Raw genomic sequence first — 133,255 nt, forward strand, 5'->3', positions numbered from 1 at the left:
AATACACAGTACTGATGTATCTGGAGCTTTATTCTACCCCAAGGTGCTCCAGATCTTCCTTACTGGGATGGAATCCAGCATCTCCTTGCTTAAGTCCACAGTTAATTTGTGTTGTGCATATTTGTGCATATGGATCTCTGTGAATACATGCAGGTGCACAACATCGTACATGTGTCCATGCAGATTTTCATGATCATGTGTATTTGTGTGTCCTTGTCTGTCATGAGGGAGTGTGTTATTCATGGCAGGGGCACTCTCCACTACTCTGTCCATGCGCATCACAAAGCAGCAAGTGCTCCAGATCAGGAGGACACTGAGTGCAGCTGAACAGTGATGACACTGACCTGGCGAAGAGCTGCCAAGTGCACAGACACTGAGTCCTAAGCTCTCCAGGTTGTCTGTTATATTATTCTCTGCTGAAGGAGCTATTTCAGTCTTTCCCCACATTTTGCTCTTCTGCTCCTGTCTCCTGGGCTGGGCTGAAGGAAGGAGAGAGTCCAGTTCCCAAGTGTCAGCACTCCTGCATCTTAGTAAATGAGACTGTAAGCACAGGAGCTGTTTTCCAGATAACATCCACCAGGGATGATGAAACAGTCGTGGGCAAACCTGGACAGTCACAGCATCTTGCCCCTGTGAGATGTCTGAGTTAGACCAGTTTCACTGAAGGTTTCACTTGGATGTCTTGTTTTTATCCTGATCTCACCTGTTGACATCACAAGCAAATGAAAGGAATTTCACAACCGAGAGACACAGAGATGCATGTAAAACATGCTCATGTGCATGTGCAAAGAGTTCACATATATACATGGTTATTTGGACACACCTTTATGTATCATCACAAGCACACATACACAGGTGTGTGTGCATATCTCGCACATATATAGATGAAAACACACACAATGTGCCTCCACAAGCAGGAATATGTACTCACAAGTGAGCATGTAGGCACTGAGTCTGGTTGGGGTGGAATTAATTTCCCCTATAGCAGCCCTCATAGTGGTAAACTATATTTGTAGCTGGAGTGATGTTGACAAAATGTCAATGTTTTGGTTACTGGTGAGCAGTGCTTGCACAGCAGTAAAATTGTCTCTCCAACCCACCTTCCAAAAGACCAGTAGTCTTGGGGTGGGGTAGAGGTTGGGAGGGGAGATAACCAGGACAGCAGAACTGGACTGACCAAGGAGATATTCGATACCAGATGACATCATGCTCAGCAACAAAATGCAAGATAAAGGGGTGGGGGGTGCATTTATTGTTAAGGTGTTTGTCTTCCAAAGGAACCACCACACGTACTCTGGCCCTGCTTTACAGGAAGGGGCTGAAAATCCCCTGCTGATGGCAAGTAGTGAATAAATACTTTTGCTTTGTTTTGCTTCCACGTCTTACTTTGCTTTTCTTCATTAAAATGTCTTTATCTCAATCCATCAATTTTTCAACTTATTTTCTCCCTCTGCCACTGAGGAGGGGGAGTGATAGAACATCCTGGTGGACACCTGGCAACCAGACAAGGCTGACTCGCCCCAGTCTTTTTGGTGCTTAATGTGAGGCTCAAGACAAAAACAACTTTGAACTGAACAGGCGATAGCTGTAGCAGTTACTGATTTACAGGCCTTTGTATAGCACAGACAGTTTGCTTGCTGCACTGCTTATCCCTTTATTTTGCTAAGGTTGGGAACATGTTAATAGAACCAAATGCTCTGTGCTTGGTCCTGGCATTGGAGCCCTTGCAGTGTTGGGAGAGCTGTCTAGTGGGGAGGATGAGGGAATTCACATCCTTCTTCCCGTCTGAATTGTTTTGTTGTGCGGGCTGCAAGGACCTCATTTACCCTTGAGCTATTTAATTAACAGCTGTACTCATTAACACTGTTGACTTAATTTGGGGTTTGTGGGATATGGTGTCATGCTGGCATAAGTGGAGACAACTTTTGGGTAATGTAATAGTGAAACATGCCCTGAGGTGGCTGGTTCCTGGGTGGCAGGGTGTATGGAAGAATTTAGTCAAGTTCCAAGGGCATTTATCACCTCTCATAGCCTAGAATTTTACACTTGAACAGGGTAGTAAATTGTAAATTTACTTATAAAATCCCTTGTATATTGACATGCCACTTGATAGAAGGGTGCCCTGCCTACCCCAGTGAAAACTAGCAGCTTTTAACGATATATTGAGGCTTGGCCTGTGTCTATCAAACAATGATTCAGTTCTGTCAGGGGCCAAAACACCCCTCAGAATGTCATGTTTGATTCATACATGTCATGTTTGATTGCTACATCTAAGAACACGATGGCTGAGACAGAGACCCAAACTTCATCTGAGGACACAATGATTGAGGAAAGGTCCCAAACACTAACTACGGTAATCATCCCTTTCAACCCAATGAATAATGATCTATGATTCTATCATTCTGTGATTTAAGATTTGAGTTGTGTTCTGTGGAAACATGTCCATTTGCATTCTTGACAGCATTTGGAGTAGACTCAAGGAACAGAATAGGCATTCTCTGACTGTGGAAGATTTGCCTGTCTATGTCAGGCACTGCAGGGGGACTATGGCTCGGCAGCCCTGTGCTCCCTGTCCTGTCCCACTTTTGTCCCACCCACCCCAACCCTTCAGCCTCCATGGACCACAGCCCCACCAAGCACCCCACTCCCACACTCTTGTTTCCTTGTTGCACCCTAACAGGGCCCATGAGGTGTCTAAAAGACATGTAGATGTGGCACTTAGGAACATGGTTTAGTGGTGGCATTGGAAGTGCTAGGTTGACGGCTGGACTTGATGATCTTAAAGGTCTTTTCCAATCAAAGTGATTCTAAGATTCTATGATTCTATAACTAACAGACAATTCGGGTATTTGAACCAAGCAATTAAGATAGAGCCAATTAATAAACCAATGTATCCAGGAATTGCCACATATCCAATTAGGTGCAACAGGAGTCAACCTTTTCATGGTAATGGTGGGTTCCAGCAGAGCAGAAATGTTAGTCAGAACTCTTCCAGGTCCTTTCTGCTCTGGTCTACAATCCACACCTCAGCTCAGGCATGATCAGACCTTTATCTGGGGTGCTGGGTTCTATCAATCAGAAACAGGGGCTGATTTGTTCCTCTGAGAGCAACAGAAATAATAGATTTAACCCACCACATCTTTGTTCCTTCGTTCTTGTCTGGACAGCTGATTCCTTCTCGTCATGTACTGGGTCATGGAAAAGGAGAAACAAGACATCTGTAACTGATCTCATTCCCCTGGGCTTCCCATTCCTCCCAAGGTGGACACATGGCCTCATGTGCCGTTATCTTCTCCATGTATCTTCTGAACCTGGTGGAGAATGACCTCCTCATTGTCACTGAGTGGAGCAATCAGCACCTGCAGATCTTGCTTCTTTTCTTCATCCTCATCAGTTTTCCTTTGTGGAGAGCAGGTACACCACCAATATTGTGCCAAAAATGATGAAGACTTTCTTTGTTCTGAGGAAAATATTTTGTGTTGTCTGCTGGCTGATACAATCAGTTTCATTTTTCCCATCTTCACGGCTATCACTGAGTTCATGATGCTCTCAGTGATGCCTTTTAATTGTGATGTCACCATATGCAAACTTCTCCATTCCAGCACTCCCATGAGAGAGAAAATCTGCTTCCTGAAAGCCTTAGTAGCGTGGGCATTGGGACTGTAATCATCTTCACACAGGTGGCTCTTTGCTGACTGGTGATTCTGAATCAAGAAAACCACTGTCAGGATCCAAATCCCCTGGCTTGGCCTTTGCTGATCCTGATACAACAGCCACCAACATTCTTGTGCATGTGCCTAATTAGACCAAAGGGCTGGAGAACCTGTCCTCTGAGGGAAGACTGAAGTTGTTTGGTCTTTTTCTCCCCGGAAAAGAGAAGGCTCAAGGGCATGTCGTAACAGTTTTTTAGTACTTAAAGGGTATCTAGAAAGAGGACAGAGGCTCTCTCATCACAAGGAGCCAGATAGAGAGGACAAGGGCCAGTGACTACAGGTGTTACTGGGAGAGATTGTGTCTTCACATAAGAAATACATTTTTTACATTAAGAACAATCCTTCGCAGGAATGACCTCCCAGGTATGTGGTAGAGTCCCTGTCACTGGAAGTTACCAATATGTGATTGGACAGGGTGGTAGATAATCTCATCTCGTCTCTCTTTCCCATGAAAGATTGGATCAGATGAACTTTTCAAGTTGTGTGAGTTGAATTTGGCTGATCACCAGGTACCCTCCAAGCCATTATATTAGTCCTTCTCCTCAACTGGACAAGGGGAAAAATACAATGAAAGGCTCATGGATTGAGGTAAAGGACAGGGAGAACACTCAGAAATTACTGTCATGGGCAAAAGAGACTCGACTTGGGGATATTAATTTATTGCAAATTAATCACAGAGCAGGATAATGAGAAATAAGAACAAATCTAAAACCACCTTCCCTTCAGCTTTCCCGTCTTCCTGGGCTTGACTTCACTGCCAATTTCTCTACCTTCTGCCCCCTGAGTGGCACAGGAGGATGGAGAATGGGGGCTGCAGTCAGTTTTTCACATGTAGTCTCCACCACTCCTTTCTCCTCATTCTTCTCCCCTGCTCCACTGTGGGGTCCCACCCATGGGAGGCAGTCCTTCACAAAATTCCCCAAAATGGGTCCTTTCCATGGCCTTCATTTCTTTGTGAAGTGCTCCAGTGTATGTCATTTCCAAAGGGTGCAGTTGTTCAGGAACAGACTGCTCTATCGTGCATCCTCCAAGGGGCCACAGGTCCTGCCAGAAGACCAGCTTTTCTCAACAATACTGCAGTTCCTGACAGGAAACTGTTCCAGTGCAGGCTCTTCACAGGGCCACAGCTTCCTTCATGGTACATCTACCTGATATGGGCTGAGGTCCTCTGCAGACTGCAGAGTGGATATCTGCTCCACCATGGTCCTCCGTGGGCTACAGTGGCACTACATGCACCACCACAGGCTGCAGGGGATTCTCTGTTCTGGCATCTGAAGCACCTCATCCCCCTTCTTCTTCGCTCTCCTTGGTGTCTGCACAGTTGTTTCTCTCACATATTCCCACTCCTCTCTCCCAGCTGCTCCTGAACAACAGTTTTTATACCTCCTTAAATATGTTATCACAGAGGCACAAGCAACGTTGCTGATTGACTCAGCTTTGGCCAGCAGTAGGTCTATCTTAGAGCCAACAGGAACTGGCTTCATCTGACATGAGAACAGATTCTGGTGTATGCTCACAGAAATCACCTCTGAAGACTCCTCTGCTAATAAAACCTTGCCATGTAAATGGAACACAATCTTCCAACCAGGACTTTTCAATATTCTGTGATGTTCTCGGTGATGTCTTTCAATGGCAGTGCTGCCGTATGCAAAGAGCTCCAATGCACCACTGTCATGACAAAGAAAATCTGCATTCTAAAAAAGTATATTACGATGAAGACTGCAGTTTATTACAGAGAAAATAGGATTCTGCATTGCTAATACCTTCTAAATTACTTTGTCACCTAGAGAGAACTATTCTGTAGACAGAATTAGCCAAGACTACAGATCTGGGAAGGCCCTGGATTGCATTTGGGGAGCAGTGGTGGTGTGAGCAGAGCTCAGGCTGGCCCTGCCTCAGAACGATTGGGAAACCAGGGAAGCTGAGTACCAATAGGGTCATCACAAGTGTTTGTATTCTGTTTGGATAGGTGCCTGTCCTGTACTGTGGAAGGTGACCAGTGCCCAGTGAGATGGACAAAGATGGTGTTTCTGCTCTGAAGAAGGGAAGAGCATAAGAGGAACTTAACATGGTCCATGGGTTGCTGTGTGCCTGAGCTGTCATTTTGAGGCTAGCAGAGCATTCAGGATTTCCTTTTCTGCACTCAGAAGACCAGGGATACATAAGAGATGAAACAATTCAAAGTATTACCCAGGGCTGGAGGCCAAGGTCTATAAAGGTATTTTCAAGTATCATTGAAAAACACACCTAAATGTTGTCATGAACAGTGAAGCCAAACACTGTTTGCACAAAATCAGGAAAGATGAACACCTGAAACAAACCATGAGAAGGCAGGTGGGTCACTGGACTCCAGAGAACCGAAGCTGCTGTAGGGATGCTCTGTACAATGCTGCTATCTGCCCAGTCACCCTCCACCTATAAATAGTGAGATGGTAGCTAGAAAATGCATCCTTGGACACTGGGCACTGTTGTAGAGCTGTAGTGGCGCAAAAGGATGTTTGGTTCACATTGTGTAGCTTCAATGTGGCTGATACCAGTGCTAACTTGTGATTTACATCAATCCTTCCCATCTGCAGAGAAGCTGAACCCTGCCAGGGGTTAAAGAACTGTATGAGGAACCTATCTCATCTACATATGCCCATATGTTGCTGGCCATGAACACTAGACCAGGTGACAGAGGGAAAGGATTGAGAGATATGAAGCTGTGGGCTCTAAACAAGAATTGCTATTTCCCCGCCCCACTCCTGCCACCCTGTGAAGCCATTTCCTCAATTCTGGCCAATGGCTGTGGAGCAGCCGTCAATGTCTTCCGCAGCTTCAAGGGAAAAGGCAAAAAACAAAATCCACCACAGAGAGTCCAGCCCTCCCCTTCCCCCACCTTTTTCCCTGAGCAGACTAGAACAGTTGCCTCAGAACAAAGGACGAAAAGGCCCAGGCTTTTTTGCAGCACAACTTTAATGAGACTCAAGAAGAATAGGAAGTGGCTCACAAGGAACACCATAGGCAGCCACGAGGATGTAGTGAAACTCCTGCAGGGTATAAGTCTGCCTGCCTTGAACACGGAGGGGTGCTACTGGTCTCAACTAGGCTGGGCTTGGAAAACAGAAAGAGTAGGGAAAACAGAGAGATGGGAGAGGAAAAAGGAAACAATGGTTCAAAGCTCTGAATGCAATGCCATGAAGCTCTATCTCATTTCAAGGACCATGTTACAAGGTCTTGGGAGTTTCTTGCCCAAGGATGTTGCCAGCATCTTTAGCAGGGGCGACATCTGTTGCCACAGTAGCGGCTGGTAATGCAGGAGAGGTCAAAGCCCCCAGAGTTGATGGGCACTCCCTCACAGCTGAGGATGCTGCCAACAGCAGCGGAGGTGGAGGAGCCCACAACGGTGTTCTGTGGGAAGGAGCTGAGGATGGGGCCAGGCAGGGTCACCACCACAGGGGACGGCTGGATGACGACGTTGGAGCTCTGGCACTGCCTGACACAGGGCTCATTGCAGCTGTTGGCCAGTGGGGTTGGGCCACAGGGCTGGCAGGGCAGACACGGGTTGCAGCAGGACATGTCTCTGGGACTGAGGTTCACCTGGGAGACAGCACAGGAGAAGGAAGCAGAACATGAGGGCTTGAGCATGAGAAGCAGCACTGCATCTAACCACAATGGAGCCAAGGTACATCCCGGGACAGCATACCCTGCCCAGCTCAAATGCCGGGAGTCACCTCCACTAAGTCCCAGCTCCCAACCCATGGCCAAGACAGACCCTATGAGCAGAGACACACATTGAGGAAAGACACCTGATCCTGAAGAGGAGGAGAAGAGGCTTCGCACTCACCTGATTCCCAAGGAGAAGGAGGCGAGAGAAGTCAGTGAGAAAGCAGAGAGTTGGGCTGCCTTTTATAGGAGTCCTGCACTGCCTCAGGCCCAGGTACTCTTTGTGGAAGTAATAATTTTCTGACAAGCTCATGTTGAATGTAAAACACATCAGCTAATGGTATGGGTTGTGTCGTGGTTTCCTGGACTGCCGCCTTTTCATTTCCTGGCGTCTGCTAAGTGCTTTCCCATATGAAGGCTTCTATAAGTTGAGCAATGAAAGCACCAAGGATTTCCAGGGGCACACATGTCAGCACAGGCAGAAGCGTCAGATTAAGGCACCCTGTGTAGGTAGGTGATGTGCACCTGGGTCAATTCTGTGGGCTTCTTTGTGGCAAAGTTGTGAGGATATGAGCAACACTGTCATGTTCATGTCCAGATCCCCAAGGATCACATTTGAGAGGTTATTTCATATGTGGTCCCTGGAATCTCCACAGCAGAGGCACCAGGTGCTGACAATTTCCTGTCTTTCTGTGAGCATAAAGATTTTTGCATGGTTTCCTGCAGGCCTGCATGAGCACACCTGTGTCAGTCTGTACCCGTGTGACCCTCATCATGAGGACATGTGCAGGGCACAGCTGGGGACTCTCTCCTGGTGTATCCATGAGCACTGGGTGGAGATAAAATATTCCAGGGAAAAACTGGGGACATGCTCCTGATGTTTCCTGAGGACCTGTGGCAAGTGCACAGAGGGGATGAGGCTAAGGAACCCACCAAAAATTTCCTGAGAGCACTGTTGTTATATTGTAAATCACTCCCAGCAGCGACCCACCCACCTGTGTGAAACAATGAGCAACCCTCACCGAGAGCTGGCAGTCCTTCGGAAATGGATGTGAAACATAAAAGTGTTCCCCATTTCCAGACAACTTTGCCACAAAGAAGCCCACAAGAATGACCCAGGTGCACATCACCTGTCTACACGGGATGTCAGCAGCACTTGGGCTGACTCCTATGCCTGTGCTGACATGTGTTCGCTCTGGAAATCCTTGAGCCTTTCATCCCAGCGCTTAAAGAAACCTTCATATGGAAAAGCATGTGTCAGAATCCAGGAAATGAAAGGCTGGCAGTGCAGGAAACCAGGACACAGCCCATACCACTAGCTGATGTGTTTTACATTCATCATGAGCTTGTCAGAAAATTATTAGTTCCACAAAGGGTGCCTGAGCCTGAGGCAGTGCAGGACTCCTATAAAAGGCAGCCCAATGCTCTGCTCTCTCATCCACTTCTCTCACCTCCTTCTCCTTGGGCATCAGGTGAGTGTGAAGCTTCTTCTCCTCCTCCTTCAGAATCAGGTGTCTTTCTTCAATGTGTGTCTCAGCTGACGGGGTCTGTCCTGGCTCTGGGTTGGGAGCTGCTTTTCATGGGTGAGGGAAGGGTAGAGAAGTTCTTCTGCAGAGAGATGCTGGGACTTAGTGGAGGTGGCTCCTGGGATCTGAGATGGGCATAGTATGCTGGTACAGGATGTGCCTTGGCTCCATTGTGGTTGGGTGCAGTGCTGCTTCTCATGATCAGCCCAAAATGCTCTGCTTCCTTCTCCTGTGCTGTCTCCCAGGTGAACATCAGTCCCAGAGACATGTCCTGCTGCAACCCGTGTCTGCCCTGCCAGCCCTGTGGCCCAACCCCACTGGCCAACAGCTGCAATGAGCCCTGTGTCAGGCAGTGCCAGAACTCCACTGTTGTCATTGAGCCCTCCCCAGTGGTGGTGACCCTGCCTGGCCCCATCCTCAGCTCCTTCCCACAGAACACCGTTGTGGGCTCCTCCACCTCCGCTGCTGTTGGCAGCATCCTCAGCTGTGAGGGAGTTCCCATCAACTCTGGGGGCTTTGACCTCTCCTGCATTACCAGCCGCTACTGTGGCAACAGATGCCGACCCTGCTAAAGCTGACGGTGATATCATCGGGCAAGAACCTTGCAAGACTTTGGAACGTGGTCCTTGAAATGAGATAGAGCTTCATGGCATTGCATTCAGAGCTTTGAATCAGTTTCCTTCTTCCACTCTTCTCTTTCTCTCTCTCACTTTCCTCTGCTCTTCCTGTCTCCCAAAACCAGCCTAGTGGGACCCTCCTTCTACAGGGCAGGCAGACTGTCTCTATGCTGGAGCTTAACGACATCCTTGTGGCTGCCTATGGTTCTCCACGTAAGCCACCTCCTTTTCTTCTTAAGACTCATTAAAGTTATGCTGAATTCAATCCTGGGCCCTCCTCTCCTTGTTCATTCTTGGGTACCTCTGCCAGTCCCATTGGGCAAAAATTTGGAAGAAGAGGATGGTGGGACTCCCTGCCTTGCATTTTCTTTTGTTTGCTTTCCCTTGGAACTGCAGAAGACATTCATGGCCAATCCACAGCCAATAGCCAGAAGTGAAGAAATGGTTCCAAATGGTGGTAGGAGTTTGGCTGGGAAACAACAGTTCCTGAGGACAATCCATACTCTCATCTCTCTCATTCTTTTCCCTCCTTTACCTGATTTACTGTGCATGCCCAACACATAAGGCCAGAGGAGATAGAGGAACCTCATACGGTCCTTCAGCATTCGCTGAGCCCAGCTGCTCTCTAGACATGCATCTGCATAATCATCATTGAACACCAGGGTGGAAGGGAGTACAAGGATCACCTCCACTAATGTTTCTTGGCAAAAACACAGGCTAGCCACGATGGCATAGCACCCTGTCCAGCTGAATCTTAAATGTGCCCAATGTTTCAGAATCCACCACTTCCCTGGGAAGATGTCTCCAATGTCTCCCTTTTCTCACCATGGAAAATTTCCATCTTCTGTCCAATCAGAATGTTACCAGTTCATTGTAGCCTTTGCCCCTTGTCTTTTCCATGTGACTGCTTGTAAGAAGGGAGTCTCCATCTTCTTTCTGGGCACTCTTAATATATCGGAGCATGGTGCTGAGGTCTCCTCTAAGCTTCTCAAAACTGAACAAACCCAGTTCTCTTAGGCTTTCATGATATTTCATTTTCTTTTGTTCACTTTCCCTTGGAGCTCCAGAAGACATTCATGGCCAATCCTCCAACCTGTCCAGGTCATCCTGCAGGTTGACCTGCTTTTCAAGGCTAAGATAATTCACAAGTTAGGATTGGTATCAACCACACTCAGGCTACATAATGGAGTCACCACTTCCTGTGAACTCAATGACCTTATCACAGAATCACAGAATCAGAGAATCACTGAATTGACGGGGTTGGAAAAGACCTCAGAGATCATCGAGTCCAACCCTTGGCTCAACTCTAGTCCATTTACTAGATCATGGCACTAAGTGCCATGTCCAATCTCAGTTTAAAAACCTCCAGGGACGGCGAGTCCACTACCTCCCTGGGCAGGTCATTCCAATGCCTGACCACTCTCTCTGTAAAGAATTTCCTTCTAATATCCAACCTAAATTTCCCCTGGTAGAGTTTAAGCCCATGCCCCCTTGTCCTGCTGCTAACTGCCTGGGAGAAGAGACCAATCCCCACCTGGCTATAACTTCCCTTCAGGTAGTTATAGAGGGTGATGAGGTCACCTCTAAGCCTCCTCTTCTCTAGACTAAACAACCCCAGCTCCCTCAGCCTCTCCTCATAGGTCTTATGTTCAAGTCCCTTCACCAGTCGTGTTGCTCTTCTCTGGACCCGCTCCAGCACTTCAATGTCTTTCCTGAGCTGAGGGGCCCAGAACTGAACACAATACTCCAGGTGTGGCCTCCCCAATGCAGAGTACAGGCGAAGGATCACTTCCCTTGTCCTGCTGACCACGCTATTTTTGATACAGGACAGGATACCGTTGGCCTTCTTGGCCACCTGGACACACTGTTGGCTCATGTTGAGCTTCCTGTCAATTAGTACCCCCAGGTCCCTTTCTGTCAGACTGCTCTCCAGCCACTCTGCGCCCAGCCTGTAGCGCTGCAGGGGGTTGTTGTGACCAAAGTGCAGCACCCGGCATTTGGCCTTATTGAACTTCATCCCATTGGAATCAGCCCATTTTTCCACTCTATCCAGATCCCTCTGCAGAGCCCTCCTGCCTTCCAGCAGGTCGACACTCCCTCCCAACTTGGTGTCATCAGCAAATTTGCTGATGATGGTCTCAATCCCCTCATCTAAATCATCAATAAAGATGTTAAACAGGACTGGACCGAACACTGACCCCTGGGGAACACCACTAGTGACTGGCCGCCAGCTGGATGCAGCCCCATTCACCAGCACTCTCTGGGCCCAGCCCTCCAGCCAGTTCTTAACCCAGCGTAGAGTACACTTGTCCAAGCCATGGGCTACCAGCTTTTGCAAGAGTATATTATGGGAGACAGTGTCAAAGGCCTTGCTGAAGTCCAGATAGACCACATCCACGGCTTTCCCCTCATCCACCAGCTGGGTCACCTGATCATAAAAGGAGATCAGGTTGGTCAGACAGGACCTGCCCCTCCTAAACCCATGCTGGCTGGGTCTGATCCCTTGTCCATCCTGAAGGTGCTGTGTGATTCCATTCAGGATGATCTGCTCCATAACCCTGCCAGGCACCGAGGTCAGGCTGACAGGCCTGTAGTTGCCGGGGTCAGCTCTGCAGCCCTTTTTGTGGACTGGGATAACATCGGCCAATTTCCAATCATATGGGACCTCCCCAGTGAGCCAGGACTGTTGGAAGATGATGGAGAGTGGCTTGGCAAGTTCTTCTGCAAGCTCCCTCATCACCCTAGGATGGATCTCATCTGGTCCCATAGACTTGTGAGGATCCAGATGGCTCAGTAAATCACCAACTATTTCCTCCTGGAATACAAGGGGCCTATCTGGCTTTCTATCTCTGTCAACCACCTCCAGAGATGAGTTGTCCTGAGGGCCACCTGTCTTACTGGTAAAAACTGAGGCAAAGTAGGTATTAAGTACCTCAGCTTTCTCCTCATCTTTGTTAACTATATTTCCCTCAGAGTCCAACAGAGAATGGAGGTTTTCCTTGCCCCTCCTTTTGTTATTAACATATTTGAAGAAGGACTTTTTATTATCCCTGACAGAATTGGCCAAATTAACTTCAAATTGCACTTTTGTTTCCCTGATCTTTTTTCTGCATGATCTAGCTATTTCCCTAAATTCTTCATAAGTAGCCAGCCCTTTTTTCCACAGTCGGTAAAGTCTCTTTTTATTTCTGATTTCATTCAGAATCTCCCTGTTTAGCCAAGCAGGTTGTCTTCCCCGCCGGCTAGCCTTTCGGCACAGTGGTATAGCCTGTTCCTGTGCACTCAAAACCACCTGCTTGAAGCATGTCCAACCCTCCTGGGCCCCCTTGTTTTTAAGCATTGTTCCCCAGGGTATGCTCTGAACTAGACTTCTGAATAGGCAAAAATCTGCCCTCCGGAAGTCCAGCGTAGAGGTTTTGTTAATGGTTCTCCCTGCATCTCTGAGTATTGAAAATTCTATTATTTCATGGTCGCTATGCCCCAGGCGGCCTCCAACCACTACATCTCCCACCAGCCCTTCTCTGTTTGTAAACAGTAGGTCTAGCGGGGTCTTGCCCCTGGTGGGCTCATTTACCAGCTGATGAAGGAAATTGTCCTCTATACACTCTAGGAACTTCCTAGACTGCCTCTTCTGTGCAGTATTGAGCTCCCAGCAGATATCCGGCAGGTTAAAGTCACCCACAAGAACAAGGGCCGTTGATTTTGAGACATCTGCCAGCTGCTTGTAGAATAATTCATCTCCTTCATTGTCCTGGTTGGGCGATCTATAACAGACACCCACGAGGATGTCAGCCTTGTTGGACTTCCCCCTGATTCTGGTCCACAGGCACTCAACCTTGTCACTGCTGACCTCAAGTTTAACAGAGTCGAGTGACTCTCTAACATATAAAGCCACCCCTCCATCTCTCCTACCCTGCCTATCTTTTCTGAAGAGCTTGTAGCCACACATAGCAGCACTCCAGCCATATGAGTCATCCCACCATGTTTCTGTGATGGCAACTATGTCATAGCTTTCCTGCTGCACGATGGCTTCCAGCTCCTCTTGTTTGTTGCCCATACTGCGTGCATTCGTGTACATGCACTTCAAGTGGGCTGCTGATTTCCCTCTTAATTCGGGCTTTCCATCCTTAGGCTGATCTTTGGAGAGCCCAGTTTCAATCCCTTCCCCCTTCAAACCTAGTTTAAAGCCCTCCTGATCAGCCCTGCCAACTTATGGGCTGTAGTCCTCTTGCTCTCCGTAGAAGGATGAAGCCCATCTGACTTGAGGAGACTGGGTACCACGGAGCTTGCCCCATGGTCAAAAACCCCAAAATTTTGATGGTGACACCAATCCTTAAGCCACCTGTTGATGAGATGGGCTTTTCTGCTCCTCTCTTTATTTAGTTCCTCATCCATCCCAGCTAGCACAGGAACTGAAACAAATATCACTTGTGCTCCCATCCCATGAACTGACTGACCCAGTGCTTTAAAGTCCTTTTTAATTATCTTGATACTTCTTCTGTTGATGTCCTCGCTGCCAGCTTGGACTATTAACAGGGGATAGTAGTCTGAGGGCTGAATCAGCTCCGGAAGTCTTCTATTAATGTCCCTCACCCTGGCCCCAGGAAGGCAACAGACCTCCCTGTGGGATGGGTCTGGGCGACATATAGGGCCCTCTGTTCCCCTCAGAAGGGAGTCGCCAACTACTACCACTCTTCTTTTTTTTTTTCCTCTTACAGCTGCAGTTGTGATTCTTTTTGTTGATGAGGTCCATCCAGAGGGCTCTCCAGGTGGATCTTCTTGGCTGTCCTCTGCCTGATTTTCAGGGTCCAGGGCCTCATATCTATTTGTTAGGGGTACCAAGTGTGGTGATGGGGTTTGAGAGAGGGTTCTTTTACCTCTCTGATCAGGGACCTGTTTACATTCCCCCCATCAATTAGATCTGCTGTATCCGCCTTATGGCAGGAGGGACAAGGCTTTGCCATCTCCTGTTGCACACCCTTAGGAGTCAAAAGAGCCTGACCCCACCAGTCTATTTCTTCTTCACTCTCCCTAATGCTCCTTAGTCTCTCCACCTCTTCCTTAAGCTCCGGGTTACTGAAGCTCCAGGACAGGCACCACTTGCAGTGGACAGGACAGGCACCAACCCAAGTGCAGCTGAAGCACAAGTGCTGACCCTGCCAGTACTCAGCTTTCTGGTCTCCCTCAAGTGCTCTGAGGCAGGGCCAACCTGAGTGCTCATGTCACCACTGCTCCTTACTTCGAGAGCTGTCCTGCAAGAGACCCTGCACACTCCTGGGAACCACATGGGCACAGCAAAGTACAGGGCTGTGCCCTCATGGTAGGACATCTCTCCCCACACAGGGATCTGCAGGGAAAAGCACCAGTCTGGGCATGTACAGTGGAAGAATGAGTACTGGTCCTAAGCCCAGGAAGGCAAGCCCCCAGCATGGTGCCATGGTCCTGCTCTGCCTTGGGCCCAAGCAATGGACCCCAGCATGGAGCCTGTGCACACACAAGAGAGCTGTCATCTAAAAGACCTAGACAATCAAGACACGCCTTTGGGTACATGTAGCTGACACTCTAGATGGAAGTCTCATATGGACCTGCTGACTGCACTTTGGGCATTCTCATTTCTCTTGATCTTCCAGAGAAGAAATTGAAAGCTTCATGTCCCTCTTTCCTATTCCCTGCCTGCAGAGTTTTCTCTTTTGGTGAACAAGACTTGGAAACGAAGAGGACATTGGCCATGCAGCATTCTATATTCTCTGCCAAAAATGTCAGCCTGAACTGATATACAGTCGTTTTGAATGAGGATTTCCTTAGTGATGACAGTGGTGCAGTGGAGTGGTTAGCATATTGTGACATCATGATTGAAGGATGTCCCTGAGAGTTCATAGAATTATAGAATATTTTGTATTGGAAGGGACTTGAAAGATCATCTGGTCCAGTCTTTCACGGGCAAGAGAGACTAGATGAGATTAGCAATCACCCTTTCCCATCTCATCTTGGAAACTTCCAGTGACAGGGTCTCCACATCCCCGGGTGGTCATTCCTGTGAAGGATTGTTCTCAACATACAAAAAAAAATTTTCTGTCATAATGAATCCTCTCCCAGTGACACATGTACTCACTGGACGTTATGTTGTCCACCTGGCTCCTTGTGATGAGAGAGCATCTTTCCTTTTTCTAGATACCCTCTAAGTATTCGAATACTGTGATGAGGTGTCCTTGAGCCTTCTGTTCTCCATGGAAAAAAAGACAAAACAAATTCAGTCTACCATCTGAGGACAGGTTCTCCAGTCCTTTGGTCTAATTAGGCACATTCACAGGAGTGCTGGTGGCTCCTGGATAAGGATCAGTGACACTGAGTCTGGGGGATTGGATCCCAGCTGTGTTTTTTTTTTTGTTGTGGAGTGGCTGGTCAGAGGAAGTGCCATGTGTGTGACGATGACCAGCATACAAATGCCCGTGTTACCAGCGTTAGCAAGAAGTATATTTTTTTCTCTCATGGGAGCGTTGGAATGAAGAAGTTTGCATACGGTGACATTGCAATTAAAGGACATCACTGAGGGGATCATGAACTCAGTGATAAACAGGAAGGCAGTAAAAAATGAGAATGACTGCTCCAGCCAGCAAACAACACAAAAGATTTTCCTAAGGACAAGGAATGTCTCCATTATTTTTCACACAATAGTGATTGTATACTAGTTCTCCACAACTGAAACCTGAGGAGGATAAAGAACGGAAGCCATTTTCCATCAGGGTTGGAATGTACATTGAGAAGATAATGGCACATGGGGCCATGTGCCCACTTTTTGAGGGGTGGGAAACCCAGGGGAATGAGATCAAATACAGGTGTCTTGTTCTCCTTTGCCAGCCCAGGACATGACCAGAAGTAATCAGAACCCAGACAAGACTGAAAGAACAAATATGTGGTGGGTAAAATCTATTATGTTGTTTGCTGTCAAGTGTACAAATCAGCACCTGTTTTAGACTGAGAGAACCCACTTAGCCCAGAGAACGGTCTGACAATACCTAGCCTGCAGTGTGGATGTGGACCAGAGTAGAAAGGACATGGCAGAGTTGTGACCAACATTTCTGCTCTGCTGGAACTCACTATTGCCGTGGAATGGTGGACTCCCATTGCAGATAATAGAATGTGTTGTAATTCCTGGATTCATTGAACTCTTAATTGCTTCCTTTTAATTCCTTACTTCAAATCCCAAAGTATCTGTTAAGTCTAATACAGACCGTGGTTGGAGATTTCATCAAGTGTGACAGGGGAGAGAATGTCAGATAAGAAATAACAATGTCTTTGCCCAACAAGGTCAGGAAGGGTGAGACAGCTGCTGAGCTCAGCATCCCTCAGACTCAACTCCAAAAAGTTAATTAATGAAACCCTGAAAATAATTTACTGTGTGTCCAAGTGACAAAATCCACTGAGGAAAGTCCTACACTCCTCCTCTTCCATATTTTTCCCTTAGCGCATTGGAATAGTTGCCTCAGAATAAAGGAAGACTCGGAGGCTCAGGCTTGGATGCAGCACGACTTTAATTAGTCTCAAGAAAAAAAGGAGGTGGCTTGCAAGATCAGTCACAAAGATGTGGTGAAACTCTTGCAGGGAGTCAGGCTGCCTGCCCTGCAGAAGGAGGGAGGCCAAGAGGTACCCACTAGGCTGCCCTTGGAGACAGAAAGAGAAAAAGAGAGAGACATGAGTGGAAGAAGGAAACATCAGTCCAAACCTCTGAGTGCAATGCTGTAAAGCTCTATGTCATTTCAAGGACCATGTTCCAAGGTCCTGGGAGATTCCCTTCAGCTTTAGCAGGGTCGGCATCTGTTGCCACAGTAGCGGCTGGTAATGCAGGAGAGGTCAAAGCCCCCAGAGTTGATGGGCACTCCCTCACAGCTGAGGATGCTGCCAACAGCAGCGGAGGTGGAGGAGCCCACAACGGTGTTCTGTGGGAAGGAGCTGAGGATGGGGCCGGGCAGGGTCACCACCACAGGGGAGGGCTCAATGACGATGGTGGAGCTCTGGCACTGCCTGACACAGGGCTCATTGCAGCTGTTGGCCAGTGGGGTTGGGCCACAGGGCTGGCAGGGCACGCATGGGTTGCAGCAGGACATGTCTCTGGGACAGAGGGTCACCTGGAAGAGGGGAAAGGAGGAAAGAGATCATGAGGAGCTGATCATGAGAAGTAGCACTGCACCCAACCACAATGGAGCCAAGGCACATCCTGTACCAGCATACACTGCCCAACTCACATGCCAGGAGCCACCTCCACTAAGTCCTAGCGTCTCTCTGCAGAAGACATTCTCTCCCCTTCCCTTACCCATGAGAAGCAGCTCCCAACCCAAGGCCAGGACAGACCCTGTCAGCTGAGACACACATTGAGGAAAGACACCTGATCCTGAAGAGGAGGAGAAGAAGCTTCACACTCACCTGATTCCCAAGGAGAAGGAGGCAACAGAAGTGGATGAAAGAGCAGGGAGTTGGGCTGCCTTTTATAGGAGTCCTGCACTGCCTCAGGCTCCCTGAGTGGAAATAATAATTTTCTGACAAGCTCGTATTGAATGTAAACCACACCAGCTAATGATATGGGCTGTGTCCTGGTTTCCTGCACTGCCACCTTTTCATTTCCTGCCATCTGCCATGTTATTTCCCATACGATATGTTCTCTAAGTAGTGCAATGAGAGCTATGAGGATATCAAGAGGGGACATGTGACAGTACAGGCAGAAGACTCAGCTCAGATGCTGGTGCATCCTGTGCAGGCAGGTGTTATGAATGTTGGTCATTCCTGTGGGTTCCTTTGTGGCAAAGTTGTTAGAATATGAGCAGCACTGTCATGCTCAGGTCCAGATGCGCAAGGATCGCATTTGAGAGGTTATTTCATATGTGGTCCCTGGAATCTCGTCAGCAGAGTCCCCAGTTGCTGACATTTTCTGTTCTTTCTGTAAGCATAAAGATTTTTGCATGGTTTCCTGCAGGCCGCATGAGCACAACTGTGTCAGTCTGTACCCGTGTGACCCTCATCATGAGGACATGTGCAGGTCACAGCTGGGGACTCTCCCCTGGTGTATCCATGAGCACTGGGTGGAGATAAGATATTCCATAGGAAACCATGGGCCCTAGACTTGATCCTTTTGTTTCCTGACGACCTTTGGCAAGTGCACAGAGAGGAATAAGGCAGGGCCCAAAGAAATTGTACTGATAGCACTGTTGCGGTAGTGTCAAACCCTCCCACCAGCGCCCCATCCGTGTGAAACAATGAACAACCAACAGAGAGAGGTGGGCTGACAATAGGAAATCATATACTATGTAGTCCCAAATGGCAGTCCTTGGAAAATGGATGCGAAACGTGAAAGTATTGCCCATTTCCGGACAACTTTGCCACAAAGAAGGCGACAGGAATGACCCAAGTACACATTACCTGCCTACACAGGATGCCACCAGCTCTTCAGCTTCATCTTCTGCCTACTCCTTTCATACTGCAACTTACAGAAGAAACCTTCGTATGTTAAAACACAAGTCAGAAGCCTGGAAATGAGAAGGTGGCAGTGCAGGAAACCAGGACACAGCGCCTACCATTAGTGTGTGATTTACATTGATAATGAGCTTGTTAGAAAATTGTTACTTCCACTCAGGGTTCCTGGGCCTGAGGCAGTGCAGGACTCCTATAAAAGGCAGCCCAACTATCTGCTCTCTCATTCAGTTCTCTCGCCTCCTTCTCCTTGGGAATCAGGTGAGTGTGAAATCTGCTCTCCTCCCCTTCTAGATCAGGAGTCTTTCTTCAATGCGTGTCTCTGCTCATAGGGTCTGTCCCGGCCCTGGGGTGGGAGCTGCTTCTCATGGGAGAAGGGAAGGGAAGGGAAGGGAAGGGAAGGGAAGGGAAGGGAAGGGAAGGGAAGGGAAGGGAAGGGAAGGGAAGGGAAGGGAAGGGAAGGGAAGGGAAGGGAAGGGAAGGGAAGGGAAGGGAAGGGAAGGGAAGGGAAGGGAAGGGAAGGGAAGGGAAGGGAAGGGAAGGGAAGGGAAGGGAAGGGAAGGGAAGGGAAGGGAAGGGAAGGGAAGGGAAGGGAAGGGAAGGGAAGGGAAGGGAAGGGAAGGGAAGGGAAGGGAACGCCTTCTGCCATGGCAGGCTGGGACTTAGTGCAGGTGGCTCCTGCGATCTGAGATAAGCATCATATGCTGGGCAAGAAGGTGTCTTGGCTCCACTGTGGTTGGGTGCCATGCTGCTTCTCATGATCAAGTCCTCCAGCTCTATTTCTTCCTATGCTGTCTCCCAGGTGAACCTCAGTCCCAGAGACATGTCCTGTTGCAACCCGTGTCTGCCCTGCCAGCCCTGCGGCCCAACCCCACTGGCCAACAGCTGCAATGAGCCCTGTGTCAGGCAGTGCCAGAACTCCACCGTTGTCATTGAGCCCTCCCCAGTGGTGGTGACCCTGCCTGGCCCCATCCTCAGCTCCTTCCCTCAGAACACCGTTGTGGGCTCCTCCACCTCCGCTGCTGTTGGCAGCATCCTCAGCTGTGAGGGAGTGCCCATCAACTCTGGGGGCTTTGACCTCTCCTGCATTACCAACCGCTACTGTGGCAACAGATGCCGACCCTGCTAAAGCTGACGGTGATATCATCGGGCAAGAACCTTGCAAGACTTTGGAACGTGGTCCTTGAAATGAGATAGAGCTTCATGGCATTGCATTCAGAGCTTTGAATCAGTTTCCTTCTTCCACTCTTCTCTTTCTCTCTCTCACTTTCCTCTGCTCTTCCTGACTCCCAAAACCAGCCTAGTGGGACCCTCCTTCTACAGGGCAGGCAGACTGTCTCTGTGCTGGAGCTTAACGACATCCTTGTGGCTGCCTATGGTTCTCCACATAAGCCACCTCCTTTTCTTCTTAAGACTCATTAAAGTTGTGCTGAATTCAATCCTGGGCCCTCCTCTCCTTGTTCATTCTTGGGTACCTCTGCCAGTCCCATTGGGCAAAAATTTGGAAGAAGAGGATGGTGGGACTCCCTGCCTCGCATTTTCTTTTGTTTGCTTTCCCTTGGAACTGCAGAAGACATTCATGGCCAATCCACAGCCAATAGCCAGAAGTGAGGAAATGGTTCCAAATGGTGGTAGGAGTTTGGCTGGGAAACAACAGTTGCTGAGGACAATCCACACTCTCATCTCTCTCATTCTTTTCCCTCCTTTACCTGATTTACTGTGCATGCCCAACACATAAGGCCACAGGAAGATGAGATAGAGGAACCTCATACAGTCCTTCAGCATTTGCTGAGCCCAGCTACTCTCTAGACATGCATCTGCATCATCATAATTGAACACCAGGGTGGAAGGGAGTACAAGGATCACCTCCACTAATGTTTCTTGGCAAAAACACAGGCTAGCCAAGATGGCCCAGCACCCTGTCCAGCTGAATCTTAAATGTGTCCAATGTTTCAGAATCCACCACTTCCCTGGGAAGATGTCTCCAATGTCTCCCTTTTCTCACCATGGAAAATTTCCATCTTCTGTCCAATCAGAATGTTACCAGTTCATTGTAGCCTTTGCCCCTTGTCTTTTCCATGTGACTGCTTGTAAGAAGGGAGTCTCCATCTTCTTTCTGGGCACTCTTAATATATCGGAGCATGGTGCTGAGGTCTCCTCTAAGCTTCTCAAAACTGAACAAACCCAGTTCTCTTAGGCTTTCATGATATTTCATTTTCTTTTGTTCACTTTCCCTTGGAGCTCCAGAAGACATTCATGGCCAATCCTCCAACCTGTCCAGGTCATCCTGCAGGTTGACCTGCTTTTCAAGGCTAAGATAATTCACAAGTTAGGATTGGTATCAACCACACTCAGGCTACATAATGGAGTCACCACTTCCTGTGAACTCAATGACCTTATCACAGAATCACAGAATCAGAGAATCACTGAATTGACGGGGTTGGAAAAGACCTCAGAGATCATCGAGTCCAACCCTTGGCTCAACTCTAGTCCGTTTACTAGATCATGGCACTAAGTGCCATGTCCAATCTCAGTTTAAAAACCTCCAGGGACGGCGAGTCCACTGCCTCCCTGGGCAGGCCATTCCAATGCCTGACCACTCTCTCTGTAAAGAATTTCCTTCTAATATCCAACCTAAATTTCCCCTGGTAGAGTTTAAGCCCATGCCCCCTTGTCCTGCTGCTAACTGCCTGGGAGAAGAGACCAATCCCCACCTGGCTATAACTTCCCTTCAGGTAGTTATAGAGGGTGATGAGGTCACCTCTAAGCCTCCTCTTCTCTAGACTAAACAACCCCAGCTCCCTCAGCCTCTCCTCATAGGTCTTATGTTCAAGTCCCTTCACCAGTCGTGTTGCTCTTCTCTGGACCCGCTCCAGCACTTCAATGTCTTTCCTGAGCTGAGGGGCCCAGAACTGAACACAATACTCCAGGTGTGGCCTCCCCAATGCAGAGCACAGGTGAAGGATCACTTCCCTTGTCCTGCTGACCACGCTATTTTTGATACAGGACAGGACACCATTGGCCTTCTTGGCCACCTGGGCACACTGTTGGCTCATGTTGAGATTCCTGTCAATTAGTACCCCCAGGTCCCTTTCTGTCTGACTGCTCTCCAGCCACTCTGCGCCCAGCCTGTAGCGCTGCAGGGGGTTGTTGTGACCAAAGTGCAGCACCCGGCATTTGGCCTTTTTGAACTTCATCCCATTGGAATCAGCCCATATTTCCAGTCTATCCAGATCCCTCTGCAGAGCCCTCCTGCCTTTCAGCAGGTCGACACTCCCTCCCAACTTGGTGTCATCAGCAAATTTGCTGATGTTGGTCTCAATCCCCTCATCTAAATCATCAATAAAGATGTTAAACAGGACTGGACCCAACACTGACCCCTGGGGAACACCACTAGTGACTGGCCGCCAGCTGGATGCAGCCCCATTCACCAGCACTCTCTGGGCCCGGCCCTCCAGCCTGTTCTTAACCCAGCGTAGAGTACACTTGTCCAAGCCATGGGCTACCAGCTTTTGCAAGAGTATATTATGGGAGACAGTGTCAAAGGCCTTGCTGAAGTCCAGATAGACCACATCCATGGCTTTCCCCTCATCCACCAGCTGGGTCACCTGATCATAAAAGGAGATCAGGTTGGTCAGACAGGACCTGCCCCTCCTAAACCCATGCTGGCTGGGTCTGATCCCTTGTCCATCCTGAAGGTGCTGTGTGATTCCATTCAGGATGATCTGCTTCATAACCCTGCCAGGCACCAAGGTCAGGCTGCCAGGCCTGTAGTTGCCGGGGTCAGCTCTGCAGCCCTTTTTGTGGACTGGGATAACATCGGCCAATTTCCAATCATATGGGACCTCCCCAGTGAGCCAGGACTGTTGGAAGATGATGGAGAGTGGCTTGGCAAGTTCTTCTGCAAGCTCCCTCATCACCCTAGGATGGATCTCATCTGGTCCCATAGACTTGTGAGGATCCAGATGGCTCAGTAAATCACCAACTATTTCCTCCTGGAATACAAGGGGCCTATCTGGCTTCCTATCCCTGTCAACCACCTCCAGAGATGAGTTGTCCTGAGGGCCACCTGTCTTACTGGTAAAAACTGAGGCAAAGTAGGTATTAAGTACCTCAGCTTTCTCCTCATCTTTGTTAACTATATTTCCCTCAGAGTCCAACAGAGAATGGAGGTTTTCCTTGCCCCTCCTTTTGTTATTAACATATTTGAAGAAGGACTTTTTATTATCCCTGACAGAATTGGCCAAATTAACTTCAAATTGCACTTTTGTTTCCCTGATCTTTTTTCTGCATGATCTAGCTATTTCCCTAAATTCTTCATAAGTAGCCAGCCCTTTTTTCCACAGTCGGTAAAGTCTCTTTTTATTTCTGATTTCATTCAGAATCTCCCTGTTTAGCCAAGCAGGTTGTCTTCCCCGCCGGCTAGCCTTTCGGCACAGTGGTATAGCCTGTTCCTGTGCACTCAAAACCACCTGCTTGAAGCATGTCCAACCCTCCTGGGCCCCCTTGTTTTTAAGCATTGTTCCCCAGGGTATGCTCTGAACTAGACTTCTGAATAGGCAAAAATCTGCCCTCCGGAAGTCCAGCGTAGAGGTTTTGTTAATGGTTCTCCCTGCATCTCTGAGTATTGAAAATTCTATTATTTCATGGTCGCTATGCCCCAGGCGGCCTCCAACCACTACATCTCCCACCAGCCCTTCTCTGTTTGTAAACAGTAGGTCTAGCGGGGTCTTGCCCCTGGTGGGCTCATTTACCAGCTGATGAAGGAAATTGTCCTCTATACACTCTAGGAACTTCCTAGACTGCCTCTTCTGTGCAGTATTGAGCTCCCAGCAGATATCCGGCAGGTTAAAGTCACCCACAAGAACAAGGGCCGTCGATTTTGAGACATCTGCCAGCTGCTTGTAGAATAATTCATCTCCTTCATTGTCCTGGTTGGGCGATCTATAACAGACACCCACGAGGATGTCAGCCTTGTTGGACTTCCCCCTGATTCTGGTCCACAGGCACTCAACCTTGTCACTGCTGACCTCAAGTTTAACAGAGTCGAGTGACTCTCTAACATATAAAGCCACCCCTCCATCTCTCCTACCCTGCCTATCTTTTCTGAAGAGCTTGTAGCCACACATAGCAGCACTCCAGCCATATGAGTCATCCCACCATGTTTCTGTGATGGCAACTATGTCATAGCTTTCCTGCTGCACGATGGCTTCCAGCTCCTCTTGTTTGTTGCCCATACTGCGTGCATTCGTGTACATGCACTTCAAGTGGGCTGCTGATTTCCCTCTTAATTCGGGCTTTCCATCCTTCGGCTGATCTTTGGAGAGCCCAGTTTCAATCCCTTCCCCCTTCAAACCTAGTTTAAAGCCCTCCTGATCAGCCCTGCCAACTTATGGGCTGTAGTCCTCTTGCTCTCCCTAGAAGGATGAAGCCCATCTGACTTGAGGAGACTGGGTACCACGGAGCTTGCCCCATGGTCAAAAACCCCAAAATTTTGACGGTGACACCAATCCTTAAGCCACCTGTTGATGAGATGGGCTTTTCTGCTCCTCTCTTTATTTAGTTCCTCATCCATCCCAGCTAGCACAGGAACTGAAGCAAATATCACTTGTGCTCCCATCCCATGAACTGACTGACCCAGTGCTTTAAAGTCCTTTTTAATTATCTTGATACTTCTTCTGTTGATGTCCTCGCTGCCAGCTTGGACTATTAACAGGGGATAGTAGTCTGAGGGCTGAATCAGCTCCGGAAGTCTTCTATTAATGTCCCTCACCCTGGCCCCAGGAAGGCAGCAGACCTCCCTGTGGGATGGGTCTGGGCGACATATAGGGCCCTCTGTTCCCCTCAGAAGGGAGTCGCCAACTACTACCACTCTTCTTTTTTTTTTTCCTCTTACAGCTGCAGTTGTGATTCTTTTTGTTGATGAGGTCCATCCAGAGGGCTCTCCAGGTGGATCTTCTTGGCTGTCCTCTGCCTGATTTTCAGGGTCCAGGGCCTCATATCTAGTTGTTAGGGGTACCAACGGTGGTGATGGGGTTCGAGAGAGGGTTCTTTTACCTCTCCGATCAGGGACCTGTTTCCATTCCCCCCCATCAATTAGATCTGCTGTATCCGCCTTATGGCAGGAGGGAAAAGGCTTTGCCATCTCCTGTTGCACACCCTTAGGAGTGAAAAGGGCCTGACCCCACCAGTCTATTTCTTCTTCACTCTCCCTAATGCTCCTTAGTCTCTCCACCTCTTCCTTAAGCTCCGGGTTACTGAAGCTCCAGGACAGGCACCACTTGCAGCGGACAGGACAGGCACCAACCCAAGTGCAGCTGAAGCACAAGTGCTGACCCTGCCAGTACTCAGCTTTCTGGTCTCCCTCAAGAGCTCTGAGGCAGGGCCAACCTGAGTGCTCATGTCACCACTGCTCCTTACTTCGAGAGCTGTCCTGCAAGAGACCCTGCACACTCCTGGGAACCACATGGGCACAGCAAAGTACAGGGCTGTGCCCTCATGGTAGGACATCTCTCCCCACACAGGGATGTGCAGAGAAAAGCACCAGTCTGGGCATGTACAGTGGAAGAATGAGTACTGGTCCTAAGCCCAGGAAGGCAAGCCCCCAGCATGGTGCCATGGTCTTGCTCTGCCTTGGGCCCAAGCCATGGTCCCCAGCATGGAGCCTGTGCACACACAAGAGAGCTGTCATCTAAAAGACCTAGATAATCAAGACACGCCTTTGGGTACATGTAGCTGACACTCTAGATGGAAGTCTCATATGGACCTGCTGACTGCACTTTGGGCATTCTCATTTCTCTTGATCTTCCAGAGAAGAAATTGAAAGCTTCATGTCCCTCTTTCCTATTCCCTGCCTGCAGAGTTTTCTCTTTTGGTGAACAAGACTTGGAAACGAAGAGGACATTGGCCATGTAGCATCCTATATTCTCTGCGAAAAATGTCAGCCTGAACTGATATACAGTCACTTTGAATGAGGATTTCCTTAGTGATGACAGTGGTGCAGTGGAGTGGTTTGCATATTGTGACATCATGCTTGAAGGATGTCACCGAGAGGTCATAGAATTATAGAATATTTTATATTGGAAGTGACCTTGAACGGTCATCTGGTCCAGTCTTTCATGGGCAAGAGAGTCGAGATGAGATTATCAAGTGCTCTGTCCAATCATATTTTGGAATCTTCCAGTGACAGGGATTCTACCACAGACCTGAGATGTCATTCCTGGGAAGGACTGTTCTTAATGGTAAAAAAAAAAATATTTATTCTGTCAAAATGAAACCTCTACCAATGACTCATATACTCGTTGGACTTTGCCTTCTCCACCTGGCTCCCTGTGATGAGAGAGAATCTGTCCTCTTTCTAGATACCCTTTAAGTACAAGAATGTTAGGATGAGGTTCCCCCAAGCCTTCTGTTCTCCCAGGATAAAGAACCTATCTCCTTCAGTCTTCTCTCAGAGGACAGGTTCTCCAGGCCATTGGTCCAATTAGAGACATACACAAGAGAAGTGGTGGCTCCTGGAAAAGGATCAGCGAATGCTGAATCTGGGGGAATGGATCCCTGCTGCAGTTTTATTGATGTCGAATGGCCAGTCAGTGGAAGTGACACGTGCTTGAGTATGACTACAATCCCAATGACCATGCTGCCAGGGCACACAAGAAGATGATTTTCTCTCTCATGCGAGTGTTGGAAAAGAGAAGTTTGCATATGGTGACACCACAATTAAAAGACATCACTGAGAGGACCATGAACTCAGTGATAAACAGGAAGGCAGTAAAAAATGACAGTGACTGCTCCAGCCAGCAAACAACACAAAAGATTTTCCAAAGGACGAGAAGGAAAGTCTCCATTATTTTTAGACAACAGTAATGGCACGCCAGGTCTCCACAACTGAAACCTGAGGAGGATAAAGAACGGAAGCCATTCTCCATCAGGGTTGGAATGTACATGGAGAAGATAATGGCACATGGGGCCATGTGCCGACTTTTTGAGGGATGGGAAACCCAGGGGAATGAGATCAAATACAGGTGTCTTCTTCTCCTTTGCCATGACACAGTACATGACCAGAAGTAATCAGAACCTAGACAAGACTGTAGGTGCAAAACTGTGGTAGGTAAAATCTATTATTTCTATTGCTCTCAGATAGACAAGCCTGGTTTCTAATTAAGAAAATACACTTAACCTAGATAATGGTCTGTCCATAACTGGGCTGAGGTGTGGATATGAACCAGAGCAGAAAGGAACTGGTGGAGTTGTGAGCAACACTTCTGCTCTCCTAGAAATCACCATTACCATGGAATGGCAGGCATCCATGGCACATACTTAGATCTGTTGTAATTCCTGGATTCATTGAATTCTTAATTGCTTCCTTTTAATTGCTTACTTCAAATGCCCAATGTACCTGTTAAGTCTAATAAAGACCATGGTTGGAGATTTCATCAAGTGTGACATGGGAGAGAATGTCAAGTAACAAATAACAATGCCTTTGCCCAAGCAAGGTCAGGAAGGGTGAGAAAGCCAATAAGCTGAGAATCCCTCAGACTCAATGCCAAACAGTTCATTGATGAACCCATGAAATTGATTCACTGTGTTTCCAAGTGAAAAAATTCACTGCAGGGAGTCCCACCCACCCCTTCCTTCACCTTTTTCCCTGAGCAGACTGAAAGAGTTGCCTCAGAACACAGGAGTACATGAAGGCCCAGGCTTGGATGCATGACAAATTTAATGAGTCTTAAGGAGAAAAGGAGATGGCTTGCAGGGAGCACCAGGGTCAGTCACAAAGATGTGGTGAAACTCCTGTAGAGAGACAGGCTGCCTGCCCTGCAGAAGAAGGGAGGCCAAGAGGTTCCCACTAGGCTGGCCTTGGGAGACAAAAACAGCTGAGGAAAGAATGAGAGTGACATGAGGGGAAGAAGGAAACATCCATTCAAAACTCTGAATGCAATGCCATACAGATCTATCTCATTTCAAGGACCATGTTCGAAGGTCTTGGGAGGTTCTTGCCCAAGGATGTTGCCAGTAGCTTTAGCAGGGTTGACATCTGTTGCCACAGTAGCGGCTGGTAATGCAGGAGAGGTCAAAGCCCCCAGAGTTGATAGGGACTCCGTCACGGCTGAGGATGCTGCCAGCAGCAGCGGAGGTGGAGGAGCCCACAACGGTGTTCTGTGGGAAGGAGCTGAGGATGGGGCCGGGCAGGGTCACCACCACGGGAGAGGGCTGGATGACAACATTGGAGCTCTGGCACTGCCTGACACAGGGCTCATTGCAGCTGTTGGCCAGTGGGGTTGGGCCACAGGGCTGGCAGGACACGCATGGGTTGCAGCAGGACATGTCTCTGGGACTGAGGTTCACCTGGGAGACAGCATAGGACGAAATAGAGCTTGAGGGCTTGATCATGAGAAGCAGCACAGAACCCAACCACAGTGGAGACAAGGAACCTTCTTGCCCAGCATATGATGCTTATCTCAGATCGCAGAAGCCACCTCCACTAAGTCCCAGCCTGCCTCTGCAGAAGACCTTCCCTTCCCTTCCCTTCCCTTCCCTTCCCTTCCCTTCCCTTCCCTTCCCTTCCCTTCCCTTCCCTTCCCTTCCCTTCCCTTCCCTTCCCTTCCCTTCCCTTCCCTTCCCTTCCCTTCCCTTCCCTTCCCTTCCCTTCCCTTCCCTTCCCTTCCCTTCCCTTCCCTTCCCTTCCCTTCCCTTCCCTTCCCTCTCCCATGAGAAGCAGTTTCCACCACAGGGCCAGGACAGACCATTTCAGCGGAGACACACATTGAGAAAAGATGCCTGATTCTGAAGGAGAAGAAGAAGAGGCTTCACACTCACCTGATTCCCAAGGAGAAGGAGGCGAGAGAACTGAATGAGAGAGCAGATAGTTGGGCTGCCTTTTATAGGAGTCCTGCACTGCCTCAGGCCAAGGTACTCTTTATGGAAGTAATAATTTTCTGACAAGCTCATGATGAATGTAAAACACAGCACCTAATGTTAGGAGATGATTCCTGGTTTCCTGCACTGCCACCTTTTCATTTCCTGGCTTCTGCCACATGCTTTGCCATATGAAGCCTTCTGTATGTACTGAGATAAAAGGCCTGAGGTTTTCCAGAGCGGACACACATCAGAGCAGGCAGAGGCTTCAGCACAAGTGCTGGATGCATCTTGTGCAGGCAGGTAATATGAACCTTGGTCATTCCTGTGGGTTCCTTTGTGTCAAAGATGTTAGGATATGAGCAACGCTGTCATGCTCAGGTCCAGATGCCCAAGGATCACATTTGAGAGATTATTTCATATGTGGTTCCTGGGATCTCCTCAGCAGAGTCCCTAGTTGCTGATGTTGTCCTTGCTTTCTGTTAGCAAAAAGATTTTTGCATGGTTTCCTGCAGGCCTGCATGAGCACACCTGTGTCAGTTTGTACCTGTGTGACCCTCATCATGAGGACATGTGCAGGTCACAGCTGGGGACTCTTCCCTGGTGTATCCATGAGCACTGGGTGGTGAACAAATATTCCATAGAAAACCCAGATCCCAGGCATGCTCCTGATATTTCCTGAGGACCAGTGGCGAGTCCACAGAGAGAGGCTGAGGAGTCCAGCCAAATTGTCCTGAGAGTACCATTGCCGTATTTTCAATCCCTCCCAGCAGTGACCCCCCTGTGTGAAGAAACAATGAATAAGCATCAGAGAGAAGTGGTTTGACTAGAGAAAAGGCTATGTCACATTGTCCAAAATGGCAGTCCTTGGGAAATGGATATGAAACATAAAAGCATTGCCAGTTCTCAGACCACATTGCCACAAAGAAGCCAACAAAAATGACCTGGGTCCACATCACCTGCCTGCACAGGATGCCACAAGCACTTGGGCTGACACTTTTGCATGCGGCTGACACGTGTATCTGCTCTGGAAATCCTTGGGCCTTTCATCCCAACACTTAGGGAAGCCTCCATATGGGAAATCACGTGGCAAAAGCCCGAAAATGAAAAGCTGGCAATGCAGGAAAACAGGAAACATCTCCTAACATTAGCTGCTGTCTTTTACATTCATCACGAGCTTGTCAGAAAATTACTACTTCCACAAAGGGAGCCTGGACCTGAGGCAGTGCAGGACTCCTATAAAAGGCAGCCCAACTCTCTGCTCTCTCATTCAGTTCTCTCACCTCCTTCTTCTTGTAGATCAGGTGAGTGTGAAGCCTCTCATCCTCTTCCTTCAGGATCAAGTGTTTTTCCTCAATGTGTGTCTCAGCTGACAGGGTCTGTCCAGGCTCTGGGGTAGAAGCTGCTTCTAATGGGAGAGGGAAGGGGAGAGAATGAGAATGTCTTCTGCCAAGAGAGCCTGGGATGTAGTGCCAGTGGCTCCTGGGATTTGAGCTGGGCAGCGTATGCTGGGCCAAGAGGCGCCTTGGCTCCCCTATGGTTCGGTGCAGTGCTGCTTGTCATGATCAGACCTGCACATTCTTCCTCCTCCTCTCCTCTCTTTCATCTCCTCTCCTCTCCCCTCTCCCCTCTTCTCTCTTCAGGTGAACCTTGGTCCCAGAGACATGTCCTGCTGCAACCCATGCGTGCCCTGCCAGCCCTGTGGCCCGACCCCACTGGCCAACAGCTGCAATGAGCCCTGTGTCAGGCAGTGCCAGAGCTCCAATGTTGTCATCCAGCCCTCCCCTGTGGTGGTGACCCTGCCCGGCCCCATCCTCAGCTCCTTCCCACAGAACACCGTTGTGGGCTCCTCCACCTCCGCTGCTGCTGGCAGCATCCTCAGCCGTGACGGAGTCCCTATCAACTCTGGGGGCTTTGACCTCTCCTGCATTACCAGCCGCTACTGTGGCAACAGATGTCAACCCTGCTAAAGCTGCTGGGAACTTTCATGAGCAAGAGCTCCCAAGACCCAGGAACATGGTCCTTGAAATGAGATAGAGCTTCATGGCATTGCATTCAGAACTTTGAAACAATGTTTCCTTCTTCCACTTGTGTGTCTTTCTCTAGCTTTCCTGTGCTCTTTCTGTCTCCCAAAGCCACACTAGTGGGAGCAGTTGGCTTCCCTACTTTTGCAGGGCAGGTAGACTGACTCCCTGCTGGAATTTAACTACATGCTTGTGGCTGCCCATGGTGTTCCATGTGAGCCACCTCCTTTTTTTTCTTAAGACTCAATAAAGTTGTGCTGCATCTAAGCCTGGGCCCCTGAGTCCTTCTTCCGTCTGAGGTCCCTCTGCCAGACCAATTAGGAAAAAATTTGGAAGAAGAGGATGGTGGGACTCCCTGCTTTGCATTTTTCTTTTGTTCACTTTCACTTTTGTTGACTTTTGTTCACCTTGGAAGTGGGGAAGACATTCATGGCCAATCCACAGCCAATAGCCAGAGGTGAGGAAATGGCTCCAAATGGTGGTAGGAGTTTGGCTGGGAAACAACAATTCCTGAGGACAATCCACACTCTCATCTCTCTCATTCTTTTCCCTCCTTTGCCCGATTTGCTGTGCATGCCCAAAACATAAGGTCACAGGAAGATGAGATAGAGGAACATTATACAGTCCTGTGCATGCAAAGAGAGAGGTGTCAGTGAGAAGACCTGGGCAATCAAGACACTCCACTGGGCACATGCATCAGACACTCTAGATGGAAGTCTCATATGGACCTGCTGATTCACACTTTGGGGATTCTCCTTTCTCTTGATCTTCACTGTTCTTCTAGAAAAGAAGTTGAAAGGTTCATGTCCCTCTTTGCTATTCCCTGCCTGCAGAATATGTCTCTTTTGTTGAACAAGTCTTGGAAATGAAGAGGACATTGGCCATGCAGCATCCTATATTCTCTGCCAAAAATGTCAGCCTCAATTGTAGTAAACTGTTTTGGAAAGAGGATTTCTTTAGTGATGACACTGGTGCAATGGAGTGGTTTGCATATTGTGACATCATGCTTGAAGGATGTCACTGAGAGGTCATAGAATTATAGAATATTTTATATTGGAAGTGACCTTGAAAGGTCATCTGGTCCAATCTTTCATGGGCAAGAGAGACGAGATGAGATTATCAACTGCTCTGTCCAATCATATTTTGGAATCTTCCAGTGACAGGGACTCTACCACAGACCTGAGATGTCATTCCTGGGAAGGACTGTTCTTAATGGTAAAAAAAAAAATATTTCTTCTGTCAAAATGAAACCTCTACCAATGACACACATACTCATTGGACTTTGCCTTCTCCACCTGGCTTCCTGTGATGAGGGAGAATCTGTCCTCTTTCTAGATACGCTTTAAGTACAAGAATGTTAAGATGAGGTTCCCCCAAGCCTTCTGTTCTCCCAGGATAAAGAACCTATCTCCTTCAGTCTTCTCTCAGAGGACAGGTTCTCCAGGCCTTTGGTCCAATTAGAGACATTAACAAGAGAGGTGGTGGCTCCTGGAAAAGGATCAGTGAAGGCTGAATCCAGGGAAATGGATCCCTGCTGCAGTTTTCTTGATGTGGAAGTGGCACCTGCTTGGGGATGACCACAATCCCAATGACCATGCTGCCAGGGCTTACGAGAAGCTGATTTTCTCTCTCATGCGAGTGTTGGAATGAAGAAGTTTGCATATGGTGACATCACAGTTAAAAGACATCACTGAGAGCATCATGAACTCAGTGATGAACAGGAAGGCAATAAAAAATGGGAATGACTGCTCCAGCCAACAAAATTTTTCCCTCGGGACAAGGAAAGTCTCCATTATTTTTACACAACAACGACAATATACCAGGTCTCCACAACTGAAACCTGAGGAGGATAAAGAACGGAAGCCATTCTCCATCAGGGTTGGAGTGTACATGGAGAAGATAATGGCACATGGGGCCATGTGCCGACTTTTTGAGGGATGGGAAACCCAGGGGAATGAGATCAAATACAGATGTCTTCTTCTTTTTTGCCAGCTCAGTACATGACCAGAAGTAATCAGAACCTAGACAAGACTGAAGGTGCAAAGCTGTAGTGGGTAAAATATATTTTTTCTGTTGCTTTCAGATGGACAAACAAGCCCTGGTTTCCAACTGAGAGAACACACTTAACTTAGATGCAGGTCAGTCCATACCTGGGCTGAGGTGTGGATGTGGACCAGAGCAGAAAAGACCATGTAGAATTGTGATCAACATTTTTCATCTGCTAGAACTCACCATTACCATGGAATGGCGGGCACCCATTACATGTAATAGGATGTGTTGTAATGCCTGGATTCATTGAATTCTTTATTGTTTGCTTTTAATTGCTTACTTCAAATGCCTGAAGTACCTGCTAAGTCTAACACAGACCATGGTTGAAGATTTCATCAAGTGTGGCATGGGAGAGAATGTGGAGTAAGGAATAACAATGCCTTTGCCCAAGCAAGGTCAGGAATGGTGAGAAAGCCAGTAAGCTGAACATCCCTCAGAATAAACGCCACACAGTTAATTGATGAAAGCCTGAAAATATTTTACTGCGTGACCGAGTGACAAAATCCCACTGCAGGGAGTCCCACTCTCTCCTTCCTTCACCTTTTTCTCTGAGCAGACTGAAAGAGTTGCCTCAGAACAGAAGAGGACTTGAAGGCCCAAGCTTGAATGCATCATAACTTTATTGAGGTTTAAGAAGAAAAAGAGGAGGCTCACAGGGAGCACCAGTGTCAGTCACAAGGATATAGTGGAACTCCTCTAGACAGACAGGCTGCCTCCCCTGCAGAACGAGGGAGGGCAAGAGGTACACACTCGGCTGGCCTGGGAAGGCAGAAAGGGAAAAGGGAAGAGAGAGAGACACACAAGTGGAAGAAGGAAACATTCATTCAAAGCACTGATTGCAATGCCATGTAGCTCTATCTCCTTTCAAGGACCATTTCCAAGGTGTTGGGAAGTTCTTGCTCAAGAATGGCCCCAGTAGCTTTAGCAGGGTCGGCATCTGTTGCCACAGTAGCGGCTGGTAATGCAGGAGAGGTCAAAGCCCCCAGAGTTGATGGGAACTCCCTCACAGCTGAGGATGCTGCCAACAGCAGCGGAGGTGGAGGAGCCCACAACGGTGTTCTGTGGGAAGGAGCTGAGGATGGGGCCGGGCAGGGTCACAATCACTGCAGAGGGCTGGATGACGACATTGGAGCTCTGGCACTGCCTGACACAGGGCTCATTGCAACTGTTGGCCAGTGGGGTTGGGCCACAGGGCTGGCAGGGCACGCATGGGTTGCAGCAGGACATGTCTCTGGGACAGAGGTTCGCCTGAGAGACAGCATAGGAGGAAGCAGAGCATGAGGGCTTGATCATGAGAAGCAGCACTGCTCCCAACCACAGTGGAGACAGGGAACGTCCTGGCCCAGCATATGCTGCCCAGCTCAGATCCCAGGAGCCACCTCCACAACATCCCAGGCTCTCTCTGCAGAAGACCTTCTCTCCCCTTCCCTCACCCATAAGAAGCAGCTTCCACCACTGGGCCAGGAGAAACCCTGTCAGCTGAGATACACATTGAAGAAAGACACCTGATCCTGAAGGAGAAGAAGAAGAGGCTTCAAACTCACCTGTTTCACAAGAAGAAGGAGGTGTGTGAAGTGGATGAGAGAGCAGAGCGTTGGGCTGCCTTTTATAGGAGTCCTGCACTGCCTCAGGCTCAGGCACCCTTAATGGAAGTAATAATTTTCTGGCATATTCATGTTGAATGTAAAACACACCAGCTAATATTAGGACATGTTTCCTGGTTTCCTGCACTGTCACCTTTTCTTTTCCTGGCTTCTGCCACGTGATTTCCCGTATGAAGTCTTCTTACGTACTGGGATGAAAGGCCTGAGGTTTTCCAGAGCGGACACACGTCAGAGCAGGCAGAAGCTTCAGTACAAGTGCTGGATGCATCTTGTGCAGGCAGGTAATATGAACCTTGGTCATTCCTGTGGGTTCCTTTGTGTCAAAGATGTTAGGATATGAGCAACGCTGTCATGCTCAGGTCCAGATGCCCAAGGATCACATTTGAGAGATTATTTCATATGTGGTTCCTGGGATCTCCTCAGCAGAGTCCCTAGTTGCTGATGTTGTCCTTGCTTTCTGTTAGCAAAAAGATTTTTGCATGGTTTCCTGCAGGCCTGCATGAGCACACCTGTGTCAGTTTGTACCTGTGTGACCCTCATCATGAGGACATGTGCAGGTCACAGCTGGGGACTCTTCCCTGGTGTATCCATGAGCACTGGGTGGTGAACAAATATTCCATAGAAAACCCAGATCCCAGGCATGCTCCTGATGTTTCCTGAGGACGAGTGGCGAGTCCACAGAGAGGGGCTGAGGCAAAGGAGTCCAACCAAATTGTCCTGAGAGTACCGTTGCCATATTTTCAACCCCTCCCAGCAGTGACCCCCCTGTGTGAAGAAACAATGAGCAAGCATCAGAGAGAATGGGTTGGCAAGAGAAAAGGCTATGTCACATTGTCCAAAATGGCAGTCCTTGGGAAATGGATGTGAAACATAAAAGCGTTGCCAATTCTCGGACAACATTGCCACAAAGAAGCCAACAAAAATGACCTGGGTCCACATCACCTGCCTGCACAGGATGCCACAAGCACTTGGGCTGACACTTAGGCGTGCGGCTGACATGTGTATCTGCTCTGGAAATCCTTTGGCCTTTCATCCCAACACTTAGGGAAGCCTCCATATGGGAAATCACGTGGCAAAAGCCCGGAAATGAAAAGCTGGTAATGCAGGAAAACAGGAAACATCTCCTAACATTAGCTGCTGTCTTTTACATTCATCACGAGCTTGTCAGAAAATTATTACTTCCACAAAAGGAGCCTGGACCTGAGGCAGTGCAGGACTCCTATAAAAGGCAGCCCAACTCTCTGCTCTCTCATTCATTTCTCTCGCCTCCTTCTCCTTGGGAATCAGGTGAGTGTGAAGCCTCTCATCCTCCTCCTTCAGGATCAAGTGTTTTTCCTCAATGTGTGTCTCAGCTGACAGGGTCTGTCCAGGCTCTGGGGTAGAAGCTGCTTCTAATGGGAGAGGGAAGAGGGGAGAAGGTCTTCTGTCAAGAGAGCCTGGGATGTAGTGCCAGTGGCTCCTGGGATTTGAGCTGGGTAGCGTATGCTGGGCCAAGAGGTGCCTTGGCTCCTCTATGGTTCGATGCAGTGCTGCTTCTCATGATCAGACCTGCACATTCTTCTTCCTTCTCTCCTCTCCTCTCCTCTCCTCTCCTCTCCTCTCCTCTCCTCTCCTCTCCTCTCCTCTCCTCTCCTCTCCTCTCCTCTCCTCTCCTCTCTCCTCTCTCCTCTCTCCTCTCTCCTCTCTCCTCTCTCCTCTCTCCTCTCTCCTCTCTCCTCTCTCCTCTCTCCTCTCTCCTCTCTCTTCTCTCCTCTCTCCTCTCTCCTCTCTCCTCTCTCCTCTCTCCTCCCTCCTCTCTCCTATTCTCTCTTCAGGTGAACTTCTGTCCCAGAGACATGTCCTGCTGCAACCCATGCGTGCCCTGCCAGCCCTGTGGCCCAACCCCACTGGCCAACAGCTGCAATGAGCCCTGTGTCAGGCAGTGCCAGAGCTCCAATGTCGTCATCCAGCCGTCCCCCGTAGTGGTGACCCTGCCTGGCCCCATCCTCAGCTCCTTCCCACAGAACACCGTTGTGGGCTCCTCCACCTCCGCTGCTGTTGGCAGCATCCTGAGCTGTGAGGGAGTGCCCATCAACTCTGGGGGCTTTGACCTCTCCTGCATTACCAGCCGCTACTGTGGCAACAGATGCCGACCCTGCTAAAGCTGCTGGGAACTTTCATAAGCAAGAACCTATCAAGACCTTGGAACATGGTCCTTGAAAGGAGATAAAGCCTCATGGCATTGCACTCAGAGCTTTGAACCAACATTTCCTTCTTCCACTCATCTCTCTCTCTCTGTTTACTCTGGTCTTTCTCTCCTTCATGACTAGCCTAGTTGAGACCTGTTGGTCTCCTTCCCTTTTCAGGGCATTGAGACCAACACCCTGCACGACTATCACTGCATCCATGTGGCTGCCCATGGTACTCCCTGTGAGCCACCTCCTTTTCTTCTTGAGACTCAATAAAGTCGTGCTGCATCCAAGACTGGGCCTCTGAGTCCTTCTTCTTTCTCATGTAACTCTGCCAATCCAATCAGGCAAAAATTTGGAAGAAGAAGTTGGTGGGACTCCCTGCTTTTTATTTTCTTTTGTTCACTTTCCCTTGGAAGTGGGGAAGACATTCATGGCCAATACACAGACAATGGCCAGAAGTGAGGAAATGGCTCCAAATTTGGCAGGAGTTTGACTGGGAAACAGTAATTCCTGAGGACAACTATCACCCTCCTGTCTCTCATTTATTCCCCTCCATAACCTGATCTAGTGTGCATGGCCAGCACACATGGGCACAAGAAGATGAGTCAGAGGAACCTCATACAATCCTTCAGCATGTGGCAGAGCCCAGCTGCTCTCTAGACAAGAATCTGCATCATCATCATTGAACACCAGGATGGAAGGGAGCACAAGGATCACCTGCACTAATGTTTCTTGGCAAAAGCACAGGCTAGCCAAGATGGCCCAGCACCCTGTCCAGCTGAATCTTAAATGTGTCCAATGTTTCAGAATCCACCACTTCCCTGGGTTATTGCAGCTCCAGGACAGCACCCAGTGTCCAAAGACTGATGTCCTGGCCACCACACCACCTCTTATAGGCAAAGGGTGACTGGGTAGATGGCAGCAGTGCACAGAGCATCCCCACAGTAACTTGGGCTCTCCACAATCCAGTGGCCCTTTGCCTTCTCATGGCTTGTTTCCGGTACCCATCTTCCCTGAGTTTGTGCTTTCACTGTTCAGGTCAAAATTCAGGTATATTTTTCAATGATATTTGAAAATATCTTTGTAGACCTTGGCCCTCAGTCCTGGCTTTTACTCTAAATCTTGGAATCCCTCTGGTATCTGTGGTTTCTTGTATGCAGAAAAACAACTCGGAGGCACTGTTGGGCTCAAATGATGGCTCATGCTCACAGGGACCCATGGACAACATGAGGTTCCCTTCATGCTCTTCCTGTCCACACTTCAGGGCAGAAACACTATCATTATCCATCTCACTGGGTGCTGGGCACATGCAGTGGACAGGACAGGCACCAACTCAAGCACAGTTGATACACAAGTGCTGACTCTGCTAGTACTCAGCTTCCTGGGATTCCTCAAGATCTCTGAGGCAGGGACAGCCCGACCTTCTGTTCTTGTCACTACTGCTCCTCACTTGCACACCAGGGTCTTCCCAGGATTGCAGCCCCTGGCCATTGGAGAGCTGTCTTGCAAGAGACCCTGCACACCCCTGGGAACCACATGGGCACAGCAAAGTACAGGGCTGTGCCCTCATGGTAGGACATTTCTCCCCACACCAGGACCTGCAGGGAACAGCACCAGTCTGGGCATGTACACTGGAAGAATGAGTACTGGTCCAAAGCCCAGGAAGGCAAGTTCCCCGTGTGATACCTTGGACTCTCTCTGCCCTGGGCCCAGGCAATGGACCCCAGCAGGGAACACAAGAGAGCTGTCAGTGAGAAGACCTAGACTATCAAGACACGTATCCTTCACTCTAGGTGAAAGTCTCATATGGACCTGCTGATTCACACTTCGGGGATTCTCATTTCTCTTGATCTTCACTGTCTGTCTAGAGAAGAAGTTGAAATGTTCATGTCCGTCTTTGCTATTCCCTGCCTGCAGAGTATGTCTCTTTTGTTGAACAAGTCTGGGAAATGAAGAGGACATTTTCCATGCAACATTCTATTTTCTCTGCAAAATATGCCAGTATCAATGCATATAAACTCTTTTGGAATTTGGATTTTCTCTGTGATGACTGTGGTGCAGTGGAGAGGTTTGCTTATTGTGACATCATGATTGATGCACATCACTGAGAGGATCATGAACTCAGTGATAGCCAAGAAGACAGGAAAACATGAAAATGACTGTGTCAGCCACTGGGCAACACAGAGGACTTTCCTCAGGACAAGGAAATTCTCCATTATTTTTGATACCGGGTTGCAGGGCTGGCAGGGCAGGCATGGGTTGTAGCAGAACGTGTCTCTGGGACAGAGGTTCACCTGGGAGAGAGCTCAGGAGGAAATAGATCATGAGAAGCAGCACTGCACCCAACCACAGAGGACACAAGGCACCTCCTGGCCCAACATATGCTGCCCAGCTCAAATGTCAGCAGCCACTTCCACTACATCACAGGCTCTCTCTGCAGAAGACAGTCTCTCTCCTTCCTTCTCCCATGAGAAGCAGCTTTCACCGCAGGGCCAGGACAGACCCTATCAGCTGAGACACACATTGAGGAAAGACACCTGATCCAGAGGCAGGAGGAGAGGAGGTTTCACACCCACCTGATCCCCAAGGAGAAGTAGGCAAGAGAAGTAGATGAGAGAGCAGAGAGTTGGGCTGCCTATTATAGGAGTCCTGCCTGGGCCTCAGGCCCAGGCACCCTTTGTGGAAGCAATGATTTTCTGTCAAGCTCGTGTTGGACATAAACCACACACTAGCTAATGGTAGGGGCTGTGTCCTGGTTTCCTGCACTGCTGTCTTTTCATTTCTTAGCTTCTGCCATGTGCTTTCCCATATGAAGACTTCTGTAAGTGCTGGGATGAAAGGCCTCAGCACTTGCAGCCTGGACAGATGTCAGCACAGGCAGAAGTCTCAGCCCAAGTGCTTGTGGTATGTTGTGTAGACAGGTGATGTGCACCTTGGTAATTCCTGTGGGCTTCTTTGTGGCAAAGTTGTTTGGAAATGAGCACGCTGTCATTCTCATGTTGAGAATCACTAGGTCTCACATTTGTGAGATCATGTCATATGTCATCTTCAGCATCTCTTCAGCAGAATTCCCAGTTGCTGATGTTTTCCTGTCTTTCTGTGACCACACAGATTTTTGCATGGTTCTTGCAGGTCTTCATGAACACACTTGTGTCAGTCTGTACCTGTGGGACCCTCATCATGTGGACATGTGCAGGTCATAGCGGAAGATTCTCCACTGATTTGTCATAGAATCATAGAATGCTAGGGATTGGAAGGGACCTCAAAAGATCATCTAGTCCAATCCCCCTGCCGGAGCTGGAACACCAAGATGAGGCTACACAGGAACGTGTCCAGGTGGGTTTTGAATGTCTCCAGAGTAGAAGACTCCACAACCTCTCTGGGCAGCCTGTTCCAGTGCTCTGTTACTCTTACTGAGAAGAAGTTTCTTCTCAAGTTTAAGTGGAACCTCTTATGTTCCAGCTTAAACCCATTACACCTTGTCTTACCATTGCTTGTCACTGAGAAGAGCCTGGCTCCATCCTCGTGACACTCACCTTTTGTATATTTGTAAACATTAATGAGGTCACCCCCCAGTCTCCTCTTCTTCAAACAAAAGAGACCCAGCTCCCCCACTCTTTCCTCATAAGTGAGGTGCTTGACTCCCTTCATCATCTTGGTTGCCCCACGCTGGACTCTCTCCAGCAGTTCCATGTCCTTCTTGAACTAAGGAGCCCAGAACTGGACACAATATTCCAGGTGTGGTCGCACCAGGGCAGAGTAGAGGGGCAGGAGAACCTCTCTCGACCTACTAACCACCCCCTTTCTAATACATCCCAGGATGCCATTTGCCCTCTTGGCCACAAGGGCCCAGTGCTGGCTCATGGTCATCCTGCTGTCCACCAGGATCCCCAGGTCCCTCTCCCCTACACTGCTCTCTAATGGATCATTCCCCACCTTATACTGGAACCTGGGGTTTTTCCTGCCCAGATGCAATACTCTACATTTACCCTTGTTATATTTCATTAATTTTTTCCCCGCCCAGCTCTCCAGCCTGTCCAGGTCACGCTGGATGGCAGCACAGCTTCCAGTGTCAGCCACTTCTCCCAGCTTGGTGTCATCAGCAAACTTGCTGATAGTACGCTCTAGTCCCTCATCCAAGTCATTGATGAATATGTTGAACAGAACTGGTCCCAGCACCGACCCTTGAGGCACTCCACTAGATAGAGGCCTCCAACTGGACTCTGCCCCATTGACCATGATTCTCTGGCTTCTTTCCTTAAGCCAGTTTGCAGTTACCTCACTACCCGGTCATCCAGACCACACTTCCTCACTTTAGCTATGAGAATGTTGTGGAAGACTGTGTCAAATGCCTTACTGACGTCAAGGTAGACCACATCCAACACCCTGCCATCATCTATCCACCTCGTTATATCTTCATAAAAGGCTATGAGGTTGGTCAAGCACGACTTCCCCTTGGTGAAGCCATACTGACTGCCCCTAATGACCCTCTTCTCATTGATATGCCTTGAGATGGCACCAAGGATAAGGCGTTCATTACTTTCCCAGGGATGGAGGTAAGGCTGACCAGTCTATAATTACCCGGGTCCTCCTTCTTGCCCTTTTTGAAGACTGCAGTGACATTTGCTTTCCTCCAGTCCTCAGGCACCTCTCCCGTCTCCCAAGACTTGGCAAAGACAATGGAGAGTGGTCTAGCAATGATGTCAGCCAGCTCCCTCAGCACCCATGGGTGCATCCCATCTGGGCCCATGGATTTATAGATATTCAGATTGCCTAATTATTCCTTAACCCAGTCCTCATCAACCAAGGCAAATTCTTGCACCGTCCTGACTTCATCTGGGGCCTCAGGGGTACAGGGGTCCCCAGGACAGCCTCTGGCAGAATAGACAGAAACAAAGGCATTCAGTAATTCTGCCTTCTCTGTATCTTCTGTCACCAGGGCACCCAGCTCATTCATCAGTGGGCCCACATTGCCTCTGGTGTTAGTTTTGTCTGCCACATATTTGAAAAAGCTCTTTCTGTTGTCCTTGACCCCTCGTGCCAGCTTTAATTCTAATAAGGCCTTAGCTTTCCTAGTTGCCTCCCTACATCCCCTGACAACAGCCTGATATTCTTCCCAAGTGGCCAGCCCCTCCTTCCGTGATCTGTGACCTGTAAACTCTCCAAGAGTGTTTTTAAGCAGCAGGTTGCCCTTGCCAGAAGATGCCCATCTGCAGCTGAATGGTGGTGCTTCTCTTCTGACAGAGAAGTGCTCAGAGAACTGAAATGCAGTCTCTTCCTCCTGCATCCTCCCTTTCTTCCTTTACTAACAGGGAGATACGCCAAGAAACCCTGCCTGCCTGTGGAGGCCATTATCTGTGTGGTGATACCCTGCTAATGCAGTATTGCTGGTGACTGGGGTGGGACAGCCTCCTCATGTCCATGCCAATGCCAAATACATTTTGCAGCTTATCAGCCTTTTGCTCAGTGAGGCAGGGACCAACGGCTCTCACCAAATGGGTATTGGACTAAAGGGACAGGGTCCCAGGTGTTACCCTGGTTGGAGATGGAGGACAAAAACTCTGGGTGGATCATTTGGAGTCAAAGAGCTTTGAGTCAAACTCCTTTGGTTTTCAACACCAGGTCTTCCATGTGTCTCATTAAAAGCTGAGCCTGAGGGCCCAGCAGCCTTATCTGTGGCTGCAGGGACATGTGATTTAGGGGAAACCACCAGAGAATTGATGTATTTTCATGAGCATGTCAGGTGAAGTCTCTCGTTCAGGAAGAAACTGTTGTGCTCTGACCGCAGCCCCCTCCTCTTCATCCCACTCTTGTTTAAGAGTGGAACAAATAGAGAAACCTGGAATGAAGGAGGGAAATTGAGTTTGTGAAAAATTGTTTGTGAAGTGGTAAAGGTAGTTTAGTAATTTTGGTAAGTTTTGCTGTTTCTCACGATCCTGCTGTATTTTTCTTGGTAATAAGTTAAATGAATCTTCCATAAGTCATGTCTGTTTTTCCCTATCATGTTAATTGGTAAGCAATTCCCCTGCCTTTACATGGATCCATGACCATTTTTACCTTACATTCTTCTCTTGTCCTGTAGAGGAGGGAGAAAGCATACAGCTGTGTAGGTGCCTGGAAGCCACACAGTGAACCATCTTCTTGGTTTTGCAACAGTTATGTTAATTAGCCATCTTTGCCTCTATTTCTTGCCTGTCCACTCTCAATGTTGCACAGATAGGTCAGTGCACAAGATCTTGGTTGTCTTTCTAGTCCCAGATTTCCCAGGTGTAAGCATCAAAGGCTGTTCCCTGTGATCTATAGACTTCAGAAGAGAAGGCAGCTGGCAAGAGGGACACAGTACAGTTCTCTCTCGGCATCCTGCAAGGACACACTGCTGTGCAAGGCTGAGTACCGGAAAGCGTCCTAATTTCTACCCTGGCACCTCCATTTTTCCTGTGCACCCAGAGATCTGCCAATGAAAATCCTTTTCCTTTGAGGGTCTGGATTTCGTGCCTCATATATATGGAGGTGTTGAAGGAGTTTCTACAATGGAACTGTTCTTCCCTGCACCTCAGAATGGGATTGAATTTATGTATGAGCTGCAAAGACAGAGCACGGGTAATCTACTGATCTGTACTCTCTCTACAGTACCATGGAGGAACTGTCAAATTGCTCATCTGTGTCATCTTGTAGGCCCATGTGAATAACCTTTAGTCCTGGAGATAACTGTCTGAACGGAGTTGGGATGTGCCGTCTGCAAAACGCCTTGGCATTTAAACCTGTGTAATGAACTGCTGGGCCTGCACAGGGCACTGTGCGGGTGCGAGGGAAAAAGAGGGGACTTGCCCTCACGATCCTTGCCCTTGGATGTATTCCATGCCACCTCCTCAAGACTAGTAGGAAGCCGAGGAGGAGGATCTGGGCTCTAGCCAAGGTGATTTCTGCTAACATCCACTCCTTCCACCCTCGTTGCAATCTAATATCAGAGCCTTCTGCCCCAGCACAGCTCCTTCCAGAGCAACAGAGATGGCCCTGACTGTGTGTGGTGCTGCTGACCTGCCAGGGCCTCCTGCAACAATGGGATCCCCTATGATGACAGCACAAATTGGGATCAGCATCCTTAAGGCATGCTCAGAGGCCAAGGGGAATATTTCTGGACAGAGATACAGCAAGGGAAGGGCTGGTGGTCACCGGCTGTGGAGTAGCCAGAGATGTTATCCTCAGCTCCTATGGACAGGGACTGAAGGACACAGACAGCGTGTCCTGCCTCCCATTCCTCTAGGAATGAGAAAGTCCACCTGCTCACCCATTTGTTCCCTGCTGGCATATGTCCTTTCTCTCTGGACAGCTTTAGAGAGCATCCAGAGAGAAAGAACTGGAGAGACCCAGTGGCATCTGATACAGCAGAGTTTAATGAATCTAAGGAGGGAAACACGATTTTTCTGAGAGGAGGTCACAGTGAAAGGAAAAATTGCAGCCCATGCACAGGATCCACACTGGACCTGCTGTGGTTCACTGGGACTTTTAATTCAGTTTTCCACCATCACCACAGTGGGTGCTGTCTGTATTCTCCCCAGGGCCGTGTTGCAGTCCAGCAAAACAGCTATGCGCACCCTTCAGGAGGCACTCATTCAGCAGTGCCGAACATGTAAATGACACCCATGGCACTTCTAATTACCACAGTTGCTCCAAAACCAAGAAGATCTTGGACGGCTTCCAGGCAACCCCTCAGCTCTTTGCTCTCTACCTTTTTCTCCTTAACAAGACAGGAGGAGAAAGTAAGGTAAAAAGCTTGATGGTCAAGATAAGGACTGGGGAATTACTTACCAACTACTGTCACAGGCAAAACAGACTTGACTTGCGGAAGGTTCATTTAACTTATTATCTTGGAAGAGATGTCGAACTGAGCACAGAAGTCCCTGGGTAATTATAACCTCACAGTCTCTTTACCTGGGCCTCATACGATGATTCAGTCCAAGAGTAATATTTGAATCGGGGGTCTTCTTGCTTCTCATCAGATCCTTTCACTGTCTTCAGACTGACCCTTATCTTGTTTAGCTGCAGGTGGTGTTGATTGTAGCTGCTTTGTGCTGGCCTTGAGGGTGTCATTTTGCTTGAGTGGATCCTGTTTTGCTCAATAGGGTACAAAACAGGCCTTACTATACAGGTGGTGTTGATGGTCTGTAGCTGCTTTGTTTTGCTCAAGTAGCCACAAGTTTGGTAAATGTCAGCAGAACTTTACAACATGCAGTTTACAACTTCAGCAAATTTATCTACTAAGTAATGTTAAGCAGACAGGGTACTAAAAATTCTAAGGGATTCATTCTGTTTAAAATGTACTTCTTTAAGGCAAACTATTAATAAAAAACTTTAATTGGGTTCATTCAGTGATCAGTAAAAGATCATTGCCAAACAGCCACGTTTGTCTAGCAGGCAGAGTTCAAGTAGGCTCACTCAGGCTGGCACATCTATGAAATAAATTGGTTGGCTCATAGTCAAACCACACACAGTGGGAAAGGTCTGCACGAGACTTCTTGCAGCCTCAACTTCTTGGTGTTCAGTGTGTCATTCTACTTCCTTGTGGGTTTCCAGAAGGGGTTCTTGGCCCAGCTGTAGCTCAGGCCTTTCCTTCTTTTTGTTATAGTTGTAACTAAGTTTTGTAAACTATATCCAAGATTCTTACCTTATCTTGAGGCTTTGCAGGTTGTATACAAAAAGATAACTGAAAGTTAGTCCTTAGTCCTTATCTTACCTTGAAAGGATAGGATGTGCTGAGAATGCACATCTAAGAAATCCAAGAATTTTACATGATTTCACAATGAACATAGGAATAGTGCTCATGTGCGATGACAAAAGGTGAAAAGTACATGGGTGAAGAAGACTCCTTACTTCATCCTGAAGACCCCCTGAATGACCACCAGAGGACACTGCGCATGCTTAAAGTAGTTCCAAGGTGTTGCAAATGATATTGTGAAATAGTTGTGTAATCTGATGAATATGCAATACATACGTTGTAACCCTAATGAATATGTATGTAACCAAACTGTATAAATGTAGTGGAGTTTGAATCAGTGGTTGAAGACAGCTTTGGGTGCGAACCCCTGGTTTCCCAGAGCTGAAATAAAAGCACCGCATATAACTACGTCCGTGGTTATGTGTCTCGTTTGCTAGCACTCTGGAACCTGAACCCAGCTGCTGCTGGTTTGGTTGTGTGAAATGGAGAAATAAACTTAACGGCAGAGTCAATTACACTGTTAAGCAGCATTCTTTATTTTATCAGTGCTGCGGAGCTCTGGGGATTATTCTTCATAAGTTCTCCAAGGACTGGATGCTCTTGCCTTGCTTATATCCACATAATTATTACATATGCATTACAATTTTTGAAAATTTTGGCATACAATACATCTCTGCTAAGAAATAATTGATGATGTTAGTTATAATTGTTTCGTTTCTTACTTACAATACACCTATTAATTAATAGTTAAATATAAACTAAGCACTCTGCTTCTAAACAATGTATCACTTAATCTTCTGTCTCCCTCTTGTCATGCAAAAGGATTAAAACTTGATAGATATCCCCTCGTTTTGCAGGTGGTCACAAAGCATTTATCATGTCAATTAGTTAATGATTGGTACATCTTTTGTAACTTAACCACAGTATACATGAATATGGCAGCTTCTCTTCATGTGGGGAAGAACAAGTGAATCTGTCACACTCCAACCCGACCAAGTTAAAGCACTCTGACATGTTACTTATGGACTTGTTGGTGGACTCAGGGGCATCCGTCACAGCATCCCCTGGATCCTTTTCAGAGACCATCTCTGCAACCTTCCTCTCCCCACTACTGTAGTTATTACAACTTAAAAGAACGAATCCTGCCAGAAGTTGCAGGCTGCTCCTCTGAGAAAGATAAGACTGACCTGCAAAACACCTAATCAGAAACTACAGACACTACTGACCTTGAAGCTTTAGATATTTTGAAGCCTCTGCAATTTGTTTAGTCTTCTTTTAACACATATCTCAAGACTGTTGGATAAAGTGTCCTTCATCTGAATGTTGCTCATTATACACTCCAAGGTTTACATAATGCAATACGCAAATGTGTATTGTGGGTGTGAATGTAGTGATAAGGTTTTGTATAATGGCTGTTATTTTTCTTTCTGGTATACTGGCTTTATTCCAGCATTCAGGCTTGCGCAACTCTGTAAGAAACAATATCTCATCTCTCTATGCTAAATTTGGCTCATTTGCATGCACAGCGGATAAAGAACCCTGGTTTTGGGACAACACTACCAAAGCCTTGCCACGTAAGCCTGATAGAGTGGGTTCAACAGATTGTGAAGAAGAATTAGATGAATAAAAATGTAAACAGAAATTTATCAGTCCAGGCTTCATTATGGGACAGATATAGCTTTGAATATTCTTAAGAAAAATGGTATTATTACTCTCACTTAATACTTTGGAATAAATATGCCAAACTGACAGGCATCTAACGTCCTAGGTAGATCCTGCAGGAAGTGGGACAGATGGAGCTAATTCTGGTTATTCCATTAATGTTATCATCAGATCTTAACTGCTTTATTTCACATTACCCCGGCCTCTTTGACCCCCAGGGAACTTTCCCAAAGGATTCTGCTCAGCAGGTCCCTGAGGGGGTAAAACTGCTTTTATGGAGGGCAGGGTTGCAATTTTTGCCTTCTGTTTTGCACAGCCACTGCACACGCCAGACATGAGAGCTATCCCAGTTTTTCCAAAATCCCAAGAAGAACATAGATCTGTAAGTGTGCACAGAGTTTTCAGTCATCCTGCTTGTGTTCTGTCTCAGGCTCCTGCATCAGATGTGTCTGGGGTCACGCTGGAAAGGCAAGTCAGTGCATGTACTGGTTTTGTCTGGGACAGAGTTAAGATTTTATGAAGTAGCTTGTGCGAGACTGTGTTCTGGATATGTGCTGAAAATAGTGTTGATAATACAGGGATGTTTGAGCTCTTGTTGAGCAGTGCTTACACACACACAGAGAATCAAGGCATCTTCTGCTCCTTAGATAGTCTGGGTAATGAGTAGCCTAGGGATGCACAAAAAGTTGGGATGTGACACAGCTGGGACGACTGACCCCAAATGACCAAAGGGATATTCCGTACCATATAATGTCATGTTCCACAATAAAACTGTGGGCATGAAGTTAGAGGTGCTACAGTTTCTTGGAGACTGGCAGTTTGTGGTGAGTGATTATTTTCTTTTGCATCACTTGATTTTCTTAACTTTATTTTCCTTTATTTTTTTGTAATTTTTTCCTTTGTTTTCTCTTAATTCTTTTTTGACTGTCTTTATCTCCACCCATAATTTTTCTCTCTTTTAACCTTCTGATTCTCCACACCATCCAAATTGGGAGGAGTGAAGGAGGGGCTATGTTGTGCTTTGATCAAGGCTGGCTTAAACAACAAGAACAGCGCATCAGTGAGTTGAAGACTGGATGATGTCTCATGACAACAATGAGAGTTCAGCAAAGTCCAGCCATAAGCAAGTATGTCCATAAAGATGAGACAGGCCTCAGGCCTCACTGGAAAAGGTCCCCTGTAAAGGTCCAAGATGAGATCAGTGGAGTCCATTTCCAGGCACAGGCACAGAAGTGTCACCACCAGACTAGTAACTCGGGTTGGTGCTGAGAACAAGAACTAAAGCTTCAAAGCTGCACCCATGGGAAGGGGAGATGGTACTGGCTGCAGCCTCCCGACAGCACCAACTGGCAATGATCAAAGCAAATCCAACAAAGGGAAGGGAGCAGCTCTCAGCTACTCTTCCTCTAAGTTGGGCTGGTACAAATATCCTCCATCTCACAGCAGGGCAAATTCTGGTCTCCTCTCCTTTTAGTATAATACTCCTCTGGTTCGAGTTCTCAGACCCTGTCACACTCAATACCCGGCTGATGGGCTGTCAGGGAAGGCAGGCTTCTTCAGCCTTTCTCCCTATCCATAAAGAAAGAAATAGAGGGTGAAGGAGCCAGAGACTGCATTTCAGTTCTCTGAGCACCTCTCTGCCAGGACAAAGTCATCACCATTTAGTTGCAGATGGACTCCTTCTGGCAAGGGCAACCTGCTGCTCTACAGTGCCCATGGACACACAAGGGAACAGTCCCCAGCTGTGACCTGCACATACCTTCATGATGAGGGTCACACAGGTACAGAGTGACACAAGTGTGCCCATGCAGGCCTGCATGGAACCATGCAAAAATCTGTATGCTCACAGCCACAAAAACATCAGCAACTGGGGAATTCACTGAGGAGATGCTAGGGACTACAATGGCAGAAAAGGAGTCAAGTACCACAGGGACAAAACAGGCTTGGGACAATCTCCTGATGTTGCAGGGGACCTGTGGGGTCCTGAATGTGCTGTTAGTGTTGATATAGTTTCCAAACATCCCAGTAGAGGCCCACCTGTGTAAAACAACGAGCAACCATCAGAGAGAGGTGGGATAACAAGAGAAAAGGATATAACACAGAATCACAGAATCACAGAATCACAGAATCACAGAATTGACTGGGTTGGAAAAGACCTCAGAGATCATCGAGTCCAACCCTTGGCTCAACTCTAGTCCGTTTACTAGATCATGGCACTAAGTGCCATGTCCAATCTCAGTTTAAAAACCTCCAGGGATGGCAAGTCCACTACCTCCCTGGGCAGCCATTCCAATGCCTGACCACTCTCTCTGTAAAGAATTTCTTTCTAATATCCAGCCTAAATTTCCCCTGGTAGAGTTTAAGCCCATGCCCCCTTGTCCTGTTGCTAACTGCCTGGGAGAAGAGACCAATCCCCACCTGGCTATAACTTCCCTTCAGGTAGTTATAGAGAGTGATGAGGTCACCTCTAAGCCTCCTCTTCTCTAGACTAAACAACCCCAGCTCCCTCAGCCTCTCCTCATAGGTCTTATGTTCAAGTCCATTCACCAGTCGTGTTGCTCTTCTCTGGACCCGCTCCAGCACTTCAATGTCTTTCCTGAGGGGCCCAGAACTGAACACAATACTCCAGGTGTGGCCTCCCCAATGCAGAGTACAGGCGAAGGATCACTGCCCTTGTCCAGCTGACCACGCTAGTTTGATACAGGACAGGATACCGTTGGCCTTCTTGGCCACCTGGGCACACTGTTGGCTCATGTTGAGCTTCCTGTCAATTAGTACCCCCAGGTCCCTTTCTGTCTGACTGCTCTCCAGCCACTCTGCGCCCAGCCTGTAGCGCTGCAGGGGGTTGTTGTGACCAAAGTGCAGCACCCGGCATTTGGCCTTATTGAACTTCATCCCATTGGAATCAGCCCATTTTTCCAGTCTATCCAGATCCCTCTGCAGAGCCCTCCTACCTTCCAGCAGGTCGACACTCCCTCCCAACTTGGTGTCATCAGCAAATTTGCTGATGATGGTCTCAATCCCCTCATCTAAATCATCAATAAAGATGTTAAACAGGACTGGACCCAACACTGACCCCTGGGGAACACCACTAGTGACTGGCCGCCAGCTGGATGCAGCCCCATTCACCAGCACTCTCTGGGCCCGGCCCTCCAGCCAGTTCTTAACCCAGCGTAGAGTACACTTGTCCAAGCCATGGGCTACCAGCTTTTGCAAGAGTATATTATGGGAGACAGTGTCAAAGGCCTTGCTGAAGTCCAGATAGACCACATCCACGGCTTTCCCCTCATCCACCAGCTGGGTCACCTGATCATAAAAGGAGATCAGGTTGGTCAGACAGGACCTGCCCCTCCTAAACCCATGCTGGCTGGGTCTGATCCCTTGTCCATCCTGAAGGTGCTGTGTGATTCCATTCAGGATGATCTGCTCCATAACCCTGCCAGGCACCGAGGTCAGGCTGACAGGCCTGTAGCTGCCGGGGTCAGCTCTGCAGCCCTTTTTGTGGACTGGGATAACATTGGCCAATTTCCAATCTTATGGGACCTCCCCAGTGAGCCAGGACTGTTGGAAGATGATGGAGAGTGGCTTGGCAAGTTCTTCTGCTAGCTCCCTCATCACCCTAGGATGGATCTCATCTGGTCCCATAGACTTGTGAGGATCCAGATGGCTCAGTAAATCACCAACTATTTCCTCCTGGAATACAAGGGGCCTATCTGGCTTCCTATCTCTGTCAACCACCTCCAGAGATGAGTTGTCCTGAGGGCCACCTGTCTTACTGGTAAAAACTGAGGCAAAGCAGGTATTAAGTACCTCAGCTTTCTCCTCATCTTTGTTAACTATATTTCCCTCAGAGTCCAACAGAGAATGGAGGTTTTCCTTGCCCCTCCTTTTGTTATTAACATATTTGAAGAAGGACTTTTTATTATCCCTGACAGAATTGGCCAAATTAACTTCATATTGCACTTTTGTTTCCCTGATCTTTTTTCTGCATGATCTAGCTATTTCCATAAATTCTTCATAAGTAGCCAGCCTTTTATTCCACAGTCGGTAAAGTCTCTTTTTATTTCTGATTTCATTCAGAATCTCCCTGTTTAGCCAAGCCGGTTGTCTTCCCCACCAGCTAGCCTTTCGGCACAGTGGTATAGCCTGTTCCTGTGCACTCAAAACCACCTGCTTGAAGCATGTCCAACCCTCCTGGGCCCCCTTGTTTTTAAGCATTGTTCCCCAGGGTATGCTCTGAAATAGACTTCTGAATAGGCAAAAATCTGCCCTCCGGAAGTCCAGCGTAGAGGTTTTGTTAATGGTTCTCCCTGCATCTCTGAGTATTGAAAATTCTATTATTTCATAGTCGCTATGCCCCAGGCGGCCTCCAACCACTACATCTCCCACCAGCCCTTCTCTGTTTGTAAACAGTAGGTCTAGCGGGGTCTTGCCCCTGGTGGGCTCATTTACCAGCTGATGAAGGAAATTGTCCTCTATACACTCTAGGAACTTCCTAGACTGCCTCTTCTGTGCAGTATTGAGCTCCCAGCAGATATCTGGCAGGTTAAAGTCACCCGCAAGAACAAGGGCCGTCGATTTTGAGACATCTGCCAGCTGCTTGTAGAATAATTCTTCTCCTTCATTGTCCTGGTTGGGCGGCCTGTAACAGACACCCAGGAGGATGTCAGCCTTGTTGGACTTCCCCCTGATTCTGGTCCACAGGCACTCAACCTTGTCACTGCTGACCTCAAGTTTAACAGAGTCGAGTGACTCTCTAACATATAAAGCCACCCCTCCACCTCTCCTACCCTGCCTATCTTTTCTGAAGAGCTTGTAGCCACACATAGCAGCACTCCAGCCATATGAGTCATCCCACCATGTTTCTGTGATGGCAACTATGTCATAGCTTTCCTGGTGCACGATGGCTTCCAGCTCCTCTTGTTTGTTGCCCATACTGTGTGCATTAGTGTACATGCACTTCAAGTGGGCTGCTGATTTCCCTCTTAATTCGGGCTTTCCATCCTTAGGCTGAACTTTGGAGAGCCCAGTTTCAATCCCTTCCCCCTTCACACGTCCTCCCATATGGCAGCACTTGGGAAACGGTTGTGGAACATAAAAGTATTGCCCATTTCCAGACAACTTTGCCACAAAGAAGCCCACAAGAATGACCCAGGTCCACATGACCTGTCTGCACAGCATACTACTAGCACTTGGGGTGACACTTATGCCTGTGCTGACGTCTGTCTGCTCTAGAAATCCTGGGGCCTTTCATCCTTGAACTTACAGAAGAAGTCTTCATTTGGGAAAGCACGTGGCAGAAGCAAGGAAATGAAAAGGCGGCAGTGTAGGAAACCAGGGCACAGCCTATACTATTAACTGATTAGTTAGTGTGTTTTGCATTCAGCATGAGCTTGTCAGAAAATTATTACTTCCACAAAGGCAGCCTGGGCCTAAGGCAGTGCAGGACTCCTATAAAAGGCAGCCCAACTCTCTGCTCTCTCATCCACATCTCTCGCCTCCTTCTCCTCAGGAATCAGGTGAGTGTGAAGCCTCTTCTCCTCCTCCTTCACGATCGGGTGTCTTTCTTCGATGTTTGTCAAGGACTGAAAGGGTCAGTCCTTGCCCTGGGGTGGAAGCTGCTTCTCATGGGAGAGGGTAGGGGAGAGAAGGTCTTTTGCAGAGAGAGCCTGGGATGTGGTTAAGGTGGCTTCTGGAATTTGAGGTGGGCAGTGTATGGCTCTGCTGTGGTTGGGTGCAGTGCTGCTTCTCATGATCAGCCCCTCATGCTCTGCTTCCTTCTCTCCTCTGTCCCAGGTGAACCTCTGTCCCAGAGACATGTCCTGCTGCAACCCATGTGTGCCCTGCCAGCCCTGTGGCCCGACCCCGCTGGCCAACAGCTGCAATGAGCCCTGTGTCAGGCAGTGCCAGAGCTCCAATGTTGTCATCCAGCCCTCTGCAGTGATTGTGACCCTGCCTGGCCCCATCCTCAGCTCCTTCCCTCAGAACACCGTTGTGGGCTCCTCCACCTCCGCTGCTGTTGGCAGCATCCTCAGCTGTGAGGGAGTGCCCATCAACTCTGGGGGCTTTGACCTCTCCTGCATTACCAGCCGCTACTGTGGCAGCAGATGTCGCCCCTGCTAAAGCTGCTGGCAACTTCCTTGGGCAAGAACCTCGCCAGACCTTGGAACATCGTCGTTAAAAGGAGATAGAGATCCATGGTTTTGCATTCAGGGTTTTGTACCATTGCTTCCTTCTTCCACTTGTGTTTCTCACTCTTTCCTTCCCTTATTCTCTCCCCAAGGCTGGCCTAGCTTTGAAATGTTGGCATCCCTCCCTCTGCAGGACAAGCAGACTGACTCCGTTCAGGAGTTTCTCCTCATCCTTGTGTGTTTCCATGGTCTTCCCTGTGAGCCACCTTCTTTCCTTCTTGAGACTTATTAAAGTTGTGCTGCATCCAAGTCTGGGCCTCTGAGTCCTCCTTTGTTCTGGGGCAACTCTTCCAGTCTGCTGCAGGAAAAAGAAGAAGGAAGGGGAGGGTGGGACTCCCTGCAGTGCATTTTATTTTATGCCCTCTCCCTTGTAGCTGAGGAAGACATTCATGGCTACTCCACAGCCAATGGCATTAAGTGAGGAAAGGGCTCCAAAGTGTGGCAGGAGTGGGGCTGGGAAACAGGAATACCTGGGAACAATCTGCACCCTCATCTCTCTCATTTATTCCCCTCCATAACCTGATCTAGTGTGTATGGCCAACACACATGAACATAGAGAAATGAGACAGAGGAACCTCCTACAGTCCTTCAACATGTGGCAGGGCCTAGCTGCTCTCTAAACATGCATCTGCATCATCAAACACCAAGATGGAAGCGAGCATAAGGATCACCTGGATGCCCGCTTGTTTACAAAAGCACAGGCTAGTCAAGATAGCCCAGGACCCTGTCTACCTAAATCTCAAATGTGTCCGATTGATGTCCCAGGAAACTACAGACTAGCCCACCTCACCTCCATCCCTGTAAAAGTGATGAGAACAAATAATTCTAGATGTCACCTCCTGTGGCCTTCTGGGTGTAGAAAAGGAACTCCTGAAGGCACTGCTGGGCTCAGAATTATTGCTGAAGCACACAGCACCCCATGGGCCATGGGAGGTTTCCCTCATATTCATTCTGTCCACACTTCAGGGCAGAAACATCACCATTATCCATCTCACTGGGTGCTGAGCACTTGCAGTCGACAGGACAGGCACCAACCCAAGCATTGCTGAAACTCTGGCAATGACCCTGCTAGTACTCAGCTTCCCAGGCTACCCCAGAGCTCTGAGGCAGGGCCGGCCTGAACTCTGCTCATGTCACCACTACTCCTCACTGGCAGGCCAGAGTCTTCCCAGCAGTGTAGTCCCTGGCCCTTAGAGAGCTGTCCTGCAAGAGACCTTGCACACACCTGGGAACCACATGGGCACATCAACATGCAAGGCTGTGACCCCATAGTAGGGCACCTCTGCCCACACTGGGCTCTGCAGGGAACAGCACCAGTCTGGGCAGTTACAGTGGGAGAACGAGTAATGGTCCTAAGCCCAGGAAGGCAATCCCACAGCATGGTGTTGTGGTCCTGCTCTGCCCTTGTCCTGGGCAACTTATACCAGCATGGAGCTTGTCCATGCACAAGAGAGCTGTCCCTGAGAAGACCCAGGCAAGGAGGGCATTCCTCTGGGTACGTGTGTCTGCCACCCTAAATGGAATTCACATATGGACCTGCTGATTCACCCTTTGGGGGTTCTCATTTCTCTTGATTGTGACTGTCCTTCTAGTGAAGAAGTTCAAAGTTCGTGTCCATCTTTACTATTCACTGCCTCCAACGTATGTCTCTTCAGGTAGAACATTCCCCATGGGAGCCTCCACATCAATAAAAGTGATGCTTGTTTTTAAAACTTCAAATTGTTTTGGTTTTATAAGTTTCTTCAACTACCCTTTTTATGGCATCATTTGTGGCACCCCATATGGGACTCTGCTTTTATCTTCAACCGATTCCTGGGATAGAAAGATCTCCAGCGGTACTGACGGATTATCGGGGATGTCCTCAGTCCCTGGAGGCAGTGGAATTCTTGATCCAAGAATCGTTTGTAAGTAAAGCATTCCATTCTTTTTTTTTTTTTTTTTTTTTTTTTAATTCTCTGGTTTGGTTTGCCCATTCTTAAGTCAAGGCGAAAGCCTTGCAGGGGGCCTTGCCTACCCATTAGTCAAAACTGTGAAAGATTTGCATGGCTGGGCTAAAAAAAATAAGTTAAAAGGGGGCTTAGAGGTTCCTAAAAGATAAAAAATTCAGGGTTTATAGGCCCCTAAAAAAAATGCAAATGTTTTGGGGATGACGACCCCTAAAAATGAGATTTGAAAGAAGGTTGGGGAAAAAAAAAAGAGAAAAGAGACTGTTCATGTCCTTGTTTTAGTTTATGAGTGTTTATGAGTGCATGAGTATGTGGTACTTATTTGATTGGTTGTTGTTGCAATTGTTTCTTTGTGCTGTTGTTTGTGTAAGTTTGCTGTAAACATTCTCCTTCTCTGTGCTTCTGGATGGTGTATTTCCACTAGTATGGGCAGTTGAAGTCTCGGGTAAAGCCAACACTACACTGATAGAGGTAGAAGTGAAACAGAATTGAAACAGGACTTGAAGCCAGTAAGGAAAAACAATATCCAATAAACATGAAAGTGAAAATGCAGTTAGAGACTTTCATGAACATGTTTATGCACTGTGGACTTTTGCAGGAATGCCAATCAGAATACAATACACCCATTTTGTTAGTATAGAATCTACATTCTATGGAATACATGGTTGGTACAAGATTTGAGAACCATTAATCAGACTGTGATAAATGTGTACCTGGTAATGCCAAAACCCATACACTCTTCGATTAATATAGCAGGAAATAATATTTATTTGACTGTTTTAGACTTGAAAGATGTTTTTTTCTGTATACCATTGGATTCAGAGAGCCAGAAGCTTTTCACCTTTGAATGGGAAAGACCTACCACTGGAAGAAATATGTAACTTTCTGGACCATTTCCCAAAAGGACTTAAGAACAATCCTGCTCTGTCTGGTAGCGTATTGGTGGAAACACCTTAGAAGCCTGGCCGGTATCTGTGACGGCATTGTGCCTATGACTGTGTTGCTGATTCAAGAGGCAAGAAAACTACCTTTGGGACAGCAGATTGTTATATTTGTGCCCCATGCTGCAGCCTCAATGCTGGAACAACAAAGACACCATTTTCTGTCACTGAGCAGAATGGTACAGTACCAAGCAGCATTACTGGAACAGTATGTTGTGAGTTTGAAAACAACATCTTTGAATCCTGCTACTTTATTGCCTGTACCTAATGATGAAAAAACTGGAGTACTGGAATACTGTGATGAGGTCCCCCCTGAACTTTCTGTTGTCCAAGGACAAAAGACCTATCTCTTTCAGTCTTGTTCAGAGGACAGGTTCTCCAGCGCTTTGGTCCAATTACACATATATACAAGAGTGGTAGTGGCTACTGGATGAGGATCAGTGAAGGCTGAGTAAGGGGGATTGGATCCTTGCTGAGGTTTTCTTGATGTGGAACGACCAATCAACAGAAGTGGCACCTGTGTGAAGATGACGACAATCCCAAAACCCATGCTACCAGGGCTTCCAGAAGCAGATTTTCTCTCATGGGCATGTTTTAATGACGAAGTTTCAATATGGCAACATCACAATTAAAAGACATCACTGAGAGGACTCAGTGATAGCCAGGAAGACGGGAAAAAATGAAAATGATTGTGCCAGCCAGCAGGCAACATAAATTATTTTCCTCGGGACAAGGAAATTTTGGCACAAGGTTGGTGGTGTCTCCACAAGGGAAACCTGAAGACGAAGAAGAATGGAGAAAATTCTCCACCCCACGTGCCCACCTTGGGAGGAATGGAAAGCCCAGGGAAATTAGATCAATTACAATTACTTTGCCATGGCCCAGTACATGACCAGAAGGACTCAGCTACCCAGACAAGAGTGAAGGAACAAAGCTGTGGTGGGTTAAATCTATTATTTCTGTTGCTGTTAGAAAGATAGACCAACCCCCATTTCTGACTGAGACAACCAGATTACCCCATATAAAGGCCTGAACATACCTGGGCTGAGGTGTGCTTTGTAGACTAGAGCAGAAAGGACATGGCAGAGTTCTGACCAAAAATTCTGCTCTATCGGAACTCGCCATTGTCATAACAACACTGACTCAAGTTGCACATAATTGGATGTGTGAAAATTCCTGGGTACACTGGATTATTAACTGCCTCATTCTTAATTTCTTACTGCAAATGCTGAAAGTGCCTGTTAGGTCTAATACTGCTGGGTGGACATTTCATCAACTGCGACTGGGAAAAGGAGACAATGCTGGGTGAGAAGTGAGACAGCCACTAAGCTGATCATTGCTCAGAACCAAGTCCAATTAATTAATTCATGAAAACATTAAAGAAATTACACTTTGTTTTGAAGTGACAAAAACCACAGCAGGGAGTCCAACCCTCCCCTTCAACCACCTTTTTCCTGCAGCAGACTGGAACAGTTGCCTGAGAACAAAGGAGGACTCTGAGGACCAGGCTTGGATGCAACACAACTTTAATGAATCTCAAAAGGAAAAGGAGGTGGCTCACAGGGAACACCACTGGCAGCCACAAGGATTTGGTGAAACTCCTGCAGGGTGTCAGTCTGCCTGCCCTGCAGAAGGAGGGAGGCCAACAGGTAGGCTGGCCTTGGTGACAGAAAGAACCATGGAAAGACAGAGAGATATGAGTGGAAGAATGGAGCAATGGTTCAAAGCTCTGAACGCAATGCCATGGAACTCTATCACCTTTCAAGGACCATATTCCAAGGTCTTGGAAGGTTCTTGCCCAAGGACATTGCCAGCGGACTTAGCAGGGGCGGCATCTGCTGCCACAGTAGCGGCTGGTAATGCAGGAGAGGTCAAAGCCCCCAGAGTTGATGGGCACTCCCTCACAGCTGAGGATGCTGCCAACAGCAGCAGAGGTGGAGGAGCCCACAACGGTGTTCTGAGGGAAGGAGCTGAGGATGGGACCGGGCAGAGTCACAATCACTGCAGAGGGCTGGATGACAACATTGGAGCTCTGGCACTGCCTGACACAGGGCTCATTGCAGCTGTTGGCCAGCGGGGTCGGGCCACAGGGCTGGCAGGGCACACATGGGTTGCAGCAGGACATGTCTCTGGGACAGAAGGTTGCCTGGAAGAGAAGGTAGGAGGAAGTAGAGCATGTGAAGTTGATAATGAGAAGCAGCACTGCACCCAACTGCTGTGGAACCAGTGCACCTCCTGGCCCAACATACACTGCTCATGTCAAGTCCCAGAAGCCAACTCCACTAAGTCCCAGCATCCCTCAGCAGAAGACCTCTCCCCTTCCCTCTTCCATGAGAAGCAGCTTCCACCCCAGGGCCAGGACAGACCCCCTTCAGCTGAGACACACATTCAGGAAAGACACCTGATCCTGAAGGAGGACAAGAGGCTTCATACTAACCTGATGCCCAAGGATAAGGAGGCGAGAGAAGTGGATGAGAGAGCAGAGAGTTGGGCTGCCTTTTATAGGAGTCCTGCACTGCCTCAGGCCCAGGCACCCTTTGTGGAAGTAATAATTTTCTGACAAGCTCATGTTGAATGCAAATCACGTCAGCTAATCGTATGGGTTGTGTTCTGGTTTCCTGCACTGCCGCCTTTTCATTTCCTGGCACCTGCCACGTGCTTTCCCATATGAAGGCTTCTGTAAGTGCCAGGATGAAAGGCCTGTAGATTTCCCTAGCCGACACACATAAGCGCAGACAGAAGTATCAACCCAAGTGCTGGTGGCATCCTGCGCAGGCAGGTGACGTGCACCTGGGTCATTCCTGCCAGCTTCTTTGTGGCAAAGTTGTTAGGAAATGAGCAACACTGCAATTCTTGTGTCCAGATGCCCAAGGATTGTGTTTGAGAGGTTGTATCATATGTGGTCCCCAGCATCACAGCAGAGTCCCCACTTGCTGATATTTTCTGGACTTTCTGTGACTGTACATATTTTTGCACAGTTCCATGCAGGCCTGCATGAGCACACCTGTGTCACTCTGTACCTCTTTGACAGTCATCATGAAGACATGTGCAGGTCATAGTGGGGGACTCTCCACTGGTATGTCCAAGAGCACTGTAGAGCAGCAGGTTGCCCTTGCCAGAAGGAGCCCATCTGCAGCTGAATGGTGATGACTTTGTCCTGGCAGAGAGGTGCTCAGAGAACTGAAATGCAGTCTCTGTCTCCTCTCCCTATCTTTCTTGCTTTACAGACAGGGAGAAATGTCAAGCAACCCTGCCTACCTGTGCAGGCCGTTGTCCCTGCAGTGATACCCTGCTGATGCTGTGTTGCTGGTGACTGGGGTGGGAAACAGTCTCCTCATGTCCATGCCAATGCCAGATGCATTTCTGTAGCTTCTTGGTGCACAGTGAGGCAGTGGCTATCAGCTCTCACTAAACTGGTATTAGGCTAAAGAGACTGGGGTCCATATCTTGCTCTGTTTTAGATGGAGGACAGATTCTCTGGGTGGATCAGGACGAAGTGAAATGGCTTTGAGTCAATCTCCTTTCCTGTTGAAGTAACAGGACTTCTACATCCCTCATAAAAAGCTGAGTCAGAGGGCCCAGCAGCTGTGTCTGGGAATGTAGAGACATGTCGTTAGGACAAAATGCCAAAACTAATGATGATTTTTCATTTTCTTTGGGCAGTGTAGTAAATCACTAAGGCTGCACAGGGCACTCTGTGAATGTGAGGGAAAAAGAGGGGAATTGTCCTCATGATACTTGCCCTTGGATGCCTTCCATGATCCCTCCTTCCATCCTAACATCCATCTTCTTTCTAGCCTTCTTTTCCCACTACAGCTCCATCCAGAGCAACAGAAATGACCCTGAGTGTTTGTGATGCTGCTAACCTGCCAGGGCCTCCTGCAGCAATGGGGTCTTCCCATGAAAATAGCACAACTCCAGATCACCATCCTTAGGGAATGCTCAGAAGCTAAGGGGAATTTTTCTGTGCAGAGATGTGGTAAGGGAAAGGCTGATGGTCAAGGGCTGTGGAGTAGCCAGAGATGTTGTTCTCAGCTCCATGGACAGGGACTGAAGGACACCCACAGACAGTGTGTCCTGCCCTCCCATTCCTCTAGGCATGAGAAAGAGTCTACCTGCTCACCCATTTGTTCCTTGCCAGCATATCTCCTTTCTCCCCAGGCAGCTTTAGTGGGGAAAGGACCCGACAGAGCTAGAGGCTGGGATGCAGCAGAATTTAATGAGTCTAAAGAGTGAAACAAGATGTCTGTGAGAGGAGGCAAAAAGGAAAAGATCTTCATGGAGACCCAAGAGTCAATACCCCAAAGTAGGAAAGATGCAAACACAAGTCCCGAAGCTGGCTTTGGTGGGCCTCATGACCCAGGGAAGCAGAAAAGAACAGAGGAAAAGAAGAGAATGGAGAGAGTTTAAGAAGTGACTGAGAGGCTTCGATGTTTTTCAGAGACCCCAGGATGGTTCCTTCCTAAGCGTTGATACTCTTTGCAGTAGGAGCAGGGCAAGCTCTGCCCCTCTCAAAATAGCAGCCATTCTGACTGGCATCATCCTCTCAATTTCAGGGCCTCCTGGTCTGGACCATTGCCAGTGGCTTTAGCAAGGGGAACACCTTCTGCTGTCATAGTAGAGGCTGGTAATGCAGGGGAGCTTTTGACCAGTGGGGTTAAGCTGCAAGGCTGGCAGGGCAGGCACTGGTTATAACAGGATATGTCATGGGGCTGGTAGTTCACCTGGGAGAGAGAGCAGGGAGGAGGAAGAGCGCAGGAACACCTGAGGAAAAGCCTGAAACCCCACGAAAAGGAAGACAAGTCACCTGCTGGGTGGGGAGTTGGAGGTTCTGCAGGGGGAACAAGATATTCTTTGCCTGAGCCCAGCAGGGTCCCTCAGGTAGAAACCAGGCCCAGGAATCCTCCTGCATGACCTGTAGCCTCAGCCCAGCCTTAGCCTCTCTCCATGACAAACCACCTCTGCCTTCTCCCACAACCACAATCTCAGAACACTAACACAAGACCAAGGATCTGATATCAACTGATGTCCTTGCAGGCTGTATCCTTTCTTATAGGAGGAGGAGGAGGAGGAGGAGGAGAAGAGGGAGTTCCCATTCACCTTGTTTCTAAGGTGAAGGAGGTGACTTCAGAGAGCAAACAGTTGAAACGGCTTTTCTATTGTCTTCACGTGGCCTCAGTCTCAAACACAGCTGCTGCATAAGCCACAATTTTCCTGCATACGCTTAATGAATGGTAATATTGCAGGTAACGTCATGGCACGTGCTGCTGTTTCTCTTTATGCTGCCTTTGATTTCCCGCTTTATGACAAGGCCTCACAGTGCCCTGTCAAGGGTGCTTGGCTAAGAAGTGAGAGTAGCTCTGGAGAGACATTTTGGACAGGACTGCTGCAGTGTCTCCTGAAGGGGTGGACCTAAGGGTTTTGCTGGACTTCAGCATGGGCCTGGGGAGGATATGGACAGAAGAGCATTGCAGTGATGGGGGCAACTGAATTCAGAATCCCTGTGTGCTGGCCCTGAGACAAGCCTGAATTTCCTGGTGTTGCTGCTGCATCTTGAGGTCTTTCCCCACAGTTGCTTGATGGGAGCCAGGTACAGAGCAGGGCACAGTCAAGACCCCCAGCCCAGCCAGTCCAGACATGTCGTCTTATATCTGCTGCTGAGGAGGGATGGACCATTTCCCAGGTCACACTGGGAAGCCTGAGTAGGGTATTCCTGCCATTGGGTGGGGAAGAGGAAGTGCACTGTGGTGTGAACTTGTGGGGTGCATCTCAGTGCTGTCAGAGCAGGGAGGCAGCAAGGCTGAGGAAGCAAAAAGCAGTGTCACTGGTGTTTCTAAGAAACTAAACCTCCTGAGAGAAGGATACTGGGGGTAGCCTGTAAGGACTGGCAACAACCAACTGAACTTGGCAAAAGCCTCATGGTCAGGGCATGTAACTGCAACTTGTCATGATGAAAGGCTTTGTCTGGTAAGTGCCAATCCATTTTGCCAGAATACTTGCTTTTCAGGAAAGCTTTTCAGAGGAGAGCCAGTAGATGGTTTCCCCTGTGTGGTGATGCGAGCTGATGCTGGAGTTCCTCTTTCCTTCCCTATGCCTTGGTGCCCAGAAGCTACATCTCCTGCATATCAGCCATGGCCAAATGGCTGGGAACCAGTGTTTTGAGTCAGTATGTCACTAGAGTCTTGTAAAGAGACCGCATGGCACAGCAGGACTTCTCTAGTGCTGCTGGCACTGGGGATCCTCAGCTCTTTCCAGTGTCGGTGCTCTTTACTGGTGCCATTGTCTACATGCCTCACGTTCACAATCTTCCTCCTCCCAGGCTCCCAAGGGTCTCATTCCTTCTCCCATAGCTCCTGGGTCTGGACAAGGATCAGTCATGGAGCCAGGTGAATCCTGTCACCTCAAAGCTTTTACAGGAGTAAGGAGAAGCAACCCTGTGAAACAGCTCAGCCCTTCTGAGGCTACCTGGAGCCAACATGAAATAAGTTGTTCAAAATCGGGTATTCTTCTCATTGAGACCAGAATGCTGTGGCCCTGACTCTGCCCTCTTGGATAACAATGAGCTGAGACTGTGACAGAGACTGGGACTGACACAGAGGGGTGTCAATGATGGCTTTGGGATGGTCAGGCACAACTATGTACACACACACATGCACATAAGCAAACATGCTCAGGTGTGCACCAAGATACACAGAGATGCACAAAGACAAGCAAATGTGCACGAGGCCAGAGACATGCAAAGAAACACACATGTACACAGAAAAATGGTCTCACTAGAAGCAAACAGGTGTGTGCTGAGCCAGACAGACAAACACATGGATGTGCATGCTGAGAATCACACAGACTGCTACACAGTCACGTTAACAGGTACATTGTTGCAGATAAGCACATAGCAATGAATGTGACTGAGAAGCAGTTGGAGATGTCCCCTCCAGTGCAAGAGCGAGGCACTTTAAGCAGGACAGATGCACTGGCAGCATTGCTTGATTAGTCTCAGGGATCCATGGACTGCCCAGAGAGAGGAGGGTGCCAAAGAGTTTCACAATGTCCTCCTGAGGGCAGCTTAGGGTGAAAGAGAGATGAAAACATAAAGTGCAGCCCAGCTGTTTGGGAATTCAGAAAACAACTGACTGCCGAAACAAGCTGGGAGGGAATCAGAGAGGACTGTGCACACACTCACAGGAGCTCTTCAGGGATGAGCCAACGATTGCAGGGCTGGGAGCATCTGAGGCTCATCCTGTAAGTAAGATCATTAAATAAAAAAAAGCCACCAGAATTCCTGATGCTGAAATTACCTACCTCCACTGGACCCCTCTGGCACTTCCACCTACACTGACACATCCCTCACCTGGAAATCTGGGGACCTCTCATCCCAGCACTGAAAAGAAGCATGCATGAGGGAATGGGCATAAACTAACAAGAAATACATGCTGACGTGTGTCCAACCTTGAAATCCCAGAGCCTCTAATCCTGGCACTTACAGAAGCCTTCATATAGGAAACTATGTGGCAGAGGCCAGGAAATGAAAAGGCGGCAGTGCAGGAAACCAAGACAGAGCTCATACCATTTGCTGATGTGTTTTACATTCATCATGAGCTTGTCAGAAAATTATTACTTCCACAAAGGGAGTCTGGGCCTGAGGCAGTGCAGGACTCCTATAAAAGGCAGCCAAACTCTCTGCTCTCTCATTCACTTCTCTCTCCTCCTTCTCCTTGGGAATCAGGTGAGTGTGAAGCCTCTTTTCCTCCCCCTGCAAGAACAGGTGTCTTTCCTCAAAGTGTGTCTCAGCTGATAGGGTCTGTCCTTGCCCTGAGTTGGGAGCTGCTTCTCATGGGAGAGGGAAGGGGACAGAAGGTCTTCTGCAGAGAGATGCTGGGACTTAGTGGAGGTGACTCCTGTGATCTGAACTGGGCAGCATATGCTGGGCCAGGGGGTGCCTTGGCTCCACTGTGGTTGGGTGCAGTGCTGCTTCTCATGATTAACCCCTCATGCTCTGCTTCCTCCTCCCCTTTCTCCCAGGTGAACCTCTGACCCAGAGACATGTCCTGCTGCAACCCATGTGTGCCCTGCCAGCCCTGTGGCCCGACCCCACTGGCAAACAGCTGCAATGAGCCCTGTGTCAGGCAGTGCCAGAGCTCCAATGTTGTCATCCAGCCCTCTGCAGTGATTGTGACTCTGCCCGGCCCCATTCTCAGCTCCTTCCCACAGAACACCGTTGTGGGCTCCTCCACCTCTGCTGCTGTTGGCAGCATCCTCAGCTGTGAGGGAGTGCCCATCAACTCTGGGGGCTTTGACCTCTCCTGCATTACCAGCCGCTACTGTGGCAGCAGATGCCGACCCTGCTAAAGATGCTGGCAACATCCTCAGGCAGGAAACTCCGAAGAACTTGGAGGTCCTTGAAATGAGAAAGAGATTCATGGCATTGCATTCAGACCTTTGAACCAATGTTTTCTTCTTCCAGTTGTGTCTCTCTCTCTTTCCTCAATTCCTTCTGTTTCCCAAGGCCAGCCTAGTGGGCACCTGTTGGTCTCTCTCCCTCTGCAGGACAGACAGAGTGACTCCCTGCAGGAGTTTCACTGCATCCTTGTGTCTGCCCCTGGTATGCCCTGTGATCCACCTCCTTTTCTTCTTGAGACTCATTAAAGTTGTGTTGCATCCAAGCCTGGGCCTCAGAGTCCTCTTTGGTTCTGCAGTCTGCTCGGGTAAAAAGGTGGAGGAAGTGGAGGGTGGGACTCCCTGCATTGGATTTTGTCACTTGGCAGCACAGTAAATTAATTTCATGAGTTCATGAATCAAGTCATTGGAGTTGCTTATGAGGGATGCTCAGCTTAGTAGTTGTCTTACCCTATCTTAGCTCTCCTTGGCAATGATATTGGCAGCTCTCACTCCCACCCAACATTCTCTCCTTTTCCAATCACACTCAATGAAATCTCCAACCACTGTCTGCAGTAGGACTAACAGGCGCCATGAGCATCTGAAATAAACAGTATAGAATGAGGTAATTCCATAGCCAGTGCACCCAGGGATTGCCACACATGTAATGAGTTGCAATGGGATTCACACATTCCATGGCAACGGTGAGTTCTGGCAGAGCAGAAATTTTGGCCTGAACTATGCCAGGTCCATTCTACAATGCACACCTCTAGCCCAAGTATAGTCAGAACTTTATCTGGGGTAAGTTGGTTCTCTCACTCAAAAAGAAGAGCTGGTTTGTCCCTCTAATAGCAACAAAAGTAATAGATTTAACTCACCACAGCTTTGCTCCTTCTCTCTTATTTGGGCAGCTGATTCCTTGTGGTCATGTACTGGACCATAGCAAGTAAAACAAGACACCTGTAATTGATCTCATTCTCCTGGGATTCCCATCCCTCCCAAGATGGGAACATGGGGTGGAGAATGCCCTCCACTCATCTTCCTCCTCAGTTTTCCTTTGTGGATACCTGGTGCACCACCACTGTTGTGTCAAAATGATGGAGACTTTCCTTGCCATAAGGAAAATAATTGGTATTGCCTGCTGGCTTGCATAATCAATTTCATTTTTTCCTGTCTTCCTGTCTATCACTGAATTCATGATCCTCTCAGTGGTGCCCTTTAATTGTGATGTCACCATATGCAAATTTCTCTATTGCAATACTCCCATGAGAGAGAAAATCAGCTTTTTGCAAGCCCTTTGGGATGCTTATCATCTTCAAACAGATGGCATTTCTGCTGACTGGCCATTCTGTGTGAAAAAAACCACAGCTGGGATTTAAGTCTCCTGACTCAGCCTTCGATGATCTTGATCCAGCAGCTACTGCCACTCTTGTGCATGTGTCTAATCAGACCAAAGGCCTGGAGAACCTGTTCTCTGAGAGAAGACTGAAGGAGGCATGTCTTTTCTCCCTGGAGAAAAGAAGTCTTGGGGTGACCTGAACATACTTTTCTAGTACTTAAAGCATGTCTACAAATAAGCTGGAGGCTCTCTCATCACAAGGAGCCACATGGAGAAGAGAAGGACCATTGAGTCCAAGTGTCACTGGGAGAGGTTTCATATTGAAGTAGGAAATACCTTTTTACACTAAGACAATTCCTTCACAGGAATGACCTCCCAGGGATATGGTAGAGTTCCCATTACTGCATGATTCCAAGATGTGATTGGACAAGTTGATGGAAAATCTGTGATACTGTAAGCCAGAGAGTGGTAGTCAATGGTGCGGAGTCTAGTTGGAGGCCAGTATCTAGTGGAGTGCCTCAGGGGTCAGTACTGGGGCCAATATTATTCAATATATTCATTAACAATTTAAACGAGGGAATAGAGTATACTATCAGCAAGTTTGCTGATGACACTAAGCTGGGAGGTGTGGCTGACACGCCAGAAGGCTGTGCTGCCATCCAGCGGGACCTGGACAGGCTGGAGAGTTGGGCGGGGAATAACCTAATGAAATTTAACAAGGGCAAGTGTAGAGTCCTGCATCTGGGCAGGAACAACCCCAGGTTCCAGTATAGGTTGGGAAATTACATATTAGAGAGCAGTGTAGAGGAAAGGAACCTGGGGGTCCTGGTGGACAACAGGATGACCATGAGCCAGCACTGTGCCCTTGTGGCCAGGAAGGCCAATGGCATCCTGGGGTGTATTAGAAGGGGGGTGGCTAGTAGATCTAGAGAGGTCCTCCTTCCCCTCTACTCCGCCCTGGTGAGACCACATCTGGAATATTGTGTCCAGTTCTGGGCCCCTCAGTTCAAGAAGGACGGGGAATTGCTGGAGAGGGTCCAGCGTAGGGCAACAAAGATGATTAAGGGAGTGGAGCACCTCCCTTATGAAGAAAGGCTGAGGGAGCAGGGTCTCTTTAGTTTGGAGGAGACTAAGGGGGGACCTCATTAATGTTTATAAATATATAAAGGGTGAGTGTCATGAGGATGGAGCCAGGCTCTTCTCGGTGGCAAACAATGATAGGACAAGGGGTAATGGGATCAAGCTGGAACACAAGAGGTCCCACTTAAATTTGAGAAAAAACTTCTTCTCAGTGAGGGTGACAGAGCACTGGAACAGGCTGCCCAGGGAGGTTGTGGAGTCTCCTTCTCTGGAGACATTCAAAACCCACCTGGACATGTTCCTGTGCAACCTCACCTAGGCGTTCCTGCTCCAGCAGGGGGATTGGACTAGATGATCTTTTGAGGTCCCTTCCAATCCCAAACATACTGTGATACTGTGTGATACTGTGAAAATCTTATCTACTCTATCTTTCCCATGAAAGATTAGACCAGATGATCTTTCAAGGTCACTTCCAATATGGACTATTCTATGATTTCCTGTCCCTCTCAGTGATACCCTTCAATTGTGATGTCACAATATGCCATCCACTCTACTGCACCACTGTCTTCACATAGGAAATCCTCATTCCAAAAGAGACTATTGCAATTAAGGTTCACATTTTTTTTCAGAGATAATAGGATGCTGCATGGCTAATGTCCTCATTATTTCCAAGACTTGTTTACCTAAAGAGACATACTTTGTAGGCAGGGTATAGCAAAGAGGGACATGAACTTTGAACATCTTCTCTAGAAAGACAACCAAGATCAAGACAAAGCAGAACCCCCAAAGGGGGATGTAGCAGGTCTACAAGAGACTTTCGTCTAGGGTGACATATACATGTACCCAAAGGACCGTCTCGATTGTCTAGGTCTTCTCAGGGACAGCTCTTGTATGTGCACAGGCTCCATGCTGGGGTCCATTGTCTGGGACTGGGGCAGAGCGGGGCCATGGCACTATGAGGGGGGCTTGCCTTCCTAGGTTTAAGACCAGTACTTTTCCTCCCAGTGTAACTGCCAAGACTGATGCTGTTTACTGCAGAGCCCACTGTGGGGAGAGGCATCCTACCATGAGGGCACAGCCCTGTACTTTAGTGTGCCCATGTGGTTCCCAGGGGTGTGCAGGGCCTCTTGCAGGACAGCTCATCCTGTCTAGCCTGTACTTTTGACAAGAAAGGTTGGTCCAAGTGATCCTTGCGTTTCTTTCCAACATGATATTCTTTGATGATGATACAGATGTGTGCCTAGAGACCAGCTGGGCCCTGCAAGGTGTTGAAGGAATATGTGAGGTTCCTCTGTCTCATCTGCCTGTGCCCATGTGTGTTGGCCATGCACACTAGATCAGGCAATAGACCAGAAGAAAACAGAGAGATGAGGCATTGTCCTCAGGAATTGCTCTTTCCCAGCCCCACTCTAGCCACCCTTTGGAACCATTTCCTCACTTAAGGCCATTGGCTTGGAGTACCCATGATTGTCTTTCTCAGCTCCAAGGGAAAGGGCAGAAAAGAAATCCACTGCAGAGAGTCAAGAAAGGCGCTAGGGAGATACTCCCCAAAAGGTGATGGAACCCCCACTTGGTCAGGCAGAGAGGGGAGACCCGAGACAGCCCCTGCCCTGTTGCTGTTGAGTAGAGGTAGGGGAACAAAAAGACGAGGGTGATTGTAAGCAAGTCCCAGTTCAGCATTGCTGGCAACCCTCCTCCCTTCCTGTTTTGCTTCCCCAGGTGCCCCTCCATAATAGATGTGAGGCCCTGGATCTTGAAGAAGAGGTAGGAGAGGATGCAGTGCAAGGCCCACCTATGAGGTCACATAGGAAGAGGCAGTTGACTCTGCACCTCAAGACTGCCTCCGATAATAAAGAAGGAAGGGTGATAGTAGTAGGCAATTCCCTTCTTAGAGGAACAGAGGGCCCAATATGCAGAGTTGACCTCCATCATAGGGACTTGTGCAGCCTACCTAGAGCTTGGATCAGGGATATCACCAGGGCACTCCCCAGACTGGTGCACTTCACCCACTGCTGATCTTCCAGACAGGTGGGGAGGAAGCTGCATCCCGTAGTCTGAGGGGAATGAAGAAAGACTTCAAGGCCTTGGGACGGTTGGTGAAAGAGTCTGGGGTGAAAGTTATTTTTCCCTCCTTCCATTTTTGGGGGATGACATGGGACAGAATAGAAGAATCCAGAATATAAATGTTTGGTTACAAGACTGGTGCTACAGGCAGGGCTTTGGGTTCTTTTATAATGGTTTGTTTTATAAGACAGCAGTCTGGACGGCAATACATGGGAAAAGTTTATCTCACAGGGGCAAAAGGATGCTGGGACAGGAACTAGGAGGGCTCATTTGGAGAGATTTAAACTTGAAGGGGGATGGAGTTGCAGCTGGGCTTGCATCAGTGAGGCAACATTCTGGTATTGATGAAGATTGGGAGACCTCCCACCTCCCTAGGGTGAAATCGGAGTGCTCAGGTCGTTCCCTGAAATGCCTGTGCACCAATGCAGGCAGCAGGGGGAATAAACAGAAGGAGTTATAAACCTGTGTCCAGTCAGCAGATCATGATCTGGTGGAAATTACAGAGACATGGTGGGACAGCTCACCTGACTGGAATGCGGTCATGGATGGCTATGTCCTTCTCAGGAAAGACAGGCCAGCCAGGCGAGGTGGTGCAGTTGCTCTTTACATGAGAAAGCAACTACAATGTACTGAGTACTGTCCAGTGGTGGATGAGGAGTGAGTTGAGAGTCTGTGGGTGAGAATTAAGGGGCAGGCTGGCAAGGGTGATACTGTTGTGGATGTCTATTACAGGCCACCAGATCAGGATGAGGAAGTTGATGACGCCTTCTACAGGCAGCTGAGAGCAGCCTCGCAATTACAGGCCCTGGTTATCATAGCGGATTTTAACTACCTTGATGTTTGCTGGAAGGACTACTCAGGCAACCAGCCACAGTCCAGAAGGTTCCTCCAAATGGTGGATGAGTCAACTAGGAGAGGAGCACTGCTGGATCTCATTCTCACAAGGAGGTTGAAGCGGTAAAGGTTGAGGGCTGCCTTGGTTGCAGTGACCATAAGGTAGTGGAGTTCGGGATCTCACGGGGCGGGAGCAGAATACCAAGCAGAATTGCAACCCTGGACTTCAGTAGGGCAAACTTTGGCCTTTTCAAACAACTGCTAGGGGAAATCCCACGGGAAACGTTACTTGAAGGTGAAGGGGCCCAAGATAGGTGGTTAGCGTTCAGGGACTGCTTCTACCAAGCTCAAGATCAGAGCATCCCAACAAGCAGGAAGTCAAGGAAGGGAGCCAGGAGACCTGCTTGGTTAAACAGGGAACTGCTGGGCAAACTCAAGTGGAAGAGGAGAGTCTACAGATCATGGAAGGAAGGGCTGGCTGCTTGGGAAGAATATAAGGCTGTTGTCAGAGGATGTAGGGTGGCAACTAGGAAAGTTAAGGCCTTCTTAGAACTAAACCTTGTGAGAGGGGTCAAGGACAACAGAAAGAGCTTCTTCAAATACATGGCAAATAAAACTAACACTACAGGCAATGTAGGCCCACTGATGAATGAGGTGAGTGCTCTGCTGACAGAAGATACAGAGAAGGCAGAGTTACTGAATGACGTCTTTGTCTACTCTGCCAGAGCCTGTCCTCAGTAGCCCCATACCCCTGAGGCACCTGAGGAAGTCAGGACAATGGAGGAGTTTGCCTTGGTTGATGAGGACTGCATTAAGGACCAGTTAAGCCATCTGGACATCCATAAATCTGTGGGTCCAGATGGGATGCATCATCCCCAGGTACTGAGGGAGCTGGCTGAAGTCATTGCAAGGCCACTCTCCATCATCTTTGCTAAATCGTGGAAAACAGGACGGGTGCCTGAGGACTGAAGGAAAGCAAATGTCACTGCAGTCTTCAAAAAGGGCAAGAAGGACGACCCGGGTAATTATAGACCGGTCAGCCTCACCTCCATCCCTGGGAAAGTAATGAACGCCTTATCCTTGGTGCCATCTCAAGGCATATCAATGAGAAGAGGGTCATTAGGGGCAGTCAACATGGCTTCACCAAGGGGAAGTCATGCTTAATCAACCTCAGATCCTTTAAGGAGGACATAACCAGGTGGATAGATGATGGTAAAGCAGTGGATGTGGTCTATCTTGATTTCAGTAAAATATTTGACACCGTCTCCCACAGCATCCTCACAGCTAAACTGAGGAAGTATGGACTGAATAATCGGGTAGTGAGGTGGACTGCGAATTGGTTGAAGGAAAGAAACCAGACTGTTGTGATCAATGGGGCAGAGTCTAGCTGGAGGCCTGTATCTAGTGGAGTCCCTCAAGGGCTGATACTGCGACCAGTACTATTCAATATATTTATCAACGACCTGGATGAGGGAATAGAGTGCACTGTCGGCAAGTTTGCTGATGACGCACAACTGGAAGGAGTGGCTGACATGCCAGAAGGCTGTGCCTGGACAGGCTGGAGAGTTGGGAGGTGAAAAAATTAATGAAATAGAACAAGGGAAATTGTAGAGTCTTGAGTCTGGGCAGGAACAACCCCAGGTTCCAGTATAAATTGGGGAATGACCTAATAGAAAGCAGTGTAGGGGAAAGGGACCTGGGGGTCCTGGGGACAACAGGATGACCATGAGCCACCACTGGGCCCTTGTGGCCAAGAAGGCCAATGGCATCCTGGGGTGTATTAGAAGGGGCGTGGTTAGTAAGTTGAGAGAGGTTCTCCTGCCTCTCTACTCCACCCTGGTGAGACTGCATCTGGAATATCGTGTCCAGTTCTGGGCCCCCCAGTTCAAGAAGGGCAGGGAACTGCTGGAGAGATGAGGAAAGGTGATGGAGTATGAGGAAAGGCTGAGGGAGCTGGGTTTCTTTAGCTTGGAATAGAGGGGACTGAGGAGTGATGTCATTATTGGTTATAAATATATAAAGGGTGAGTGCCATGAGGATGGAGCCAGGCTCTTCTCGGTGACAATCAATGACAGGACAAGGGGCAATGGGTGCAAACTGGAACATAGGGGGTTCCACTTAAATGTGAGAAGAAACTTCTTCACAGTGAGGGTGACAGACATTGGAAGAGGCTGCCCAGGGGGGTTGTGGAGCCTCCTGCTCTGGAGGCATTCAAGACCTGCCTGGACACCTTCCTGTGTAACCTGATCTATGTGCTACTGCTCTGGCAGGGGGATTGGACTGTATGATCTTTCAAGGTCCCTTCCAATCCCTAAAATTCTGTGATTCTATAAGTCCCACCCTCTCCTTTTTCTACCTTTTCCATTGAGCAGACTGGAAGAATTGCCTCAGAACAGAAGAGGATTCAGAGGTACAGGCTTGGATGCAGCACGACTTTAATGAATCTCAAGAAGAAAAGGGAACACAGAATCACGCAGAATCACAGAATGTCAGCAGGAAGAGAAACAAGGATGTGGTGAAACTCCTGAAGGGTGTCAGTATGCCTGCCCTTGAGAAGGAGGGAAGTCAACAGGTCCCAACCAGGTTGGCCTTGGAGACAGAATCAGTACAGGAAATGCAGATGGGACAGGAGATGGGACAGGAAAAAGCAAACGATGGCTCGAAACTCTGAATGCAATGCCATGAAGCTCTATCTCCTTTCAAGGAGCATGTTCCAAGGTCTTGGAAGATTCTTGCCCAAGGATGTTGTCAAAACCTTTAGCAGGGTCGGCATCTGCTGCCACAGTAGCGGCTGGTAATGCAGGAGAGGTCAAAGCCCCTAGAGTTGATGGGAACTCCCTCACAGCTGAGTATGCTGCCAACAGCAGCAGAGGTGGAGGAGCTCACAACGGTGTTCTGAGGGAAGGAGCTGAGGATGGGGCCGGGCAGGGTCACCACCACGGGGGAGGGCTCAATGACAATAGTGGAGTTCTGGCACTGTCTGACACAGGGCTCATTGCAGCTGTTGGCCAGTGGGGTCGGGCCACAGGGCTGGCAGGGCACGCATGGGTTGCAGCAGGACATGTCTCTGGGACAGAGGCTCACTGGGAGAGAGGCGAGGAAGAACCGGAGCATGAGGGGTTGATCATGAGAAGCAGCACTGCAACCAACCACAGTGGAGCCAAGACACCTCCTGGCCCAACATACACTGCTCATGTCAAATCCCAGGAGACATTTCCACTATGTCCCAGGTTCTCTCTGCAGAAGACATTCTCTCCCCTTCCCTCTCTCATGAGAAGCAGCTCCCACCCCAGAGCTAGGACAGTCCCTATCAGCTGAGACACACATTAAGGAAAGATCTGATCCTGAAGGAGGAGAAGAGGCTTCAAACTTACCTGATTCCCAAGGAGAGGGAGGTGAGAGAAGTGGATGAGAGAGCAGAGAGTTGGGCTGCCTTTTATAGGAGTCCTGCACTGCCTCAGGCCCAGACTCCCTTTGTGGAACTAATAATCTTCTGACAAGGTCATCCTGAATGAAAAACACACCAGCTAATGGTATGGGTTGTGTCTTGGCTTCCTGCAGGGCCACCTTTTCATTTTCTTGCTTGTGTCACGTGCTTTCCCATATGAAGGTATCTCTAATTGCCGGGATGAGAGGCCCCATGATTTTCAGGGATGTCACAAGTGACAGCAGGCAGAAGACATAGCTGAAGTGCTGGTGGCATCCTGTGCAGGCAGGTGATGTGCACCTGGGTCATTCCTGTGGGTTTCTTTTTGGCAAAGTTGTCTGGAAACGGGCAACACTTTCATGTTTTGAATCCAGTGTGTGCCATTCAGGACAACACGACAAATCTTTTTCTCTTGCTCTCACCATCTCTCTGATGGTTGGTCATGTTGTTTCACGCACATGGGCCTGTGCTTTGAGGGTCTAACACTACTGGAACACCTACAGTGCTTCCAGGAAAATTCTGCTGGGCTCCTTTTACTCATCGCCTCTATGTGGAGTCTCTACAGGCTCATATTGTATATTTGGGGTCTGGTTTTTCCGTGTGGTACTTTTCTCCTTTTCTACCAGTGTGGTTCCCAGCATTTCCTCAGCAGAGTGCACAGTTGCTGGTGTTTTCCTGGCTTTCTGTGAGTGTGCCTAACTTTGCATGGTTCTGTGCAGGCCTACATGAGCACACCTGTGTCAGTCTGTACCTGTGGGACGCTCATCTTGAGGGCATGTGCAGGTCACAGCTGGGGACTCTCCACTGGTGTGTCTGAGAGCACTGTAGAGCAGCAGGTTGCCCTTGCCAGAAGGAGCCCGTCTGCACCTGAATGGTGGTGCCTTTGTCCTGGCAGAGGAGTGCTCAGAGAACTGAAATGCAGTCTCTGCCACCTGCACCATCCCTTTCTTGCTTTATGAACAGGGAGGAAGGCCAAGAAACCCTGCCCACCTGTGCAGGACATTGTCCCTGGGGTGATACCCAGCTGATGCAGTGTTGCTGGTGACTGAAATGGGACACAGGCTCCTCATGTCCATGCTAATGCCAGATGCATTTATACCTCTCGTCAGCCTGCTGCTGAATGAAGCAGGGGCTGAGAACTTGTACCAAATGGTTATTTTACCAAAGAGACCAGGGTCCAGATGATGCTCTGCTGTGAGGTGAGGATAGTTTTGAAAACAAAATTTAGAGGCACAGTAGCTGAGAGCTGCTCCCTTCCATTTGTTAGCCATGCTATGATCAATGTCAAATGATGCTGGTGGAAGGCTTCAGCCAGAGCCATCTCCCCTTCCTATGGCAGCAGATTTCAAGCTCAAGTTCTGGTGCTCGGTGCCAATCTGAGTTGGAGTCTGAGGAGCAGAAGATGCCTTGATGCTATGTAAGCACTGCTCAGCAAAAGCTCAAACATCCTGGTATTACAAACACTATTTTCAGCACATATGCAGAACACAGTCCCTTACAAGCTACTTTGTAGAATCTTAACTCTGTCCCAGGAAAAACCAATACACTCACTTACTTGCCTTTCCAGCCTCACCGAGACACATCTGAGACTGGAGCCTGAGCCAGAACACAAGCAGGACAACTGAAACCTGTGTGCACACATGCAGACCTATGTTCTTCCTGGGGTTTTGGAAAAACTGTGTAGTTCTCATGTCTGGCATATGCAATGGCTGTGCAAAACAGAAGGCAAAAATTGCAACCCTGGCCTCCATAAGAGGGCTGAATTATGGAGAAGATTATTCTGGAAGTTGTTGAAAAACACCTAAATGGCAACGCAGTCATTGGTCCCAGGCTGCTCAGGTTTATGAAGGGGAAGTCTTGCTTGACAAACTTGAGTTCTTTCTACAACAAGGTTACCCACCTAATTGAGAAGGGGAAGCCAGTCGACATGATTTTTTTGGATTTCAGTTAAGCCTTTGATACTGTCTCTCACAGTATCCTCTTGGACAACATGGCCTGCACACAGCTGGGTAAACACACAATGCAATGGGTGAGCAATTGGCTGATGTTTCCAGATCAAAGGGTTACAGTAAATGTGGTTACCTGGGACGGTGACCAGTGACTAGTGGGGTTCCACAGGAATCCATCTTAGGGCCAATGTTTTTTAAAGTCTTCATAAGTGACTTGGATGCAGGACTTGATGGAATACTAAGTTTGTCAACGACACAAAATTGGGAGGAGCTGGTGACACTCTCAAGGGCAGAGAGACCCTGCAGAAGGATCTAGATAAACTAGAGTACTGGGCAATCACCAACCATATGAAGTTCAACAATGGCAAGTGCCAAATTTTACACCTGTGATGTGACAACCCTGGCTGTACATACAGAGTGAGGAAGGAGGTGCTGGAGAGCAGTTCCATGGAGAGGCATCTGGGGGTTTGGTCGATGGCAAGTTGAATATGAGCCAGCAGTGTCCCTGGCAGCCAAGAGGGCCAGCCTTGTCCTGAGGTACATCAAGCATGGCATTGACATCTGCATGAGGGAGGTCCAGAAGAGGGCTACAAAGCTGGTGAAAGGATTGGAGGGGAAGACGTATGAGGAGCAGCTAAAATCACTTGGTTTCATCAGCCTGGAGGAAACTGAGGGGAGACTTCATTGTGGCCTACAGCTTCCTCAGAAGAGGAGGGGGAGGGGCAGGTACTGATCCCTTCTCTCTGGACCAATGATAGAATCTGAGGCAATGGAAAGAAGATGTGCCAGCAGAGGTTCAGGCTTGACATTCAGAAAAGGTTCTTAACCCAGACAGTGCTGGACACTGGAACAGGCTCCCCAGGGAGGTGTCATGGCTCCAAGCCTTTCAGTATTCAAGAAGATACTGGACAATGCCCTCAGACACATGGTCTGAACCGTGGGGTTGTTCTGTGCAGGCACAGGAGTTGGACTCAGTGATCGCTTTGGGTCCCTTCCAACTCAGGGCGCTCTATGATTCCATGCAGATTTTTACCCCCTCATGGATCTGCTGGGCAGAATCCCTTAGGAAACCTCCCTGGGGAGTCAAAGTGGCCTAGAGGGAAAGGGAAACACAGCAGTTAAGATCTGACAATAATAATATTAAGAAAATTATCAGAATGGCCTAGTGGCCTTCTACGATGGAGTAATTACATCAGTGGACAAAGGAAGTGCCACGGCTCTTGCCTGCCTGGAGTTCTCAAAAGGCTTTGACACTGTCCCACAGAATATCCTTCACTCTAAATTGGAGAGGTATGGATTTGATGGGTGTACTGTTTGGTGGATGAGAAATTGGCTGGATGGTTGCACCCAGAGAGTGGTGGTCAATAGCACAATGTCTGGATGGACAGCAGTGAAAAGTGGTGTCTCTCAGGAGTCCGTACTGCAACCACCACTGTGTAATATACTCAATAATGACATAGACAGTGGGATCAAGTGCACCCTCAGCAACTTGGCAGAAGACACCAAACAACGTGGTGCACTTAATATACCTGAGGGGTAGGATGCCATCCAGAGGGACTTGGACAGACTCAGGAAGTGGGTCCATGCAAATCTCATGAGGTTCAACAAGGCCAAGTACAAGGTCCTGTACCCGGTTTGGGGCAACCCCCGGTATCAATACAGGCTGGGGATGAAGGGATTGAGACCAGCCCTATGGAGAAGGAGTTGGGGGTGCTGGTGGATAAAAGATTGGACATGAGCTGGCAATGTGCACTTGAGGCCAAAAAGGCAAATAGTCTCTTGGGCAATCTCAAAAGGAGTGTGGTCAGGAGATTGAGTGAGATGATTCTGCCCCTCTGCTCCACTCTGGTGAGACCCCATCTGGACTACTGTGTCCAGCTCTGGAGCCCTCAGTACAGGAAAGACATGGACCTGTGAGAGATGGTCCAGAAGAGGGCCACCAAGATGATCAGAGGGATGCAACAGTTCTGCTGTGAGGATAGGCTGAGAGAGTTTGGGTTGTTGAGCCTGGAGAAGAGAAAGCTCTGGGAGACCTTATTGCAGCCTTTCAGCACTTAAAAGGGGCCAATAAGAAAGATAAGGACAGACTTCTTAGAAGGGCATGTTACAACAGGACAATTGGATGGTTTTAAACTAAAGGAGGGGTGATTCAGACCAGACAAGAGGAAGAAAATTTTTTACTATGAGGATGGTAAAATACCAGCCCAGGTTGCCCAGAGAGGTGGTGGGTGCCCCATCCCTGGAGACATCCCAGGCCAGGCTGGATGGGGCTCTGAGCAACCTGATGCAGCTGAAGACGTGCCTGCTTATTCCAGAGGGGTTGGACTACATGACCTTTGCAGGTACCTTCAATCCAAAATATTCTATGATTCTATGAATTATCTTCATCTATTCCACTTCCTGAAGGATCTGCCAAGGACAGATGGATTGGACTAGACGATCTTTTGAGGTCCCTTCCAATCCCAAACATACTGTGATACTGTGACATTAGATGGCTGTGTTCTTGGATTATTTATTCCAAATCTTTAAGGGTGAAAATTTTTTCTCAAGATTATTCAAAGCTGCATGTGTCCCTAATGAAACCTGGAGTGGTTGTTTTCTGTTGACATTTTCATTCATTTAATTGTGCCTTGTACTCTCTTGGACCCACCCCATTGGGCTGACATGGCAAGGCTCTGGTAGTTGTGGGGAGGGGCAGAAGAAGGTTGCAGAGATAGTCTCTGGGAAAAGAATCCAGGGGATGCTGTGATGGATGCATCTAAATCCACCAACAAGTCTACAAGAAGAATGGCACAGTGCTTTAACCCGGTTGGGTTGGAGTGTGACAGATTCAATTGTCGCTGCCCAACCAAGCCAGCAGTGGTTGGGTTCAGGTTCCAAAGAAGGGAAAGGCCTGAGCTGCAGCCGGGCCAAGAACTCCTTTTAGCAAACCCACAGGGAAGCAGAATGACACACCAAACACCAAGAAGTTGTGGCTGCAAGAAGCCTCGTGCAGACCTTTCCCACTGTGTGTGGTTTGACTATGAGCCAACCACTTTATTCCATAAATATGCCAGCCTGGGTGAGCCTACTTGACCTCTGCCTACTAGACAAGTGTGGCTGTTTGGCAATGATTTTTTACTAATCACTGAATTAGCCCAATTAAAGTTTTATATTAACAGTTTGACCTTAAAGAATGAATCCCTTAGAATTATAAGGGCGTGTGATTTTTAGTACTCTGTCTGCTTAGCATTACTTAGTAGATAAATTTGCTGAAATTGTAAACTGCACATTGTAAAGTTCTGCTGACATTTACCAAACTTGTGGCTGTTTGAGCAAAACAAAGCAGCTACAGACCATCAACACCACCTGTATAATAAGGCCTGTTTTGTACCCATTGAGCAAAACAGGATCCACTCAAGCAAAATGACATCCTCAAGGCCAGCACAAAGCAGCTACAATCAACACCACCTGCAGCTAAACAAGATAAGGGTCAGTCTGAAGACAGTGAAAGGATCTGTTGAGAAGCAAGAAGACCCCAGATTCAAATATTACTCTTGGACTGAATCATCATGTGAGGGCCAGGTAAATAGACTGTGAGGGTGTAATTACCCAGGGACTTCTATGCTTGTTTTGGTATCTCTTCGAAGGTATCAGCTCGAGCCAACCCTGCTGCTGTACTACTCAATTAAACTAGTTATTTATTTCTATGAACGTTGATGCCTGATAGCTTACTTTGAGAGACCTGGGATCCATATTTCACAGAGACCTATCACTAGACTCCTGCAGGGGAGGTAAGCAAGTTGAGAGGCAACATGATAAAACTTTGAAATCCTAGCCAAGCATGAAAAATAATCAGGTGCACGCATATAATCCTTTGGCCATAAATACATATAATTCTTACCTTACCCTTACCCTTTATCTCTCTTTGACATAAACCATTGACCAATTCTGGGACTAAGTTTGGATCCAGACACACCTGGACTCCTCTCTAAGAAGGATTTTAGAAAGCAAGGAGGTCCACTCAGAACCTCATGACTCAATGGGAGGGCCTCCTTCTACCTTTTTGCATCTTCTGTCACCATGGAAATAACTATAAACCAACTCTCACCCAATTATGTTTGCATGTTTCCTCCATGCAGTAAGAAATAGAGTGAACCTTGTTATCAAACTCTGTTAAGTTGCACCTCTGCATAACTGACCCAAACACTTTTCTGCAGCAATTAAGACCCTAAATCACTCATCCGTGACAGCTGGCCCAAGGCCTGACAGAGTCAGTTCCAGCCGGCTCCAAAATGGACTTGCTGCTGCTGAGTGCCAAGTCCATTGGCATTACTGGTGGCCCTTCCATGAGAACATATTGGAGATAGGGCAAACCACTGCACAGAAGGTGCACGATGAACTAAAAAATAGTGTGAGAGACAATCCTACAAACACCAAGGCTTGAGAAGTGGGAGGAGGAGGAGGATGTGCTCCAGCCGATGGTGCAGAGATTCCTGGGAAGCCCTAGAGAAAGATCGTGGTGGAGTAGATACCCACACTGCAGTCCCTGGATGAGCCCATGCCAGATCAGGTGGAAAACCCCTGCAGGAACTGTGACCTGCACAGAGCCCATGCTGGAGCAGACTCCTGGCAGAACTGTGGCTCCTGGACAACCCACACTGCTGCATTCTTGTCTGGCAGGACTGCAGCCCATGGACGGGATCCACTCTGGACCCTGTCTGGAAAGACTGTAGCCTATGGGAAAGGCTCCTGCTGCAGCAGAGGAAAAGTGTGAGGAGGAAACTGTGGCAGAATGGAACTGTTGTGTACTAACCACAAGACTCCAAACTGCATCCCATTGCACTGCTTGGGGATGGACATAGTAGAGGAGCTGTGAATGAAGGAGGGAAGTTGAGGTTCTGTGAAACCAGTGGGGGTATGGTGAAGGTATTCTAGGTTATTTTGGCTGTTGTACTCCATCCTGCTCTACTTTTACTTCGCAATATGTTAAAGGGTTTTTCCCCAAGACAAGTTTATTTTGCCTGTGATGGTAATTGGTAAGTAATCCCTTTATCTTCACCAGTAAACTTTTTCACCTTACATCCTCCACCTATACTGTTACAGAAGGAGAAGGAGAGAACAAGCAGCTGTGTGATTGCTTGGAGGCCAGCCAAGGTCTTCTTGTTTTTTCAGAAACTGTGGTACTTAGAAATACCATAAGTGTTTGTCATTTCCATGCTTTCTTCTGCTTTCTATCTGTGCCATCACGACCAGTCTCTTTCTCTGGCTTTTGGTCCCCTCAGAGGATGGTGGCCAATTATGTCAATTGGTCTTTGTGCTTGTGCACCTGGGAACTAGTGACAGTTACACATGTTTTCTTTCCTGCACCATGCATTGCCTCTCTTTTCTGGCCTATCTACTCTCAGTGTTTCACAGACAGGTCAGTGCAGAAGATCTCAGCTGTCTCTGTAGTCCTACATTTCTGAGGTGTAACCACCAAAGGCTGCTCCCCATGACTTCAGGGCAGGACAGAGATAGCAGGAGGGTCACAGCACAGTTCTATTCTCTCGGAATCCTGGGAGGAGGCCCTTCTGTGCAAGGTTGAGCTGTGGGAAAAGGGCTGTCAGTTCTCACCTGGCATCTATATTTCTCATCTGCACCCAGAGATCTGCCAGTGAAGAGGCTTTATCTGTGAGAGGCTAGGGTTAGTGGCCTGAGGGAAAAAGAAAAGGTGGTGAGCACAAGCACTGGTCCCTCACTGCAGTGTTCAAGTTGCAGGATGTCTCAGTAGAACCCAAATCCCACGAGATGCCTTTCCCCATAGTTCCCTGATGGGAGCCAGGTGTGGAGCAAGGCACAGTCAGGACTCCCAGCCCAGCCAGTCCAGAGATGCCCTCTCATGTCTGCTGCTGAGAGGTGTTCTATCCAGTGGATTGGTCATCTCCCAGGCCACTCTGCGGATCCTGAGGGGGGTTCTCTCTGTCATCGTGTGGGGAAGAGGAAAGGCACTGTGGTGTGAGCCAGAATGCTTTCTTTTAACTAAAAGCTTTTCAAAGGAGTGGATGATTTCCCCCGTATGGTGATGCTAGCCAATGATGGAGTTCCACTCTCCTTCCCTAGGCCATAGTGCCCAGAAGCTACATCTCCTGCATCTCTCCAATGTCATCACTGAGCCCTCTTCTGCGGTGGTGATTCTTCCCCGACCCATCCTCAGCTCCTTCCCACAGCAACACCTAGTCCCCTGGTGTTTCTTGTCCAACACCTATTTGGTGAGACCTCTTGGCAGCTACCTCACTCAGCACCAGAATGATGAGTTGCAAAAATGCATCAGGCATTGGTATGGACATGAGGAGCCTGTGTCCTATCCCAGTACCAGCAACACTGCATGAACAGGGTATCACTGCAGGGACAATGGCCTGCACACGTGGACAGGGTTTCTTGGAGGCTTCAGGAGGCAGAGACTGCATTTTAGTTCTCTGAGCATCTCTCTGCCAGGACAAAGACACCACCATCAATCTGCAGATGAGCTCCTTCTGGCAAGGGCATCCTGCTGCTCTGCAGTGCTCATGGACATATCAGGGGAGTGTCCCCTGCTGTGACCTCCACATGTCCTCATGATAAGGGTCACACAGGTACAGAATGACACAGGTGTGCTCATGCAGGCCTGCATGGAACCATGTGAAAATCTGTATGCCCACAGAAAGTTAGGAAACCATCAGCAAGTAGGGACTTTGCTGAGGAGATGCTGGTGACCACAGTGGCAGAAAAGGACTGAGGTACCCCAGGGGAAAACCAGGCAACAAATATTCTCCTGGTGATTCCTGAGGACCTGTGGAGACTGCACAGAAGCAGGGAATGAAAAAAAGGAGCCCAGCAAAATGGTCTTGAAAGCACTGTTAGTGTTGCAATAGTGTTAGACACTCGCAACAGAGTCCCACTGGCATGCAACACTGAGTAACCATCAGAGAGAGAGGTGGGATGACAGAAGAAAAGGATATGGCATGGTGTCCTGAATGACAATCCTTGGGGCACCAGTTGCAAAACATAAAAGCGTTGCCCATTTCTGGACAACTTTGCCACAAAGTAGCCAACAAAAATTATTCAGGTGCACATCACCTGCCTGCACAGGATGCCACCAACACTTGAAATGAGGCTTCTACCTGCACTGCCTTGTGTTCCCTCTGGAAATCCTCAGGCCTTTCATCCTGGCACTTACAGAAGAAGCCTTCATATGGGAAAGCATGTGGCAGAAGCCAGGAAATGAAAAGGCGGCAGTGTAGGAAACCAGGACACAGCCCATGCCACTAGCTGATGTGTTTTACATTCATCATGAGCTTGTCAGAAAATTATTGCATCCACAAAGGGTGCCTGGGCCTGAGGCAGTGCAGGACTCCTATAAAAATCAGCCCAACTCTCTGCTCTCTCATCCACTTTTCTCACCTCCTTCTCCTTGGGAATCAGGTGAGTGTGAAGCCTCTTCTCCTCCTCTTCAGGATCAGGTGTCTTACCTCAAAGTGTGTCTCAGCTGACGGGGTCTGTCCTCGCCCTGGGGTGAGAGCTGCTTCTCATGGGAGAGGGAAGGGGAGACAAAGTCTTCTGCAGAGAGAATCTGGGACCTAGTGGAGGTGTCTCCTGGAATTTGAGGTGGGCAACATATTTCAGGCAGGAGGTGCCTTGGTTCAGCTGCAGTGGAGTGCAGTGCTGCTTCTCATGATCAACCCCTCATGATCTGCTTCCTTCTGCCCTCTCTTCCAGGTGACTCTCTGTCCCAGAGACTTGTCCTGCTGCAACCCATGTGTGCCCTGCCAGCCCTGTGGCCTGACCCCACTGGCCAACAGCTGCAATGAGCCCTGTGTCAGGCAGTGCCAGAGCTCCACCATCGCCATCCAGCCCTCCTCAGTGATTGTGACCCTGCCCGACCCCATCCTCAGCTCCTTCCCACAGAACACCGTTGTGGGCTCCTCCACCTCTGCTGCTGTTGGCAGCATCCTCAGCTGTGAGGGAGTGCCCATCAACTCTGGCGGCTTTGACCTCTCCTGCATTACCAGCCGCTACTGTGGCAACAGATGCCGACCCTGCTAAAGATGCTGGGAATGTCATTAGTCAAGAACTTCACAAGACCTTGGATCATGGTTCTTTAAAAGAAGATAGTTCTTCACAGCATTTCGTTCAAGCCATTTTTTCCTTCTTCCATTCTTGTGTATCTCTCTTTCCTCTGCTGAATATGTCTCCCAAAACCAGCCTAGTGGGGACCTATTGGCCTCCTTCCTCTGCAGGGCAGGCAGACTGACTCCCTGCAGGAGTTTCACTGAATCCTTGTGGCTACCCATGGTGCTTCTTGTGAGCAACCTCCTTTTCTTCTTGAGTCTCATTAAAGTTGTTTTGCATCCAAACCTGGGCCTCTGAGTCCTCCTTTGTTCTAAGGCAAGTCTTCCAGTGTTCTCAGGGAAAAAGATGGGGGAAAAGGAGGGTGGGAATTTCTGCAATGGGTTTTTTTCACTTGGAAACAAAGTATAATTAATTTCTTATTTTAATGAATAAGGTGACAGGAGTTGATTCTGAGGAATGCTTTACTGAGTGCGTGTCTCCCCCCATCTTAGCTCTCTTGGGCAAAGACATTGCCAGCTCTCACTCTCATCCAGCATTCTTTTCTTTCCCAACAACCCTTGAAGTGACCTAAGAGTCACCTTGGGCATTTGAAATAGGAAATGAAGAATGAAGTCATTATGAAAACAGAGCACTTAGAAATTGCCACACATCCAGTGAGTTGCAACAGGAGTCAGCAATGGTGAGTTCCAGCGGAACAGAAATGTTGGTCCGAACTATGCCAGGTCCTTTCTGCTCTGCTCTACAATGTACACCTCGGCCCAGGCATGATCAGACCTTTATCTGGGGTAAGTGGGTTCTCTCAGTCAGAAACCAGGGCTGGTTTGTTCCTCTGACAGCGACAGAAATCATAGATTTAACGCACCACAACTTGGTTCCTTCACTCTTGTCTGGGCAGCTGATTCCATCTCATCATGTACTGGGCCATGGCAAAGGAGAGCAAGACGCTGTAACTCATCTCATTCCCCTGGGCACCCCATCTCTTCCCAGGTGGGCACATGACCCAATGCGTCATTATCTTCTCTATGTATCTTCTAACTCTGGTGGAGAATGGCCTCATTCTACTTCCTCCTCACCGTACACCATCACTGTTGTGTCAAAAATAATGGAGACTTTCCTTGTCCTGAGGAAAATCTTTTGTGTTGGCTGCTGGCTGATACAGTCAGTTTGATTTTTTTTCTGTCTTCCTGGCTTTCACTGAGTTCATGATCCTCTCAGTGGTGTCCTTTAAATGCGATGTCACCATACTCAATTCTCCATTGCAATACTCCCATTAGAGAGAAAATCTGCTTCCTGCAAATCCTGGTAGCACAGGCATTGGGACTGTGGTCATCTTCATTCAGGTGAAACTTCTGCTGCCTGGCCATTCCACATCAAAAAAACATGGCTGGAATCAAAGTTCCGTGACTCAGCCTTTGCTGATCCTGACCCAGGGGCCACCACCACTCTTGTGTGTGCATCTTACTGTGCCTAAGGGCTGGAGAACGTGTCCTCTGAGGGAAGACTGAAGGAGATAGGTCTTTTCTCCTAGAAGAACTGAAGTCTTGGGGGGAGCTCATTATAGTATTCTAGTAATTCTAGTCTTCAAAGAAGTTGGGAGCTTTCTCATCACAAGGAGCCAGGGAGCCAGATGGAGAAGGGCCAACGAGTACAAGTGTCACTGGGAGAGGTTTCATCTTGAAATCAGAAATATCTTTTTTACATTAAGAACAATCTTTCATGGGAATGACCCCCCAGGGATGTGGTAGAGTGCCAATCACTGCAAGTTTCCAAGGTGCGACTGGACAGGGTGGTAGATAATCTCAGCTTGTCTCTCCTATGGAAGACTGAACCATATGATCCTTCGTCGTCACTTTCAATATTGAGTACACTATGACTCTCACAATGAGTCCCTTCAGTCATTATGTCATGATATGCCAACCAAATTACTGCACAACTTCCATCTCAAAAAAAATGCTCATTCCAAAAGAGGTTATTGCAATTGGGATTGGTATTATTTTGCAGAGAAAATGGGATGCTGCATGGCCAATATCCTCTTCATTTCCAAGACTTGTTTACCTAAAGAGACATCCACTGCAGGCAGAGAATAGCAAAGAGGGACATGAACCTTTGAACTTCTTCTCTAGAAGGACAGTCATGATCAAGAGATATGAGAACCCCACAAATTTGAGTCAGCAAGTCCATATGAGACTTTCATCTAGAGTGGCAGACACATGTACACAGAGGAGAGTCTTGATTGTCTAGGTCATGTAGGTGACAGCTCTCTTGTGCAGGGATATGCTCCATGCTGGGGTCCATTGTCTGGGCCCAGGGTAGAGCAGGGCCACGGGACCATGCTGGGGACTTGCCTTTCTGGGCTTAGGATCAGTACTTTTCCTCTCAGTGTAACTGCCAAGACTGATGCTGTTTACTGCAGAGCCTGGTGTGGGCAGAGGTGACCTACCAAGAGGGCCCAACCCTTCACTGTAGTGTGCCCATGTGTTTCCCAGGTGTGTGCAGGGTCTCTTGCAGGACAGCTCTACAATGGCCAGGGACTGCACTGCTGAAAAGATCCTGGCCTGTAAGTAAGGAGCAGTGGTGATATGAGCAGAGTTTGATCTGGCCCTGCCTCAGAGAACTTAGGGACCCAAGGGAGGGAAGGGTCATCTCTTGTGTCTCAGCTGTGTTTGGGTTGGTGCCTGTCCTGTACAACTGCAGATGCCCAGTGAGATGGATAATGATGATGTCTCTGCCCTGAAGTGTGGACAGGATGAACATGTGGGCAATCTCACCTTGTCCATGGAGTTCTGTGTGCCTGAACCATCATTTTGAGCCCAGTAGTGCCTTCAGAATTTGATTTTCTGCCCCCAGGAACCCTCAGGCGATGACATCCAGAATGATTTGTTCTCATCGTTTTTACAGAGATGGAGGTGAAGCTGACTGGTCTGTAGTTTCCTTTTCTATCAACTGGACACAATTAAGATTCACATGGACAGGGTGCTGGGCCATCTTGTCTATCCTGTGGTTTTGACAAGGAAGGTTGGTCCAAGTGATCCCTGTGGTCCCTTCCAACCTGGTATTCTATGATGATGATGATGCAGATGCATGTCTACTGAGCACCTGGGGACTGCCAGGTGCTGAAGGATGCTATGAGGTTCATCTGTCTCTCTGCCTGTGCCCATGTGTGTAGCACATGCAGACTATTCAGGTAATGGAGGGAAGGAAGCAGACATTTGAAGGTGTGGATTGTTGCCAGGAATTGCTGTTTCCAAGCCCAACTCCTGCCACACTTTGGAACCCTTTCTTCACTTCTGGACATTGACTGTGGAGTAGGCATGAAAGTGTTCCTCAGATCCAAGAGAATGGGCAGAAAAAAAAATCCACTGCAGGACATCCCACCTTCCCATTCCTCCACCTTTTTCCTGCAGCAGACTGGAACAGTTGCCTCAGAAGGCAGAAGAACTCAGAGGACAAGGCTTGGATGCAAAACAACTTTAATGAGACTCAAGAAGAAAAGGAAACACCACAAAGGGTCATAAAGATGTGTTGAAACTCCTGAAGGGTGTCGGTCTGCCTGCCCTGCAGAGGGAGGGAGTCCAACAGGTCCCCACTAGGCTGGCCTTGAAAGATAGAAACAGCAGAGGACAGAATGAGAGATGAAAGTGGAAGAGGTAAACAACGGTTCAGATCTCTGAATGCAATGCCATGAAGCTCTATCTCCTTCAAGGACCATGTTTCAAGGTCTTAGCAGGTTGTTGCCCAGGGATGGTCCCAGCAGCTTTAGCAGGGGCGACATCTGCTGCCACAGTAGCAGCTGGTAATGCAGGAGAGGTCAAAGCCCCCAGAGCTGATGGGAACTCCCTCACAGCTGAGGATGCTGCCAACAGCAGCAGAGGTGGAGGAGCCCACAACGGTGTTCTGAGGGAAGGAGCTGAGGATGGGGCCAGGCAGGGTCACCACCACAGGGGAGGGCTCAATGACAACGGTGGAGTCCTGGCACTGCCTGACACAGGGCTCATTGCAGCTGTTGGCCAGCGGGGTTGGGCCACAGGGCTGGCAGGGCACACATGGGTTGCAGCAGGACATGTCTCTGGGACAGAGGCTCACCTGGAAGAGAGGTTAGGAGGAAATAGAGCATGTGAGTTTGATCATGAGAAGCAGCACTGCATCCAGCCACAGAGGACACAAGGCACCTCCTGGCCCAACATACACTGCCCATGTCAAATTCCAGGAGCCACCTCCACTATGTCCAAGCATCTCTCTGCAGAAGACCTTCTCTCCCCTTCCCTCTCCCATGGGAAAAAGCTCCCACACCAGGGCCAAGACAGACCCTGTCAGCTGAGACACACTTCGAGGAAAGACACCTGATCCTGAAGAGGAGGAGAAGAGGCTTCACACTCACCTGATTCCCAAGGAGAAGGAGGCGAGAGAAGTGGATGAGAGAGCAGAGCATTGGGCTGCCTTTTATAGGAGTCCTGCACTGCCTCAGGCCCAGGCACTCTGTGGAAGCAATAATTTTCTGACAAGCTCACGATGAATGTAAAACACACCAACTAATGGCATGGGCTGTGTCCTGGTTTCCTACACTGCCACCTTTTCATTTCCTGGCTTCTGCCACATGTTTTCCCATATGAAGGCTTTTTCTGTAAGTGCCAGGATGAAAGGCCTGAGGATTTCCAGAGGGAACACAAGTCAGTGCATGTAGAAGCCTCACCTCAAGTGCTGGTGGCATCCTGTGCAGGCAGGTGATGTGCACCTGGGTGATTCCTGTGGGCTCCTTTGTGGCAAAGTTTCCTAGAAATGGGCAACAGTTTTATTTTTCCGTATGGTGCCCAAGGACTGCCATTTAGGACAATATGTCATATCCTTTTCTCTTGTCATCCCAACACTTCTCTGATCATCACACGGGTGGGCCTTTCCTGGAAGTATTTCACACTATAGAAACACTAACAGTGCTTTCAGTACAATTTTGCTGGGATCCTTTGTTTCATTCCCTGCTTTTGTGCAGTCTCCACAGGTCCTCCTACAAAACCAGGAGAATATTTGGGGCCTCCCTTTTCCCTGGGATACTTGAATCCTTTTCTACCACAGTGGTGCCCAGCATCTCCTCATCAAAGTCCCCACTGATGTTTTCATGCCTTTCTGTAAGTGTACAGATTGCTTCATGGTTCCATGCAGGCCTGCACAAGCAAACCTGTGTCAGACTGTACCTCTGTGACACTCATCATGAGGGCACATGCAAGTCACAGCAGGGAACTCTCTCCCGGTGTGTCCATGAGCACCACAGGGCACGAAGTTGCCCTTGCCAGAAGGAGCCCGTCTGCACCTGAGTGGCGGTGCCTTTATCCTGGCAGAGAAGTGCTCAGAGAACTGAAATGCAGTCTCTGCCTCCTGCACCCTCCCTTTCTTAATTTACAGACAGGGAAAAAGTCCAAGAATCCCTACCCACCTGTGCAGGCCATTATCCATGTGGTGATACCCTGCTGATGCAGTATTGCTGGTGACTAGGGTGGGACACAGGCTCCTCATGTCCATGCTAATAGCATAAGTATTTCTGCAGCTCATCTGCCTGGAGCTCAGTGAGATAGTGACCAACAGCTTGCACTAAATGGCTTTTGAAATAAAGGAACAGGGGTCCAGGTGTAACTCTGCTGTGAGATGGAGGAGAAAATCGCTGGGTGGATTGTGAAGAGTCAAAGCGCTTTGAGTGAAATTTCTTTTGGTGTTTGAACCCCAGAACTTCCATATGTCACATAAAAAATCTGAGTCTGAAGCCCCAGCAGCTGTGTCTAGGAATATGGGTAGATGTGGATTCCAGGTAAGCACCAAAACCATGATGATTTTTCATCAGTAAGTCAGTAAAAGTCTGTACTTGATCAGAAAGGAACTGTTGTGTACTGACTGCAACCCCCTATTCTGCCTCCCGATGTGCTGTTTAAGAGTGGAGCAAAGAGAGAAGCCTGGAATGAAAGAGGGAATTGGAGTCTGTGAAAAGATTTGGGGATGCGGGGAAAGTACTTGATGATATTCTGGATGTTTTTCAGCATCATGAATCTTCCCAAGTTAATGCTCTTTTGCTTCTGATGATAACTTGCATGTAATCCCTCTGTCTTTACCAGGACCTATGACTACTTTCATCTTAAGTTCTCCTCCTGTCCTGTAGAGGAGGGAGAGGACATCCAGTTAGGTGGTTCCCTGGAAGCCAGCCAAGGTCGTCTTAGTTTTTCAACACTTATAGTAATTAGAAGATCCATGTGTGTTTGTTATTTCCATGCTTCATTTCTGCTTTCTCTTTCTGCCGTCACAAGACATCTCTCCAGCTATTGCTTCCCTGTGGGGATGGTGAGCCATGATGTCAATTGATATTTGTGCTCGTGTACCCCAGATATGTGATCCCTTCCCTTTAATGCATGCCAGGTCCCATCATTCTGGACATGGTGGGAAGCTGAAGATGAGGCTCTGGGCTTTAGTCAAAGCAATTTCTCTTAAAATCCCCTACTTACATTCTCATATCCATGTTCTGTGTCTGAGCCTCCTGCCAATGAACAGCTCCATCCAGATCAAGAGGAACGGCCTCGAGTGCTTATGAGGCTGCTGACCTCTCAGGGCCTCCTGCAGCACTGGGGTCCTCCCATGATGACAGCACAAGTTGGGATCACTATCCTTAGGGCATGCTCAGGGGCCAAGGGGGAAATTTCCAAGCAGAGATGCAGCAAGGAAAGGGCTGAAACCCCACCAAAAGAAAGCCAAGACATCTGCTGGGGGGGAGATGGATGCTGTGTAGCAGAGAACAAGGGTTTCTCTGCCTGAGCCCAGGGATCCTCCTGCCTAGCCTGTAGCCACAAAGCCACCTCAGCCCAGCCTCAGCCTCTCTCCATGACCAACAATTTCTCATCTTCCCTTCCTACAATCCCAATCTCAGAGCACTAATGTATGACCAAGAAGTTGGTGTCAGCTCATTGTCTTTGCAGGCTGGACCCTGTCCCGGAGAAGGGGGAGGAGAAGAGGGAGTTCCCATTTACCTGGTTCCTAAGGTGAAAGTGATGACTGAATTGCTTCAGAGAGAGACCAGTTGAACTGGCTTTTCTTCACGTGGGCTCAGGCCCAAAGGCACACACTGCATAAGCCATGATTTTCCTGCATGGCACGTGCTGCTGTTTCCCTTTATGCTGCCTTTGATTTCCCACTTTATGACAGGGCCTCACAGCACCCTATCAAGGGTGCTTGGCTAAGAAGTGAGAGTAGTTCTGGAGAGACATTTTGGACAGGGCTGGGCTGCAGCGGTGTCTCCTGAAGAGGTGGGCGCAAGAGCTTTGCTGGACTTCAGCATGGGCCTGGGGAGGATTTGGACAGAAGAGCATTGCAGTGATGGGGGACAATTCAATTCAGGGTCCCTGTGTGCTGGCCCTGAGAGAAGCCTGAATTTCCTGGTATTGCTGCTGCACCTTGAGCTCTGCATTTCACAGAATCATGGAACTGTTGAGGTTGGAAGGCATCTCTGCAGACAACCCTGCCCAATACCTCTGCTAGAGTAGGGTCAGCTGGAGCACATTGCCTAAGAGCTCTATCGAGACATGTTTTGAGTATCTCCACAGATAAGGTTGCACAACCTCTCTGAACTACCTGTTCCAGTGTTTGACCACCTCCATAGTGAAAAAGGATTTTTTTGGAGCTGCAGATGCACAACTGAGATAGGACACAGCAGTAAGGGTTCTGTAAGGCAGGCAGAACCCCCGTGCCCCTTTCCACCATTGGTCACTCACTGGAGAGTTCCCAGCTCATGAGGTGTCTCAGTGGAACCAAAAACCCCACAGCTGACTGATGGGAGTCAGGTATGGAGCAGCACACAGTCAAGAACCGCGGCCCAGCCTGTCCAGATGTTTCCTCTGCTGCTGTGAGATGTTCTGTGCAGGGGGTGGGCCACCTCGCAGGCCACTCTGGGGATCCTGAGGGGGGTCTCTCTGTCATTGTGTGGGGAAGAGGAAAGGCACTTGCCACGATTGTGAGACGGGACGCACTTTGATGCAAACAAATTGTCCGCTTTATTAGTGTACTTCACATACATTTATACTTTTCCTCAGCAACATGCTTTGAGCTGATTGGTGTTTCTGTTACCGTGTTACCGACTGATTGGGCTACACTGTACACTAGACATTTACAGATTGGCTAATGCTAAGACATTTTCTTAAACTGTTACTACCTTAACTCAAGCAATCTTCCCTGTGCAAGAACAACAGTTCCTCTTTTACAGGACAACTGTTTTACAACTTTACTAACATAGAGTCAGCACTCTCTATTCCTTCTAAGTAAGGTTCTTGCCTTTATACTTCCCATGGCCTGTGACCAACAAGTTCCAGCACGTCTCCTTTTACCAATTGATAAGTGCTGGGAGTTTTGCTGAGGTCAGCCAAATCCTGTCCCACAGGCACTGTGGTATGAGCCAGAATGCTTGCTTTTAATAAAAAGATCTTCAGAGAAGAGCCAGTGTGTGGTTTCCCCTGTGTGATGATGTTACCTGATGCTCGAGTTCCCCTCTCCTTCTCCAGGCCGTGGGGCCCAGAAGCTACATCTCCTGGATCTCAGCCATGGCCAAATGGTTAGGAACCCCTGTCTCATTAGAGGTTTGGAAAGAGACCTTATGGCACAACTGGATTTTTCTAACACATATCTGACACACTCAAGTGTGCACCAGGATGCACAGAGACAAGCGAATGTGCACAAGGCCAGAGATGTGCAAAGAATGTATAGGTAAAGAGAAAAGTGGTCTGACCAAAGGCAAACAGGTGTGTGCACAGCCAGGCAGACAAGAACATGAGTGTGCACGAAGAGAATCACACAGACTGGTACACAATCACGCTAACAGGCACATTATTGTAGATGAGCACATAGCAATGGATGTGACTGAGGAGCTTCTGGGGACATCCCCTCCAGAGCAGGAACAGGGCACTCCAAGCAGGACAGATGTGCTGGCAGCATTGCTCTAAGTGTCTCAGGGATCCATGGACTGTCCAGAAAGAGGAGGAGGCCAAAGAGTTTGCAATTTTCTCCTGAGGGCAGCTTAGAGTGAAAGAGAGATGAAAACATGAAGTGCAGCCCACCTGCCTCTGAATTCAAACAACTGACTGCTGGATCAAGCAGGGAGAGAATCAGAGAGCACATTGCACATGCTAAGAGGAGCCCCTGGGGACAAGCCAAGGATTGCAGGGCTAGGAGCAGTTGTGGCCCTTCCTGTCAATAGGATTATGAAAAAAATCCACCGGATGTCCCCAGGTTGACATGACCTTCTTCCACTGGACCCCTCTGGTCTTCTGCCCACACTGATGCATCCTTGCTCTGGACATCCTGGGAATTCTCAGCCCAGCACTCAAAAGAAGCATCTATGAGGCACTGGTCATGACATAACCTTTTAATACATATGCAGTACAGAGGGAAAGAACAGCAGGTGCCATGTCATTATCCCAGATGTCTCCATTCAGTAGGAGCATTCAGGAAAATTGTGGTTTTCTCCTCCCCCTTCTCATATAGGATGGGATCCAGTCTTCAAGGGCAATTAAGGTTGTATCAGCTCCTCGGTTCTTTGCTAGTGCTCTGAGATCATAGTCATTCAATATGGCAGAGGAGAGGCAGTTTATCATTGAGAGAGGATGATGGTGAGCTGATGTCACTTTGTGGCTACAGGCCAGGCAGGAGGATCTCTGGGCCTGGCTCCTAACAGAGGGACCCTGCTGGGCTCAGTCAAATAAGCTCTTGTTGCCCCTGCACAGCGTCCTCCTCCCTACTCAGCAGGTGCCTTTGCTGTCTAACCTTAAGTAAGGTCACAAGGTGATTGACTTTGTTCATTTTTTTCCATCCCAGCTCACATGGGCTGCCCTGGGCAATGACAGTTAGGAGGATTTTAAGGTGAAATCAGCGGTATCTTGTTGTCCCAACTCACTCTCTGGTCAAGACAAGAACAATATTGGCCATCCTTGTGGTCACCAAGCAAGAAGTGCTTAATTGTCTAAGCTCACTACACCCTTCAACCAAGACAAGAAAAGACACGTAATTCTGGACTATCTAATGATCACCATGTGAGGAACGCCACTTCATTTCTGCTCACTGCACCTGTGATTAAGGCAAGAACAATTGTAACCCAAGTGAGTATGCAAAGGCATCTGGGTAGAAATCACCAGGCAACCTGGTGGGGTGGGTCTGTACTACCAAACACAGCCACACAGTGCCCTGTGCAGCCTCAGTGCCACATTACACAGGGTTGCAGGGTTGACGTGTCCTGTGGAATGCACAGCCCCAATTCCATCAGACAGTCACCTCCAAGATAGAAGGTTATTCACATAGGCCTGCAAGATGATACAGACGAAACTGTAGGGAGAGCACAGATGTGAACAGCCCTTGCTCTCTCTTTGCAGTTCATGGACTAGTTCAATTCCATCATGGGATGCAGGGGTAGAACAGTTCTATGGTGGAAGCTCCCTCACCACCTTCTGCTTTTCCCTCTGGCAACTAACTCCAGCCCCTCACAGGAAGAGGATCTTTGTTGGAAGATCTCTGGGTGCACAGGGAAAATAGAGCTACCAGGGCGGAACTGAGGGCCCTTTCCCAGTGCTCAGCCTTGCACAGAAGGGCCACCACCCAGGATGCCAGGAGAGGAGACGTGTACTATGCCCCTCCTGCCAGTTTCCTCCTCTCCTGATGTCTATAGCTCATAGGGAACAGCGTTTGGTGCTTTCACCTCAGAAACTTGGGACTAGAAACACAGTCAAGATGTTGTGTACTGACCTCTCTCTGATACTTTGAGAGAGGATAGGCCAGAAGAGAGAGGCAATGAGGGAAAAATAGTTAGGGAAAGAAAAGCTGTAAGCCTGCCACTAGTTACCAGGTACACGAGCACGAAGGCCAGTTGACATAATTGGCCACCATCTTCACAGGGGAACAACAGCAGGAGAAAGAGACTGCTCTTGGCACAGGTAGAAATCAAGTATGGAAGTGGCAAACAATTTTTACCATTATTTCCACAACTGTTACAAAACCAAGAGGACCTTGGCTGGCTTCCAGGAACCCACCCAGCTCGACGCCCTGTCCCTCCTCTATGGGACAGAAGGAGAATGTAAGGTGAAAATTGTCATGGGTCCAGGAACAGACACAGGCATTTCTTGCCAACTAATGCCAGAGGCAAAATATATTTCTCTTGGGGGAGATTCATTTAATCTATTACCAATAAAAAATAGAGCAGGGTGGTGAGAAACAGACAAAAGAATTTCAAGTATGTTAACGGCATTGGCAACGGTTTTTCACAGACTCATCTTCCCTCCTTCATTCCAGGCATCACTATTTGCTCCACTCTTAAGCAGCACAGTGGGAAGCAGAATAGGGGGTTGTGGTAAATTCACAAAAGCTCCTTTCTGATCAAGTGCGAACTGTGACTGACCTGCAGAGCAACACCTGGATCCCTGTTCCTTATAGTCCAATACCCATGTGGTGAGACCTCTTTGCTTCTACCTCACTCAGCACCAGGATAATGAGTTCCAGAAATGCATCTGACATTGGCATGGATGTGAGGAGCCTGTGTCCCATCCCAGCCGCCAGCAACACTGCATCAGCAGGGTATCACCACAGGGACAATGGTCTGCAAAGGTGAGCAGTATTCTCGGCCTTTCTCCCTGTTTGTAAAGCAAGAAAGAGAGGGTGCAGGAAGCAGAGACTGCATTTCAGTTCCCTGAGCATCTCTCTGCCAGGACAAAGGCACCACCATTCAGCTGCAAAAGGACTCCAACTGGCAAGGGCAACCTCCTGCTCTACGGTGTCCATGGTCAAATCAGGGGAGAGTCCCCAGCTGTGATCTCCACATGCTCGCATGATGAGGGTCACAGAGGTACGGACTGAGACAGGTGTGCTCACGCAGGCCTGCGTGGAACCATGCAAAAATCTGTACACTCACAGAAAGCCGAGGAAACATCAGCAAGTGGAGACTCTGCTGAGGAGATATTGGGGACCACAGTGGCAGTATTCAAGTATTCCAGGTAAAACCAGGCCCCAAACATGATCCCGTCATTCCCTGAGGACCTGCAGAGAGTGCACAGAGAGGACATGAGGTAAAGGAGCCCAGCAAAATCATACTGAAAGCAGGATTAATGTTGCTATAGTGTCAGACACTCCCACCAGAGACCCACAAGTGTGCAACAAGGAGCAACTATGAAGAAGGTGACAGGAGCAACAGAAAAGGATAAGTCTTGTTGTCCCAAATGGCAGTCCTTGAGCACCAGATGGGAAACATAAGAGCATTGCCCACTTCCAGAAAACCTTGCCACAAAGAAACCCACAGGAATGACCCAGGTACAGATCATCTGCCTGCACAGGTTGCCACCAGAACTTCGGCTAAAACTTATGCCTATGCCTTTCATCCTGGCATTAACAGAAAACTTCATATGGGAAAGAACGTGCAAAATGCCAGGAAATGAAAAGGTGGCAGTGCAGGAAACTAGGACAGAGCCCATATCATTAGCTGGTGTATTTTGCATTCACCATGAGCTTGTCAGAAAATTATTGCTTCCACAAAAGGAGCCTGGGCCTGAGGCAGTGCAGGACTCCTATAAAAGGCAGCCCAACGCTCTGCTCTCTCATCCACTTCTCTCGCCTCCTTCTACTGGGGAATCAGGTAAGTGTGAAGCTTCTTCTTGTCCTGCTTCTGGATCAACTGTCTTTCCTCTATGTGTGTCTCAGCTGACGAGGTCAGTCCTGGCCATGGGATGGGAGCTTTTTCCCATGGGAGAAGGAAGGGGATAGAAGGTATTCTGCAGAGTGGTGCTGGGACTTGATGATGGTGGCTCCTGGGATTTGATCTGGGCAGCATATGTTAGGCCAGGAGGTGCCTTGGCTCCACTGTGGTTGGGTGCAGTGCTGCTTCTCAAGAGCAACCCCTCATGCTTTATTTCCTCCTGCCCTCTCCCTCAGGTGAACCTCTGTCCCAGAGACATGTCCTGCTGCAACCCATGCGTGCCCTGCCAGCCGTGTGGCCCAACCCCACTGGCCAACAGCTGCAATGAGCCCTGTGTCAGGCAGTGCCAGAACTCCACCGTTGTCATTGAGCCCTCCCCTGTGGTGGTGACCCTGCCTGGCCCCATCCTCAGCTCCTTCCCTCAGAACACCGTTGTGGGCTCCTCCACCTCTGCTGCTGTTGGTAGCATCCTCAGCTGTGAGGGAGTTCCCATCAACTCTGGGGGCTTTGACCTCTCCTGCATTACCAGCCGCTACTGTGGCAGCAGATGCCGACCCTGCTAAAGATGCTGGCAACATCCTCAAGCAGGAAACTCTGAAGACCTTTGAGCACAGTTCTTGAAAGGAGATAAGTCTCAATGACATTGCATTCAGAGCTTTAATCTGTTGCTTACTTCTTCAACTCTCATCTCTCATTCTTTCCCCTGCTGATTCTGTCTCCAAGGCCTGCCTAGGGGGGACATGTTGGTCTCCTACCCTCTGCAGGTCAGGAAGACTGACACCCTGCCAGAGTTTCACTGCATCCTTGGGGGTGCCCTTGGTGCTCCCTGTGAACCACCTCCATTTCTTCTTGACACTCATTAAAGTTGTACTGCATCCAAGCCTGGACATTTGAGTTTCCCTTTGTTCTGAGGCAACTCTTCCAGTCAGCTGAGGGTAAACAGTGGCAGAACGGGAGGGTGGGACTCCCTGCAGCAGATTTTATTTTGTGCCCTTTCTCTTGCATCTGAGAAAACGTTCATGGCTAATCCATAGCCAATGGCCTTAAGTGATGAAATGGCTCCAAAGGGTGGCAGGAGTGGGGCTGGGAAACAGCAATACCTGGGGAGAGCCTACAGCCTCATCTCTCTCATTCCCTCCCCTCCATTACCTGACCTAGTGTACATGACCAACACACATGGGCACAAGTCGATACATACCTTATATATTCCTTCAGCACCTGACAGGGCCCTGCTGCTCTCCAGACATGCATCTGCACCACCATCATAGAATACCAGGATGAAACAGACAAAAAGGATGTCCTGGACCAACCTTTCTTGGCAAAAGCACCGGCTAGACAAGATGGTCCAGTACCGTGTTTAACTGCATCGTATAGGTGTCCAAAGTTTCAGAATCCAGCACTTCCCCAGAGATGGTATACCAATGTGTGCTTGTTCTCATCATGAATAATATTGCTCTGGTGTTCAGTCAGATTCCTCCCAGGAGTGGCTTGCACCTATTACCCATCGTTTCTTCCATGTGACTGCTTGCAGAAAGGGAGTCTCCATTTTCTTTCTAGGCACCCTTGAAATACTGGAGCATGGTGCTGAGTTCCCCACTAAGCTTCTCAAAACTGAACATATCTAATTCTTTCAGCCTTTCCTTATGCTGCAGATTCTTATTCCTTTGATCGTCTTTGTGACCCTTCTCTGTTTAGTGCAGTCCTTAGCGGCTGTAGAGCTGTCCTGCAAGAGACCCTGCTCACCCCTGGGAACCGCATGGGCACACCAATGTGCAGGGCTGTGCCCTCATGGTAGGACATCTCTCCCCACATGAGGCCCTGCAGTAAACAGCACCAGTCTCGGTGGTTACACCGGGAGGAAAACTACTTGTTTTAAGCCCAGGAAGCCAAGCCAAGCCAAGTACATGGTGCCATGGACCCACTCTGCCCTGGGGCCCAGGCAATGGACCCCAGCATGGAGTGCCTCAACGCACAAAGAGAGCTGTCACCTACAAGACCTGGACGATCAAGACACTCTTGTGGGTACATGTATCTGCCACTCTAGATGGAAGTCTCTTATGGACTTGCTGACTCATCTTTGGGGGTTCTCATTTCTCTTTGTGATGACAGTGGTGCAGTAGAGTGGATGGCATATTGTGACATCACGATTGAAGGGTTCCACTGGGAGGGAAGTGACCTTGAATGATCACCTGGTCCAGTCTTTCACGGGAAAGAGAGACAAGATGAGATTATCTACCACCCTGTCCAGTCACATCCCAATGCCCATGCTGCCAGGGATTGCAAGAAGCAGATATTCTCCTTCACGGGAGTGTTGCAACGGAGAAGTTTGCATATGGTGACATTACAATTAAAGGACATGACTGAGAGGATCAAACATGAAAATGACTGTGTCACCCAGCAGACAACACAAACTGTTTTACTCAAGGCAAGGAAAATCTACATCATTTTTGACACAACAGTGGCGGTGTATCAGGTCTTCACCAAGGAAATATGAGGAGGAAGAAGAACGGAGGTCATTTTCCACCAGGGTTGAGAAGATACGTGGAGAAGACAACGGTGCATGGGGTCATGTGCCCACCCTGGGAGGGATGGGAAGCCCAGGGGAATGAGATCAGTTACAGGTGTCTTGTTCTCCTTTGCCATGGTCCAGTACCTGACCAGAAGGAATCAGAACCCAGATAAGAGTGAAGGAGCAAAGCTGCGGTGGGTTAAATCTACTATTTTGGTTGCTGCCAGAGGGACAAACCACCTTTGTTCCTGACTGAGAGAACCCGCTTACCCCAGATAAAGGTCTGACCATACCAGGGTGAGGTGTAGATATGGACCAGAGCAGAAAGGACCTGACAGAGTTCTGACCAACACTACTGCTCTGCTGGAACTCACCATTGCCGGGGAATGGCGGATTCCCGCTGCACGTAGTTGGGTGTGTGACAGTTCCTGGGTGCATTGGTTTCTTAATTGCCTCATTCTTAATTGCTTATTTTAAGTGGCAAATGTCCCTTTTAGGTCTAATGCAGACTGTTGCTGGAGAATACATCAGGTGTGACTGGCAAGAGCAGAGAATGTTGCTTAAGAAATGCCTATGTCTTTGCCAAGGAGAGCTAAGCAAATAGACTGTCAAAGTCATTAAGTTGACTGTCCCTCAAGAGCAACTCCAGTCAGTTGAACTATGAAAACTTGAAACTGATTTACTGTGGTGTCAAGTGACAAATTTCCACTGCAGGGAGTCCCACCTTCCCTTTGATCCCTATTTTTCCCTGAGCAAAATGGAAGTGTTCTCTGTGAGCAGAAGAGGACTCGGAGACTCAGGATTAGATGCAAGACAACTTTAATGAGTTTCAAGAAGAAAAGGAAGCGGTTCACAGGGAGCACCATGGACACACACAAGGATGTGGCGAAACTCCTGCCGGGAGTCAGTCTGCCTGCCCTGGAGAGGGAGGGAGACCAACAGGTCACAGCTAGGCTGGCCTTGGGAGACAGAATAAGCAGAGGAAAGAGTAAGAGACTTCACTGAAAGAAGGAAACAGTGGTTCAAAGCTCTGAATCCAAAACCATGGATCTCTATCTCCTTTCAAGGACCATGTTCCAAGGTTTTGGGAATTTCATGGCAAAAGTACTTGCCAGCATATTTAGCAGGGGCGACATCTGCTGCCACAGTAGCGGCTGGTAATGCAGGAGAGGTCAAAGCCCCCAGAGTTGATGGGAACTCCCTCAGAGCTGAGGATGCTGCCAACAGCAGCAGAGGTGGAGGAGCCCACAACGGTGTTCTGTGGGAAGGAGCTGAGGATGGGGCCAGGCAGGGTCACAATCACTGCAGAGGGCTGGATGACAACATTGGAGCTCTGGCACTGCCTGACACAGGGCTCATTGCAGCTGTTGGCCAGCGGGGTCGGGCCGCAGGGCTGGCAGGGCAGGCACGGGTTGCAGCAGGACATGTCTCTGGGTCAGAAGGTCACCTGGAAGAGAGGGTAGGAGGAAACAGAGCGTGTGAGGTTGATCATGAGAAGCAGCACTGCATCCAACCACAGAGGACACAAGGCACCTCCTGGCCCAACATACACTGCCCATGTCAAATTCCAGGAGCCACCTCCACTATGTCCAAGCATCTCTCTGCAGAAGACCTTCTATCCCCCTTCTCTCTCCCATGGAAAATGTCTCTCACCCCAGGGCCAGAACAGACCCTGTCAGCTGAGACACACATAGAGGAAAGACCCTTGATCCAGAAGCAGGACAAGAAGAGGCTTCACACTCACCTGATTCCCCAGGAGAAGGAGGCGAGAGAAGTGGATGAGAGAGCAGAGCGTTGGGCTGCCTTTTATAGGAGTCCTGCACTGCCTCAGGCCCAGGCTCCCTTTGTGGAAGTAATAATTTTCTGACAAGCTCATGGTGAATGTAAAACACACCAGCTAATGGTATGGGCTGTGACCTGGTTTCCTGCACTGCCGCGTTTTCATTTCCTGGCATCTGCTACGTACTTTCCTATATGAAATTTTATTCTGTGAGTGTCGGGATTAAAGGCCTGAGGATTTCCAGGTTGGACTCATGTCACTATGTATATCTTTTTAGTTCATGCCCATTGCCTCGCAGATGCTTCTTTTGAAGATCGGATGAGAAATCCTGGGATTTCCGGGGCAAGGATGAATCATTGTGTTCAGAAGACAGGCACTAAGAGCCAGAGGGGTGCAGTGGAGGCAGGCGGTGTCAGCCTGGGGAACTCTGGTGGGTTATTCTGTATGGTCTTACTGACAGGAAGGGTCCCAGCTGCTCCAAGCCCTGCAATCCTTGACTTTTCCCAAGGACTCCTGTGACTGTGTGCAATGACCTCTCTCATTTTCTCCTGGCTCTCTCCACCAGTCATTGGCTGTCATATTCCTGGGCAGGTGGGCTGCAACTCATGTTTCCATCTCTCTTTCACCCTAAGCTGCCCTCAGGAGGAAATCGCAGCCTTTTTGGCCTTCTCCTCTCTCTGGCAGTCCATGGATCCCTGAGACTAATCAAGAAATGCTGCCCGTGCATCTGCCCTGCTTAGAGTGCCCCATCCCTGCTGTGGAGGGGGTGTCCCCCGCAGCTCCTCAGTCACATCCATGGCTATGTGCTGATCTGCAATAATGCACCTATTAGCATGATTGTGTACCAGTCTGTTTGATTCCCTGCATGCACATCAATGTGCTTGTCTGCCTGGCCGTGCACACACCTGTGTGCCTCTGGTGAGACCGTGTTTCTCTTTGCCTGTACAATTCTTTGCGCGTCTCTGGCCTCATGCATATTTGCTTGTGTCTGTGCATCTCTGAGATTCCTGTTGCACACGTGAGCACGTTGGATACGTGTTTAGTGCATGTGTGTGTGTACATAGTTGTGCCTGACCATTCCGAGTCCCACACTGACACCCCTCTGTGTCAGTACCAGGCACTGACTCTGTCTCAGCCCCTCATGTAAGAGGTCAGGGACAGTGCCACAGCCCTTTGGTCTCACTGAGGAGAAAGCCCAACCCTGGACAACTCATTTTGTCTTGGCTCTAGGCAGCTTCAAAGGGCTGAGCTGTTTGCCAGGGTCTTTGCATCTGGCTCTTGTAAATGCTTTGGTGATACAGGATTCACCTGGCTCTGTGAATGAGGCTTGTCCATAGCCAGGAGCTATGGGAAAAAGATTGAGAGCCTGGGGAGGCTGAGAGGAGGAAGATGGTGAACATGAGGCCTGTAGCCAACGGCACCAGTAAAGAGCACCAGCGCTGGACAGAGCCAAGCATCCCAAGTGCCAGCAATACTAGATAAGTCCAGCAGTGCTGTAAGGTCTCTTTCCAAGCCTCTAATGAGACACTGACTCCAAACTGTTCTTAGAAACTATTTGGCTGTGGCTGAGATGCAGGAGATGTAGCTTCTGGGTCCTATGGCCTGGAGAAGGAGAGTGGGATTCAAACACCAGCTACCATCACCACACAGAGGAAAGCAGCCAGTCTCCAGAGAAGGAGACTCCACAACCTCTCTGGGCAGCCTGTTCCTGTGCCTTTCCTCCTCCCCAAATGATGGAGAGAAAGACCTTCCTTAGGGTCCTCAGAGTGTTCTGGGAGATGGCGCACGTCCTGCATAAGACACCTCTCAGCAGTAGACAGAAGAGGCTGGGCCGGGCTGGCTGGGCTGAGGGTCTTGACTGTGCGCTGCTCCACACCTGCTTCCCATCAGGCAACTGTGGGGAAAGTCCTCTTCCCTTCTGGGATCTGGAGTCCACTGAGACACCCCAGTGAGTTGGGAACTCTGCAGTGAGTGACCAGTGGTGGAAAGCCGCGTGGGGGCTCTGCCTGCCTTGAAGAACCCTTCCCATTCCACTTGTGCATCCGCTGATCTAAAGAAAAGCTTTTTCACTGTGGAGGCGCTCAAACACTGGAAGAAGTAGTTCAAAGAGGTTGTGGAGTCTTAGCTGTGGAAATACTCCAATCCTGTCTTGATAGAGCTCTTAGGCAATGTGCTGACCCTACTCTAGCAGAGGCATTGGGCGAGGTCTTCTGCAGAGATGCTTTCCAACCTCAACAATTCCAAGATTCTGTGAAATGCAGAGCTCAAGGTGCAGCAGCAATACCAGGAAATTCAGGTTTCCCTCTGGGTCAACACACAGGGACCCTGAATTGAATTGCCCCCCATCACTGCAATGCTCTTCTGTCCAAATCCTCCCCAGGCCCATGCTGAAGTCCAGCAAAGCTCTTGTGCCGACCCCTTCAGGAGACACCGCTGTAGCCCCGCGCTGTCCAAAATGTCTCTCAAGAGCTACTCTCACTTCTTGGCCAAGCACCCTTGTTGAGGCACTCGGGGCGGGAATTCAAAGGCAACATTAAGAGAAGCAGCAGCACGTGTGATGTCCTTACCTGCAGAATTACCATCATTAGGAGCAAGCAGGAAAATTGTAGTTTATGCAGTGTGCTCCTTTGGGCCCGAGGCCATGTGAAGACAAAAGAAAAACTAGTTCAACTGGTCACTCCCTCAAAAAGTTCAGTCAACTCGTTCACATTGGGAGCCAAGTGAATGAGAACTCCCTTGTCTCCTTGCTCTCCTCTTATAGGAAGGGGTCCAGCCTTCAAGGACAACTCCACTGACACCTTTCCCTTGGTCCCATGTTAGTGCTCTGAGATCATGATTATGGGAGAGGGCAGAGGAGAGCTGGTTTGTCATGAAGAGGGGTTGAGGCTGGGCTGAGGTGGCTTTGTGGCTACAGGCCATGCAGGAGGATCCCTGGCCTCAGGAAAATAAACTCTTGCTCCCCGCTGCACAGCATCTACCTCCCCTCCCATCAGTTGCCCAGGGTCTTTTTTGGTGATTTCAGCCCTTCCCTTGCTGTATCTCTGCTCAGAAACATTCCCCTTGGCCTCTGAGAATGCCTCAAGCATGGTGATCCCAGCCTGTGCTGTGTCCATGGCAAGACGCCAGTGCTGCAGGAGACCCTGGCATGACAGCAGCATCATAAGCACTCAAGGCCATTCCTCTTGGTCTGGGTGGAGGTGGTCTTGGGCAGGAGGCTCAGACACAGAAGATGTCTATGGGGATGTAAGGAGAGGATTGTAGGAGAAATTGCTTTTGCCAGAGAGGGTCATCTTAGGCTTCCCAGCATCTCCAGAACCAGGGGGCATGGCATGCAAAGGGATCATATGTCCCGGGTACATGAGCACAAATATCAGTTGACATTACCGCTGATCAAACCCACAGCAGAGCAAGAGTGAGAGCAGGAGAAACAGGCTGGTTGTGATGGCACAGATAGAAAGCAGAAGTAAAGCATAGAAATGACAGACACTCCTGGTCCCTTTTAACTGCCATAACTGTTGCAAATCCAAGAAGACCTTGGCTGGCTTCCAGGCACCCACCCACCTGGCTACAGTCTCCTTCATCTACGGGACAGGTGGAAAACATAAGGTGAAAACCGTCATGGGTCCTGGTGAAGACAGGGGTATTACTCACCAATGATCATTTGGGGCACAATAGGCCTGACTTGGAGAAGAATAATTTAAATTGCTAACAATAAGAAGTGAAGCGAGATGGTAAAAAACATCCAAAATAGCCTTAAGAATTTCCCCACATTCCTTAACTCTTTTTAACAGATTCAACTTCAATCCTTCATTGCAGGCTTCTCTATTTGATCCACTCTTAAACAATACAGTGGGATGCAGACTATGGGGTTGTGGTCAATACACAACAGTTCCTTTCTGATCCAACACAGACTTTGACTGACCTACCTGTGAAAACCATCAGAGTGTTTGTGGCTTTCCCTACTACACACGTCCCTGCATTCTCAGACACAGCTGATGGGCCCTCCGACTCAGTTCTTTTATAGGGATGTGGTGCTTGAAAAGCAAAGGAGTTTGACTGAAAACTCTTGGACGCTCCCTAATGCACCCAGAGATTAGGCCCTCCATCTCACAGCAGAGCTACACCTGGACCCCGGTCTAATGCGCATTTGATCAGAGCTACACAGCTACTGCCTCACTCAGCACCAGGCTGGCCAGCTGCTCTCTGAGAACCTCTCTGCCAGGACAAAAGCACCACCACTCAGCTGCAGATGGGCTCCTTTTGTCAAAGGCAGCCTGCTGCTCTACGCTGCTCTTGGACACACCAGGGAAGAGTCACCTGCTACAACATGCACGTGTCTTCATGATGAGGGTCATAGAGGTACAGAGGGACACAAGTGTGCTCGTGTAGGTCTGCATCGAACCATGCAATGCTCTGTATGCTCACAGAAAGCCAGAAAACCATCAGCAAATGGGTACTTTGTTGAGGACATGCTGGAGACCACTGTGCTAGAAAAGGATTCAAGTTCCAAAGGGAAAACCAGGCCCCAGACAATCTCCTGGCATTTCCTGAGGACCTGCAGAGAGTGCAAGGAGAGGGCATAAGGCAAAGGAGCCCAGCAAAATCATCCTGAGAGCACTGTTAGTGTCGTGATAGTGTCAGACACTCCCAGCAGAGGCCTGCCTGCATCCAGCAATGAACAACCATCGGAAAGGTGGAGGAAACAAGAGAAAAGGATATGGCATGTTGTCCCAAATGTCAGTCCTTGGTCACCGGATGGGAAACATTACAGTGTTGCCCTTTTCCGGACAACTTTGCCGCAAAGGAGCCCACAGTAATGACCCAGCTGAAAATCACCTACCTGCACAGGATGCCACCAGCACTTGGCCTGAGTCTTCTGCCCATGCTGACATCTGTCTACCCTGGAAATCCTCAGGCCTTTCATCCTGGCACTTACAGAAAAAGCCTTCATATGGGAAAGCACATGGCAGAAAACAGGAAATGAAAAGGCGGCAGTGCACAAAATCAGGACACAGCCCATGCCATTAGCCGATGTGTTTTACATTCATCATGAGCTTGTCAGAAAATTATTGCTTCCACAAAGGGTGCCTGAGCCTGAGGCAGTGCAGGACTCCTATAAATGGCAGCCCAACTCCCTGCTCTCTCATCCACTTCTCTCGCTTCATTCTCCTTGGGCATCAGGTGAGTGTGATGCCTCTTGTCCTCCTGCTTCAGGATCCGGTGTGTTTTTTCAATGTGTGTCTCAGCTGATAGGGTCTGTCCTTGCCCTGGCTTGGGAGCTGATTCTCATGGGAGGGGGAAGGGGAGAGAAGGTCTTCTGTTGAGAGAGGCAGGGACTTAGTGGAGGTGGCTGCTGGGATTTGAGGCGGGCAGCGTATGCTGGTCCAGGAGGTGCCTTGTGCCCGCTGTGGTTGGGTGCAGTGCTGCTTTTCATGTGCACGTCATGCTCTGTTTCTTCCTGTCCTCTCAGGTGAGCCTCTGTCCCAGAGACATGTCCTGCTGCAACCCATGCGTGCCCTGCCAGCCCTGTGGCCCGACCCCACTGGCCAACAGCTGCAATGAGCCCTGTGTCAGGCAGTGCCAGAGCTCCACCATCGCCATCCAGCCCTCCCCGGTGGTGGTGACCCTGCCCGGCCCCATCCTCAGCTCCTTCCCACAGAACACCGTTGTGGGCTCCTCCACCTCCGCTGCTGTTGGCAGCATCCTCAGCTGTGAGGGAGTGCCCATCAACTCTGGAGGCTTTGACCTCTCCTGCATTACCAGCCGCTACTGTGGCAGCAGATGCCGACCCTGCTAAAGCTGCTGGCAATGTCCTTGGGCAAGAACCTCTCAAGACCTTGGAACATGGTCCTTGAAAGGAGGTAGAGCTTCATGGCATTGCATTCAGAGCTCTGAACTCGTTTCCTTCTTCGACTCATGTCTCTCTGTTGCTTTTGCCGATTCTGTCTCCCAAGGGCAGTGTGGCAGGGACCTGTTTTTGATCCCTCCCTCTGCAGGGAGGCAGACTGACACTCTGCAGGACCACCAGATCCCTTTCCACAGAGCTGCTCCCCAGCCAGATAGCTCCCAGCCTGTGCTGGGATTATGTTTTCCCATGGGCAGCGCCTTACACTTGGCTGAGATAATTCCCGAGTTGGGATTTGTATCAGCCACACTCAGGCCACATAATGGAGTCCCCACTTGCTGTGAATCTAATGACCGTAAGGTCCACCGCAGCCCCGGGACAGCACTGAGTGTTCAAAGGCTCATTTTCTGGCCATTATTCTGTCATGATTGCACAGAGGGTGACTGGGCAGTTGGCTTGCATGACAGGGTCTTCCCAGCAGTGCAGTCCCTGGTCGTTGGAGAGCTGTCCTGCAGGAAACCCTGCACACCCCTGGGAACCCCATGGACACACCAAAGTGCAGGGCTGTGCCCTCATGATAGGACACCTCTCCCCCCACCAAGCTCTGCAGTACCAGTGTTGGTGGTTTTACTGGGAGGAAAAGTACTGGTCCTCAACCCAGGAAGACAAGCCCCCCCGCATGCTGCCATGGGCCTACTCTGCCCTGGGGCCCAGGTAATGGACCCCAGCATGGAGCATCTCCATGCACATGGGAGCTGTTGCCTTGAAGACCTAGGCAATCAAGACAGTCCTCTGGATACATGCATCTGCCACTCTAGATGGAAGTCTCATATGGACCTGCTGACTCACACTTTGGGGGTTCTCATTTCTCTTGATCGTGACTGTGCTTCTAGAGAAGAAGATCGAAGGTTCATGTCCCTCTTTGCTATTCCCTGCCTGCAGAGTATGTCTTTTACAGTGAAGAAATCTTGGAAATTAAGAGGACAATAGCCACGCACTATCCTATTTTCTCAGAAAAACAAAAAGTGTATCTCAATTGCAATAAACTCTTTTGGAATGAGGATTTTCTTGTGATGACAGTGGTGCAGTAGAGTGGATGGCATATTGTGACATCACGATTGAAGGGCATTACTGGGAGGGACAGGGAATCATAGAATATCGAATAGTGGAAGTGACCTTGAATGATCACCTGGTCCAATCTTTCATGGGAAAGAGAGACAAGATGAGATTGGCTACCACCCTGTCCAAACACATAGTGGAAACTTGTGGTGATGGGAACTCTACCACATCCCAGGGAGGTCATACCAGTGAAGGATTGGTCTTACTGTAGAAAAGGTATTTCTTATGTCAAACTGAAACCTCCCCATTGACGCTTGGACTCATTGGCGCTTGTCTTCTCCATGTGGCTCCTTTGAATGAGAGAGCTGCCATCCTCTTTGTCGATATTATTTAAGTACTAGAATATGTTGAGGAGGTCTGCCCAAGCCTTCTGTTCATCCAGCAGAAAAACACCTATCTCCTTCAGCCTTTCCTCAGAGAACAGGACCACTCTGGTCTTCTACCCACACTGGTGCATCCTTGCTCTGGACATCCTGGGAATTCTCAGCCCAGTACTCAAAAGAAGCATACAGTCATGACATAACCACTTAATACATATGCAGTACAGAGGGAAAGAACAGCAGGTGCCATGTCATTATCTCAGATGTCTCCATTCAGTAGGAGCATTCAGGAAAATCGTGGTTTTCTCCTCCCCCTTCTCATATAGGATGGGATCCAGTCTTCAAGGACAATTAAAGTTGTATCAGCTCCTCGGTTCTTTGCTGGTGCTCTGAGATCATAGTCATTCAATATGGCAAAGGAGAGGCAGTTTATCATTGAGAGAGGATGATGGTGAGCTGATGTCACTTTGTGGCTACAGGCCAGGCAGGAGGATCTCTGGGCCTGGCTCCTAACAGAGGGACCCTGCTGGGCTCAGTCAAATAAGCTCTTGTTGCCCCTGCACAGCATCCTCCTCCCTACCCAGCAGGTGCCTTTGCTGTCTAACCTTAAGTAAGGTCACAAGGTGATTCACTTCTCATTTTTTTCCATCCCAGCTCACATGGGCTGCCCTAGGCAATGACACAGTTAGGAGGATTTTAACGTGAAATCAGCGGTGTCTTGTTGTCCCAACTCTCTCTCTGGTCAAGACAAGAACAATGTTGTTACTCTACAGTGCCCATGGTCATATCAGGCGAGAGTCTCCAGCTGTGATCTCCACATGCCCGCATGATGAGGGTCACACAGGCACAGACTGAGACAGGTGTGCAGGATTCTCGGCCTTTTTCCCTGTTTGTAAAGCAAGAAAGAGAGGGTGCAGGAGGCAGAGACTGCATTTCAGTTCCCTGAGCATCTCTCTGCCAGGACAAAGGCACCACCATGCAGCTGCAAACGGGCTCCAACTGGCAAGGGCAACCTGCTGCTCTACGGTGTCCATGGTCAAATCAGGGGAGAGTCCCCAGCTGTGATCTCCACATGCCCGCATGATGAGGGTCACAGAGGTACGGACTGAGACAGGTGTGCTCACGCAGGCCTGCGTGGAACCATGCAAAAATCTGTACACTCACAGAAAGCCGAGGAAACATCAGCAAGTGGAGACTCTGCTGAGGAGATATTGGGGACCACAGTGGCAGTATTCAAGTATTCCAGGTAAAACCAGGCCCCAAACATGATCCTGTCATTCCCTGAGGACCTGCAGAGAGTGCACAGAGAGGACATGAGGTAAAGGAGCCCAGCAAAATCATACTGAAAGCAGGATTAATGTTGCTATAGTGTCAGACACTCCCACCAGAGACCCACAAGTGTGCAACAAGGAGCAACTGTGAAGAAGGTGACAGGAGCAACAGAAAAGGATAAGTCTTGTTGTCCCAAATGGCAGTCCTTGAGCACCAGATGGGAAACATAAGAGCATTGCCCACTTCCAGAAAACCTTGCCACAAAGAAACCCACAGGAATGACCCAGGTACAGATCATCTGCCTGCACAGGTTGCCACCAGAACTTCGGCTAAAACTTATGCCTATGCCTTTCATCCTGGCATTAATAGAAAACTTCATATGGGAAAGAACGTGCAAAATGCCAGGAAATGAAAAGGTGGCAGTGCAGGAAACTAGGACAGAGCCCATATCATTAGCTGGTGTATTTTGCATTCACCATGAGCTTGTCAGAAAATTATTGCTTCCACAAAAGGTGCCTGGGCCTGAGGCAGTGCAGGACTCCTATAAAAGGCAGCCCAACGCTCTGCTCTCTCATCCACTTCTCCTGCCTCCTTCTCCTGGGGAATCAGGTGAGTGTGAAGCCTCTTCTTGTCCTGCTTCTGGATCAAGGGTCTTTCCTCTATGTGTGTCTCAGCTGACGGGGTCAGTCCTGGCCGTGAGATGGGAGCTTTTTCCCATGGGAGAAGGAAGGGGATAGAAGGTATTCTGCAGAGTGGTGCTGGGACTTCATGATGGTGGCTCCTGGGATTTGATCTGGGCAGCATATGTTAGGCCAGGAGGTGCCTTGGCTCCACTGTGGTTGGGTGCAGTGCTGCTTCTCAAGAGCAACCCCTCATGCTTTATTTCCTCCTGCCCTCTCCCTCAGGTGAACCTCTGTCCCAGAGACATGTCCTGCTGCAACCCATGCGTGCCCTGCCAGCCCTGTGGCCCAACCCCACTGGCCAACAGCTGCAATGAGCCCTGTGTCAGGCAGTGCCAGAACTCCACCGTTGTCATTGAGCCCTCCCCTGTGGTGGTGACCCTGCCTGGCCCCATCCTCAGCTCCTTCCCTCAGAACACCGTTGTGGGCTCCTCCACCTCCGCTGCTGTTGGCAGCATCCTCAGCTGTGAGGGAGTTCCCATCAACTCTGGGGGCTTTGACCTCTCCTGCATTACCAGCCGCTACTGTGGCAGCAGATGCCGACCCTGCTAAAGACGCTGGCAACATCCTCAGGCAGGAAACTCCGAAGACCTTTGAGCACGGTTCTTGAAAGGAGATAAGTCTCAATGACATTGCATTCAGAGCTTTAATCTGTTGCTTACTTCTTCAACTCTCATCTCTCATTCTTTCCCCTGCTGATTCTGTCTCCAAGGCCTGCCTAGGGGGGACATGTTGGTCTCCTACCCTCTGCAGGTCAGGAAGACTGACACCCTGCCAGAGTTTCACTGCATCCTTGGGGGTGCCCGTGGTGCTCCCTGTGAACCACCTCCATTTCTTCTTGACACTCATTAAAGTTGTACTGCATCCAAGCCTGGACATTTGAGTTTCCCTTTGTTCTGAGGCAACTCTTCCAGTCAGCTGAGGGTAAACAGTGGCAGAACGGGAGGGTGGGACTCCCTGCAGCAGATTTTATTTTGTGCCCTTTCTCTTGCATCTGAGAAAACATTCATGGCTAATCCATAGCCAATGGCCTTAAGTGATGAAATGGCTCCAAAGGGTGGCAGGAGTGGGGCTGGGAAACAGCAATACCTGGGGAGAGCCTACAGCCTCATCTCTCTCATTCCCCCCCCTCCATTACCTGACCTAGTGTACATGACCAACACACATGGGCACAAGTCGATACGTACCTCATATATTCCTTCAGCACCTGGCAGGGCCCTGCTGCTCTCCAGACATGCATCTGCACCACCATCATAGAATACCAGGATGAAACAGACAAAAAGGATGTCCTGGACCAACCTTTCTTGGCAAAAGCACCGGCTAGACAAGATGGTCCAGTACCGTGTTTAACTGCATTGTATAGGTGTCCAAAGTTTCAGAATCCAGCACTTCCCCAGAGACAGTATTCCAGTGTGTGCTTGTTCTCATCATGAATAATATTGCTCTGGTGTTCAGTCAGATTCCTCCCAGGAGTGGCTTGCACCTATTACCCATCGTTTCTTCCATGTGACTGCTTGCAGAAAGGGAGTCTCCATTTTCTTTCTAGGCACCCTTGAAATACTGGAGCATGGTGCTGAGTTCCCCACTAAGCTTCTCAAAACTGAACATATCTAATTCTTTCAGCCTTTCCTTATGCTGCAGATTCTTATTCCGTTGATCGTCTTTGTGACCCTTCTCTGTTTAGTGCAGTCCTTAGCAGCTGTAGAGCTGTCCTGCAAGAGACCCTGCTCACCCCTGGGAACCACATGGGCACACCAAAGTGCAGGGCTGTGCCCTCATGGTAGGACATCTCTCCCCACATGAGGCCCTGCAGTAAACAGCACCAGTCTCGGTGGTTACACCGTGAGGAAAACTACTTGTTTTAAGCCCAGGAAGCCAAGCCAAGCCAAGTACATGGTGCCATGGACCCACTCTGCCCTGGGGCCCAGGCAATGGACCCCAGCATGGAGTGCCTCAACGCACAAAGAGAGCTGTCACCTACAAGACCTGGACGATCAAGACACTCTTGTGGGTACATGTATCTGCCACTCTAGATGGAAGTCTCTTATGGACTTGCTGACTCATCTTTGGGGGTTCTCATTTCTCTTTGTGATGACAGTGGTGCAGTAGAGTGGATGGCATATTGTGACATCACGATTGAAGGGTTCCACTGGGAGGGAAGTGACCTTGAATGATCACCTGGTCCAGTCTTTCACGGGAAAGAGAGACAAGATGAGATTATCTACCACCCTGTCCAGTCACATCCCAATGCCCATGCTGCCAGGGATTGCAAGAAGCAGATATTCTCCTTCACGGGAGTGTTGCAACAGAGAAGTTTGCATATGGTGACATTACAATTAAAGGACATGACTGAGAGGATCAAACATGAAAATGACTGTGTCACCCAGCAGACAACACAAACTGTTTTACTCAAGGCAAGGAAAATCTACATCATTTTTGACACAACAGTGGCGGTGTATCAGGTCTTCACCAAGGAAATATGAGGAGGAAGAAGAACGGAGGTCATTTTCCACCAGGGTTGAGAAGATACGTGGAGAAGACAATGGCACATGGGGCCATGTGCCCACCCTGGGAGGGATGGGAAGCCCAGGGGAATGAGATCAGTTACAGGTGTCTTGTTCTCCTTTGCCATGGTCCAGTACCTGACCAGAAGGAATCAGAACCCAGATAAGAGTGAAGGAGCAAAGCTGCGGTGGGTTAAATCTACTATTTTGGTTGCTGCCAGAGGGACAAACCACCTTTGTTCCTGACTGAGAGAACCCGCTTACCCCAGATAAAGGTCTGACCATACCAGGGTGAGGTGTAGATATGGACCAGAGCAGAAAGGACCTGACAGAGTTCTGACCAACACTACTGCTCTGCTGGAACTCACCATTGCCGGGGAATGGCGGATTCCCGCTGCACGTAGTTGGGTGTGTGACAGTTCCTGGGTGCATTGGTTTCTTAATTGCCTCATTCTTAATTGCTTATTTTAAGTGGCAAAAGTCCCTTTTAGGTCTAATGCAGACTGTTGCCGGAGAATACATCAGGTGTGACTGGCAAGAGCAGAGAATGTTGCTTAAGAAATGCCTATGTCTTTGCCAAGGAGAGCTAAGCAAATAGACTGTCAAAGTCATTAAGTTGACTGTCCCTCAAGAGCAACTCCAGTCAGTTGAACTATGAAAACTTGAAACTGATTTACTGTGGTGTCAAGTGACAAATTTCCACTGCAGGGAGTCCCACCTTCCCTTTGATCCCTATTTTTCCCTGAGCAAAATGGAAGTGTTCTCTGTGAGCAGAAGAGGACTCGGAGACTCAGGATTAGATGCAAGACAACTTTAATGAGTTTCAAGAAGAAAAGGAAGCGGTTCACAGGGAGCACCATGGACACACACAAGGATGTGGCGAAACTCCTGCCGGGAGTCAGTCTGCCTGCCCTGGAGAGGGAGGGAGACCAACAGGTCACAGCTAGGCTGGCCTTGGGAGACAGAATAAACAGAGGAAAGAGTAAGAGACTTCACTGGAAGAAGGAAACAGTGGTTCAAAGCTCTGAATCCAAAACCATGGATCTCTATCTCCTTTCAAGGACCATGTTCCAAGGTTTTGGGAGTTTCATGGCAAAAGTACTTGCCAGCATATTTAGCAGGGGCGACATCTGCTGCCACAGTAGCGGCTGGTAATGCAGGAGAGGTCAAAGCCCCCAGAGTTGATGGGAACTCCCTCAGAGCTGAGGATGCTGCCAACAGCGGCAGAGGTGGAGGAGCCCACAACGGTGTTCTGTGGGAAGGAGCTGAGGATGGGGCCGGGCAGGGTCACAATCACTGCAGAGGGCTGGATGACAACATTGGAGCTCTGGCACTGCCTGACACAGGGCTCATTGCAGCTGTTGGCCAGCGGGGTCGGGCCGCAGGGCTGGCAGGGCAGGCACGGGTTGCAGCAGGACATGTCTCTGGGTCAGAAGGTCACCTGGAAGAGAGGGTAGGAGGAAACAGAGCGTGTGAGGTTGATCATGAGAAGCAGCACTGCATCCAACCACAGAGGACACAAGGCACCTCCTGGCCCAACATACACTGCCCATGTCAAATTCCAGGAGCCACCTCCACTATGTCCAAGCACCTCTCTGCAGAAGACCTTCTATCCCCCTTCTCTCTCCCATGGAAAATGTCTCTCACCCCAGGGCCAGAACAGACCCTGTCAGCTGAGACACACATAGAGGAAAGACCCTTGATCCAGAAGCAGGACAAGAAGAGGCTTCACACTCACCTGATTCCCCAGGAGAAGGAGGCGAGAGAAGTGGATGAGAGAGCAGAGCGTTGGGCTGCCTTTTATAGGAGTCCTGCACTGCCTCAGGCCCAGGCTCCCTTTGTGGAAGTAATAATTTTCTGACAAGCTCATGGTGAATGTAAAACACACCAGCTAATGGTATGGGCTGTGACCTGGTTTCCTGCACTGCCGCGTTTTCATTTCCTGGCATCTGCTACGTACTTTCCTATATGAAATTTTATTCTGTGAGTGTCGGGATTAAAGGCCTGAGGATTTCCAGGTTGGACTCATGTCACTATGTATATCTTTTTAGTTCATGCCCATTGCCTCGCAGATGCTTCTTTTGAAGATCGGATGAGAAATCCTGGGATTTCCGGGGCAAGGATGAATCATTGTGTTCAGAAGACAGGCACTAAGAGCCAGAGGGGTGCAGTGGAGGCAGGCGGTGTCAGCCTGGGGAACTCTGGTGGGTTATTTTGTATGGTCTTACTGACAGGAAGGGTCCCAGCTGCTCCAAGCCCTGCAGTCCTTGACTTTTCCCAAGGACTCCTGTGACTGTGTGCAATGACCTCTCTCATTTTCTCCTGGCTCTCTCCACCAGTCATTGGCTGTCATATTCCTGGGCAGGTGGGCTGCAACTCATGTTTCCATCTCTCTTTCACCCTAAGCTGCCCTCAGGAGGAAATCGCAGCCTCTTTGGCCTTCTCCTCTCTCTGGGCAGTCCATGGATCCCTGAGACTAATCAAGAAATGCTGCCCGTGCATCTGCCCTGCTTAGAGTGCCCCATCCCTGCTGTGGAGGGGGTGTCCCCCGCAGCTCCTCAGTCACATCCATGGCTATGTGCTGATCTGCAATAATGCACCTATTAGCATGATTGTGTACCAGTCTGTTTGATTCCCTACATGCACATCCATGTGCTTGTCTGCCTGGCCGTGCACACACCTGTGTGCCTCTGGTGAGACCGTGTTTCTCTTTGCCTGTACAATTCTTTGCGTGTCTCTGGCCTCATGCATATTTGCTTGCGTCTGTGCATCTCTGAGATTCCTGTTGCACACGTGAGCACGTTGGATACGTGTTTAGTGCATGTGTGTGTGTACATAGTTGTGCCTGACCATTCCGAGTCCCACACTGACACCCCTCTGTGTCAGTACCAGGCACTGACTCTGTCTCAGCCCCTCATGTAAGAGGTCAGGGACAGTGCCACAGCCCTTTGGTCTCACTGAGGAGAAAGCCCAACCCTGGACAACTCATTTTGTCTTGGCTCTAGGCAGCTTCAAAGGGCTGAGCTGTTTGCCAGGGTCTTTGCATCTGGCTCTTGTAAATGCTTTGGTGATACAGGATTCACCTGGCTCTGTGAATGAGGCTTGTCCATAGCCAGGAGCTATGGGAAAAAGATTGAGAGCCTGGGGAGGCTGAGAGGAGGAAGATGGTGAACATGAGGCCTGTAGCCAACGGCACCAGTAAAGAGCACCAGCGCTGGACAGAGCCAAGCATCCCAAGTGCCAGCAATACTAGATAAGTCCAGCAGTGCTGTAAGGTCTCTTTCCAAGCCTCTAATGAGACACTGACTCCAAACTGTTCTTAGAAACTATTTGGCTGTGGCTGAGATGCAGGAGATGTAGCTTCTGGGTCCTATGGCCTGGAGAAGGAGAGTGGGATTCAAACACCAGCTAACATCACCACACGGAGGAAAGCAGCCAGTCGCCAGAGAAGGAGACTCCACAACCTCTCTGGGCAGCCTGTTCCTGTGCTCTGTCACCCTAGAGGAAGTTACTCCTCTAGTTCAGACGGAAGCTCCTGTGCTTCAGCCTGTGCCCGTTGCTCATCATCCTATCACTGGCCAGCCCTGAAAGGATTCTGGTACCATCATTTTGACATCCACTCTTAAGATACTTGTAAACATTGATAAGATCACCTCTCAGCCTTCTCTTCTCCAGGCTGAACTGACACAGCTGTCTCAGTCTCTCCTCTTAAGGAAGATGCTCTAGGCTCTGATTGTCTTCCTAGCCTGCTGCTGGACTCCATCCAGTAACTCCTTGTCCTGCTTAAACCGGAGGCCCAGAACTGGGTGCTTTTCCTTAAATGCAGGCATTCTGACCCACACCACAGTGCCTTTCCTCCTCCCCAAATGATGGAGAGAAAGACCTTCCTTAGGGTCCTCAGAGTGTTCTGGGAGATGGCGCATGTCCTGCATAAGACACCTTTCAGCAGTAGACAGAAGAGGCTGGGCCGGGCTGGCTGGGCTGAGGGTCTTGACTGTGCACTGCTCCACACCCGCTTCCCATCAGGCAACTGTGGGGAAAGTCCTCTTCCCTTGTGGGATCTGGGGTCCACTGAGACACCCCAGTGAGTTGGGAACTCTGCAGTGTGTGACCAGTGGTGGAAAGCCGCATGGAGGCTCTGCCTGCCTTGAAGAACCCTTCCCATTCCACTTGTGCATCCGCTGATCCAAAGAAAAGCTTTTTCACTGTGGAGGTGCTCAAACACTGGAAGAAGTAGTTCAAAGAGGTTGTGGAGTCTTAGCTGTGGAAATACTCCAATCCTGTCTTGATAGAGCTCTTAGGCAATGTGCTGACCCTACTCTAGCAGAGGCATTGGGCGATGTCATCTGCAGAGGTGCCTTCCAACCTCAACAATTCCAAGATTCTGTGAAATGCAGAGCTCAAGGTGCAGCAGCAATACCAGGAAATTCAGGTTTCCCTTTGGGTCAACACACAGGGACCCTGAATTGAATTGCCCCCCATCACTGCAATGCTCTTCTGTCCAAATCCTCCCCAGGCCCATGCTGAAGTCCAGCAAAGCTCTTGTGCCCACCCCTTCAGGAGACACCGCTGCAGCCCAGCCCTGTCCAAAATGTCTCTCCAGAGCTACTCTCACTTCTTGGCCAACACCCTTGTTGAGGCACTCGGGGCGGGAATTCAAAGGCAACATTAAGAGAAGCAGCAGCACGTGTGATGTCCTTACCTGCAGAATTACCATCATTAGGAGCATGCAGGAAAATTGTAGTTTATGCAGTGTGCTCCTTTGGGCCCGAGGCCATGTGAAGACAAAAGAAAAACTAGTTCAACTGGTCACTCCCTCAAAAAGTTCAGTCAACTCGTTCACATTGGGAGCCAAGTGAATGAGAACTCCCTTGTCTCCTTGCTCTCCTCTTATAGGAAGGGGTCCAGCCTTCAAGGACAACTCCACTGACACCTTTCCCTTGGTCCCATGTTAGTGCTCTGAGATCATGATTATGGGAGAGGGCAGAGGAGAGCTGGTTTGTCATGAAGAGGGTTTGAGGCTGGGATGAGGTGGCTTTGTGGCTACAGGCCATGCAGGAGGATCCCTGGCCTCAGGAAAATAAACTCTTGCTCCCCGCTGCACAGCATCTACCTCCCCTCCCATCAGTTGCCCAGGGTCTTTTTTGGTGATTTCAGCCCTTCCCTTGCTGTATCTCTGCTCAGAAACATTCCCCTTGGCCTCTGAGAATGCCTCAAGCATGGTGATCCCAGCCTGTGCTGTGTCCATGGCAAGACGCCAGTGCTGCAGGAGACCCTGGCATGACAGCAGCATCATAAGCACTCAAGGCCATTCCTCTTGGTCTGGGTGGAGGTGGTCTTGGGCAGGAGGCTCAGACACAGAAGATGTCTATGGGGATGTAAGGAGAGGATTGTAGGAGAAATTGCTTTTGCCAGAGAGGGTCATCTTAGGCTTCCCAGCATCTCCAGAACCAGGGGGCATGGCATGCAAAGGGATCATATGTCCCGGGTACATGAGCACAAATATCAGTTGACATTACCGCTGATCAAGCCCACAGCAGAGCAAGAGTGAGAGCAGGAGAAACAGGCTGGTTGTGATGGCACAGATAGAAAGCAGAAGTAAAGCATGGAAATGACAGACACTCCTGGTCCCTTTTAACTGCCATAAATGTTGCAAATCCAAGAAGACCTTGGCTGGCTTCCAGGCACCCACCCACCTGGCTACAGTCTCCTTCATCTACGGGACAGGTGGAAAACATAAGGTGAAAACCGTCATGGGTCCTGGTGAAGACAGGGGTATTACTCACCAATGATCATTTGGGGCACAATAGGCCTGACTTGGAGAAGAATAATTTAAATTGCTAACAATAAGAAGTGAAGCGGGATGGTAAAAAACATCCAAAATAGCCTTAAGAATTTCCCCACATTCCTTAACTCTTTTTAACAGATTCAACTTCAATCCTTCATTGCAGGCTTCTCTATTTGATCCACTCTTAAACAATACAGTGGGATGCAGACTATGGGGTTGTGGTCAATACACAACAGTTCCTTTCTGATCCAACACAGACTTTGACTGACCTACCTGTGAAAACCATCAGAGTGTTTGTGGCTTTCCCTACTACACACGTCCCTGCATTCTCAGACACAGCTGATGGGCCCTCCGACTCAGTTCTTTTATAGGGATGTGGTGCTTGAAAAGCAAAGGAGTTTGACTGAAAACTCTTGGACGCTCCCTAATGCACCCAGAGATTAGGCCCTCCATCTCACAGCAGAGCTACACCTGGACCCCGGTCTAATGCGCATTTGATCAGAGCTACACAGCTACTGCCTCACTCAGCACCAGGCTGGCCAGCTGCTCTCTGAGAACCTCTCTGCCAGGACAAAAGCACCACCACTCAGCTGCAGATGGGCTCCTTTTGTCAAAGGCAGCCTGCTGCTCTACGCTGCTCTTGGACACACCAGGGAAGAGTCACCTGCTACAACATGCACGTGTCTTCATGATGAGGGTCATAGAGGTACAGAGGGACACAAGTGTGCTCGTGTAGGTCTGCATCGAACCATGCAATGCTCTGTATGCTCACAGAAAGCCAGAAAACCATCAGCAAATGGGTACTTTGTTGAGGACATGCTGGAGACCACTGTGCTAGAAAAGGATTCAAGTTCCAAAGGGAAAACCAGGCCCCAGACAATCTCCTGGCATTTCCTGAGGACCTGCAGAGAGTGCAAGGAGAGGGCATAAGGCAAAGGAGCCCAGCAAAATCATCCTGAGAGCACTGTTAGTGTCGTGATAGTGTCAGACACTCCCAGCAGAGGCCTGCCTGCATCCAGCAATGAACAACCATCGGAAAGGTGGAGGAAACAAGAGAAAAGGATATGGCATGTTGTCCCAAATGTCAGTCCTTGGTCACCGGATGGGAAACATTACAGTGTTGCCCTTTTCCGGACAACTTTGCCGCAAAGGAGCCCACAGTAATGACCCAGCTGAAAATCACCTACCTGCACAGGATGCCACCAGCACTTGGCCTGAGTCTTCTGCCCATGCTGACATCTGTCTACCCTGGAAATCCTCAGGCCTTTCATCCTGGCACTTACAGAAAAAGCCTTCATATGGGAAAGCACATGGCAGAAAACAGGAAATGAAAAGGCGGCAGTGCACAAAATCAGGACACAGCCCATGCCATTAGCCGATGTGTTTTACATTCATCATGAGCTTGTCAGAAAATTATTGCTTCCACAAAGGGTGCCTGAGCCTGAGGCAGTGCAGGACTCCTATAAATGGCAGCCCAACTCCCTGCTCTCTCATCCACTTCTCTCGCTTCATTCTCCTTGGGCATCAGGTGAGTGTGATGCCTCTTGTCCTCCTGCTTCAGGATCCGGTGTCTTTTTTCAATGTGTGTCTCAGCTGATAGGGTCTGTCCTTGCCCTGGCTTGGGAGCTGATTCTCATGGGAGGGGGAAGGGGAGAGAAGGTCTTCTGTTGAGAGAGGCAGGGACTTAGTGGAGGTGGCTGCTGGGATTTGAGGCGGGCAGCGTATGCTGGTCCAGGAGGTGCCTTGTGCCCTCTGTGGTTGGGTGCAGTGCTGCTTTTCATGTGCACGTCATGCTCTGTTTCATCCTGTCCTCTCAGGTGAGCCTCTGTCCCAGAGACATGTCCTGCTGCAACCCATGCGTGCCCTGCCAGCCCTGTGGCCCGACCCCGCTGGCCAACAGCTGCAATGAGCCCTGTGTCAGGCAGTGCCAGAGCTCCACCATCGCCATCCAGCCCTCCCCGGTGGTGGTGACCCTGCCCGGCCCCATCCTCAGCTCCTTCCCACAGAACACCGTTGTGGGCTCCTCCACCTCCGCTGCTGTTGGCAGCATCCTCAGCTGTGAGGGAGTGCCCATCAACTCTGGAGGCTTTGACCTCTCCTGCATTACCAGCCGCTACTGTGGCAGCAGATGCCGACCCTGCTAAAGCTGCTGGCAATGTCCTTGGGCAAGAACCTCTCAAGACCTTGGAACATGGTCCTTGAAAGGAGGTAGAGCTTCATGGCATTGCATTCAGAGCTCTGAACTCGTTTCCTTCTTCGACTCATGTCTCTCTGTTGCTTTTGCCGATTCTGTCTCCCAAGGGCAGTGTGGCAGGGACCTGTTTTTGTCCCTCCCTCTGCAGGGAGGCAGACTGACACTCTGCAGGAGTTTCACTGCAATCTTATGGCTGTCCATGGTGCTCCCTCTGAGCCACCTCCTTTTCTTCTTGAGTCTCATTAAACTTGTGCTGCATCCGAGTCTGGGCCTCTTAGTCCTCCTTTGTTCTGAGGTAACTCTCCCAGTCTGCTCAGGGAAAAAGTGGAGGAAGGGGAGGGTTGGACTCCCTGCAGTGGACTGTTTCATGGTCTTTCCTTTGGAGCTGAAGAACACATTCATGGCTAATGCTACAGGCAATGGCCTTAAGTGAGTAAAGAGTTCCAAGGTGTGGCAGGTGTGGGGCTGGGAAACAGCAAGTCCTGGGGACAATACACACTCTCATCTCTCTTATTCCTTCCCCTCCATTACCCGATCTAGTGTGCATGGTCAACACACATGGGCTCAGTCAGCGGGACCGAGGAACCTCATGCAGTCCTTCAGCATCTGGCAGAGCCCAGTTGCTCTCCAGACACTGGTCTGCATGCAGATCATACAATAGCATAGAATAATTTTGCTCAGGGGTTCAATCAGATACCTCCCAGGAGTAGCTTGCACTTATTGCCCCTCGTCTTTTCCATGTGATTCCTTGTAACAAGGGAGTCTCCATCTTCTTTCTAGGCGCTCTTATAATTCTGGAGCATAGTGCTGAGGTCTCCCCTATGCTTCTCCAAACCGAACAACCCCAGTTCTCTCAGCGTTTCCTTATGCTGCAGATTCTTATTCCATTGACCACCTTTGTGAGCCTTCTCTGGAATATTTCCAGTCCGTCCACATATTTGTTGTATAGAAGTGACCAAAATTGAACACAAATTTAAGATTTGGCCTGACAAGCTCTGAGTAGAGTGTGATGATGACTTCTTTTGTCTCCACTGGCCATGTCCTTGCTAATGCGACCAGGCATCTAGTTGGCCTTCTTTGCTGCAGCAGGACGTTGTTCACTCCTATTGAGCTGCTTGTCCAGCAGGACCACCAGATCCCTTTCCACAGAGCTGCTCCCCAGCCAGATAGCTCCCAGCAGGTGCTGGGATTATGTTTTCCCATGGGCAGCACCTTACACTTGGCTGAGATAATTCCCGAGTTGGGATTTGTATCAACCACACTCAGGCCACATAATAAAGTCCCCACTTGCTGTGAATCTAGTGACCGTAAGGTCCACAGCAGCCCCGGGACAGCACTGAGTGTTCAAAGGCTCATTTTCTGGCCATTATTCTGTCATGATTGCACAGAGGGTGACTGGGCAGTTGGCTTGCATGACAGGGTCTTCCCAGCAGTGCAGTCCCTGGTCGTTGGAGAGCTGTCCTGCAAGAAACCCTGCACACCCCTGGGAACCCCATGGGCACACCAAAGTGCAGGGCTGTGCCCTCATGATAGGACACCTCTCCCCCCACCAAGCTCTGCAGTACCAGTGTTGGTGGTTTTACTGGGAGGAAAAGTACTGGTCCTCAACCCAGGAAGACAAGCCCCTCCGCATGCTGCCACGGGCCTACTCTGCCCTGGGGCCCAGGCAATGGACCCCAGCATGGAGCATCTCCATGCACATGGGAGCTGTTGCCTTGAAGACCTAGGCAATCAAGACAGTCCTCTGGATACATGCATCTGCCACTCTAGATGGAAGTCTCATATGGACCTGCTGACTCACACTTTGGGGGTTCTCATTTCTCTTGATCGTGACTGTGCTTCTAGAGAAGAAGATCGAAGGTTCGTGACCCTCTTTGCTATTCCCTGCCTGCAGAGTATGTCTTTTACAGTGAAGAAATCTTGGAAATTAAGAGGACAATAGCCACGCACTATCCTATTTTCTCAGAAAAACAAAAAGTGTATCTCAATTGCAATAAACTCTTTTGGAATCAGGATTTTCTTGTGATCACAGTGGTGCAGTAGAGTGGATGGCATATTGTGACATCACGATTGAAGGGCATTACTGGGAGGGACAGGGAATCATAGAATATCGAATAGCGGAAGTGACCTTGAATGATCACCTGGTCCAATCTTTCATGGGAAAGAGAGACAATATGAGATTGTCTACCACCCTGTCCAAACACATCGTGGAAACTTGTGGTGATGGGAACTCTACCACATCCCTGGGAGGTCATACCAGTGAAGGATTGGTCTTACTGTAGAAAAGGTATTTCTTATGTCAAACTGAAACCTCCCTATTGACGCTTGGACTCATTGGCGCTTGTCTTCTCCATGTGGTTCCTTTGAATGAGAGAGCTGCCATCCTCTTTGTCGATATTATTTAAGTACTAGAATATGCTGAGGAGGTCTGCCCAAGCCTTCTGTTCATCCCGCAGAAAAACACCTATCTCCTTCAGCCTTTCCTCAGAGAACAGGACCACTCTGGTCTTCTACCCACACTGGTGCATCCTTGCTCTGGACATCCTGGGAATTCTCAGCCCAGTACTCAAAAGAAGCATACAGTCATGACATAACCACTTAATACATATGCAGTACAGAGGGAAAGAACAGCAGGTGCCATGTCATTATCTCAGATGTCTCCATTCAGTAGGAGCATTCAGGAAAATCGTGGTTTTCTCCTCCCCCTTCTCATATAGGATGGGATCCAGTCTTCAAGGACAATTAAAGTTGTATCAGCTCCTCGGTTCTTTGCTGGTGCTCTGAGATCATAGTCATTCAATATGGCAAAGGAGAGGCAGTTTATCATTGAGAGAGGATGATGGTGAGCTGATGTCACTTTGTGGCTACAGGCCAGGCAGGAGGATCTCTGGGCCTGGCTCCTAACAGAGGGACCCTGCTGGGCTCAGTCAAATAAGCTCTTGTTGCCCCTGCACAGCATCCTCCTCCCTACCCAGCAGGTGCCTTTGCTGTCTAACCTTAAGTAAGGTCACAAGGTGATTCACTTCTCATTTTTTTCCATCCCAGCTCACATGGGCTGCCCTAGGCAATGACACAGTTAGGAGGATTTTAACGTGAAATCAGCGGTGTCTTGTTGTCCCAACTCTCTCTCTGGTCAAGACAAGAACAATGTTGTTACTCTACAGTGCCCATGGTCATATCAGGCGAGAGCCTCCAGCTGTGATCTCCACATGCCCGCATGATGAGGGTCACACAGGTACAAACTGAGACAGGTGTGCAGGATTCTCGGCCTTTTTCCCTGTTTGTAAAGCAAGAAAGAGAGGGTGCAGGAGGCAGAGACTGCATTTCAGTTCCCTGAGCATCTCTCTGCCAGGACAAAGGCACCACCATTCAGCTGCAAACGGGCTCCAACTGGCAAGGGCAACCTGCTGCTCTACGGTGTCCATGGTCAAATCAGGGGAGAGTCACCAGCTGTGACCTCCACGTGCCCGCATGATGAGGGTCACAGAGGTACGGACTGAGACAGGTGTGCTCACGCAGGCCTGCGTGGAACCATGCAAAAATCTGTACACTCACAGAAAGCCGAGGAAACATCAGCAAGTGGAGACTGCTGAGGAGATATTGGGGACCACAGTGGCAGTATTCAAGTATTCCAGGTAAAACCAGGCCCCAAACATGATCCTGTCATTCCCTGAGGACCTGCAGAGAGTGCACAGAGAGGACATGAGGTAAAGGAGCCCAGCAAAATCATACTGAAAGCAGGATTAATGTTGCTATAGTGTCAGACACTCCCACCAGAGACCCACAAGTGTGCAACAAGGAGCAACTATGAAGAAGGTGACAGGAGCAACAGAAAAGGACAAGTCTTGTTGTCCCAAATGGCAGTCCTTGAGCACCAGATGGGAAACATAAGAGCATTGCCCACTTCCAGAAAACTTTGCCACAAAGAAACCCACAGGAATGACCCAGGTACAGATCACCTGCCTGCACAGGTTGCCACCAGAACTTCGGCTAAAACTTATGCCTATGCCTTTCATCCTGGCATTAATAGAAAACTTCATATGGGAAAGAATGTGCAAAATGCCAGGAAATGAAAAGGTGGCAGTGCAGGAAACTAGGACAGAGCCCATATCATTAGCTGGTGTATTTTGCATTCACCATGAGCTTGTCAGAAAATTATTGCTTCCACAAAGGGAGCCTGGGCCTGAGGCAGTGCAGGACTCCTATAAAAGGCAGCCCAACGCTCTGCTCTCTCATCCACTTCTCTCGCCTCCTTCTCCTGGGGAATCAGGTGAGTGTGAAGCCTCTTCTTGTCCTGCTTCTGGATCAAGGCTCTTTCCTCTATGTGTGTCTCAGCTGACGGGGTCAGTCCTGGCCGTGGGATGGGAGCTTTTTCCCATGGGAGAAGGAAGGGGATAGAAAGTATTCTGCAGAGTGGTGCTGGGACTTGATGATGGTGGCTCCTGGGATTTGATCTGGGCAGCATATGTTAGGCCAGGAGGTGCCTTGGCTCCACTGTGGTTGGGTGCAGTGCTGCTTCTCAAGAGCAACCCCTCATGCTTTATTTCCTCCTGCCCTCTCCCTCAGGTGAACCTCTGTCCCAGAGACATGTCCTGCTGCAACCCATGCGTGCCCTGCCAGCCGTGTGGCCCAACCCCACTGGCCAACAGCTGCAATGAGCCCTGTGTCAGGCAGTGCCAGAACTCCACCGTTGTCATTGAGCCCTCCCCTGTGGTGGTGACCCTGCCTGGCCCCATCCTCAGCTCCTTCCCTCAGAACACCGTTGTGGGCTCCTCCACCTCCGCTGCTGTTGGCAGCATCCTCAGCTGTGAGGGAGTTCCCATCAACTCTGGGGGCTTTGACCTCTCCTGCATTACCAGCCGCTACTGTGGCAGCAGATGCCGACCCTGCTAAAGACGCTGGCAACATCCTCAGGCAGGAAACTCCGAAGACCTTTGAGCACGGTTCTTGAAAGGAGATAAGTCTCAATGACATTGCATTCAGAGCTTTAATCTGTTGCTTACTTCTTCAACTCTCATCTCTCATTCTTTCCCCTGCTGATTCTGTCTCCAAGGCCTGCCTAGTGGGGACATGTTGGTCTCCTACCCTCTGCAGGTCAGGAAGACTGACACCCTGCCAGAGTTTCACTGCATCCTTGGGGGTGCCCTTGGTGCTCCCTGTGAACCACCTCCATTTCTTCTTGACACTCATTAAAGTTGTACTGCATCCAAGCCTGGACATTTGAGTTTCCCTTTGTTCTGAGGCAACTCTTCCAGTCAGCTGAGGGTAAACAGTGGCAGAACGGGAGGGTGGGACTCCCTGCAGCAGATTTTATTTTGTGCCCTTTCTCTTGCATCTTAGAAAACATTCATGGCTAATCCATAGCCAATGGCCTTAAGTGATGAAATGGCTCCAAAGGGTGGCAGGAGTGGGGCTGGGAAACAGCAATACCTGGGGAGAGCCTACAGCCTCATCTCTCTCATTCCCCCCCCTCCATTACCTGACCTAGTGTGCATGACCAACACACATGGGCACAAGTCGATACGTACCTCATATATTCCTTCAGCACCTGGCAGGGCCCTGCTGCTCTCCAGACATGCATCTGCACCACCATCATAGAATACCAGGATGAAACAGACAAAAAGGATGTCCTGGACCAACCTTTCTTGGCAAAAGCACCGGCTAGACAAGATGGTCCAGTACCGTGTTTAACTGCATTGTATAGGTGTCCAAAGTTTCAGAATCCAGCACTTCCCCAGAGACAGTATTCCAGTGTGTGCTTGTTCTCATCAGGAATAGTATTGCTCAGGTGTTCAGTCAGATTCCTCCCAGGAGTGGCTTGCACCTATTACCCATCGTTTCTTCCATGTGACTGCTTGCAGAAAGGGAGTCTCCATTTTCTTTCTAGGCACCCTTGAAATACTGGAGCATGGTGCTGAGTTCCCCACTAAGCTTCTCAAAACTGAACATATCTAATTCTTTCAGCCTTTCCTTATGCTGCAGATTCTTATTCCGTTGATCGTCTTTGTGACCCTTCTCTGTTTAGTGCAGTCCTTAGCGGCTGTAGAGCTGTCCTGCAAGAGACCCTGCTCACCCCTGGGAACCACATGGGCACACCAAAGTGCAGGGCTGTGCCCTCATGGTAGGACATCTCTCCCCACATGAGGCCCTGCAGTAAACAGCACCAGTCTCGGTGGTTACACCGGGAGGAAAACTACTTGTTTTAAGCCCAGGAAGCCAAGCCAAGCCAAGTACATGGTGCCATGGACCCACTCTGCCCTGGGGCCCAGGCAATGGACCCAGCATGGAGCACCTCAACGCACAAAGAGAGCTGTCACCTACAAGACCTGGACAATCAAGACACTCTTGTGGGTACATGTATCTGCCACTCTAGATGGAAGTCTCTTATGGACTTGCTGACTCATCTTTGGGGGTTCTCATTTCTCTTGATCAAGACTGTCCTTTTAGAGAAGAAGTGCAAAAGTTCATGTTCCTCTTTGCTATTCCCTGCTTACAGAGTAAGTCTCTAGGTGAACAAGTCTTGGAAATGAAGAGGACAATAACCATGCACCATCCTATTTTCTCTGAAAAAAAAAAATAAAATTGAATCTCAATCACAATAAACTCTTTTGGAATGAGGATTTTCTTTGTGATGACAGTGGTGCAGTAGAGTGGATGGCATATTGTGACATCACGATTGAAGGGTTCCACTGGGAGGGAAGTGACCTTGAATGATCACCTGGTCCAGTCTTTCATGGGAAAGAGAGACAAGATGAGATTATCTACCACCCTGTCCAGTCACATCCCAATGCCCATGCTGCCAGGGATTGCAAGAAGCAGATATTCTCCTTCATGGGAGTGTTGCAACAGAGAAGTTTGCATATGGTGACATTACAATTAAAGGACATGACTGAGAGGATCAAACATGAAAATGACTGTGTCACCCAGCAGACAACACAAACTGTTTTACTCAAGGCAAGGAAAATCTACATCATTTTTGACACAACAGTGGCGGTGTATCAGGTCTTCACCAAGGAAATATGAGGAGGAAGAAGAACGGAGGTCATTTTCCACCAGGGTTGAGAAGATACGTGGAGAAGACAATGGCACATGGGGTCATGTGCCCACCCTGGGAGGGATGGAAGCCCAGGGGAATGAGATCAGTTACAGGTGTCTTGTTCTCCTTTGCCATGGTCCAGTACCTGACCAGAAGGAATCAGAACCCAGATAAGAGTGAAGGAGCAAAGCTGCGGTGGGTTAAATCTACTATTTTGGTTGCTGCCAGAGGGACAAACCATCTTTGTTCCTGACTGAGAGAACCCGCTTACCCCAGATAAAGGTCTGACCATACCAGGGTGAGGTGTGGATATGGACCAGAGCAGAAAGGACCTGACAGAGTTCTGACCAACACTACTGCTCTGCTGGAACTCACCATTGCCGGGGAATGGCGGATTCCCGCTGCACGTAGTTGGGTGTGTGACAGTTCCTGGGTGCATTGGTTTCTTAATTGCCTCATTCTTAATTGCTTATTTTAAGTGGCAAATGTCCCTTTTAGGTCTAATGCAGACTGTTGCTGGAGAATACATCAGGTGTGACTGGCAAGAGCAGAGAATGTTGCTTAAGAAATGCCTATGTCTTTGCCAAGGAGAGCTAAGCAAATAGACTGTCAAAGTCATTAAGTTGACTGTCCCTCAAGAGCAACTCCAGTCAGTTGAACTATGAAAACTTGAAACTGATTTACTGTGGTGTCAAGTGACAAATTTCCACTGCAGGGAGTCCCACCTTCCCTTTGATCCCTATTTTTCCCTGAGCAAAATGGAAGTGTTCTCTGTGAGCAGAAGAGGACTCGGAGACTCAGGATTAGATGCAAGACAACTTTAATGAGTTTCAAGAAGAAAAGGAAGCGGTTCACAGGGAGCACCATGGACACACACAAGGATGTGGCGAAACTCCTGCCGGGAGTCAGTCTGCCTGCCCTGGAGAGGGAGGGAGACCAACAGGTCACAGCTAGGCTGGCCTTGGGAGACAGAATAAGCAGAGGAAAGAGTAAGAGACTTCACTGAAAGAAGGAAACAGTGGTTCAAAGCTCTGAATCCAAAACCATGGATCTCTATCTCCTTTCAAGGACCATGTTCCAAGGTTTTGGGAATTTCATGGCAAAAGTACTTGCCAGCATATTTAGCAGGGGCGACATCTGCTGCCACAGTAGCGGCTGGTAATGCAGGAGAGGTCAAAGCCCCCAGAGTTGATGGGAACTCCCTCAGAGCTGAGGATGCTGCCAACAGCAGCAGAGGTGGAGGAGCCCACAACGGTGTTCTGTGGGAAGGAGCTGAGGATGGGGCCAGGCAGGGTCACAATCACTGCAGAGGGCTGGATGACAACATTGGAGCTCTGGCACTGCCTGACACAGGGCTCATTGCAGCTGTTGGCCAGCGGGGTCGGGCCGCAGGGCTGGCAGGGCACACATGGGTTGCAGCAGGACATGTCTCTGGGTCAGATGGTCACCTGGACGAGAGAGTAGGAGGAAACAGAGCGTGTGAGGTTGATCATGAGACGCAGCACTGCATCCAACCACAGAGGACACAAGGCACCTCCTGGCCCAACATACACTGCCCATGTCAAATTCCAGGAGCCACCTCCACTATGTCCAAACATCTCTCTGCAGAAGACCTTCTATCCCCCTTTTCTCTCCCATGGAAAATGTCTCTCACCCCAGGGCCAGAACAGACCCTGTCAGCTGAGACACACATAGAGGAAAGACCCTTGATCCAGAAGCAGGACAAGAAGAGGCTTCACACTCACCTGATTCCCCAGGAGAAGGAGGCGAGAGAAGTGGATGAGAGAGCAGAGCGTTGGGCTGCCTTTTATAGGAGTCCTTCACTGCCTCAGGCCCAGGCTCCCTTTGTGGAAGTAATAATTTTCTGACAAGCTCATGGTGAATGTAAAACACACCAGCTAATGGTATGGGCTGTGACCTGGTTTCCTGCACTGCCGCGTTCTCATTTCCTGGCATCTGCTACGTACTTTCCTATATGAAATTTTATTCTGTGAGTGTCGGGATTAAAGGCCTGAGGATTTCCAGGTTGGACTCATGTCACTATGTGTATCTTTTTAGTTCATGCCCATTGCCTCGCAGATGCTTCTTTTGAAGATCGGATGAGAAATCCTGGGATTTCCGGGGCAAGGATGAATCATTGTGTTCAGAAGACAGGCACTAAGAGCCAGAGGGGTGCAGTGGAGGCAGGCGGTGTCAGCCTGGGGAACTCTGGTGGGTTATTTTGTATGGTCTTACTGACAGGAAGGGTCCCAGCTGCTCCAAGCCCTGCAGTCCTTGACTTTTCCCAAGGACTCCTGTGACTGTGTGCAATGACCTCTCTCATTTTCTCCTGGCTCTCTCCACCAGTCATTGGCTCTCAGATTCCTGGGTAGTTGGGCTGCAACTCATGTTTCCATCTTTCTTTCACCCTAAGCTGCCCTCAGGAGGAAATCGCAGCCTCTTTGGCCTTCTCCTCTCTCTGGGCAGTCCATGGATCCCTGAGACTAATCAAGAAATGCTGCCCGTGCATCTGCCCTGCTTAGAGTGCCCCATCCCTGCTGTGGAGGGGGTGTCCCCCGCAGCTCCTCAGTCACATCCATGGCTATGTGCTGATCTGCAATAATGCACCTATTAGCATGATTGTGTACCAGTCTGTTTGATTCCCTACATGCACATCCATGTGCTTGTCTGCCTGGCCGTGCACACACCTGTGTACCTCTGGTGAGACCGTGTTTCTCTTTGCCTGTACAATTCTTTGCGGGTCTCTGGCCTCATGCATATTTGCTTGTGTCTGTGCATCTCTGAGATTCCTGTTGCACACGTGAGCACGTTGGATACGTGTTTAGTGCATGTGTGTGTGTACATAGTTGTGCCTGACCATTCCGAGTCCCACACTGACACCCCTCTGTGTCAGTACCAGGCACTGACTCAGTCTCAGCCCCTCATGTAAGAGGTCAGGGACAGTGCCACAGCCCTTTGGTCTCACTGAGGAGAAAGCCCAACCCTGGACAACTCATTTTGTCTTGGCTCTAGGCAGCTTCAAAGGGCTGAGCTGTTTGCCAGGGTCTTTGCATCTGGCTCTTGTAAATGCTTTGGTGATACAGGATTCACCTGGCTCTGTGAATGAGGCTTGTCCATAGCCAGGAGCTATGGGAAAAAGATTGAGAGCCTGGGGAGGCTGAGAGGAGGAAGATGGTGAACATGAGGCCTGTAGCCAACGGCACCAGTAAAGAGCACCAGCGCTGGACAGAGCCAAGCATCCCAAGTGCCAGCAATACTAGATAAGTCCAGCAGTGCTGTAAGGTCTCTTTCCAAGCCTCTAATGAGACACTGACTCCAAACTGTTCTTAGAAACTATTTGGCTGTGGCTGAGATGCAGGAGATGTAGCTTCTGGGTCCTATGGCCTGGAGAAGGAGAGTGGGATTCAAACACCAGCTAACATCACCACACGGAGGAAAGCAGCCAGTCGCCAGAGAAGGAGACTCCACAACCTCTCTGGGCAGCCTGTTCCTGTGCTCTGTCACCCTAGAGGAAGTTACTCCTCTAGTTCAGACGGAAGCTCCTGTGCTTCAGCCTGTGCCCGTTGCTCATCATCCTATCACTGGCCAGCCCTGAAAGGATTCTGGTACCATCATTTTGACATCCACTCTTAAGATACTTGTAAACATTGATAAGATCACCTCTCAGCCTTCTCTTCTCCAGGCTGAACTGACACAGCTGTCTCAGTCTCTCCTCTTAAGGAAGATGCTCTAGGCTCTGATTGTCTTCCTAGCCTGCTGCTGGACTCCATCCAGTAACTCCTTGTCCTGCTTAAACCGGAGGCCCAGAACTGGGTGCTTTTCCTTAAATGCAGGCATTCTGACCCACACCACAGTGCCTTTCCTCCTCCCCAAATGATGGAGGGAAAGACCTTCCTTAGGGTCCTCAGAGTGTTCTGGGAGATGGCGCATGTGCTGCATAAGACACCTCTCAGCAGTAGACAGAAGAGGCTGGGCCGGGCTGGCTGGGCTTAGGGTCTTGACTGTGCACTGCTCCACACCTGCTTCCCATCAGGCAACTGTGGGGAAAGTCCTCTTCCCTTGTGGGATCTGGGGTCCACTGAGACACCCCAGTGAGTTGGGAACTCTGCAGTGAGTGACCAGTGGTGGAAAGCCGCGTGGGGGCTCTGCCTGCCTTGAAGAACCCTTCCCATTCCACTTGTGCATCTGCTGATCCAAAGAAAAGCTTTTTCACTGTGGAGGTGCTCAAACACTGGAAGAAGTAGTTCAAAGAGGTTGTGGAGTCTTAGCTGTGGAAATACTCCAATCCTGTCTTGATAGAGCTCTTAGGCAATGTGCTGACCCTACTCTAGCAGAGGCATTGGGCGAGGTCGTCTGCAGAGGTGCCTTCCAACCTCAACAATTCCAAGATTCTGTGAAATGCAGAGCTCAAGGTGCAGCAGCAATACCAGGAAATTCAGGTTTCCCTTTGGGTCAACACACAGGGACCCTGAATTAAATTGCCCCCCATCACTGCAATGCTCTTCTGTCCAAATCCTCCCCAGGCCCATGCTGAAGTCCAGAAAAGCTCTTGTGCCCACCCCTTCAGGAGACACCGCTGCAGCCCAGCCCTGTCCAAAATGTCTCTCAAGAGCTACTCTCACTTCTTGGCCAAGCACCCTTGTTGGGGCACTCGGGGCGGGAATTCAAAGGCAACATGAAGAGAAACAGCAGCACGTGTGATGTCCTTACCTGCAGAATTACCATCATTAGGAGCATGCAGGAAAATTGTAGTTTATGCAGTGTGCTCCTTTGGGCCCGAGGCCATGTGAAGACAAAAGAAAAACTAGTTCAACTGGTCACTCCCTCAAAAAGTTCAGTCAACTCGTTCACATTGGGAGCCAAGTGAATGAGAACTCCCTTGTCTCCTTGCTCTCCTCTTATAGGAAGGGGTCCAGCCTTCAAGGACAACTCCACTGACACCTTTCCCTTGGTCCCATGTTAGTGCTCTGAGATCATGATTATGGGAGAGGGCAGAGGAGAGCTGGTTTGTCATGAAGAGGGTTTGAGGCTGGGATGAGGTGGCTTTGTGGCTACAGGCCATGCAGGAGGACCCCTGGCCTCAGGAAAATAAACTCTTGCTCCCCGCTGCACAGCATCTACCTCCCCTCCCATCAGTTGCCCAGGGTCTTTTTTGGTGATTTCAGCCCTTCCCTTGCTGTATCTCTGCTCAGAAACATTCCCCTTGGCTTCCGAGAATGCCTCAAGCATGGTGATCCCAACCTGTGCTGCGTCCATGGCTAGACCCCAGTGCTGCAGGAGACCCTGGCATGACAGCATCATAAGCACTCAAGGCCATTCCTCTTGGTCTGGGTGGAGGTGGTCTTGGGCAGGAGGCTCAGACACAGAAGATGGCTATGGGGATGTAAGGAGAGGATTGTAGGAGAAATTGCTTTTGCCAGAGAGGGTCATCTTAGGCTTCCCAGCATCTCCAGAACCAGGGGGCATGGCATGCAAAGGGATCGTAAGTCCCGGGTACATGAGCACAAATAGCAATTGACACTACCACTGATCAAGCCCACAGCAGAGCAAGAGCGAGAGCAGGAGAAACAGGCTGGTTGTGATGGCACAGATAGAAAGCAGAAGTAAAGCATGGAAATGACAGACACTCCTGGTCCCTTTTAACTGCCATAACTGTTGCAAATCCAAGAAGACCTTGGCTGGCTTCCAGGCACCCACCCACCTGGCTACAGTCTCCTTCATCTATGGGACAGGTGGAAAACATAAGGTGTAAACCGTCATGGGTCCTGGTGAAGACAGAGGTATTACTCACCAATGATCAGTAGGGGCAAAATAGGCCTGACTTGGAGAAGAATAATTTAAATTGCTAACAATAAGAAACGAAGTGGGATGGTAAAAAACATCCAAAATAGCCTTAAGAATTTCCCCACATTCCTTAACTCTTTTTAACAGATTCAACTTCAATCCTTCATTGCAGGCTTCTCTATTTGATCCACTCTTAAACAATACAGTGGGATGCAGACTATGGGGTTGTGGTCAATACACAACAGTTCCTTTCTGATCCAACACAGACTTTGACTGACCTACCTGTGAAAACCATCAGAGTGTTTGTGGCTTTCCCTACTACACACGTCCCTGCATTCTCAGACACAGCTGATGGGCCCTCTGACTCAGTTCTTTTATAGGGATGTGGTTCTTGAAAAGCAAAGGAGTTTGACTGGAAACTCTTGGACTCTCCCTAATGCACCCAGAGATTAGGCCCTCCATCTCACAGCAGAGC

General features: G+C 49.1%; 15 protein-coding genes across 23 annotated transcripts; 7 read left to right on the forward strand and 8 right to left on the reverse strand.

Annotated features, from left to right (window-relative positions):
* Nucleotides 1-6,811: 6,811 nt before the first annotated feature.
* On the reverse strand, nt 6,812-7,686 carry LOC106145918 (feather keratin Cos1-1/Cos1-3/Cos2-1). Its single transcript, XM_013370114.3, has 2 exons — nt 7,540-7,686; nt 6,812-7,292 (listed from the first exon to the last, which is right to left on the reverse strand). The coding sequence occupies exons 1-2, from the start codon at nt 7,669-7,671 to the stop codon at nt 6,966-6,968; spliced, it is 459 nt and encodes a 152-aa protein (XP_013225568.3). The 5' UTR covers nt 7,672-7,686; the 3' UTR covers nt 6,812-6,965.
* A 991-nt stretch (nt 7,687-8,677) lies between these two features.
* LOC135576204 (feather keratin Cos1-1/Cos1-3/Cos2-1-like) lies at nt 8,678-9,766 on the forward strand. The gene is made up of 2 exons (XM_065039952.1): nt 8,678-8,830; nt 9,130-9,766. Exons 1-2 carry the CDS (start codon nt 8,780-8,782, stop codon nt 9,454-9,456), a joined length of 378 nt encoding a protein of 125 aa, XP_064896024.1. The 5' UTR covers nt 8,678-8,779; the 3' UTR covers nt 9,457-9,766.
* A 7,249-nt stretch (nt 9,767-17,015) lies between these two features.
* Nucleotides 17,016-18,054, reverse strand: LOC102083692 (feather keratin Cos1-1/Cos1-3/Cos2-1). Its single transcript, XM_065039956.1, has 2 exons — nt 17,923-18,054; nt 17,016-17,627 (listed from the first exon to the last, which is right to left on the reverse strand). Exon 2 carries the CDS (start codon nt 17,604-17,606, stop codon nt 17,301-17,303), a length of 306 nt encoding a protein of 101 aa, XP_064896028.1. The 5' UTR covers nt 17,607-17,627; nt 17,923-18,054; the 3' UTR covers nt 17,016-17,300.
* Nucleotides 18,055-19,075: 1,021 nt separating this feature from the next.
* Nucleotides 19,076-31,112, forward strand: LOC106145914 (feather keratin Cos1-1/Cos1-3/Cos2-1). Of its 2 annotated transcripts, none has more exons than XM_013370110.2 (2): nt 19,076-19,224; nt 19,766-20,402. In XM_013370110.2, the coding sequence occupies exons 1-2, from the start codon at nt 19,093-19,095 to the stop codon at nt 20,090-20,092; spliced, it is 459 nt and encodes a 152-aa protein (XP_013225564.2). In that variant the 5' UTR covers nt 19,076-19,092; the 3' UTR covers nt 20,093-20,402. The 2 variants fall into 2 exon arrangements, with proteins under 2 accessions (XP_013225564.2, XP_064896019.1); XM_065039947.1 differs by lacking the exon at nt 19,766-20,402 and adding an exon at nt 30,465-31,112 and having other exon boundaries at nt 19,078-19,224.
* On the reverse strand, nt 27,665-28,938 carry LOC106145920 (feather keratin Cos1-1/Cos1-3/Cos2-1). The gene is made up of 2 exons (XM_013370117.3): nt 28,783-28,938; nt 27,665-28,311 (listed from the first exon to the last, which is right to left on the reverse strand). The coding sequence occupies exons 1-2, from the start codon at nt 28,912-28,914 to the stop codon at nt 27,985-27,987; spliced, it is 459 nt and encodes a 152-aa protein (XP_013225571.2). The 5' UTR covers nt 28,915-28,938; the 3' UTR covers nt 27,665-27,984.
* A 4,522-nt stretch (nt 31,113-35,634) lies between the features above and the next one.
* LOC102084240 (feather keratin Cos1-1/Cos1-3/Cos2-1-like) lies at nt 35,635-36,959 on the forward strand. Its single transcript, XM_065039960.1, has 2 exons — nt 35,635-35,785; nt 36,313-36,959. Exon 2 carries the CDS (start codon nt 36,334-36,336, stop codon nt 36,637-36,639), a length of 306 nt encoding a protein of 101 aa, XP_064896032.1. The 5' UTR covers nt 35,635-35,785; nt 36,313-36,333; the 3' UTR covers nt 36,640-36,959.
* On the forward strand, nt 35,762-96,829 carry LOC102084422 (feather keratin Cos1-1/Cos1-3/Cos2-1-like). 6 transcript variants are annotated; one of them, XM_065039929.1, is made up of 2 exons: nt 35,762-35,785; nt 96,186-96,829. In XM_065039929.1, exon 2 carries the CDS (start codon nt 96,207-96,209, stop codon nt 96,510-96,512), a length of 306 nt encoding a protein of 101 aa, XP_064896001.1. In that variant the 5' UTR covers nt 35,762-35,785; nt 96,186-96,206; the 3' UTR covers nt 96,513-96,829. The 6 variants fall into 6 exon arrangements, with proteins under 6 accessions (XP_064896001.1, XP_064895996.1, XP_064895995.1 ...); XM_065039924.1 differs by lacking the exon at nt 35,762-35,785 and adding an exon at nt 52,420-52,566; XM_065039923.1 differs by lacking the exon at nt 35,762-35,785 and adding an exon at nt 63,702-63,848.
* LOC102084609 (feather keratin Cos1-1/Cos1-3/Cos2-1-like) lies at nt 72,234-72,923 on the reverse strand. The gene has a single exon (XM_065039953.1). It carries the CDS (start codon nt 72,876-72,878, stop codon nt 72,573-72,575), a length of 306 nt encoding a protein of 101 aa, XP_064896025.1. The 5' UTR covers nt 72,879-72,923; the 3' UTR covers nt 72,234-72,572.
* On the reverse strand, nt 86,715-87,753 carry LOC110354867 (feather keratin Cos1-1/Cos1-3/Cos2-1-like). The gene is made up of 2 exons (XM_065039922.1): nt 87,640-87,753; nt 86,715-87,344 (listed from the first exon to the last, which is right to left on the reverse strand). Exons 1-2 carry the CDS (start codon nt 87,688-87,690, stop codon nt 87,018-87,020), a joined length of 378 nt encoding a protein of 125 aa, XP_064895994.1. The 5' UTR covers nt 87,691-87,753; the 3' UTR covers nt 86,715-87,017.
* Nucleotides 96,830-99,260: 2,431 nt separating the features above from the next.
* Nucleotides 99,261-100,357, reverse strand: LOC135576206 (feather keratin Cos2-2-like). Its single transcript, XM_065039955.1, has 2 exons — nt 100,203-100,357; nt 99,261-99,905 (listed from the first exon to the last, which is right to left on the reverse strand). The coding sequence occupies exon 2, from the start codon at nt 99,882-99,884 to the stop codon at nt 99,579-99,581; it is 306 nt and encodes a 101-aa protein (XP_064896027.1). The 5' UTR covers nt 99,885-99,905; nt 100,203-100,357; the 3' UTR covers nt 99,261-99,578.
* Nucleotides 100,358-105,254: 4,897 nt separating this feature from the next.
* On the forward strand, nt 105,255-110,343 carry LOC106145915 (feather keratin Cos1-2). 3 transcript variants are annotated; one of them, XM_065039940.1, is made up of 2 exons: nt 105,255-105,419; nt 109,700-110,343. In XM_065039940.1, exons 1-2 carry the CDS (start codon nt 105,270-105,272, stop codon nt 110,024-110,026), a joined length of 477 nt encoding a protein of 158 aa, XP_064896012.1. In that variant the 5' UTR covers nt 105,255-105,269; the 3' UTR covers nt 110,027-110,343. The 3 variants fall into 3 exon arrangements, with proteins under 3 accessions (XP_064896012.1, XP_013225565.2, XP_064896013.1); XM_013370111.3 differs by lacking the exon at nt 109,700-110,343 and adding an exon at nt 105,709-107,146; XM_065039941.1 differs by lacking the exon at nt 105,255-105,419 and adding an exon at nt 109,250-109,403.
* A 2,431-nt stretch (nt 110,344-112,774) lies between these two features.
* LOC135576205 (feather keratin Cos2-2-like) lies at nt 112,775-113,872 on the reverse strand. Its single transcript, XM_065039954.1, has 2 exons — nt 113,717-113,872; nt 112,775-113,419 (listed from the first exon to the last, which is right to left on the reverse strand). Exon 2 carries the CDS (start codon nt 113,396-113,398, stop codon nt 113,093-113,095), a length of 306 nt encoding a protein of 101 aa, XP_064896026.1. The 5' UTR covers nt 113,399-113,419; nt 113,717-113,872; the 3' UTR covers nt 112,775-113,092.
* Nucleotides 113,873-119,129: 5,257 nt separating this feature from the next.
* LOC135576197 (feather keratin Cos1-2-like) lies at nt 119,130-120,223 on the forward strand. The gene is made up of 2 exons (XM_065039937.1): nt 119,130-119,294; nt 119,584-120,223. Exons 1-2 carry the CDS (start codon nt 119,145-119,147, stop codon nt 119,908-119,910), a joined length of 477 nt encoding a protein of 158 aa, XP_064896009.1. The 5' UTR covers nt 119,130-119,144; the 3' UTR covers nt 119,911-120,223.
* A 3,859-nt stretch (nt 120,224-124,082) lies between these two features.
* On the forward strand, nt 124,083-125,170 carry LOC135576202 (feather keratin Cos1-1/Cos1-3/Cos2-1-like). Its single transcript, XM_065039948.1, has 2 exons — nt 124,083-124,230; nt 124,527-125,170. Exons 1-2 carry the CDS (start codon nt 124,099-124,101, stop codon nt 124,851-124,853), a joined length of 459 nt encoding a protein of 152 aa, XP_064896020.1. The 5' UTR covers nt 124,083-124,098; the 3' UTR covers nt 124,854-125,170.
* A 2,629-nt stretch (nt 125,171-127,799) lies between these two features.
* On the reverse strand, nt 127,800-128,887 carry LOC135576208 (feather keratin Cos1-2-like). The gene is made up of 2 exons (XM_065039959.1): nt 128,742-128,887; nt 127,800-128,444 (listed from the first exon to the last, which is right to left on the reverse strand). The coding sequence occupies exon 2, from the start codon at nt 128,421-128,423 to the stop codon at nt 128,118-128,120; it is 306 nt and encodes a 101-aa protein (XP_064896031.1). The 5' UTR covers nt 128,424-128,444; nt 128,742-128,887; the 3' UTR covers nt 127,800-128,117.
* Nucleotides 128,888-133,255: the final 4,368 nt, after the last annotated feature.

This window comes from Columba livia, chromosome 23 (genome assembly GCF_036013475.1).
Source record: "Columba livia isolate bColLiv1 breed racing homer chromosome 23, bColLiv1.pat.W.v2, whole genome shotgun sequence".
In the NCBI taxonomy this organism is placed as follows: domain Eukaryota; kingdom Metazoa; phylum Chordata; class Aves; order Columbiformes; family Columbidae; genus Columba; species Columba livia.

Bases quoted from the DNA above. Each gene is read 5' to 3' on its own strand.
- LOC106145915 (XM_065039940.1), top strand. From the start codon at position 105,270: ATGTGTTTTACATTCATCATGAGCTTGTCAGAAAATTATTGCTTCCAC. The intron at 105,420-109,699 runs GTGAGTGTGATG...CCTCTCCCTCAG, and splicing joins TCATTCTCCTTGGGCATCAG to GTGAACCTCTGTCCCAGAGA.
- LOC110354867 (XM_065039922.1), bottom strand. From the start codon at position 87,690: ATGCTCTGCTCTCTCATCCACTTCTCTCGCCTCCTTCTCCTTGGGAAT. The intron at 87,345-87,639 runs GTGAGTGTGAAG...CCTCTCTTCCAG, and splicing joins TCCTTCTCCTTGGGAATCAG to GTGAGCCTCTGTCCCAGAGA.
- LOC135576197 (XM_065039937.1), top strand. From the start codon at position 119,145: ATGTGTTTTACATTCATCATGAGCTTGTCAGAAAATTATTGCTTCCAC. The intron at 119,295-119,583 runs GTGAGTGTGATG...CTGTCCTCTCAG, and splicing joins TCATTCTCCTTGGGCATCAG to GTGAGCCTCTGTCCCAGAGA.
- LOC102084422 (XM_065039924.1), top strand. From the start codon at position 52,435: ATGAGCTTGTCAGAAAATTATTACTTCCACAAAGGCAGCCTGGGCCTA. The intron at 52,567-96,185 runs GTGAGTGTGAAG...CCTCTCCCTCAG, and splicing joins TCCTTCTCCTCAGGAATCAG to GTGAACCTCTGTCCCAGAGA.
- LOC135576206 (XM_065039955.1), bottom strand. From the start codon at position 99,884: ATGTCCTGCTGCAACCCGTGCCTGCCCTGCCAGCCCTGCGGCCCGACC.
- LOC135576205 (XM_065039954.1), bottom strand. From the start codon at position 113,398: ATGTCCTGCTGCAACCCGTGCCTGCCCTGCCAGCCCTGCGGCCCGACC.
- LOC106145918 (XM_013370114.3), bottom strand. From the start codon at position 7,671: ATGAGCTTGTCAGAAAATTATTACTTCCACAAAGAGTACCTGGGCCTG. The intron at 7,293-7,539 runs GTGAGTGCGAAG...GCTGTCTCCCAG, and splicing joins TCCTTCTCCTTGGGAATCAG to GTGAACCTCAGTCCCAGAGA.
- LOC106145920 (XM_013370117.3), bottom strand. From the start codon at position 28,914: ATGAGCTTGTCAGAAAATTATTACTTCCATAAAGAGTACCTTGGCCTG. The intron at 28,312-28,782 runs GTGAGTGTGAAG...GCTGTCTCCCAG, and splicing joins TCCTTCTCCTTGGGAATCAG to GTGAACCTCAGTCCCAGAGA.
- LOC102083692 (XM_065039956.1), bottom strand. From the start codon at position 17,606: ATGTCCTGCTGCAACCCATGCGTGCCCTGCCAGCCCTGTGGCCCAACC.
- LOC102084609 (XM_065039953.1), bottom strand. From the start codon at position 72,878: ATGTCCTGCTGCAACCCATGCGTGCCCTGCCAGCCCTGTGGCCCGACC.
- LOC102084240 (XM_065039960.1), top strand. From the start codon at position 36,334: ATGTCCTGCTGCAACCCATGCGTGCCCTGCCAGCCCTGTGGCCCAACC.
- LOC135576208 (XM_065039959.1), bottom strand. From the start codon at position 128,423: ATGTCCTGCTGCAACCCATGTGTGCCCTGCCAGCCCTGCGGCCCGACC.
- LOC106145914 (XM_013370110.2), top strand. From the start codon at position 19,093: ATGAGCTTGTTAGAAAATTGTTACTTCCACTCAGGGTTCCTGGGCCTG. The intron at 19,225-19,765 runs GTGAGTGTGAAA...GCTGTCTCCCAG, and splicing joins TCCTTCTCCTTGGGAATCAG to GTGAACCTCAGTCCCAGAGA.
- LOC135576202 (XM_065039948.1), top strand. From the start codon at position 124,099: ATGAGCTTGTCAGAAAATTATTGCTTCCACAAAGGGAGCCTGGGCCTG. The intron at 124,231-124,526 runs GTGAGTGTGAAG...CCTCTCCCTCAG, and splicing joins TCCTTCTCCTGGGGAATCAG to GTGAACCTCTGTCCCAGAGA.
- LOC135576204 (XM_065039952.1), top strand. From the start codon at position 8,780: ATGCTCTGCTCTCTCATCCACTTCTCTCACCTCCTTCTCCTTGGGCAT. The intron at 8,831-9,129 runs GTGAGTGTGAAG...GCTGTCTCCCAG, and splicing joins TCCTTCTCCTTGGGCATCAG to GTGAACATCAGTCCCAGAGA.